Source organism: Myxocyprinus asiaticus, chromosome 22, assembly GCF_019703515.2.
Source record: "Myxocyprinus asiaticus isolate MX2 ecotype Aquarium Trade chromosome 22, UBuf_Myxa_2, whole genome shotgun sequence".
Lineage (NCBI taxonomy): Eukaryota > Metazoa > Chordata > Actinopteri > Cypriniformes > Catostomidae > Myxocyprinus > Myxocyprinus asiaticus.
Window position 1 is genome coordinate 44,237,347 of NC_059365.1, and position 121,896 is coordinate 44,359,242.

The 121,896-nt window shown below is 39.3% G+C and overlaps 2 protein-coding genes and 1 pseudogene across 11 annotated transcripts in view; 1 reads left to right on the top strand and 2 right to left on the bottom strand.

Moving 5' to 3' along the window:
* LOC127413339 (caspase-7-like) overlaps positions 1–6,555 on the bottom strand; it is an 18,165-nt gene extending 11,610 nt beyond the window's left edge. For 2 of the 5 annotated variants that reach the window (XR_007892569.1, XM_051650406.1), the window contains exons 1-2: positions 6,388–6,555; positions 5,005–5,071 (exon numbers count right to left, since the gene is read on the bottom strand). Coding sequence is in view for 4 of the 5 variants with exons in the window: in XM_051650406.1 (XP_051506366.1) it covers positions 5,005–5,066 (62 nt within the window). In the remaining variant the exon portion in view is untranslated. The remainder of the gene's footprint in view (positions 1–5,004; positions 5,072–6,387) is intronic. The other 3 variants (XM_051650404.1, XM_051650407.1, XM_051650405.1) reach the window with 2 other exon arrangements.
* A 23,879-nt stretch (positions 6,556–30,434) lies between these two features.
* LOC127413307 (myotilin-like) lies at positions 30,435–94,161 on the top strand. Of its 6 annotated transcripts, none has more exons than XM_051650327.1 (17): positions 30,440–30,731; positions 48,728–48,780; positions 49,470–49,635; positions 50,338–50,394; positions 50,466–50,607; positions 52,209–52,232; positions 52,353–52,472; positions 54,043–54,199; positions 72,661–73,401; positions 74,082–74,226; positions 74,318–74,419; positions 80,070–80,107; positions 81,170–81,305; positions 86,505–86,712; positions 89,273–89,438; positions 90,327–90,460; positions 93,433–94,161. In XM_051650327.1, exons 2-17 carry the CDS (start codon positions 48,773–48,775, stop codon positions 93,561–93,563), a joined length of 2,475 nt encoding a protein of 824 aa, XP_051506287.1. In that variant the 5' UTR covers positions 30,440–30,731; positions 48,728–48,772; the 3' UTR covers positions 93,564–94,161. The 6 variants fall into 6 exon arrangements, with proteins under 6 accessions (XP_051506290.1, XP_051506287.1, XP_051506291.1 ...); XM_051650331.1 differs by having other exon boundaries at positions 49,470–49,620; XM_051650326.1 differs by having other exon boundaries at positions 30,442–30,731; positions 74,315–74,419.
* Positions 94,162–94,249: 88 nt separating this feature from the next.
* LOC127413320 (histone deacetylase 3-like) lies at positions 94,250–120,083 on the bottom strand (annotated as a pseudogene).
* Between the last annotated feature and the right edge of the window lie 1,813 nt (positions 120,084–121,896).

Consider the following 121,896-nt stretch of genomic DNA (forward strand, 5'->3'; position numbering starts at 1 on the left):
ATATGAAAACACAAAATGTACACAATTAACACATTTTAAGGTGGTAATTTCACAAAAACAACAAAAATTTACACAATTACCAAGTTTTAATGCAGTCATTTCACAAACATAAAAAATGATTAAAATTAATTCATTATGTATGTGTAATTACATGATTTAGGTATTTTATTGCATATATGAATACAAGTAGAAGCTGTTTTAAATGTAGGGGCTCAAAGAAAATGAGGCAGTTTTTCAGTTGCCTTATAGGTTTAGAAAATGATATTATTAGTAAACGTAATAGATATTTCTCTAAATGTCAAATTTCAATTTCAGTTAAAAATATTGTTTTAAATAAAATTGTAAAAAAATCAAATTTTATTTAATTTTCGATGAAAATAAAATTGTAAATATACCAAGAGTAATATAAAACCGATTAGGGATAAAAAGAACCATGTCTATGTCCTCTACCTGAAGAAATGGCTCAAGACCTGCCTCTTTCAAATGCACTTGACTAACTCACAACTATAATCGAAGGCAGTTACTATAACTCTTATTTATAAAATAAATGAAAAAACTCTCGTTCCCTTCTTTTCCACATTTCTCTTCTTCTCTAGTTTTTTTTAGGGGTTCAAGTGCTTAGCGCTGAAACCCTATTGTAATTGTTAATAAGATTTTTATTATTATTATTCCACCATAAAACTGATCGGGCAGAGCAAACCGTAAGGCCTAGAGACTTGAAACATGGTCAGATGGTAGTAGTATTGCTCGCTACTCAGAAACACGAACTCGGTCAAATTGGTCAGTAACGATCAAATTGGTCAATGGCGCTACAACGATCAAAAACGTGAAACTGCACAGAACTCCAAGACTGTTTGTCATAGACTCAAGTGCTTTATACCATTGGAATCCTTGGCTCAAACCAAACAAAACATATATCTCTGATTTCATTTCCGCCAAAATCATGGATTTTTCATAAGACCTACTTTTGCGAACTAGTCCTAGGTTTTTCGTCCGATCGGGACCAAAGTAGCGCCAAATGATTCTATGGAGTCTCAATATCAAAAGTTATCAAATAAAGTTTGAACTTTCGACTCGAGCTAGCTACGGTATGTGAAAACATATGAAGTAGGAGTGGCCAGTTTTATGTAAATGGCTATAACTCTTGAACGAAATTAGATATCTTCAGTATACTTGACATACTTATGTATGGGCTCTATCTGAGGACACACAAAAAAGTCTGCGCAGTTTTGCCACTTGGTGGTGCTATAAAAGGGAAAAACATGAAAATGGCTGTAACTATGGAACCGTTGGTCTGATTGACTTCAAACTTTGCATGCAGTGTCTTTGTCTCAGGTCCCATCAATGACTTTGAGGACATTTGCGTATGTTTAAAAACATGGCCGCCATCGGCCAATCAGCTTTCAGCAGCTATTAGACAAGTTTAACAAAGGTCGATCGGAATGAAACTTGGTGGACCTATTTGACTCTTGGCCTAAGAGGTCTGTGCAAAGTTTTTTTTTAAATCGGCCACTGGGTGGCGCTATCACGATTTTTGTGTGTGTTAACGGTTGTATATAATGCAGCGTTTTAAAAAAACACAAGTAATTCATTTCATATGATAGCTCTTCTTATTCTGAACAACTTTACCTCAAGAACCAAACCGTCCATCAAACCATTCGTTAAATATGTGAGATTACGTTAAAAACCTACTTTTGCTAACTAGTCCTAAGTTTTTCACTCAATCCCAACGAAACAAGTGCCACAAGATTCTCTGGAGTCTATTTATGAATGATTATCAAAATAAAATTGGAACTTTCGATTTTACGTGTCGACAGCATGCAAAATATAAGTAGTTGACTTAGCCACTGCTACTTAAATAACTATAACTCTTAAATGGAATGAGATATTGTCACGAAATTTGGCACACTTATGTAAGGGCTCATTCTGAGGACAAACATACAAAGAAATGGAGCTCAGCCACTTGGTGGCGCTATAACAATGACAAAATTTAAAGTGGATGTAACAATGTTACCGCTTTTCCGATTGAGTTGACATAGTGAATGCAATTTGTGCATTGTCTTTCTTGCATAATGTTTGAGAAATGCCTAATACAGTTCAGAACATGGGCTTAAAGGCCCTACGGTGCTTGAACCCCGATAATTGCTGCTTGCAGCTATATTTATAATTATAATAGTAATAATAATAATTATTATTATTATTAACTTTCCTCAAGAAACTTAACATCTTCTCAAAGCAATGTAACAAAGAAAAGAAAATAAGTAAAAAACTATCCATAAATAAACACTTAATTAGGCTCTTAGTGTTTTTAGTAATCTATATAAAGAAAATATCAAATATCTGAAGGAAACTATGGCTGGTTTGTTTCCTGATATCAAACATCATTCGAACTGAATTTTAGAAAGGGTTTTGATGTGTATTTTAAAAACCCAAATGACATTGAGAGAAACCAGAATGAGTAGCGAATGTGATCTGCGCTTTTCTGTCACTGGAGCACAAATGAAGGGACTATGATGCCTTCAGTACTCGCGTGCATGTGCAACACTCGCACAAAACTCAGCTGCGCATGTTTGGATGGGAGGCTTGTTTGAAGCGTGGGATGAATCTCATTGAATTTGCCTTGGTGATCGCTCAAGCGAAATTTCGGGCCTCAGACGCGGATTCAGTGACAATTTCTTGCGTTCTAGACAAGCTTTTCATCTAATGACACGTGCAGCTGTCAGTGAAAAACTGTGTTTCATTAGTTCTATCAGTCTCACGTGACGCCCTGACCACTGCACACGTGCACATGGATATATCGACATACACAATGTACAAATCTTGCGAATCGCTATTTTCTGCTCAGTTTTGCATTTTCTAAAGCCAAACCAATTACGGAGGATGCACTTTTTCCTTCATAATCTCCTCTCATCTTCTCATTCAAATGAATTTGAGGAACGAGCATTTGCACCGCCTTGCTCCATTTATCCATTTATTCATTTTAATGTGAGTGGTCATGATTTCCTACATATATTGCAAAATAACAATTAATATCTTTAGGAGTTCAACTTTTTTAATGAGGAAAAAAATGACTGAGAACACCTTGAAGTCTTAAACAGAATGTGTTGTGCAAGAATGCTGACAATTTTTATTTTTTGTATTTCTGTGAAAAATTTTGCCTAATCTATGCCTATGTTCAGGGGTTAAATTGGGTGTCTAAATATGGATTTATTAATAGACCTGTTTGGTATGTAATTCATAGAAGTTTTTCTTTCGGATGAATTGATTTGACTGGGATTCTGTTTTAATAATTTGTCTATCATTATTTATGTATGTCATTATTAAACTTAATTGTAAAAATACATAATTATAGGGATGTGCAGCAATGCATTATCTGTATTTGTATCTGTTCATATGACAAAATTATCTGTATCTGAAGAACCAGATGTGGGCGGGGCTTAAACCTGAAGTGCGTTAAAACTAAATGAAACTCCCATTTTTAAGTGTTAAAATATGCCTTGTATATGCCTTTTCATAATAATAGCCTATTAATAAGAAGTAGAATAAGAATAATTATGATTCTTATTATTCTTATTAAACAATTATTATTTAAAAATATATTATTTTATTCTTTTTTTTTTAATTACCAGATGAAGCTGAATTTGTAGGCTACATTAACTTTGGAATATACTGTGGTTTCTCCTGGTATTTCTGATATTAATATCTGCATGAAACAGAATTTTCGTTTGTCTGTGCATGTATAACAACATTATTCTTGAGGTAGAAGGTGTCAAGCAAAATGTGAAATGTCAAGCACATTTGCAGTGAATAATAAATACAAATTCCAACATTAAAATAAATTAAAATAAAATCAATATAGTACACCATAATTTAGTTAAATAATAATCATAATAATAATAATAATAATAATAATGTTAAATTTATATAGCACCTTACCAGAGTTCAAGAACACTTAACATTTTCAAATTTAGCACAGTTTAAAGAAGTAGTAGTAAAAAGACAGAGTTTCAGTTTCTTCGTTTTACATGGAGGAATATTCCTAATAGCCTAAGATGACTATGGAGCATTTAAACTTTTATTTTTTAGAAATATTTTTTTAAGATCGGACCACGGCGCGGTACAGAAGAGGAACGCGCGTGCGTCTATGGTCTGGTGCCACTCTCGGATATGCTGCCTCTACCAGCATCCACAACTGACTAGAATGAAGCATAATGAACTTGAAATATTTTGAACAAGTACACTCGCTAAATAGAGACGGAATGTGTCAAGGGGATCAAACAAATACAGCATCAGAGAATACAAGAGATGGGATGGATTTACAAACAAGCATTTTTATTTTGTTTTTGGAATCAAAGGTGCCGGAACACCTTCGATTCCAAACAATTTAACCCCTGTCTATGTTACAATATTCAATGCAATATCCTGTTCATGACTTGATGATCATTCCTTATGTTTTGTTGACCTTTTGTGCTTGTACAACAATTTAAATGTGAATATTTGGAAACATTTTAGGCAATTTTAGTCAGGTACTTTATTAAGGTCATTAGTAATTCCCCTTGTTAATATAATGGGGTCATTTTTGGTTTTGATAAACTATTGCTGTTTATTGTTATTAAAGAAATATTCTGGGGACAAGTTAAGCTCAAAAGACAGCATTTGTGGCATAATGTTGATTACCACAAAAAAATATTTTGACTCGTCCTTCCTTAAAAAAAAAAATCAAAAACAAAAATCAAAGTTACAGTGAGGCACTTACAATGGAGGTGAATGGGACCAATTTTTGGAGTGTTTTTAGAATTGTGAAGCTTATAATTTTATAAAAGCACTTACATGAATTCTCCTGTTAAAACTTGTAAAACTTGGATTGAACTTTACACAGAAAAGGTTAGTAAGTGATTTTATCAGACTAAAATCATGTTAACATACATACTGTTTAACATTTACAGATTGGCCTCATTCACTTCCATTGTAGGAGATTTTTTTTTCCAACAAAATCACACATACTCTTGGTCATTCTTTGGTCTGGCATCCACACAGTCCTCTCCCCTGGGCCTTCTGTCTGACATGGCTTCTAGGGGCATAAAAACAAAATAGATCTACTCATAAATACGTCTATTGGTTTTGACAACAAAATCATTATACTTCAGCAAATGTAGTATTATTTATTATGCATGTATGTCACACCAACACATTAAAATTCCAAAAATAATTTTAGAGTTTAATAATATGTTTTTTCTCAATGCTGAAATTCTCCAACAACAGGCCAGTTGAAACCACAGATGTAATATCTTGGAGATGCAGAGTTTAGTTTAATCTATTAGTGTGATATCGGGTAACACTGAATCATGAAAGACAGGAACGTTTGCTGAGTTACTGGAAGTGTTTTTCTCATGATGTGTCATAAAATGACATCCTCTGTGTTTACTTTATCTGACATGGTAGTAGTATGCTAGTGGTATGTCAGCTACGTCCTATTTCCTTATCAAATACTTATGCATGCATTAAAGCGCAGCACGGTGAAAAGTGAAAAATGCAATAGTTACATTAAAGTACTATTGCTACTTGACCTGACCCTTAAAATGACTTTGGTGTAACCTACTGTAGTCTAAAAATGGGTCATTTAAATAACATTTAAATTTACATTTTATCACATAAAACACATTTAGGGTTGGCTGGCAAAATATTTGTTTTACAGTGTGTTCATGCAGAACTTTAGAGATTACTAAAACTACGCATTAAATGACTCCCACAATCCATTGCTCTTTATGGTAGATTTTCATGTTAGGGGTTTACCCAGTGTCAAGAAAATGTGGTTTTAAGGAAACAGTTCATTTAGGGTTAGGGTTAGTTAGGGTTAGGTTAGGGTTAGGGTTAGTTCCTTTAAAGATTACTTGTTTGTTTCATTCATTATTTAAATGTTATGAAGCCATAATGATCACAAACATTTGGATTTAACAAAACATACAGTATACACGCTGATAACGTTAGGTTGGGCCTCTCACACTGTCTAGAAGTAGGTCACTACCAAGTGGGACAAGCCCATGACAGTAAATTGTGACAAAACTTTGGAGTAAAATGACTCTCCTCTACTTTTGTATGAAGTTTTAGTCCTAAAAAATGAGATCAAACTTAATGCATTTGTTAGCAGGAACTCCTTTACCTGAGTTACTTCCAAGGAATTTCCAAATGAACACATACAATACTGAACATACATGAAAGACCCTATTGTCTTTAGTGGCATTTACACACATTGACATTGTTACACCGAAACAGTAAGACACGTATTACCGTGTTATCATGCTTTTATCCATTTCAAATCATTATTCAAATAAACCATTTTCCAACATGAACGTTTCCTTTATCGTTAACAAAAAAAACAAAACTCACCGCCAACAAAGACGCAATTAAGCTTATCAACTGTGGGAATAAAGCAAAGAACATACAGCCTCGTTGTCAGATGTACTCTTAAAAGAGAAACTGAAATACAAACACTTTTAATGCTGAACTCATACAAGCCCCAAAGTCTGTCTTCAACAGGGAGGGAGCATTACAAATCCTACTACGGTAAAGCCTTAACTCATGTATATTAATGATTTATGCTGACGTTTTGGGTAACGAATATTAATTAGTTTTACGCAGACGTTGCGATTACTTTACAATCGGAGGCTTGTCTCATGAATATTAAGCACCAAGCCTTCATCATTTGTTGTAAACAGTTCCGTGTTGTTGTCAGTTTCGGAGTCGCTCAACCCTTGGGCGCCTGCAGGATTTAATCTGAGAGTAAGCACAGAAATCTGCCTAGAGGTGTGCACGAGCCTCAAAATAAAACGCGACCATTACCTGAGATCGTGTAGCCCGACCCTACCGTCAGATTTTAAGCCCGAACTCGCTTACTATCTAATTTCTTCTCCTAGTATAGCTGTATTTTATGTAGGAAAAAGCAACATTTGTAACAGTACTGAAACTGTAAACATACACAGTTTTAACAAGGCACAGCAGCCCCTTTGTACAATAGAGCAGAAGGGGGAAAAAAAAAACATTGACTTACCGTTTATTTAATGAAACTTCACTTGGTGCAGAACAATCTGGAATAATATGAAACAGTCCCCTCTATGCAGCCTGAACTTGTTTAGAATGTTGAATCTTTGTGACAAATGCACTAAAAACAATCTAGACACAGTGGAAAGAATGAAACAGAGTACAGGTGTCTTTCTTTTTAACTTGACATGGTGTTTAAACAGTGCCGGTCCTGCTTGAGACACTGAAGGTAAAGCGAGACGTGGTGCAAATGTCAAAGACATTCGCCCAGCATGTGTTTAAACAATGGGAAAACAGAACAGACACGTGCAAAAACACATTCGGTGTGAACGGCCCCTAACTCGTCCGTTCGCGCGTGCCTGTGAGTGAGAGCGCGTGCGCGAAACAAGTTCGGTAAGCCTGTTTATTTTTTCATTCATACAAACCCGAAGTCCTACTTGAAGAACTGACACGAAACCGACCCAAAACCTGTAGGTTTTCCCTGGCCCGGGTCGGGTTGCAGACCACTAAATCTGCCTAATAAACCTTATATCGTGCTCCCCCGTGAGATTTTGTATTTTATTTTTTGAAAAAAAAAAAAAAAAAGAAAACCCAACACCAAAGCGTTCAGTTCTGGTGACTTTGAGATAAGCATTTATTTTATTTCCTCGAGTATGAGAAGCATTCATGTAACTATTGGCTAAAGCATTTCTTCCAGTAACCGTTATACAGATGCGTTTTCGCGCTAAAAAAGCATCACAACAAATAGAGCCGAACGCAGGTGTCTCGAGACACCTTATTATCAGTTGAAGTTTTTAGACACAGCGTCTAAAAATGTAGCGCTCCTGTGATAGATGCTAAAAACACAGTGAAGCTTGACGCAGTTGTCAAAAGACATCCAACTAGCGAATGTTCACATGGAAAACGATTGAAAAACAGCACGAGTGGATGCAAAAACACGTTCAGTTTGAATAGCCCCTTGTTCACATGTCACAGCTTCAGCTGAAGTTTCTCAAAGTTACCTCTCAAAAAGACAGACTTTAGTTTCAGTTGACTGTAGGTAATTTTACACTATCCAGTGTTGAATTCGTAAATATCCCGATACTGTTTAACTGTGTGCAGGGGTGTAAAGTAACGAATTACAAATACTTACGTTACTGTAATTAAGTAGTTTTTTGTACTTTTTTAAGTAGTTTAAAATGTTTATACTTTTACTTGAGTACATTTTAAGTGCTGTAACTGTACTTTTACTTTGCTATTTTCCCACCATATGTGTTCGCTACTTCCCTGTCCTTATTTTATTTTTATCTATCAACAAGATTGGCTAGGGAGAGTCTCGTGACTCCCGTCAAATCAAATCACATGTAAAAAAACTTGAATGGCAGCTGTAGATCTGGCGCCAACTGTTATGGATGTGGAGGATGCCTTAAGCACAGTTCAAAACCTGAACATCACGGCCACACCTGAAAGGGCTTTTCACATTGAAAAAGGCCAATTGCTTGACTGTGTCTTGTGAGTTTAACTTGATCAAGCTAGCAGCATTAATCCTGCCTCTAATTTGAAGAAACATATCGAGGTAAATTTCATATTTCTGCTAACTAGATTCTGTGTGTCTATAATGTAGCCTGTAAATTAGCTATCTATCACTGAGATTATTGGGTTGATGTGAGAGATTAAGGTAATGTTATCAATAGGGCTGGGCGATAAAACAATCTTGATGTTTATCTGAAAAAAAAAAGAAAAAAAAAAAGAAATGTCCTTGATATCGATGATAAACTTTTGAGTAATTTTCTATACTTAGCATATGTTCTACATCTAGACCAGGGGTGTTCATTTCATCGATCGTGATAGCAAGACAATCACTGGTGGGTTGATCTAGATAAAATATAAAAGATTGACTTTTTATTTCCTGACGTCTGTAGCTGCGTGCAGTTTGATTGACAGGCGGCTAATGTTTGTGCGCTAATGTGGGTACGCGCCTAAATGGTCAAATACAGTTTATAATTCCGCCAATGCCTGTCTTGGTGAGACATTAATATAAACGCAGTCGCTTTGGTCTAAAATGAATGTAAACAGTGGGACAAAAAGCGCATTTGCATCAAAATGTTGGACTTGAAGTGTACATGTATCCAAATTGAGCACTGTCTAGTAGGCTATGTCATATAAAGGCTATTAATCAAACAACAATAACAAGGAAACAAGAAAACCACTCACTACTTTTGGCTGAATAACTTGAGTAGCTTTAAAAGTATTAATGTAATAGAATAAAACAGTGACATTATTAATAATAATATTTTTTATTAATATCAACACTAATGTAGAGATTGTGTTAATTTGTATAATAAATTACCAGGAAAGTAGAGATGATAAAATAATTCATAAATATGCTTAGACTTTATCAAGTTTTTTCTAATGCCTGATAGAAAAGTATCAACCTTTGTAGAGCAATACTTCAGGCAGAATATTCCACCAGTCACAAACTTCAAAAAATTGTGCATCATGCATTAGAATGAGAACACAACTATTGCTGAGCTTAAAAGATACAAGAACTAAATCAGTGTAGAACATTGTATCTCAAAAGGAGTACAATGTGGCCCCCCATGTGCTACTTAAAGAAATAGTTCACTCAAAAATGAAAATTCTCTCATCATTTAATCACCCTCATACCATCCCAGATGTGTATGACTCTCTTTCTTCAGCAGAACACAAATTAAGATTTTTAGAAGAATATTTCAGCTCTGTAGGTCCATACAATACAAGTGAATGGATGCCAAATGTTTCACGCCCCAAAAAGCACATAAATGCAGCACAAAAGTAATCCATATGACTCCAGCGGTTAAATCCATGACTTCAGAAGTGATATGATAGGTGTGGGTGAGAAAAAGATCAATATTTATGATCTTTAAGTATTTAAGAAATTCTTCACCCTGCCCAGTAGATGGCGATATGCATGAAGAATGTGAATCACCAAAAACAAAAGAAGAAAAAAGTTAAAGTGGAGATTGACTGAGCAGGGAGGAGAATTTATAGTAAAAATTGACTTAAATATTGATCTGTTTCTCACCCAACCTATCATATCTCTTCTGAAGACATGGATTTAACCACTGGAGTCATATGGATTACCAATTTGGTCAATTCACTGAAAAGAACCAACTCAAAAGAATTATTCATTCGCAAATTGGGCATTGTTAGTTCTTTTTAACAGCCAACAGAAACAGGGGACACATTTCATGATTGGTGAAATATTCTGAGAGTAAATGTTTCTCATGTACAGCCACTGGCTGCACCCACAGGGCCCAAATTTACCGCATGGGCGGTTGGACCATATTTTTCTTGCAATCAACAATTTATTAAGACGCACGTACAGTCTAAGATAAGGCAATAAAGGTTAAAAAAATAAATAAATAAACATAAAACAAAGCGCACACTGTACAATCAGAGAGTAAAACGCCATGTGAATTTGATAATTTCATGCTCACGGTTACAGATGGAAGGCAAGGACAGGAGTTCTCCCATTGGCAGAAACAACTAAGCTCACGGTGTTGAATTGTGCCATGGGTAATGCTGAAACCTGATGTATGCCCATATTGCCTTTCACAGATGAAAGATCATTAGGAATTAAAGAAGATACTTCCTGAATCTCCTTCTCCTCTACATAGAACAGATTTATTTTTGTCAGGGACATAAGTGTTTCAAAGAGGATTTTAGCACTGGGGAGGTCAATACCCTTAGCCACCAAAGAATTGGCTGATCTCTTGATAGTTGCTCCGACCCCATCAGCAGGACCCTTCCCATGCCCTGCCTCCAGAAAAATCCAGTTAACTACAGTGAAACCCATCTGAAATGGAAATGTTGACAGAAGGTAAAAGTTTTTCTTTCCTCGATACTGCATTGTTGGACCATCACTGATGAAGAACAGCATTTGCACTCTTGAATGCTGCTCTTTGAGATATTGGAGAACAGGTTTTAGCTCTGCCCAAATAGCGGCGGGGTCATGCTTCATTGAGAGAGAGATGGAACAGAATGACTCTGTACCCTCTGTAGTGTATACAACACAATTGTGCAATATTGTCTGTCTGTGGGATGCTCCAAAGTGTATTTGATGCACCTCTGAAGCATACTTACATTGCCAGTTTTCAGCATAGTCAACGTGCAGAATGGCTTCATCGTCTCTCAGGGAACATTTCAGTGCTTGCAGGTTCGTATACTGATGCTGAATATTAAAGAGATGTTTGCAAACTTTTGATTTCATGTCTTTTTCAAATATTTTCAAAAGCTCTTCAGCTGTGCCCTCAATTCTTTGCTTGACTGTTTTTGACACTGTGATCTTTTCTTTCTGTCCATCCTTCTCCTTTTCATAGTCTTCTTGTTTTTTGACCCATTCATTCCACCAGGTAGCTTCTCCCAATGTGCTTGATGTGAAAGGGAGGGGCCGGTTTTTACATGACACACACTCTTGGTACATGCAGGTTTTTCTGCTTTTATCACAACACAAGCTCTCTGCCACATTCAATGTGTTATCAGTGCTGATGATGCCAAGCTGCTTTAGTCTGTCTACCTTAAATTGAGCATTTTCATGCACTTTGCATAAGCAGGTGTCCCTGTTGTTGATGTTTGGACACACAATCCAGAATGGTCTCAATCTAAAGAAATAGGAGTATAAAATCTTAAGTTGGGGCATCTCCAATATCAACTTTTGGTGGTGATTTGGCATAGTATCAGAGATATCTTTTCTGCTTTTTTTTTTTCCTGTAACACGTGATAGTTTCTTTTTTCCTTGAAGACAGCCAGCTATTGTCATCTCGACTCAAGAAAGATCCTCACTGTGCTCATCATTTCTTTTGTACTGAGATTCAACCCTCTCCTTGATATGAATGTAAAGTTTGTTTTTTGAGTTTTCTTATAGTGGTGATGTGAAATGCCTGCTTGTTCTCTGACAGCAGATATGAGACTGTACTAATTCAGCATCTTAGTTGAGAAGACTCTGCCATACACATGTTTGATTTTAAAGCTTTTAGAGCTATACTTGTGTTTCAAATGGTCAATGAGTATATTGTGCAACAGGATAGACTTCCTGACATGATGGGGAACTTTGATATTTTTCAGTTGTCTTCGTGTTTTGGTTTTTGGGGATTCACTAACTGACTGCTCTGGCTTCATTCTTTGTAATCTCTTCTTGTATCTGAAAACTCTTCTTTTCATGGACTGTAACTCCCTCTCCAACAGTTTAATTTTCCTTGCATTCTGACTCCTTCTTCTGGCCCTTCTCTGTTCTGGTATGTTGTGTGTACGTTCACCCTCACTTGATGTACCAGGTGGAGTTGTTTCCCTACAGAAGGTCTCTAGCTCTTTCTGTACTTTTTCACTATGCTGTTTTTGACTTGCTCTCCATTTCACATGAGTGATCTCTTTTCCCTTTCAGTCAAGTCCTTTATGTATTTAAATTTCCCCTCTTGCTTGCACTTTAAATTTCTTTCTCTTTCTTTTTGTAGGTATTGCCGGTATCTTATGGGGTCATCCCTAATACTCTGCCTATATTCGTGCAGGTGCTCAGCTGTACTTTTGGGCATATTTGCATGTCTCTTGTGTTTCTCTGTCTGTATCAATCAGTAAAATGTAAAAGTATAAAATGTTTTGAATTATTATACATAAAATGAACAACTGAATATCACTACCATAACAAATATGTCAATACCAAAACAGCATTGCTTGTTCTGTACTGACAAAAAGTGTTTTTGTATTGACTGTTTCGGGTTTGACAATTCTGCATTAACTTATCTTTATCTTAAAATGTGAGCAAAGTAGAATGCTGGACATCAATACTTTGAATAGAATAAAGTCACGAAAAACACATATAATTTTTTCAAACATTACATCTAGTTTTTATAAGTGTAACAAGAAGTTCGGTAATGACACTTTTTAAAAACACATCCAGGTTTTCTGACTTTACAAAAAATGTATTTCAAAATGTTAAAGAGCATCTACTCACCATGTGCTCCAGGGAGGGAAGAAGGCCTTATGTGTCTTCCTGATCACATGGTTTGGGGTGTGGCTAATGTTGCATCCATCCAGAGAGACTTTTTTGTTTGCGTTTCGGTATTGACAAAAAAATGGGGGACAACATCTTTTCTATATAAATAAATTCTTTAAAAAAAAAAAAAATGTAATGGCAGAAAAACTCATGTCAGCTAAATTTATGTAGGACTTGACAAGGTACATTAGGATGAAGTGTTTTAAAAAATATGAAAAAATATTTAGTTGTTTAATTTCTAAGTGCAGTTTTGAGGGTTAGACTGGGGGACATGTGCTGCTCAATAGAAAAGAACATAGAAATCGCTATAAAGATATGTAAAGTTATTACATTAATTATTTATATTGCCTCTTTTAGTCATGAACTTGACTTTTGTAAATATGTGTCAGTTGCCTATATACGCCTTTCAAAAAAATAAAAAAATAAAAATAAAAAAAAATATATATATATATATATATATATATATATATATATATATATATATATATATATACACGGGGGGACAGCATTTTGCACCACTTCTGTAGAATGACCCATATATAGGCTATATATACATATATATACTATATATATATATATATATATATATATATATATATATATATATATATATATATATATATGGGTACTCAATAGGTGGACTCTGGTCCGGATCCGGACCGAAGGACAATTACTGTAAGTACGGACCGAGCTCTAAATCTTTGTGCTTGTTATCTGACACCACGTGCTTTTATTCCTGCTTTCCGCGCTATAGAGGCGCCGCATAAAGCCTGATTCACTGTAAGAAGTTCCAGGCGCGGTTATTTTTTAAAAGTGTAGTGAAGACACCACTACAGATATGGCATCTTTCACTTAAACAAACTGCAGAAAACAAAAGTAAAGCAAAGTGAAACTATCTTCATCTGTCTGATATGTGATTCAGATGGTTCAGCTAAGTAGGTTTGTATCAGGACAAGTTAATGTGCTGCCTTTAGACAAAAAAGTTTTTTTTCCCCGTCTAAATTTAGCTTCATTAATCAGTATGTTAGGAGCCTTTCATAATAAACAAACAGATTTTTGTTCTAATTTTGTGAAAATTAATCACAGATGTCATCATGGCCTGGGTGGCAAGGAAAGCCAATTTATATATAAAAAACAAACAAACAGTGTTTTAATGCTTTACTGTTGTTATGTAAATTATTTGTTTGTAACTTATTAGATTCTCACTTTAAGGAAAATATAACAATGGTCCATTCAGACTTTTGCCTATTTATAAATTTTCTCTCAGGGGACACCCCTGAACCCCCATATTTTTATCTGTCAAAAGGCCTCCTCTGTTTCATACATATATATTATGAATAAAAAACTGGACTGCAGTCATTCAGCTTCAAAACGAACTGTTGATCTTATCTTTTAATATTCATATCCAAGTGCCCTCGACTGATGAAGTCTTGATGAAATATTTTAATATTTTTGTAGAAGATTCCTCAGACCCCACTACTTTGGCTGTCTCTGGGCCCCCAATGTCCTCATCCCTGCCCAATTTTGAAGAGACTATTCTGACTGTTTAGAATTTATTTATTTTTTTAAAAAGTACTATTGCTTCCAATGTGGCAAGTTATAAAAACTACTCAGTATATATATATAATATAATCTCATAACCATATGACACCATGTAAGCTATGTACTATTATCCGGACTTTTGCTGGGAAGGAAATTTTGAGACCTCTTGGAGCTTTAATTGAGTACCCCTGCTCTAATGTATATCAAACAATTGCAAACACAACACAAGTTTTATCAAAAAACTAATATTTTGGTCAAATATATGTGTGTGGCACAATTATTGGCACCCTTTTATTCAATACTTTGTGCAACCTCCCTTTGCCAAGATAACAGCTCTGAGTCTTCTCCTATTATGCATAATAAGGTTGGAGAACACATGGCAAGGGATCTGAGACCATTCCTCCATACAGAATCTCTCTAGATCCTTCAAATTCAGGAGTCCACATGGTGGACTCTCCTCTTCAGTTCACCCCACAAATTTTTTATGTGGTTCAGGTCAGGCCTGGCTCCTGCCAGCTATGGGAGATGTCATAGGTGGGCATTTGGGAATAGGTATAATTGTGATTGGTGTAACATGCCGTAATTGTTAAGATCAAGGCCAATTCCACCTATATTTTACACTTATTCTTCATATTATAAATATATGGAAGTAAATAAATGGATAAACATTGTACATAATCATAAGATTGAAGCGGGCCCTGACACCCTTATTCTTGGTATATAACCTCCATAATTCCAAAATAAAATACAGCAATAGACATCAAGCCTTAAAGCAAATTACAAGAAAAATCAGAATGCAAGGATGGAGTGGAGAGAAAAAATATCAAGGAGGAATACGAGGATGGAGTGGAAGGAAATATATTAGATGGGGAGTTCAATAACATATAAGATTAAGAACCTAAAATTTGAACAAAGATGGGAACTGCTTAGAGAAGTCATGATATATTGTTCATTCTTTCGCTTTGACTTTTCTGGTTAATTGGTTAAAAAATGGATATGTAATTAGCAATTATTCTGTAACTGCCTACAAAGGCAAAACACAAAATTGAGTTATGAGTGAAATCAGGTCTCTTAGACCACGATCTGTCGTGTGACAGACGAGTTTGGCTCATATGCTGAGATTCAGAGAAAACTTGAAAATCCACATCAAAATAATTCAAGCCATTTTTCTCAGTTTCAGTGTTGGTTTAGTTACTGAGTTTGGCCTTTGTAGGGTAGTCAAGTGTATTGATATTTTTTACTGCTGAAACTAAACATGTGTAAAGTCATTTAGGTAAATATACAGGAGATATATGGATGGAAGGATATATAGAAAGTAATGCCATGTTAGCACCAAAGGTTATTTTCATGGCAAAAACAGAGTCGTTTAAAGCGCAATTACAAAAAAACAACAAACTACATCACAGCACTGTAAAAAGATGTAAATAAAAGTGATGCAAGATGTGAGGTGAAGACAGCAACCCTCAGCGACAATGAACTAACAACAGTGGAATCTGACACACACGTCCCGCAAAACACTGTATCCAGCCATGGTCGCGAATTATACCATCAGCTAATATTGGCCTGGCTGGGATGGTGCTTTACAATTCAGGTCCAGTATTGCTAAAAACCACGACGCAATTTTGGGGAGCTGAGGTGGAGGGAGAGGAAGATATTTGATGAGCAGGAAGAGGGAGCCTGTGGTACATTAACAGAAGCCACATAGATTCACCACTAGAAGCACCACCTGGCTTGTTAATGGGCACCAAAAACCTATGCATTGCACAAAAATATCTCTTATTCCGTGTGTGGAGACAATATAGACACACGTCCTCTTTCAGGCCAATTCTTAAGATCTCCAGTTGATTGGAACTTGTTAATTATTGTCCTGATGGTGAAAATGGGCATTTTCAATGTTTTAGCTATTTTCTTATAGCCACTTCCCATTTTGTGAAGCTCAACAACCTTTTGCCGCACATCAGAACTATATTCTTTAGTCTAACCCACTGTGATTGATTATTAAGGGAATTAGGCCTGTGTGTTACCTCATATTTATACCCCTGTGAAACAGGAATGAATGTTAAGTGTTGAATGAATAACTTAGAGGTGGGTGTTATAACCACTTTTTTATGATCACCATGATCACTTTTTAATGGTTTGTAATTTTATTTCACCATGATCACTTTTTAATTTTTTAAAATTTTATTTCACTGAAACTATATGTACCTACGGATACCAAACCTTTATGCAGAGGTGTTGCTAGACCCTATTTAAGAGGGCTTCAGCCCCCCAAAATGTAATCTCAATCCCCCTAAAAATCTTAATTTGACGGATTTCTTGGGTTGCTCATTTACATAGGGTTTTCAGTTCTCCCTGATTCCCATCGTCATTGGGGAACCAAGTCACTTCAGGTCTCGTGGGCGAGGAGATTTATGTCGCGTGACCACTACAAGGCTCTTTTAGCAGCTCTACATGTTGTAGACCCTACCACAGAGGATAATCAGGATCGCCTTAGGAAGTTGCATTATCTTATGGACCACCTCAAACAAAAATGCCAGCAGCTCTTTCAGCCTAACCAAAATCTCGCAATAGATGAACAAGTCTAAAGCTCGGTCAGGATTTAAACAATACATGAAGGGCAAGCCTACTCGGTGGGGTTTTAAATTATGGGTAATTGCAACATCAGACTCGGGGTATACTCTCGACTTTAATATTTACACAGGTAGTCATGATGGGCATGTCACTGACTCGGCCACCAAAGTAGTTGAATCGTTACTGCAGCCATTCAAAGACCAAGGCCACAATGTTTGGTTTGACAACTTTTACATGTCCCCAGCTCTTATGGTTAAGTTGTTAGAAATGGGAACTAATGCCTGTGGGACATGCAGGGTGAATCGTAAACTGTTTCTTGCAGAATTTAAAGACATCATAAGACTGGAACGCAAGACAGCTCGTGGTGATATAAGGTGGTGTAGGATTGATAGGAATATACTTGTAATTCAGAGGAAGGACACGTGTGCAGTTACATGCCTCTCCAGTTTCCACAATGTGAATGGCTCAACCGAAATTACTAGGTTTGTAAAAAATGATGGCGACTGGACAAAAGAAATAGCCCTCCATCCCACTGTCATCAGCAATTATAACAAAAACATGGGTGGTGTTGATAGATCAGTCCAAATGATAAAATCTTACGATGTCCTACAAAAAACTCAGAAGTGGTGGAAGACTCTTTTTTTTCACTTCATAGACATTGCCGTCGTCAATAGTTTCATATTGTTTAAGGAACGGCAACGCATTCATGCGGCACCAGGGGATGAGCGTAGACCGGTGAATTAACCCAGATAGATTTCAGAGAAAATCTGGCTCATCAGCTGGGAGGTATTGATATTCATGCAAGTTTCCCTTTGCATACACTAAAGCCTGTAGTCCCTCCTTCGTCATCACTTCACACAGCCCATGTCCCTAAATTTGAAGAGTCCTCTAAGAGATGTTGGCTATGCTATCGGAAAAGTAGGACTGAAAATAAAACTAAAGTAGCTTGTTTGACTTTTCCCGAAGGGCTGGCCACGAAACGGGACCGAATGGGCCGCAATAAGCTGAAATGGGCCACCGCATTATGCAGAATGGGCCACAAAATGGTGCTGCAATATGCCGAAGGGGGCAGCAATATGCAGAAAAGGACAGCAATCCCGGCCCCCCCACTCAACAAAGTTTGGGCCAGTTCCTATGTAAAATTCTGGGCCGATTTCTCTTCCCAGTCCACCCTGCATGACTTTGATTTTGAAAATATGATTTTGTGTACTTTTTATTAATTTGAGAAATTTTCAAATCCATATAACTTCCTGGTCATGTGACCTGATGATGTCACACCACCTATTATATATTTACAAACACCTATAACGTCCTGCGTTACTTGCGTAACCTCCATTCCCTGATGGAAGGAACGAGACGTTGTGTCGATGTAGTGACGCTAGGGGTCACTCTTGGGAGCCAATGAAAATTGGTGAGTGGTATTTGCATGCCACTCCCCCGGACATACAGGTATAAAAGGAGCTGGTATGAAACCACTCATTCAGGTTTTATGCTGAGGAGCCGAGACAAGTTCCGGTGGGTAGTTCAGCGTTGTGGCAGGAAGGACACAATGTCTCGTTCCCTCCATCAGGGAACGGAGGTTACGCAAGTAACCATGACGTTCCCTATCTGTCACTCACTCAACGTTGTGTTGATGTAGTGACACTAGGGGTCCCTATACGAAACGCCACAACTGGCTGAACTGTGTTACCTGAACTGGCGGTGTGTGATGGGCAGACCACTGTGTGCCTCGTAGCCAGCACACCAGGCCGAAACGTAACCTCCCCAACATAGTTATGAGTGTCGAACGGCCCTTTGGGGACAAGTTGACTACCCGAAAGTTAAGAGACAGGCTAACCCAGCCATGGCCTCTTTTCCCCTTCTTTTTTTCCACTCCCTAAAAAAGAAGGGAGATTATCCAACTGGGCCGCCAGGTCTAGTCGGGGGGTGTCCCTCCCAAGGGGAGGACACCGCAGAGACCACACAGGCCAGGGGGCCAGCTGTGTGCCAGCGCGTCTATGCCGAGGGGGGCCTCGGTCAGGGTGTACCAGAGGGGGCAGTGGGAGGATCCTTGGGAGGCGAACAGGTCCACCTGTGCCTGTCCGAATCGACTCCAAATCAGCTGGACCACCTGAGGGTGGAGTCTCCACTCTCCCCTGAGGGTAACCTGCCGTGACAGCGCGTCCGCTATAGTGTTGAGGTTGCCCAGGATGTGAGTGACTCGCAGCAACTTCAAGTGCTGCTGGCTCTAGAGGAGGAGACAGCAGGCGAGTTGTGACATACAACGAGAGCGCAGACCGCCTTGGCGGTTGACATATGCTACCTTTGCCGTGTTGTCTGTCCGAACTAACATGTGCTTGCCCTGGATCAATGGCCGAAACCTCCACAGGGTGAGCAGAATTGCCAACAACTCGAGGCAGTTGATGTGCCAATGCAGTCGCGGGCCTGTCCACAAGCCGGCGGCTGTGTGCCCATTGCAAACAGTGCCCCAGCCTGTTTTGGAGGCATCTGTCATGACCACGACGCGTTTGGAGACCTGTTCTAGGGGAACACCTGCCTGTAGAAATGAGAGGTCGGTCCAAGGGCTGAAAAGACGGTGACAGACCGGCGTGATGACCACGCGATGTGTCCCGTGGCGCCATGCCCATCTCGGGACTCGAGTCTGAAACCAGTGCTGAAGCGGTCTCATATGCATTAACCCAAGCGGGGTGGCCACCGCTGAGGATGCCATATGCCCCAGGAGCCTCTGAAAGAGTTTCAGTGGAACCGCTGTTTTCTGTTTGAATGCCTTCAAACAGGCCAGCACCGAATGGGCGTGCTCGTTCGTGAGGGGCGCTGTCAAAGAAACTGAGTCCAACTCCAAACCGAGAAAAGAGATGCTCTGAACCGGGAGGAGTTTGCTCTTTTCCCAGTTGACCCGAAGCCATTGTCGGCTGAGGTGTGAGAGCACCAAGTCCCTGTGTGCACACAACATGTCCCGAGAGTGAGCTAGGATTAGCCAGTCATCGAGATAGTTGAGAATGTGAATGCCCACTTCCCTTAACGGGGCAAGGGCTGCCTCTGCGACTTTCGTGAAGATGCGAGGAGACAAGGACAGGCCAAAAGGGAGGACCTTGTATTGATATGCCTGACCCTCGAATGCAAACCACAGGAAGGGTCAGTGTCGAGGTAGAATCGAGACGTGGAAGTACGTGTCCTTCAGGTCTACCTTCCGCGCAAGGGGGACCAAGGGGACAACGTCGTCGGACGTACCGGCAGGTGGGGCCTCGTGGCAGGGTGGAGACCTAGGTGCCACACCACGTTGTGGCCGTGCTGAGTCTAGGGACATCGAAGCACTTATCTGGCTCCTTGTGACCACCCCCGGAACAGCCTGGGATGGGGGAGGAAGAGGCCTGTCCTCATGACCCGTGGAGACTGTCACATCGGGGGCGGATGTGTGCCACAGCTGGGTGCTCAGGGGTGGGAAGACCACCACTGGAGCGCCAATCCTGCAAGGAAAAACCCGTGGACGGTAGTCATGATGATGACCGTGCACACTGGGTATGTGACCCAGGGAAGGAGGAAACTGCACTTTTGCTGAACTGTTGGGTACCGCAGCCATTTGGGCATGCGGCGAAATCAAACAAAAAGGCAACAAAAGATTCTCCACCCGGCCCTCCACCAGGGCATGGAGTGGTCTTCTTACCAGCTCCAGATGTGTGGGTTTCTTTGACCCTGGGTCGCCCGCTTTGACGACCTCCGTGGGTTCTTAGCGGCCGACTGTGAGACGGGTGGTGTCTGCTTCCTGCGGTGGGCTCCACGCCGGGGCCAGGCCGAAGGGGCGGGCTGCGGCGGAGCCGGTGCAGTCACTGCAGGGGGACGCGCTTCGCGACGAGCAGACGGGGTGTGGGATCTTGAGCCGCGCCGGGGCAGGATATGCCGGATAGCCTCCGTCTGCTGCTTCACCGTCGAGAACTGCTGGGCAAAGTCCTCGACGGTGTCGCCGAATAGGCCAGCCTGGGAAATGGGGGCAGCAAGGAACCGTGTCTTGTCGGCCTCACGCATCTCAACCAGGTTGTGCCAAAGGTGGTGCTCCTGGACCACTAATGTGGACATCGTCTGCCCGAGAGGCCGCGCTGTGACCTTCGTCACTCGGAGAGTGAGGTCGGTCGCCGAGCGCAGTTCCTGCATCAGATCTGGGGCGGAACTACCCTTGTGCTGTTCTTTTAGTGCCTTGGCTTGGTGGACCTGCAGGAGAGCCATGGCGTGCAGGGCAGAGGTGGCTTGTCCAGCAGCGCTGTAGGCTTTAGCCGTCAGCGACGACGTGAACCTACTGGGCTTGGACGGGAGCTTTGGGCGTCCACGCAAGGTGGCAGCGCTCTAGGGGATAGGTGCATCGCGAGCGCTTTATCCACCGGGGGAATCTCCGTATAGCCCCTGGCCGCCCCGCCATCGAGGATAGTGAGAGTGGGGGAACTGAGGAATCGGGACCGGGCAGTAAAAGGTGCCCCCCACAATTTCATCAGCTCCTCGTTCACTTCTGGGAAGAAAGGCACTGGAGCGGGGCGTGGCTGCTTTGAGTGGCGCCGCGAGGTGGAGGCGATCCCATTAGGGACCCCAAATCGCCCCCAGTGCTAGCCGCGCTGGCCTCAAACCCGTGGGTAGAAGGACCGAGGCGGGGTTTTTCTTACAAAAGCAAGCCGCGACCGCAACGTTGCCATGGTCATGTTCTCGCAGTGAGAACATGAACCATCCACGAACACTGTCTCCGTGTGGGTCGCGCCCAGACATGAAAGACAGCAATCATGAACATCCGAAGTTGAGAGGTAACGACCGCAACCAGGAATAACACACAATCGGAACGGCATCTTTAAAAAGATGCATCTTTAAAAAGACGTTCCGTGTGTGCCGCTCTTTTAGAGAAATATACTCTTTTAGAGAAATAAACTCTTTCAGAAAATATTCTCTCTTTTTTCTGCCGAAGCGCCCAGGGGCGATCTCTGCAGTGCACTGGTGCAGAGGAGGGAGAAGCCGCTGAAATGCACTGTCAGATCCAGCAGAGGTGAATGAACAGTAGGAATTCAGCTCAATGAGCATGACCGTTCAACTCCGAAGAGAAAATCTGAATGAGTGGTTGCATACCAGCTCCTTTTATACCCATATGTCTGGGGGAGTGGCATGCAAATACCACTCACCAATTTTTATTGGCCTTTTATCAAAGACTAGAGGTGTCTCTGGCTCCCAAGAGTGACCCCTAGTGTCACTACATCGACACAACATCGAGTGAGTGACAGATAGGGAACACATCATACATGACTTGGAGTTTGGAAATATGATTTTGTGTATTTTTTTATGAATTTTTGACATTTTCAAATCCATTTAACTTCCTAGTCATGTGACCTAGTGATGTCAGTCCACCTGTAACACATCAGTGATGTCACACCACATTTAATGCTTTCGCAAACACATCCTACCCATAATAATAGCAATAATAATAATAAGAAGAAGAAGAAAAAAAATCCTTCCTATCTTTGGTTTTTGAAATATCCTCCTGAACATTTCGACTTGGCGCATAACATTTTGTACTTTTGTACTTAACATTGGAAACACTCGCTTCAGAGGATCCTCCTCTCTCAATCCCGATCCCAGCTTCCGAGTCTTCCACTCCTAAGTTTGCCCCACACCATGTCACAGCCACGTCTGAGTTTGCTCCAAGCCATGTCACAGCCACACCTCCATCTGCTCCGTACCCTGTCACAGTCATGCCACAGTCGGCTCCACGTCACGTCACAGCCATGCCTGAGTCTGCTCCACATCACTTCACAGTCAATCCTGAATCTGCTCCATGCCTGGTCACAGCCAAGCCTCCCACGACCCCTGTCTCCAAGTTGAATGATCCGCCATTGATATCGGTGCTTTGGGCCAAAAGAACCCTTCCTCAAAAATTAGCAACGCTCATGCCTGCCACAGCCAATGAGCCAGCGCCCACGCCTGCCATGGCCAATGAGCCGATGTCCACGCCTTCCACGGCCAACAAGCCAATGTCCACGCCTGCCACGGCCTACGCCCACACCTGCCGCGGCCACCGAGCCAATGCCAATGCCCACGCCTGCCACAGCCAACAAGCCAGAAGCCTCAACCATCCCAGAGCCAGCGTTGCCAGCCTCGTCCATCCCAGAGCCAGCGTTACCACTCTCGTCCGTCCCAGAGCCAGCATTACTAGTCTCATTCGTCCCAGAGCCAGCGTTACCAGTCTTGTCCATCCCAGAGCCAGCGTTACTAGTCTCGTCCATCCCAGAGTCAGCATTGCCAGCCTTATCTGTCCCAGAGCCTGTGTTGCCAGCCTCGCTCATCCCAGAGCCAACGTTGCCTACGTTGGCCATCCAGAGAAGAAGGAGGAGGAGAAAGACTTCCGTTTCTAAGTCTCATTCCATGCCCATGATGACAGAGGTCGTACACAAGTCTCTGTCTACACCCACGATGACAGAGGTCATCCCAGAGTCTCAGTCCATGCCCATGACCACAGAGGTTGTTCCCAAGTCTCAGTCCATGCCCATGACCACAGAGGTCGTTCCCGAGTCGCTGCCAGTGTTCACGACCACAGAGGTCATTCCCGAGTCGCTGCCAGTGTTCAGGACCACAGAGGTCGTTCCCGAGTCGCTACCAGTGTTCAAGACCACAGAGTTAGTTCCCGAGTCTCTGCCCATGCCCGCGATCACAGAGGTCGTTCCCGAGTCTCTGCCCATGTTCTCGACCACATAGGTCGTTCCCGAGTCGCTGCCAGTGTTCACGACCACAGAGGTTATTCCCGAGTTGCTGCCAGTGTTCAGGACCACAGAGGTCGTTCCCGAGTCGCTACCAGTGTTCAAGACCACAGAGTTAGTTCCCGAGTCTCTGCCCATGCTCACGACCATGGAGGTCATTTCCCAGTCATCCAGGACTCTTATTCTCGAGCCTCCCACAGCTCCGCCTTCCACAGCTTCGCCCCTCGAGCTTCCCATGGCTCGGCCTTCCAGGGCTTCGCCCCTCAAGCCTCCCATGGCTCTGCCTTCCACGGCTTCGCCGCTCGAGCCTCCCATGGCTCTGTCTTCCACAGCTTCGCCCCTCAAGCCTCCCATCCACTTTTGGAGGAACGTGAGGATCTCAGCTAATGAGCAATTCACTAGGTCATTGCCACATGAAGAGCACCATTTTGCAAACACACGCCATTTTAGTGCATAGAGGCATCTTGTGGACAGCGCTCTAGCCTGCAGGATGGTGTTGATAACCGATCAAGTTAATCCTGGCACATCTGGAAGGCTCCGTTCAGGGGTCAATCGTGCAGGTTCCAGAGCTCCAGCTGGGGAGGTCAGAGCGTGCCCTATGCTTTAGAGAGGAGATCCCTCCTAAGCAGTATTTACCAAGGGGGGCCAACCAGTAGCTCCACCATCTCCAGAAACCATGACTGATTGGGCCATTTCGGTGCAACCAGTAGAACTGCTTCCTTGTCCTCTTGAATTTTGCAGATGACAGAACGGAGGAGGCGTACCGAAGGAAATGCATACTTGAATTTTGCGGTCCATTTGTGAGCCATGGCATCCACCCCTGGCAGGGCTTGGGAAATGGAGTACCAGAGGGCACAGTGGGTTGTCTCCACGGAGGCAAACAGGTCCACTTCTGCTTTGCCGAATACGTCCCAAATCCTCAGGACCGTCTGAGAATGAAGCCTCCATTCCCTAGGCATAGCTCCTTGGTGGGACATCAGATCCATGGCCTGGGGTGTTTGTCGCACGTAAGGAAAGGAGGAGGTGCTCGCTCCAAAGGAGGAGGTGCCATGTCAGGCTCAATATTGGCAGCGATCGGATTATGCCCTGAAGATTTATGTAAGCTACTACTGTTATGTTGTTCATTCGAACAACATGGAAGAAGCAGCCCCTCCGATCTGAGTGCGCGCAGAGTACGGCGTGCACCATATCTTAGTGAGCTCCACATGGACCTCTGGGAAGAATGGCGCTACTCTTTGAGATGCAGTCTTTTGACGGCGACTGAACTGTAGGAATCATTCATCCAAGCGAGATCTTTCCAGCTTGACTGGAAGGGACCACTGTAAACTGAGTTCCTCGACTGCCCGTGAGAGGATGCAATGCAGCTCATTATCAATGGTGTGTGTACACTCTTCACCCTCACTAGAGGGAGAAGTTGCAACATCCTCCGTCGGGCCTGATCACTCGCCCATAGATGCTGCAATGGACATGGCATCATCCTCATCATCAGATCTGCCAAATGTAATGAGACCATGCACTATGATGGAGGGCCAGAGATCCTCATGGGCATACTTCAGGGGTGAGGATGCTGCGTCGGGAGACCAAGGGGTTCGCGGGGTTTGCGCCGGCGCAAATCCTCCTCGAAGTCTTCCAGCTCAACCTCGCAGCCTCGCCGTGCCTCCTTACTTGTGTGGTCTCTTGGCAGTCACAGAGGAGGTAGGTGGGGGGCACTGGAGGCAGAATTGTTCCTCAGAACGGGGGCAGTTTAGAGCGGAGCGTCCTGAGACTCATGCCCTCACAGTGAGGGCAGTCTGTCTCCATGAGAGCCACTTCAGCGTAGGTGCATCCCAGGCAGCAGATGCATATCTCAAGCCTGTCTTGTGGAATGACATCTTTACAAAGACATGCTACACACAAGCGACTCTTTTAGATATACTTGTATTAAATGTATATCTACTTTACACAATATATCATAGCAATAATAAAGGATACAAATGTCTCCGCCAGAACACTGCAGGGGAGCAGGTCAGTCGTCTCACTGCAAGCGCTGTGCTGTCAAGGCAACGAGTCATCTTGCTTGCGTCTGAGTGTGAAGAACCCATCCGCTGGTGGAGTGTTTCTTGACGGTGAAGCAGAAATGAGAGGGCTTGTAAAGACGAGAGGTGAACTCGCTGTCTTGAAGGAGAAGAATTCTGAGGAAATGGTGGTTTTGCACCCGCTTATATAGGCCAACTGCGTGCCTAAAGGGGCGGGGCTCAAACACTATTACCAATTTTAGAATTGCCGTTATTGTACAAAGGGCTTCAACTAGGTTGCTGAGAAAGGAATTTCCCATAGCGTCAGCGACGCAATGTTGAGAAACTGTAATCGAAGGGGAACAATTGATACTCATGTGAATGAGACCGTTTTAAACGTAGGGAAACTTGTTTTAATTGGGTTTTCAATTCATTACAACCTACATTTTGATCAGTTCCTCACTTAAATGTATATACTGTATGTATTATATGGCTTTAGTGACTTTAGTGACTTTAGCACAAGTTATAAGGACAACTGAGTATTACTCTTTTGCTTCTTGTTTGGAGCATGACATCCACAAGCATCTGCTTTCATTGTATGGAAAAAATCTGCTTGGATATTCAGCTAATTAACTTGCATATAAGTAACTTTTGTGTAACATGGAATAAGAACAATATTAAGGTTTTCACATAAGCATACATGAGTTAGTAATCCAGATGTCATGTAAGTCTTCTAGATCATTTGGAGTAAGTCCTGTAGCTTAACAGATAGAGCAGGGTCTTGACAACACCAAAAGCATGGGTTGAAATCCTATGTCAGGCATCATCCAAACTACAAGTTATGGTCACTTATTAAAATTGTTGATTGATGCATATTAAATAGTAGCAAAGCAGGCTGAGATGTGGCCTTGTGGATAGTGCAAGTGCTTTGTTATGATTCATTAAGGTAGGCATGCTGGTCACATAAGTTGAAGTCTGGCCTGTGTCAAAGGAGGTTGATTGTTTTTTAAATATTTCAGAAATTAAAATTCATAAAAAATACACATTTTAAACCAAAATCCAAGTTGTGTAAGATGTGATATAAACTCAGCAAAAAAAGAAACGTCCCTTTTTCAGTACACTGTATAAAGATAATTTTGTAAAAATCCAAATAACTTTACAGATCTTTATTGTAAAGGGTTTAAACATGTTTTCTATGCTTGTTCAATGAACCATAAACAATTAATGAACATGCACCTGTGGAACAGTCATTAGGACACTAACAGATTACAGACGGTAGGCAATTCAGGTCACAGTTATAAAAACTAAGGACACTAAAGAGACCTTTCTACTGACTCTGAAAAACACCGAAAGAAAGATGCCCAGGGTCCCTGCTTATCTGTGTGAATGTGCCTTAGGTATGCTTCATAGAGGCATGAGGACTTCAGATGTGGCCAGGGCAATAAATTGCAATGACCGTACTGTGAGACACCTAAGACAGCGCTACAGGGAGACAGAAAGGACAGCTGATCGTCCTCGCAGTGGCAGACCATGTGTAACAACACCTGCACAGGATCGGTACATCCGAATATCACACCTGCAGGACAGGTTCAGGATGGCAACAACAACTGCCCGAGTTACACCAGGAACGCACAATCCCTCCATCAGTGCTCAGACTGTCCGCAATAGGCTGAGAGAGGCTGGACTGAGGGCTTGTAGGCCTGTTGTAAGGCAGGTCCTTACCAGACATCACCGGCAACAACGTCACCTATGGGCACAAACCCACCTTCGCTGGACCAGACAGGACTGGCAAAAAGAGCTCTTCACTGACGAGTCGCGGTTTTGTCTCTGTTTAAGGTTTAAACTGGACCCGAGTGATACAACCGACCCAGAAAAACACAATCTTTTCAACTTTAAAGTTTGTTTGAGTCATTTATGGCAATAATGAAAACATGGACTGGTACCAGGAAAATATTGCAGGTAAAAGTGAAATTCATAATTGTTATTCAGTTGTCTCCACGGAATGATTATACCGTAGATTTGATACATTAATAGGTTTCTGATTTAATGCTATCCGACTTGAGGTCTGTAAATTAAAATGAGCAATTTCTCATCCTAATTTTGTGTTCAGTTTTAAAGGGTGTATTAATTTATCCAGAATGAATGAATGTTTTTCTCTTTTTCAGTGCTGTTGCTTTATTAATATTCCCTACAATTTTATATGTATGAATTGTATGCAATATAAAGGACTGTGGTTAATTATATAATAATTATTATATTAGTAGATATCATGTGCCCCCTTTGTTTTTCCTTGATATTTTTAATGCGAATTCTAAAGTGAATCTGGACTTTATATGCATCAAACGATCATGTGTTGTGCATGCGCTCTTTATATGTACAGCAGGGTTTAACCATGGATTTTAATTCAAACTAAAGGTTTTTACAAACGTTTACATTTCTACTATTGTCCTGTGTTACAGAGGGTGGCTCTTAGACACTCATCTCTGTTTTTTTTTCTTAAACTCTGAGATCGAGCATTTATGACCAAATAAATAAATAATGTATAATAATCATTTGGCTGATTTCTAGCTCTACTTGTGCTCTCTAAACTAGTGTGACCAGTACATTTGCAGTGTTAAAAGAAAATCAAACTGCTTGCCTTCAAACATTATTATTATTATTTACATTATTATTATTATTTTATTATGTTTTTCATAGGGAACACATACTCAACAGGACAATTGTTTGTTGCTTCTATTTCAAAATTATGTATCTGTCATATGTAATAATATCAATAAAAACAAAATAATAAAAAAAATTAATTCTACATGTTCGGCATTTTAAAATGAAAGTCAATATATGTATTGTTTGTTGGCATGGGTGAAAATTAGAAAGACCAAAAAGATGAAAAATGTAAGGACTTACATTGACATCAATATCATGTCCCGCTGTCAGTGATATAAATAAGGACATTGAAACAATATTTATAACACAGAATCAAGTACTTATAAGAGGCCAGAGATTCTACATCAGTTGGTCTTTTCTGAAAGTATTAAATAAGCCTTTTCTCTGGTATAAGGTTTCTGTTTAGTGTGTGGTAGTCAGTGTTACCAATTTGGGGAATTTGTCACAAAATGTAGTGATTTTCTCATAGCTGCTGTGACTTCTAATGATGTTTTGCGACAAGGAGCTATTTTGGCGATTTTTAAATATATTTGGTGACTTTGGACAATTAATTATCAAACACACAAGCAAAGTCATACTATGTGTTAAGAAGTCAGATCTAACAAAATATGCATTGACCACTAAGCACATCATGAGTGCAAAACCCAAAAGCAGGTGTGTATGTACTCATTTGCATCACTAGGAATTTGTCTGTTGCTGAGACTGAATGCACCTTAGACCTTTACATTTCTAAACATGGATCAGTCAATTTACCACTTAGAAGATTTATGTAAAGCCTGTTTTAAAGCTGCTCTCATCAAATTACATACTACTGTGAACTTTTTTTGTGCCCATTTTATTTTTTTTATAATATACACATACATTAGGCCTATATATAGTGAGACTTTCGAGGTGGTTCTGGAAATTTTCAGAGGGAGAAGTTTGGCAACACTGGTGGTGGTCAGAGAGAGTGAGTGTTGGGGTGGTCAGCCTTATCCTTAAGTTTCACAACCAAAAGTCTTTATGATTGGGTGTGTGTGGGTACTAGGCCTCTAAAAGTTGTGTGTTATAGAGAGAGAGAGAGAGAGAGAGAGAGAGAGAAAGGTGAGTAAAAATACTTGTGGTTAGTCAGTTAGTGTTATTAAACTTTGGCAGACTCAAACCATTCTTTTGCTTCAGGCCAAAAGTCAACCTCTTGGATATTTTTACATTAGTTCTCTCTGGAGATGGTCACCAGCAATCAGAGTATTTTCTGTATGTGGTGACTTATTCACAACACTCTTTTAAACATCTCCAACGGTCAACCAACTATTGCTCAAACACATCTGTCAACTGAAAACCAGCAGTCAACCAACTATCACTCAAAAACATCTGTCAACCCTAACAGTCAACCAACTATCACTTAGACACATATGACAACCACATCTTAATGGTCAACGGTCAAATAACTATTGCTCAAACACATCGGTCAACCAAATCCTAATGGTCAATGGTCAAACAACTATAAGTCAAACAAATCTGTCAACCACAGCTGGTCAACCACACCCTAACTGACAGACACGCCCCCCTCATTAATCATCCCTATCTTATCAATCATTTATTTGTGACATTTGCCGTATTATATTAACTACTTGCAAGTCTTTTAGCACGCACAGGGTGACGACCCTCAGTCTTGTAATGTGTAACTGGCTTAACCAACCAAACAACCAAGCCATTCTCCCTGGGAGAGGGCTAGACAGAATTAAGTTTAATAGAAGAGGTATCTTTGCTGCATGTTAGCTTCTTGCAAATGCTATTTTGATCCCTAAGGCTGAGAACATGAATGTGGTCTATATTTAACACCCAAGTGTTTGGTTCAGCCGTTTACTGTGGAGTCAGCTGTGTCAGATGAATAGACTGAAATCTGAGACAGGACTAGAACTTACTTCCTCACTTTTCTCTGCACCTTATACCTACCTAGACAACCTGCAGTCAGTCTGGACTGCCGTCAGTTTACCTACAGCCTGGACTGAGTGCTCATTCCATCTCCACCATTTCTATCTCTGTGTAGAAGACAACCTGTCAAAGAGGGGGTGAGAAAGACTTTCTGCACTCTCTTTGAGAGGGGAAGAGGGCAATAAGGTGTGCAGATTCTTCATGACACCCTTTAGTCTTGGTGTTGTCAGCACAGTGGATTTTTTATTGTCCCCTCAGCTCTAACAGGATACACTGGTAAGGCTCCGATTTGTGAAACAGGTGCGACATATGCAGAGAATATATATTTTTTTGTCTGAAAGGTGCCAACTTGATATAAGGAACATGCATTGTATTCTGGTTGTAAGATGTTCTGATGTAACTTTATATACCGACTTTGCATTTCTTTAAACATGTGGACCTTGTTTTCTTGCTCATGTTTGATGGACAGACATTACATGGCTGTGCCAAAAATACAACTGTCTGCATTGCGGTTTTTGAGACATCTTGTTGATCATTGGTGCTGCAGTCCATGGGTGCCAGCACTCCACTCTCAGGTCAAACAATGTTAGGCTGAATTCAGATAATTTTGTGAGGACATAAAATTTTAGATTCATCCTTTAAGAACTGAACACCACAAGAAGTTTTTAAGTAAAATTAGTTCTTATAGTATATGTCCAACATTATGTATATTCAAATTCCCATAATCAGATCACATCAAATTAAGCATTTAAGTAAAAAAAAAAAAAAAAAAAAAAACACATACACGCAGGAAAAAAAATAATTGGTCATGGTACTAAACAGATAAAAGTGTGTTACAATAAATTCTATAAAATGTACAGAGCCCCTCGCAATAAGTTTAGCATTTCCTCACAATTATTTTGCATTTCCTCACAATAAACTAACTATGGTTTTACTATAGTAATATTGTAGTAACCATGAAAGTACACTAGTAACCATGTTTTGGCGCAAAGCATGGTTTTACTATAGTTATATTGTAGTAAACATTACTGTAGTAATCATGGTTAATCTTGTGGCTACTACAGTTTTACAACAAAAAACATGATTACTGTAGTAAAAACATGGTTACATTTTTTATAAGGGTTAACCAAGGTTTTACTACAGTAACCATAGTTGTACTATTACTATAGTAAAATCATTGTAAATTTTATGGTTACTTTATATGGTTTTACTACAAATGCTATAGTTAAACTATGGTTACACAAATAAAACCATAGTTCATTTATTGTGAGTGAACCCAAAATAACTGGGTGGGAATGCAAAACTATTTCAGAAAATAAATTTCCTCTCTGTTTTCTAAGGGGCTCCATAAAAATAAGCTAAAATATTTAAAGGTATTTTGCCAGTTAAAGAGATGGTTCACCAAAAATGAAAAATCTGTCATACTTTACTCATCATCATGTCATTCTAAACCTGTATGATTTTTTTTTTCATTCACAAGGTTCTGTTCGGCAGACTGAGAGTCTCAGTTACTGTTCACTTTCATTGCATCTAGCATCTAATTTTGTGTTCAAAAGATGAAAAAGCTGTAGAGGTTTTGAACAACAAAAGGTGACTAAATGGTGACAGAATTTTCATTTTTAGGTGGAGTATTCCTTTGAGCACACATGAGGAAAACACATAAGTCAGGCACAGAAGTAGAGAAAAAATAATTTGTTTTTATAGCACTAATTGCACAAAAGTGTGTTAGAATGTGGCCTTAGATGTACTGTATATATGGACTAATTGTATTTGGTCAAGCAAAGATAATAAAGAAAAACATAATTTTGTCAAAAGTTTATATTTAAAAGTTGCATTTAGATTTGTATTTTTTGATTTATTAATTAGTATTAATTAATATACAGTTTGTATCTATATGTTTATTTGAATATATTTAATAATGATATTGTATTTAATAGTATTCAGGTGTTTGAATATTTAGCAAGTTAATTTATTAAATTCTACATAAGGATATGTTCTTGAAAAAAATACTTTTGCTAATTAAATATTGCCACTTGCTTTTATCATTATACTGTATCTAATCATAACATTGACGTGTTTCGTCACACCTCAAAATAATGGTTCTTTAACAGTTCTTTGCAGAACCTTAGAAATGGTGTTCTTATCTAGAACCAATTTAACCTTTTTTTTTTAAAGTGTAAAGTACCTCACTATACCTAAATGCTACTTTGATAGACAAACCTCATGACAGTCCATTCTCTGTATAGTATATTTAATGACTCTATTGAGTAAAAACAAAATCACATTCACAAAAGTTCAATTAAAGGAATATTCCAGGTTCAATACAAGTTAAGCTTGTATAATTTCAACTCATCCTTCCTTTTCTTTAAAAAAGCAAAAATCAAAATTGCAGTGAGGCACTTACAATGGAAGTTAATGGGACCAATTTTTGGAGGGTTTAACCCTCTGGGGTCTGAGGGTGTTTTGGGCCCTGGAGAAGTTTTGACATGCCTTGACATTTGTGCTTTTTTCAGTTGCTTAAAAACATATTAATGGCTAAAGTCTGATAACACTGTATTCAGCACAAACTGGGCTACAATAATATGTGAACAACATGTACATACATGTTTGTATTTTTGAGAAAATAACGTTTATGCATGGTTTTTGAAAAAACACAAATTTTAAGTCGCTGAAATAAGGCCATATAACGTCCTGGTTACTTTCGTAACCTCCAGGGAACGAGACGTTGTGTCGATGTAGTGACACTAGGGGTCACTCTTGAGAGCCCCAAACACCTCTGCTTTTTTGAAAAAAGGCCAATGAGAATTGGCGAGTGGAATTTGCATGCCACTCCCCCGGACATACGAGTATAAAAGGAGCTGGTATGCAACCAGTCATTCAGGTTTTGTGCTGAGGAGCCGAGACCAGGTCCCGGCCATTTCAGCGGGTAGTTCAGCATTGTGGCAAGAGGGACACAACGTCTCGTTCCCTCCATCAGGGAACAGAGGTTACGAAAGTAACCAGGACGTTCCCTATCTGTCACTCACTCGACGTTGTGTCGATGTAGTGACACTAGGGGTCCCTATACAAAACACCACAACTAGCTGAACGGTGTTATGTGAACTGGCGGTGTGTGACGGGCAGACTGCTGTGTGCCTCGTAGCCAGCGCACCAGGCCATCACGTAACCTCCCCCAACACTCTTATGAGCATCGAATGGTCCATCAGGAACAAGTCGACTGCCCAACTATAGGGACAGGCTAGCCCAGCCGAGGCCTCTTTCCCTCTCTTTTCTCCCCAAAAAGAGTGGAATTTGTTAACTGACTGGGAGCCAAGTGTCTGTGTCAGGGGGTGTCCCTCCCAAGGGGAAGACACTGCGAAGACAACACCCCGCCCAAAAAGAGGGGGGTATTTTGAGTGGAATATGTCACATGGTCTTACCGAGTCTTGTCAGAAGTATGTCATGTGGAGAGGTCCCATGGTAGGTCCTACCCGAAGGGGGAGGAGTTTCTACAGAGCATGGCGACCGGGGGCAGAGGGGCCTCTGCCCAAGGAAGACGCAGTTTGCCGACAGGGAAACGATTTTGCGGAAGATATCACATGGGGTCGCCTTCAGGGAACCAGCCCATGTGGAGCATCTACCTCAGTACAGGGGCTCATTAGCGCACGTACTGGGCTGGTCAGCGAGTTTCTCCACAAAGTCAACTGCCAGAGGGCTAAGGAGGAAAGTCATCCAGGGATCACAGTCGTGAACATGACTGGGAGTCAAGAGTGCACATCTTCACCTCAAGGGAGGGGAAAGGCGCTATGCGCAAGCGGTACACCCGGCCAGTAGTCCCGGAACTTACCTGCTCGTGCCTGCCAATACACGGGATGAGACCGGCTCAACCCGGAGATTTTAGAACCTTGTAAAGGTGTTGGGTGTTGCCTAGCCTGCTGCTCTGCAGATGTCTGCCAAAGAGGTGCCACTGGCCAGGGCCCAGGAGGCCGCCACACTCCTGGTGGAGTGGGCTCGTAACCCCGCAGGGGGTGGCATGTCCTGAGCCTGATATGCCATCGCAACAGCGTCAATGACCCAGTGGGCGATACCCTGTTTGGAAACAGCGCTTCCTTTCTGCTGTCCACCAAAGCAAACAAAGAGCTGTTTAGAGCTTCTAAGGCTCTGCGTGCGATCCAAATAGATGCGTAAAGCTCGCACCGGACACAGCAACGCCAAGGCTGGGTCTGCCTCCTCCTGTCACGAGGACCGTGAGATCCGAGAACCACGTCTGGGTTGGCCAGTAGGGTGCTACTATGATGATCTGCTCCTCGTCCTCCCTGACCTTGCACAGGGTCTGTGCAAGTAGGCTCACTGGGGGAAACGTGTATTTGCATAGTCCAGGAGGCCAGCTGTGTGCCATCGCATCTATACCGAGGGGTGCCTCGGTCAGGGCATACCAAAGCGGGCAGTGGGAGGATTCACGGGAAGCAAACAGGTCTACCTGTGCTCGACAAAATCGACTCCAAATCAGCTGGACCACATGAGGGTGGAGTCTCCACTCTCCCCTGAGGGTAACCTGACATAACAGCGCATCCACTGCGGTGTTGAGGTCGCCCGGGATGTGAGTGGCTCATAGCGACTTGAGGCGCTGTTGACTCCAGAGGAGGAGACGGCAGGCGAGTTATGGCATGCAGTGGGAGCGTAGACCACCTTGGCGGTTGATGTACGCTACCGTCGCTGTGTTTTCCATCCAGACCAACACGTGCTTGCCCTGGATCAACGGCCGAAACCTCCGCAGGGTGAGCAGTACTGCCAACAACTCTAGGCAGTTGATGTGCCAACGCAGCCGCGGGCCAGTCCAGGAGTCGGCGGCTGTGTGCCCATTGCATCTGGCACCCCAGCCCGTCTTTAAGGCATCTGTTGTAACCATGACGCACCTGGAGACCTGCTCTAGGGGAACCCCTGCCCGTAGGGTCAGTCCAAGCCCGTAGGGTCAGTCCAAGGGCTGAAGAGACGGCGACAGATCGGCGTGATGGTCACGCGATGTGTCCTGCGGCGCCATGCCCATCTCGGGACTCGAGTCTGAAGCCAGTGCTGAAGCGGTCTCATATGCATCAACCCGAGCGGTGTGGCCACCGCTGAGGATGCCATATGCCCCAGGAACCTCTGAAAAATTTTCAGTGGAACTGCTGTTCTCTGTCTGAACGCCTTCAGACAGTTCAGCACCGACTGTGCGCGCTTGTTCATGAGGCGTGCTGTCATCGAGACTGAGTCCAACTCCAAACTGAGAAAAGAGATGCTCTGAACCGGGGAGAACTTGCTCTTTTCCCAGTTGACCCGAAGCCCCAGTCGGCTGAGGTGCCGGAGCACGAGGTCCCTGTGTGTGCACAGCAACTCTCGAGAGTGAGCTAGGATTAGCCATTCGTCGAGATAGTTGAGGATGCGGACGCCAAATTCCTTTAGCGGGGCAAGGGCTGCCTCTGCGACCTTCGTGAAGATGCGAGGGGACAAGGACAGGCCGAAGGGGAGGACCTTGTACTGGTACGCCTGGCCTTCGAAGGCAAACTGCAGGAAGGGTCTGTGTCAAGGTAAGACCGAGGCGTGGAAGTACCCGTCCTTCAGGTCTACCGCCGCGAACCAATCTTGATGCCAGACGCTCGCTAGAATGAGTTTTTGTGTCAGCATCTTGGACAGGAGTCTGTGCAAAGCCCGGTTCAGTACTCGCAGGCCCAGGATTGGTCACAACCCACCGCCTTTCTTCGATACGATGAAGTAAGGGCTGTAGAACCCTTTCTTCATCTCGGCTGGAGGGACAGGCTCTATATCGTGCCCTTGTGCAGAAGGGTAGCGATCTCCGCATGCAAGGTAGTGGCGTTCTCGCCCTTCACACTGCTGAACATGGGTGAGCACCTGGCGAACTGAATTGCGTAGCTGAGTCGGACGGTCCGGGTCAGCCATCGTGACGGGTTGGAAAGCGCGGGCCATGCGCTCAAACTCCGGGCGAGGGGGACCAAGGGAATGATCACGTCGGACATACCGGCGGGTGGGGCCTCGTGGCGGGGCGGAGCTCGAGGCACCATGTCGAGGGGATTTGAGCCCCGTGGCCGTGCTGAGTCGAGGGACATCGAAGCACTTACCTGGCTCCTGCTTCCCACCATAAGATTGGCCATGGAGGGGGGAGGAGTCTCGTCCCCGTAGTCCACTGGACCCAATCCCGTATGGGTGTGTTTGTGCCACAGCTGGGCACACAGGGGCGGGGGGACCGCCGCTGGAGCGCCATATCTGCAAAGATGGGACGGTGGACAGTCGTCGTGATGACGGCCGTGTGCACCGGACATGTAACCCAGGGAACAAGAAAACCGCTCTTTTGTTGATGTTTTGGGTACCGCAGCCTCTTGGACATGCAGCGAAATTAAATGAAAATGAAACAAAAGATTCTCCTCCCGGCCTTCCACCGGGGGATGGAGTGGTCTGCTCACCAGCTCCAGAGAAGCGGGTCTCCTTGCCCCTGGGTCACCCATCTCAGGGGCGCTTCGAAGCCTTCCTCGGGTTCTTAGAGGCCAGCCGTGAGACGGGTGGTGTCTGCTTCCTGCGCTAGGCTCCACGCCGGGGCCGGGCCACAGGGGCGGGCTGCGGTGGAGCTGGTGTTGTTGTTGCAAGAGGATGCCCTTGGCGACGAGCAGACGGGGTGCAGGGCCTTGAGCCGTGCCGGGGCAGGATGTGTTGTATGGCCTCCATCTGCTGCTTCACTGCCGAGAACTGCTGAGCAAAGTCCTCGACGGTGTCGCCGAATAGGCCAAACTGGGAGATGGGGGCGTCAAGGAACCGTGCCTTGTCAGCCTCTCGCATCTCAACCAAGTTGAGCCAAAGGTAGCACTCATGGACCACCAGGGTGGACATCGCCTGCCCGAGAGAACGCACTGTGACCTTCGTCGCCCAGAGAGTGATGTCAGTCGCTGAGTGCTGTTCCTGCATCAATCCCAGGTCAGAACTACCCTTGTGCAGTTCTTTTAGCGCCTTGGCTTGGTGTAATTGCAGGAGAGCCATGGTGTTCAGGGTGGAAGCGGCTTGTCCAGCGGCACCGTAGGCCTTAGCCGTCAGGGACAACATAAACCTACAGGCCCTGGACAGGAGATTTGGGCGCTCTATCCACCTGGGGGATCACCGAATACCCCCTGGCCGCTCCACTGTCGAGGGTAGCAAGAGCGGGGGAGCTGAAAGACCGGGACCGGGCAGTAAAAGGTGCCTCCCACGATCTTGTCAGCTCCTCATGCACTTCCAGGAAGAAACCCCGAGCCTAGGAACCAATCGTCGAGCCGCGAGGGTTCAGGGGAGAGTGGAGAGCATGTCCGTCATTTCCGCATCAGCCTGGGACTGGGCAACCACTCCCAAAGGAGGAAGCCCATTCGAAGCCTCCGCGTCCGACTGGACAAGCCCGCTCTCCGATGCTGCACTCGATACCTCGTCTTCTTCCCGGGCTCTGAACGAGAGGTCGAACTCGCCCTGAGACGAGCGGGCGATCTCATCCGAGCTCCCGACCGGGGCAAGCGAGCGTGTTGGGGAATGGGAGGTCCGTGGAGGGATACCCGGCAGAGGTGGTCCCATTGATGTCCCCAAATCGCCCCCAGTGCTAACCGGCACGGCCTCATACCGTAGGTAGAAGGACCGAAGTGGGGAGCCGCTGTGGTGGCTTGCTTTCTTACGAATGCAAGCCACGACCGCAACGTTGCCATGGTCATGTTCTCGCAGTGAGGACAAGACCCATCCACAAACGATGTCTCCGCGTGGGCAGCGCACAGACACGTAAGACAGCGATCATGGCCGTCAGAAGCAGAGAGATAACGACCGCAACTAGGAATAACACACAAACGGAAAGGCATCTTTAAAAAGACGTTCCATGTGTGCCGCTCTTTTAGAAAGAAAATATACTCTTTTTAGAATATACTCTTTTAGTTGTTCTGCCGAAGCACCCAGGGGCGTTCTCTGCACTCCACGGGTGCAGAGGGAGAGAAGCCGCTGAAATGCACCGTAGAATCCAGCAGATGAGGTGAATGACCTTTGCGAATGAATTCAGCTTCAATGAATAGAATCGCTCGGCTCCGAAGAGAAAATCTGAATGAGTGGTTGCATACCAGCTCCTTTTATACCCGTATGTCCGGGGAAGTGGCATGCAAACTCGCCAATTCTCATTGGCCTTTTTAAAAAAAAGCAGAGGTGTTTGGGGCTCTCAAGAGTGACCCCTAGTGTCACTACATCGACACAACGTCGAGTGAGTGACAGATAGGGAACACATACTAAACATTTGTTCACAAGACTTTTGAGAACTGGATCTTGTAGCCAAGAGTTTTTGCTAGAAAAATTATGTGAAAACCATCCTGATCAATCATTCATACAAAACAATATAGTCATTTAACTTTTGTAAGACACTTTTAGTGTTAGAAAGGCCATATGCGAGGAGGCGTGGATGATCATGAATACTGATGTGATTCACACCTGAGGAGACAAAGACCCCTCCCCTGAGAGAGAATGAATGTGAGGAGACTTAATGATTGAATGTATTGTTTGTAGTTTAAGTTAAAAGAAGTAATCTGACTATACATTTTCTTTACACAAAGACTTTACTTAAAAACTTTAGACCTACACTACCATTTAAAAGTTTTAGATCTGTAAAAATTTTTAACGTTTTTAAAAGAAGTCTCTTCTGCTCACCAAGGCTGCATTTATTTGATCCAAAATCCAGCAAAAACAGTGATATTGTGAAATATTTTTACAATTTAAAATAACTGTTTTCTATTTGAATATATTGTAAAATGCAATTTATTCCTGTGATCAAAGCTGAATTTTCAGCATCATTACTGCAGTCTTCAGTGTCACATGATCCTTCAGAAATCATTCTAATATGCTGATTTTCTAATATGGGCATATTTACAGCACATTTTACACATTTACACCCGAACAGATATTTGCAAGCACAAACTTCATTGATGATAATGAAGCAGCATAAACACTAGTTAAAATATAATCTAAACTTTCATATTATTTTTATATCATATTACATATCATATTTATATCATACAGCATACAATTTAAATACCTGCTTTAGCTGAAACAACATTTAAATGTAACTAAAACTCGCCTATTAGGACATATTTCAAATTTCAATACTTTGAATACTGGCTGGCAAGTCTGGAAATAATCCAACTAGTAAAATATGTACATGTTTAAGGCATTGTTGGGGGCGTTTACCATTTGCATTGATCGCCACATTACCGTATGAATAGTGCCCTCTGCTGGTGGGTGTGAGCACATCAGGGATAATTAGCTCAGCCAGGAGAAACTGTACATCGCTTTGTTTCATACAGATTACATTGCAGGAGAATATTTGTTTTAAATTTGAATTGTTTTATTTAAAAGTAGACATTTTAAGCTTTCTTTAGACATATGTTTCATGTTTGTCTGATAGATATTCGTGGAGTTTCAGTTCATTTTTGTGACGTGTTTCAGAAAGATGCTCGCAGAGATAGAGATGTCTGAAAGCGCACCCTGTTTATTTTCTTTATTTTACAAAAGCACAAGGTTTTGTTGTTATTGTGAGTGTACACAAATAAAAGTAGTTCCTTTATAGTCTCTAATGATGTCCAAAAATGACAGAGTATTTTAAGTTGTTTCCGCTGTTATGAGGAAAAATCCAGCCGGCGCGTCTGTCGACCCCAGAGGTGGAAATGAGAAGCTTTAATTTGATAAAACCACTTACGTTAATTCTTCTGTTAAAGCTGGTGTATTATTTGAGCTGTAAAGTTGTTTAAATCATCATTTTTACAGTCATTTTAGGGTTTAAGGGTTTGTTGACATTACATCATCATGCCACAAAGTTGTAAAATTGGCTATAACTTTACACAGAAAAGGTTAGTAAGTGATTTTATCACACTAAAATCATGTTAACACACATATTGTTTATTTCTTGTGGCTAAACTTTTGAAACAGTGAGTACTTTATGCCACAAATCCTGTTGATTGAGCTTAACTTGTATTGAACCCAGAATATTAGTTTAATCCTGGTGATCATTCATGCAACGTTATCAGTACCACCTTATGATGACACATATAGGATGAACACTTTAAAATAAAGTGGTATTTGTTAACATAAGTAAATGCATTAGTTATCATGAACTAAATATATATATATATATATATATATATATCTATATAATTTTTTTTGTTGTTGTTGTTATATTATTTTTTTAATCCCCTTTTCTCCCAATTTGGAATGCTCAATTCCCACTACTGAGTAGGTCCTCGTGGTGGTGCGGTTACTTACCTCAATCCGGGTGGCGGAGGACAAGTCTCAGTAGCCTCTGCTTCTGAGACAGTCAATTTGCGCATCTTATCACGTGGCCCGTTGTGCATGACACCGCGGAGACTCACAGCATTTGGAGGCTCATGCTACTCTCCGCGATCCACACACAACTTACCACGCGCCCCATTGAGAGCGAGAACCACTAATTGCGACCACGAGGAGGTTACCCCATGTGACTCTACCCTCCCTAGCAACTAGGCTAATTTGGTTGCTTAGGAGACCTGGCTGGAGTCACTCAACACACCCTGGATTCAAACTCGCGACTCCAGGGGTAGTAGTAGCGTCAATACTTGCTGAGCTACTCAGGCCCCCCAATATTTTTTTTTAACAGAATTTATTAATCTTGGTTAATGTTATTTTGTTCATCGCTAGTTCGTGTTAGTTCATATCGCATTAACTAATGTTAAATTATCAAATGTTTTCATTTTTACTATATGTTGATATCAGAATCAGTATCAGAATGAGCTTTATTGCCAAGTATGCTTACACATACAAGGAATTTGTCTTGGTGACAGAAGCTTCCAGCTTTATTGCACAAACAATACAACAACAAGAGATAATAAAAAAATAGAATAAAAATAAAAAGCAAATAGAAAATATAAGTATACACCGAAATGCACAATATATATATATATATACAAATCTGTTATATACAGATAACAGATTAACATTAACCAAAACAATTAATAAATCCTGTAAAAGTGTTGTTCATTGTTAGTTCATGTTTACTATTGTTGTTAACTAATGTTAACGCATACAACCTTATTGTAAAGTATTATTGGATGATTTTTTGTGATTAAACTTTTGTAAGTAAAACCTTTTCCTTTAAGACGCCACTTTGTTAAAGCATTCCAAACCAGGGTGAAGGATTTATCCTGCACCATGTGTTTCTAAATCTAACACACAGAAGGCACAACCAAATTAGCTCAGAGCTCTACTCAGGTTTCGTTGTCTCTTTCTACATGAGCACCATTGAAAAGACATAACAGTGACCCACAGAAGGGATTACACTCATGGTGATGGATGAAGTCATTTGAATCAATGGCCTGTTTGCAAATTTTGCATTTAGTATCTAGGACAGAAGACACTGAGAATATAGAAAAGATAAAGAGAGTCATTGTGGGAAAGGATTTAGTGTTTTGAGTGATGTTCATTTCCATTTTTATGCTCTACATGATTGTCTATGGCATCTTTCTTTTCATTGTTGTTTAATTTGATCTGTCATACAGTGAGGTTCAAAATTATGGGCCACATTGAAAATCTGACATTCTGTAAGTTTCATGAGATAAGGCAGGGCATTCATGATGAACTGTCAGTTTGGGCATTCGTGATGAACTTTCAAAATGTATAGTATTTATTACCTGGGAGAAGGTACACACGAGTTGTGATGTCGGAGCTGCCAGTCCCTTGAGACATATAGAAAGATAAAAAAATGATAATGAAGCTTTGAAGAAAGTTAGTAATGTTGTTGGTTTTGTGAGTTGTTTTCTGAATTTTGCTATCAAACCTATGAATTAAATTATTGTGTGTAAGTTTGTTGAGCATATAGATGAATTTCATATTTTTTTATTTAATATTAACTCAGCATTTCTTATTATTATTGTCATTATTATTACTGTTTTTACAGTTATTAGGCAATAATTTAAAATGGTCTTACAACAACAACAACAACTTAGCAAATAGGGAGTAGAAATTCAGATATGATTTAAATATCAAGGTTTTGCAAGTGTAGAAATAAATCACACATGTACACATTAACCCTGTAAAGCCTGACATATGAAATAATTGTCCACGTTTACAGTGGTTTAATGAGAGTGCAATATTAATCTACTATATATAATGCTGAATATTATGTATAATAATGCTATGGGGGAATATAATCCTAATGTCAATTGACATGTCTATATTATTTAACTGGATAAGCATGCACTTCCATTAAATAGCGTATGCATTTAAAAAAATAATTATTAGATGTAATCAGAGACAATACTATTTGAGAAAGACACAATTTTAATTTAAAATATTTTAAATGTATGTAATCAGTGACACTGTGTAAGCACCATATGTATCTAACATAATTCTGTATTTTCAGTAAGCAGTATCATTAGCTAGTCCTAGTACATCTCTGATGGACCATTTAGCACTTCTTTTAACTACATTTTTAAGGAAACAAACTGTTTTGCATATGACTATAAAGTCATAATAATAATAATAATAAACTTTCAATATTAACTTTTCTTAATTCAGGTTTAGTTTAAAGAATTGTGAAACAAACTGAACCATGAGTTCAGTATCGTGAACCGAACCGAATCGTAAGATGAGTGAACCATTACACCCCTATTTAGAAGTGAGTAGTTTTTCGAGATTTATGATTATACTGTAAATCACTTTCACGAATCAGCCCCCAAATGTACTCATCATACTTCAAAGTGTCTTGATGCTGTTGTAATCCTCTTTGAGGTGCACCGAGTGAGCCAGGGGAAGAGACGGGTACTTGTTACCTTTATGAGCACGGCTTTGAGGCTCCTGGATGAGCTGTCAATGAAGAGGCGACACTCTGGTTACAGGAGATTCCGATTGCCTTGAACATACTGGTCACATTGTGGCAGAAGCAGAGCCCATCTTGATGGGTGAAGAAGCTGGAAAATGGTTGGTGACGCATCCTCTGATCTGCAACTTGCACATTTTCATCCAACAAATTCCACTGCTTGAGCCTAGATGTCAAAAGCTCGGTACTGGACTTGGTGAGACCAAGATCTCTAATCAAGTTGTTGAGGTCATTTTGGTTGGGGTAGTATGGGTTTCTCTCCTCAGCTCCACCTCTGAAATTGTCATCTGGATCTACAATGTCTTCCTCGCTCTCTGACTTGCTGCTCTCTTTTAAAGATGGTACGGGGAGCTCATGGCAGTGTGGCACCGAGGCGATGCACGAAGGAAGGTCCGGATATGTGATAGCAGGTGCATTCTTGCCAGTCCGACGTTTGGAAGGGTCCACCATGCAGAAGTAGCAGTTGCTTGAGTGGTCAGTGGGTTCCCGCAAAATTCTTGGGATAGCGAATTTCATGGCTCTCTTTTCCCCTCTGTACCATCTTACAAAAATACATTTATTTCACCCACAACTAATGTGTAAGAGATTCTCGCAACATTTTTCATATATGATATATTTTTTCAATAACACTGAAAATTGTAAAACATTTTAAAATTAAAAACTTTTACAATTTTAAAAATGAATTTTTTTTATAACATAACATTCCGAGCAACAATTGTCCATTTTACCTTCCAAAGTTTTTTTGCAGTGCTCGCAGGTGAAATGAGGTGCCCAGGGTTTGTCTTGATCCCCGACAGGCATGCCGAAATATGCCTTGTAGGCCTCACTCATCTTAGCAGATGCTTCCATGGAGTACTTTTTCGCTCATGTCTTGATAAATTGGCCGCAGACATAGCAAAATGCGTCTGCTGGATGCTTGCAGATATGTATCCACTTAGGTAGCTGGAACTAAACTGAACTGGTGGGCTTAAGGCCCCTGTATTTATACTACTATTTATATTACTGGAAAGTTCTAGAAAGTTCTAGAAGTTACTCCAAGTTTACCCAGTACTGAATCTATCTGGAATGTTCTGGAAAATAGGTACATTTCAAAATATCACTGTCCTAGTCACAAAAGCAAAGTCTGTGGGGAATAATAGCCATTTTCTATACTTCTGAGGCATAAGCAATTAGGAAATAACACTTACTACCCAGCAACCAAAAAAATAAAAAAAAATAATGTGTAATTAGATCTTTATAATGACAGAGCAGGCTGCATATATTATAATACACAGAAATATTAGTTCACACTTTAAATATGTCTTATAAAATTATAGGGTTAATTACAAAAGCCTTTTGTGATATATTTGCGAAGTGAATGATCATTCCTGACTTTTACATTCATAACCGTCAAATCTGTAGGTCTAGTCACACAAATATTTCAACGCATTCTAAGCACAAATCAGATTTTGAAATTCCACTTCTGCAGAGGGTCGGAACTCCAAGCACCTTATTTTTGAAGAAAATTATCTGCAAAAATAGTACTTTTAAAGCTTCAAACCTAAATAAAATTGTAAACTGAGTAAAAAGTTTTTTTGGGAAATGAAATTAAGTACAAGTATTCCATTTAAATTGCACTTGAGTAAAGTACAGATCACCAAAAATAATATGAGGAGCTGCGCGTGCTGTTCAGCTCACTTCCCCAGTCATCATTCTCAAACCACAAGGATATTACTCGTTTACAATGATTAAACCAATTATTATCTGTAATCGGACACTGGGATGGAAAGGTTTCTTTATTCGAACATTTTTAAATGGATCTTACAGTGCATCCGGAAAGTATTCACAGCGCTTCACTTTTTCCACATTTTGTTATGTTACTGCCTTATTCCAAAATGGATTAAATTCATTATTTTCCTCAATTCTACAAACAATACCCCATAATGACAACGTGAAAGAAGTTTGTTTGAAATCTTTGCAAATTTATTAAAAATACAAAACGAAAAAAATCACATGTACATAAGTATTGCCTTTGCTCAATACTTTGTTGAAGCACCTTTGGCACCAATTACAGCCTCAAATCTTTTTGAGTATGATGCTACAAGCTTGGCACACCTATTTTTGGGCAGTTTCTCCCATTCTTCTTTGCTGGACCTCTCAAGATCCATCAGATTGGATGGGGAGTGTCGGTGCACAGCCATTTTCAGATCTCTCCAGAGATGTTCAATCGGGTTCAAGTCTGGGCTCTGGCTGGGCCACTCAAGGACATTCACAGAGTTGTCCCGGAGCCACTCCTTTGTTATCTTGGCTGTGTGCTTAGGGTCGTTGTCCTGTTGGAAGATGAACCTTCACCCCAGTCTGAGGTCCAGATTGCTCTGGAGCAGGTTTTCATCAAGGATGTCTCTGTACATTGCTGCATTCATCTTTCCCTCAATCCTGACAAGTCTCCCAGTTCCTGCCGCTGAAAAACATCCCCACAGCATGATGCTGCCACCACCATGCTTCACTGTAGGGATGGTATTGGCCAGGTGATGAGCGGTGCCTGGTTTCCTCCATACATGATGCTTGCCATTCAGGCCAAAGAGTTCAATCTTTGTTTCTCATGGTCTGAGAGTCCTTCAGGTGCCTTTTGGCAAACTCCAGGCGGGCTGTCATGTGCCTTTTACTGAGGAGTGGCTTCCGTCTGGCCACTCTACCATACAGGCCTTATTGGTGGAGTGCTGCAGAGATGGTTGTTCTTCTGGAAGTTTCTCCTCTCTCCACAGAGAAATGCTGGAGCTCTGTCAGAGTGACCATCGGGTTCTTGGTCACCTCCCTGACTAAGGCCCTTCTCCCCCGATCGCTCAGTTTGGCTAGGCGGTCAGCTCTAGGAAGAGTCCTGGTGGTTCCAAACTTCTTCCATTTACGGATGATGGAGGCCACTGTGCTCATTGGGACCTTCAATGCTGCAGAAGTTTTTCTGTATCCTTCCCCAGATCTGTGCCTCAATACAATCCTGTCTCGGAGGTCTACAGACAATTCCTTGGACTTCATGGCTTGGTTTGTGCTCTGATATGCACTGTTAACTGTGGGACCTTATATAGTCAGGTGTGTGCCTTTCCAAATCATGTCCAATCAACTGAATTTACCACAGGTGGACTCCAATCAAGTTGTAGAAACATCTCAAGGATGATTAGTGGAAACAGGATGCACCTGAGCTCAATTTTGAGTGTCACGGCAAAGGCTGTGAATACTTATGTACAAGTGATTTTTTCGTTTTTTATTTTTAATAAATTTGCAAAGATTTCAAACAAACTTCTTTCACATTGTCATTATGGGGTATTGTTTGTAGAATTTTGAGGAAAATAATGAATTTAATCCATTTTGGAATAAGGCTGTAACATAACAAAATGTGGAAAAAGTGAAGCGCTGTGAATATTTTCCGGATGCACTGTATTTTTGGGCAGTTTCTCCCATTCTTCTTTGCAGGACCTCTCAAGCTCCATCAGGTTGGATGGGGAGCGTTGGAGCACAGCCATTGTCAGATCTCTCCAGAGATGTTCAATCGGGTTCAAGTCTGTGCTCTGGCTGGGCCACTCAAGGACATTCACAGAGTTGTCCCGTAGCCACTCCTTTGTTATCTTAGCTGTGTGCTTAGGGTCGTTGTCCTGTTGGAAGATGAACCTTCACCCCAGTCTGAGGTCCAGAGCACTCTGGAGTGCAGCATGATGCTGCCACCACCATGCTTCGCTGTAGGGATGGTTTCCTCCAAGCATGACGCTTGCCATTCGGGCCAAAGAGTTCAGTCTTTGTTTCTCATGGTCTGAGAGTCCTTCAGGTGCCTTTTGGCAAACTCCAGGTGGGCTGTCATGTGCCTTTTACTGAGGAGTGGCTTCCGTCTGGCCATTCTACCATACAGGCCTGATTGGTGGAGTGCTGCAGAGATGGTTGTTCCTCTGGAAGTTTCTCCTCTCTCCACAGAGAAATGCTGGAGCTCTGTCAGAGTAACCATCGGGTTCTTAGTCACCTCCCTGACTAAGGCCCTCCTCCCCCGATTGCTCAGTTTGGCCGGGCGGTCAGCTCTAGGAAGAGTCCTGGTGGTTTCAAACTTCTTCCATTTACGGATGATGGAGGCCACTGTGCTCATTGGGACCTTCAATGCTGCAGAAATTTTTCTGTACCCTTCCCCAGATCTGAGCCTCGATACAATCCTGTCTCGGAGGTCTACAGACAATTCCTTGGACTTCATGGCTTGGTTTGTGCTCTGACATGCACTGTTAACTGTGGGACCTTATATAGACAGGTGTGTGCCTTTCCAAATCATGTTCAATCAACTGAATTTACCACAGGTGGACTCCAATCAAGTTGTAGAAACATCTCAAAGATGATCAGTGGAAACAGGATGCACCTGAGCTCAATTTTGAGTGACATGGCAAAGGCTGTGAATACTTATGTACAAGTGATTTTTTTGTATTTTTATTTTTTTTTTTTGAATAAATTTGCAAAGATTTCAAACAAACTTCTTTCACGTTGTCATTATGGGGTATGTTTTGTAGAATTTTGAGGAAAATAATGAATTTAATCCATTTTGGAATAAGGCTGTAACATAACAAAATGTGGAAAAAATGAAGCACTGTGAATACTTTCCGGATGCACTGTATGTCATACATGGAGATTAGGGTAACTTAACCCTAACATGAAAGCAATGTAATCATTATCATCTCAAATACTCTGTATAATCTTTACTCGGAATATAAGTTTTATTTTTCTCAGTTTTTTTATTGTGGCATACTGTATACCCCCGTCTTGTTCTAATGCTCTTTAATGTGTAAAGGTACTCTTGTTTGTACTATATTCTTACATTCCTCTAATAAAAAAACGTACTTCTGCTCTGTGAAGTGTTCCCTGCTCATATACATCCTGCTTAAAATAATAAAACAACATGACACCATTTTTCTTTGAGAATGATTGTACAGTGAGGTAGGTCTGTTTAGATTAAGTATTTGAGATGAATTGTACATAAAATAGTCCATAATAATTTCGCACTGTGGGCACTGTCATTGAAGTTGTTTTATGCTACTAAGCAAAGCTTCCGCTCTGCGAATGTGGAAGTTTGATAAAGACCTATAAGTAACCCTTTTATAGGTTAATTTCCCTGAAAACTGTTAACACTGTTTGTTTTACATCCTGGCCTGCCTGACACAGCTATTTTGGCTTGACCAATGGTGTGAATTTGGAGCTGGACTACCTGTTTTTACCATTGGCAGACAGGAAGTGTTCGGGAAACCTGTAACAACAAGAATGATTCCACACTTCAGCTTTAAAGACTGTGCATGTGTTGTTAACTGTGCATAAAGTCAAATTCTTCCTTTAGATAAAAAAAAAAAACCAATAATAATAATAATAAAAAAAATAAAACTCAATATTAGTCTTTTCCCTTTTTATGTTAAAGTGTCTCCTGCTGGGCTCATCAACACTCTCCGGATATACTGGAAACATGGCACAGTAAGAGACATTGTGGCTCAGAGAGATTGTATTGGAAACTGTAGGATAGTTCACCCAAAAATGAAAATTCTGTCATTACTTACTCATCTTAATGTCATTCCAAACCTCTGACATTCTTTCCTCCATAGCAAAAGAAGAAATTGAAGCCTGTGTTGATTGCTCTTTCATGCAATTAATTTTAAAGTGGACTGAAGCTTTCAAGGACACCTTAAAGTATAAAAGTGGTCTATATGACTTGCACTATATTCCAAGTCTTCATAAGCCATATGATAGCTGGTTGTAGGAAACATATACAGTTTTACATATAGACTACTATACGTTTATGGTGCTTGTGTGTACTATTTTTATATCATTGGAAAATAGCACTGAAATTTGTCCTTATGTGTTCCATGGAGGAAAGAATGTCATACAGGTTTGGAACAATATGAGGGTGAGCAAATGATGATTTTGTTTTTATTTGGGTGAACTATTCCTTTAAGTAGTTCCTCAGTATGCAACCTCATGAATAATTAATTTGATTAGCAATTAATTCTAAAGTTTGTGCGTATTTACACTAAAATCATTGCTTAATTGATCCTATGTACATTATAAATGTTTATACACTGTCTAGAACCATTATGTTGTCACACAGTGGTATACTTATTTTGACATAATCTTTATATACTGTAATTACATTCTTACTTTTCCAGGGTCCAGAAAAAAACCTCAACTATGTCCATGACTATCTCATCATGCTCGCGAGATACGTCCTCCTCCTCTTCTTCTTCATCTTCCTCTTCTACAATGCTACAGCAGAGACACTCCGGTTTAGTACAGCCTCTCTGCATTAGTCCTCGGATGGTAAGAACAAATGAGGTGACTGATTAGGTTATATACATTTTCAATACAAGTTAAGCTCATTTGACAGCATTTGTGGCATAATGCATGTTGTTTACCGCAAATATTAATTTTGACTTGTCCCTGCTTTTTAAAAATAAAAAGATCTGGGTTACAGTGAGGCACTTACAACTGAAGTGAATGAGGCCAATCCGTAAATGATCCAATACTCACTTTTTCAAAAGTATAGCCACAATACATTAACAATAAGCATGTTTACATGATTTTAGTGTGATAAAATTGCTTACTAACCTTTTCTGTGTTAAGTTATATACAATCAGTTTTTTTTTTTTTTTTTTTTTGAAGTATCAGTGATTCTTCTTTTTACATTGAACCCGGAATATCCCTTTAAGAAAACATTCTAATGTGCTCATTTGGTAGACTACTCAAAAACCTTGAGCAAGAAAGCCTTGCACTTGCACAATTTGTCTAGAAACTCATCAGTCTACAGTATATGTCCAACCATTTCTGGACACCCCATTTTAACCCTCCTATGGTCTTCGGTCATTTTTGACCGGAATCCCTTTTGCTGATTTAACATAAATGGTTTCCTTTACCTGAGCGGTAAAGGACTTTTCCTCCACTTAACATAAAATGTTTCGATAAGTCTAGGTGGTCGAAAAATAAAAACGACACCTTTTGTCCAGTGGTTTTTTTTTTCATCCTTTTTTCACTGTCTAGGTTCTGAGCCCAACCCAATGTTCAGGGAATGCTGGAGTATCTCCAACATTTGTCAAGGTAATGCAATACTTTTAATGAGTTTTTGAGTTTGAGCTCTTGTGGAGTGTTCTGTGGTTCTGTTTCTGCAGTGTCTTCATGATGTGAGCACAGTGAAGGGGCAGCTGGTGGTTCTGGAGTGTAGAATTAGAGGAACTCCTCCACTGCAGGTCTCTTGGTACAAAGAGCATGAGCAAATCATCGACTCGGCAGATTTTCGCATTCTTAGAAAGAGTGAGTGAAAGCCGCACACAGCTGAAATTGATTATATTTCATGTGCAGTTTGATACATTTCTTGTTTAAAGCAATAGTTAAAAAAAATGCACATTTATTAACTCACTCTGATGTCATTCCAAACCCATATGCTGTTTTTTTTTTTTTTATGGAACACAAAAACTGAAATTGTGGAAGAATCTAGCTCTTGCCCTAAAACAACAGTTCATAGTGACCACATCTATCAAGCTCCAAAACAGGAACAGACACAAAGTCGTTATCACTAAAACATCTACCTCACCACCGAAGCTCATGTCTAGTCCACGTTTGCAAAAATAACAACAGAATAACCAGGGAAGTCTCCAGTGAGGCTTCACCATAGTGATATTTTTCCTGCACCATGACTGCAATATGTTTTCTTTTACGTATCTTATACTTCAAATATACTGTATATATACTACTATCATATTCATACTTTAGGTCCTCTAATCCAACCCCATTACTGAACCTAACCAATTATCAATAATTTAAAACAGACAGGTACTGTAAACTTAGTCACAATAATTTATTTATGACAAAAATGCACTATAAACACATTCAAAACGACTTATGCTGCATTCAGAGTCTTCCGAAGTCACAAGACATGACTGACGTCACAGCTGTCGCGACACTTCTTGAAGTGGCAATTTTTTCATGTTTAAATGAGTGCAAAGTCTTTTTAGCAAATCTGTCCACTAGGCGGCCATCTTTGGAACGCTCTCGGGCAGGCTGGGCAGTTATTTTTCTATGTAAGCAAGCGGCGTACAAGTGCAGCTCCTATCAACTTGAATAAGGAAAGACCGAAATCTCCAAAAATGGTTGGTCAAGATTATGATCAAAGAGCATATTCCAAATCAGCAGTAAAATCTGACAACACTTGTGTCATAAATTGTGCATCTTTACCTCAGAGTACGCTTAAACCCTCAATTTTCCTGGCTTGTCTAGCTAATGCGCATGCATGTTCTCGAGTTGATTGATAAGCAATGTTTGTATCTAAAAGGTGATTGGCTCTTTTACCTGTGTTGCGGGACTTCCTTTTCTACATCCGTTGATTGTTGGGCGTCCCAATTTCTCCCATTTATTTTAATAGAAATGGCCCATCTCTGCTAAATAGTCTACTTTTGTGAAAATATTTATGGTGCTTTTCTCATTTTTGGAGCTGCAACTCATTCTGAAAACTCCCTTTGTGTCCCAATGCAAACAAAATAAAATAAAACGATAAAGCAATGAGTAATTGATGATAGAATCTTCAAATCTTTTTATTTAAAAAGGTATTTTAAACCATTTTTATTAAATTTTTTAAAATGGGTAAAGTAATGAAATGTCCCTAAACTAGTTGAATACGGCATCAGAGTGAAATTTATCATATGGATCAACAACAATATTTGGTGGTGCAGGCAAAAAGTCCCTCCAGTAACATTTTGTCCTAACTATTTTGAAATAATGTTTTAAAATCTGAGGGTGAGTAAATAATGACAGAATTTTCATTTTGCGTTAACTATTATGAGAGTAATAGGGATGAGATCATATTACTGTACAGGCCAGTAATCTTAAACTACTTATTGGATTTCTGTCCTTTTCAGAGGCAAGTTCAGCTTCTGTTCCTGGTAAGTAGACTTTTGTCTGTGACTGGTGCATAAATGGATGGACCTTTTCTTCTTTTGAGTGATAAATGTATTATAATTTTTTTAATTTTAAACTTTTAACTTTTCTGTGTTTTGCTGCAGAGGAATTATGCACCCTAGTTATAACAGAGGCTTATCCGGAAGATTCTGGTATATTTAAATGTATGGCATCAAATCGGTTTGGGACAGTGTCATGCAGTGCCGTGCTTGAAGTTTATACAGGTAATTTCTTGAAAGAGTCCATTACAAATCCATTTAAATAAGTTTAGTCATGACATCTCACTGAATAAGTTTTAAAGCATTATGATGGATAAGACAAGTTAATAATAATCATAATAATAATAAGTATTATTATTACTGTGGATAAGACAAGTTAGTAGATTTGGTCTTGGTGGACTAGATCTGCTTACGCTGCAGCAGCTGAAGTCAGAAGTTTACATACACCTTAGCCAAATACATTTAAACTCAGTTTTTCACAATTCCTGACATTTAATCGTAGAACACATTCCCTGTTTTAGGTCAGTTGGGATCACTACTTTATTTTAAGAATGTGAAATATCAGAATAATAGTAGAGATAATGATTTATTTCAGCTTTTATTTCTTTCATCACATTCCCAGTGGGTCAGAAGTTTACATAAAATTGTGATATGTCCTAGTGTGATTATTATACTGCAAAAGGCTGCGATTTAATTAAATATATAATCTGCATGTTCTGTGCACTTCAAAATGAATGTGTGTAATAAATTCAGAAAAAATAACCATTCAATAACCACAATATACATCATGACCTCTCATGTGTTTTTGCTTAAATATTACACCCGTTGGGCACATAAAATGTCCTGGAAATGTCCTGGAAAATTGTGCCTTAAAACTAGTGGGAACCCAGGATAATCTCCATTGATAGCTACTAGCCATGATTTATGTGACAGTTAATCAATATAATCATGTAACAATACTTACATGTGCTATAATTTAATGACACCTACATCCAAATCCTGACGAGAACCTCATTTTCCATGAGTATAAAAGGAGCGTGTCACTGTCATAGCAAAATGCCTTACATAAAACAAGGATGCAGTTAATGCACAAAAAAAGTTAGTCCATATTTCTGTTGTTCTAGTTCATTGCATACAGCCCATTTACCCTACCAACTTCTTATGAATGTGATTTCTTTGTTTATAATGCTGGTACTTGACAGGGAATGGACTACATAATAGGACCTAGACTGTGAAATATCGGCGAAAAACCTTAGAATTAAATTGCACTTGGCCCAGCCCATTAACGCTTTGCGCACCCAATTTCAACAAACCAACTTTTGTCTGGACTTAGCGCATGCTTACACAAAAATACCAAAACATCATAGCCATGCCCATTGACTTTGTGTGTATGACTTATCGCATAGCGCTTAGCGCTAGCTCTCTTAAAATAAGGCCTGCTGTGTTCTACATGAAAGAGATTCTGCTGCTGCTCAATAAGACACATACAATCACCTTGAAGCAGATCTAGACAGCTGAACTAAGTCATGTATCTTAACTTTGCTACTATTTTTACAAATTTATAACATACTAACACAGAGAAAGGGCACAATGCTTTATTCACTTGATACAACATGTAATGTACACAAAAGGCATTGATCCATGAACAAGTTGTGCTTTTTCAGTTGCTCTCAAGTGAAAATTTACCATTTATAGATTTGTAAGACTTCTGAAAACAAATCAGAAAAAAAAATCAAAGGAAGGAAAACCAAAACAAGAAATGTTTAGTAATAGGCTATCATTATGTTCTTTCAAGATCTAGAGGAGGTTTTGGGAGATGAGGATGAGCCTTCTTCTATAAGCTCAGCAGGACTAGAGCAGGATGACCTTCCATTGATCCTACAGGACACACTTATTCCCCCTCCAGAATGGCCTGACAGTTCTGAGGAAGAGACCGCTGCCCCTTTAGCAGGGTAGGAGATTTTTTGATTTTTCTGAATTTTAAATGTAGTAGTCAATATGCAAATCTAAAGCACTGAGTTAAAATTTAGGCTTCAAAACACACATGCACACAAACACCACATTCATCTTGTGAGGACCCTAAGCAAAACTTTGTGGTGAGGCCACAGTCATAAAAAATTAATTTGATTATTCCTCTAAAATGGCTTAACACAGTGCAATGTAATGATATCAGTTAAGTTTATATTAATGACAAAGGTTTTGAAATTTTATTTGGACATAAAGTCAAGCGTTAAAGGGATAGTTCACCCAAAAATGAAAATTCGTATCATTTACCCTCATTAAAGTCAGTGTAACAAGGTTTAAAATAGGCAAGGAGGAGGCGGGAACCAGCTGAACAGTCAAAATAATGTTTAATGAAAACTTAAAAAGACATAAACATAAACACACACGGCAGCTGCGTGTGGCTCTCTCTCTCCCGAACTGCCGCATCCGGCTCGGCTTTATCCCTCTCCTTGGCTGATTAGCCCGATTGGGGGCTGGCCGTGCGCACTTACGGCCCGGCCCCGCCCTCCTCCTCGTCACAGTCAGCAATAAGTAATACATAAAAATACAGTGGTTTAATTAATGTCTTCTGAAGCGATCTAGTTGGTTTTGGGTGAGAACAGACCAAAACCTTTTTTACTTTACACCTTGTCATTGCAGTCTGTAGGCACGATCATGATTTCAAGCTTGATTACACTTCCTAGCACTTGACACATATGCAGAGTGCAAGATGGCACTATAGGAAGTGTAATCGAACTTAAAATCATGATCGTGCCTAGAGACTACTATGACAAGATCTACAGTGAATAGGGAGTTACATTTTGGTCTGTTCTCACACAAAACCAACTAGATCACTTCAGAAAACATTGATTAAACCACTGGAGTCTTATGGATTACTTTTAAGCTGACTTTATCTCCTTTTTGGAGTTCTGTCCACCATTCACTTGCATTGTATGGACCTACACAGCTGAGATATTCTTCTAAAAATCTTTGTTTTTGTTCTGCAGAAGAAAGAAAGTCATACACATCTGGTATAGCTTGAGGGTGGGTAAACAATGAGAGAATTTTAATTTTTGGGTGAACTAACCCTTTATGCACATTAGAAACAACAAAAGTTGTGCCAAAGTTGAAAGTACAGTTGAAACTACAACTGTATAAAAATATATAGTTGTCTATAAACTATAAGAACTATAATAGCACCTTACAAATGTGAGTTTAAAGCAGAGACTATTTAGCAGAGACGGGGCCACTTCTATTAAAATGAATGGGAGAAATTGGAACACCCAACGGTCAACAGATGTAGAAAGGAAGTCCCGCCTTACAGGTAAAAGAGCCAATCTCCCTTTTAGATACATATATCACCTGTCAATCAAATTGAGAACACGCATGCGCATTAGCTATTCAAGTTTGCAAATTGTATTTTAGCATAATCTGAGGTAAAGAAGCACATTTTATGGTAAATGGTCTGCACTTATATAGTGCTTTTTTTAAACCTTAGTGGTGCCAAAGCACTTTATACTGTGACTCATTCACCCATTCACACACACACACTCACACACCAATGACGACAGAGCTGCCATGCAAGGTGCTAGCTTGTCATTGGGAGCAACTTGGGGTTCAGTGTCTTGCCCAAGGACACTTCGGCATGTGGAGTCATGTGGGCCAGGAATTGAAATGCCAACCCTGCAATTAGTGGCCAACCCTCTCTACCACCTGAGCCACAGCCACCCCCATTTGATGATTCTGGTGTTGTCAGATTTTACTGCTGATTTGAGATATGTTCTTTGATCATAATCTTGACCAACTGTTTTGGAGATTTCTGTCTTTCCCCATTCAAGTATGTAGGAGCTGCTCTTACATGCCGCTTCTTTACATAGAACAGGGGTTCTCAACGGGGGCAGTACCGCCCACCAGGGGGCATACAAATGATGGCCGGGGGCACTGAGAGCAAATTAGTAGAGAGGGGGCGTTAGGTTACAAATGGGGGGCGTTTATCAGTCATAATAATCAAATCTATCATCAAGTTCCTCTTTACATTAAAACGTTTATCTAGACTTGCCGTATATCAGTTGGCTCTCAATTATACAGGTTGGTAAGCATTTATACCGTGGTTCATCTAATTTTGAAGTCTAGCGACACATCTGAAGTATCTGGTTTAGCAGCATCAAATACACAGGTGGAGACACAACCTCAGCTAATGCACCTGTATGGCTCTGTAAATGGATACTTCTCAATGGACAGAGCAGCACGAGCACAAAGCTCTTAAAGCTCAAGCTCTTAATCTCGCAGCTTTCGAGAATCACATATAAGTGTTGAACTGAGTGGCAACATGTTTGAAATGCATTTGATACATCACTTCCATCAGCTGTTAACTGGCGAATGCTTCTGTGTGGTAATTAACCATTAAGTGTTCCATTTAGGATGATAATACACTTTGAAAAATGTATACACTACATGGTTGAGTGCATAGTGTATTCTGTAAGTGCGTCATTTGGAGCATGCCTTGTTGATGAGAGAGGCCAACGGAGAATGGTCAGACTGGTTCGAGCTAACAGAAAGGCTACAGTAACTCAGATAACCCCTCTGTACAATTGTAGTGAGCAGAATAGCATCTCAGAATGCACAACATCAAACCTTGAGGCGAATGGGCTACAACAGCAGATAACCACGTCGGGTACTTTATTAGGACCATAGTGTTCCTAATGCTATAAGGGTAAACCACACAAAATAGACAACACTTACACAAATCATATGTTTTTAGAAGGAGTTAAAATCTACATTTAAAATGTATAAAGTGCTCAGTGGAACTGGCTTAAAGAGTTAGTTGAAAATTCTTTCATGATTTAATACCTTTAAGCCATCCCAGATGTGTATGACTTTCCTTCTTCAGCAGAACAGAATTGAAGATTTTTATAAACACATTTCAGCTCTTTTGTCCATACAATGTAAGTGAATGGACGGCATTAGACTGCTGGCAATTTGACATTCCAAAAAGGCATATTTAGGCAGCATAAAAGTAATCCACATGACTCCAGTCGATCAATTAATGTCTTCAGAAGCAAATTGATAGGTCTGTGTAAAAATAAATCGATAATTAAAATTTTATTAGCAACATTTAAAATCGCATTGCCAGCATCAGTGACATAAACGCAATAGTGCGGAAGCGCTTTGTATACAACAGAGGAACGAACGTCATTCAGTTCTGCAGAAGAAGGAAAGTCATACACATCTGGGATGGCTTAAAGGTAAGTAAATCATGAGAGAATTTTCATTTTTGGGTGAACTAACCCTTTAAGTACAGTACACATACTTCTGGTTGGGAATCACTGAGCCAGACAAATAAGTCTACAAAAACCATTTCAATGTATTCTTTTTTCCTTTCATTTTAACTGGAAATTAGTGAGCAACTAGAACATGACATTAAAGTATTTTTGTGAAACAAAAAATTTATAAATAAATAAATGCACAAAGAATTAAAAACATTTAGCAAAATGCATTTTGTAAAACAATTTCTTATTATAAATGTGCCATAATTTAAGATAACAAAGAGTGAGCACTTAATTCTAATGCCTGTTCCAAAAGATTTTAACCCCATAAAGAATTAATTTCAAAATCATAAGGCAGGATTCTAAAATTACACCCGCTTAATCTATGTGCATTATCCTAATGTTGAATGGGTGTTTGTTCAGGAATGGTGGAGTATTTTGGGGGCATGTGCCTCTTGCTCTCATGACTCACATAGTTTTCTATAGATAAACAGTTTCCATCGTTAAGGAGCAGGACTTCATTGAGTGAACGGATGCCAGAGAATAGCACGACTCAAGCCATACAAATCAGTTTAACACACAGTTTAACTGCCTGACAAGAGAAGTCATTTTAAAGAGCAGGTAAGCACAATTAGTTAAAATCTTTATCAATATTTTAAACTTTTCTTACACGTTTTTGTAACCAGAAACTGAATACATCTTTTCCAATGGCTCTTTTATTTTTTGCTGCTTAATCATTCTATCAAAGCTTAGCCAGTCATTCTATTCCCTTGCTTTGTTTAGTTAATAAAATGTGTTTGTTGCTTAAAAAGATCTAGACTCTATTGGTTTGATCTCTGGAGGTCATACAGTTTGACTTTACTATTCACTATATTTAGTGAGATATATATATATATATATATATATATATATATATATATATATATATATATATATATATATATATATCACTGAAGCTACAGGTCAAAAAGTCCACATTGGCCACATTTAAAATCTGAAAATGATAAGAAACCTATGTAAAATAATTAAGATATATTTAAGATTCTGCACTATTTCTACAGTATATGTCACTAATTTGTTCAATGACTGATAAGCTTTAATAGAATGATTAAACAGAAAAAAATAAAAAAATAAAATAAAAGAGTAATTGGAAAAGATGTTGCATGATTCTTTTTTTTTTTTTTTTTTTTTTACTTTTTGTAAGTCACTTTGGATAAAAGTATCTGCCAAATTAATGAAAATGTAAATAAGACAAGTAATTTTTATTTGTATAGTGCTTTTCACAACAAGCATCGTTTCAAAGCAGCTTTACAGAAAATCATGCATTAACAGAAAATGAAACTGTAATATATATAAAATCTTAGTCATCATTGTGTAGTTTGATTAAATATGATTGTAAATTGTGTATAAAAATAAATAATTTAATAATAATTGTATTCAGAACCCCAGTGAGCAAGAGGGCGACTGTGGCAAGGAACACAAAACTCCATAAGATGTTGGTTAATGGAGAAAAATAACATTGGGAGAAACCAGGCTCACTGTGGGGGCCAGTTCCCCTCTTGCTAAGCAGCATCAATATAATGCCAGTATTATTTATTTGTGTGCAGTGCAAGTCATGGTTTAAAATTAGTAAATTAATTAAGTGTTAAGGGCCAGTGTTTAAACAAAGATTTTGTATGAACTGTAAGATTAATGACCCTTGTCTTTGAAGTCCATTCTGGATTAACTGCAGAAGTTCATATAGATGCATTGTCGTTTGTTAGTTGGCTGATGAAAGCTTTTGTTGGCAAGTTACTGATAGTCTATGTATTCTATTTTAAGAGTATAGACCATCATTAGTCCAAGGTGATGAAGGCAGAGATCAGTGAGGTTCATCGCAGTTCAACCGGCAGGTCATTTTGGTGAGGTCTATCCTAAATCCAAGGTTCAGGCAGTGGCATATGAAGTATCCCATGCCTTATGGTTGGAGTTGGCATCAGTTCATCCTCTAAAGTCCATCGTAATAGACTGAAGTGATTTCTGGCTGGCACCGGCTGCATTTAGTCGTCATCACTCAGAGACACGTGGCAGTGGAGTCTGACACCAAGCAAGAATGGAGCTGGATCTGGCCGGCTCTGGTGAGACAGGGAAACAAATAGAATAATATTAGCATAGATTCCATTAAATCTTTTGCAGTTATAGATTATGATAAATGTTTCTGGTTCTGGCAGACCTAACTAATGTAGCCTAATTGTGAGTTGATGGATAAGTTAGGTGTATGCTTGGCTAAACAGATGAGTCTTTAGTCTAGACTTAAACTGAGTGAGTGTGTCTGCATCCTGAACAGTGTTAGGGAGACTATTCCATAGTGTAGGAGCCAAATAGGAAAAGGATCTAGCTCCTTTTGTTGATTTTGATATTCTAGGATCTATTAACAGGCCAGAATTTTGTGATCATAATGAACGTGATGGAATATAGCATAGTAGAAGGTCACTTAAGTACTGAGGAGCTAGACCATTCAAAGCTTCGTACAGAGTTAACAACATTTAATTAATAAATTAATTAATCATTAATATGAAATTTAACAGATAGCCAAAGTAACGACAATAAAATAGGGCTAATTTGATAATATGATAAATTGAAGTTTATTTATTGAACTTGCAGGACATCCTCCCAGTAATGCATTACAATCATCTAGTCTTGAGGTCATGAACGCATGAATTCCTTTTTCAGCATCAGCAACAGAGAGCATGTGTCGTAACAGCAATATTTCTGAGGTGGAAGAATGCTGTTCTACAAACAATGGAAATTTGATTTTCAAAGGACAGATTGGTATAAAAAATAACACCTAAGTTCTTCGCTGTTGAAGACGATGTAACAATACATCCATCGGGAGTCAAATTATATTTTGGCTGCTTATTTTTAGAAGTTTATGGTCCAATAATTAGTACCTCTGTTTTGTCATAATTGAGTAGAAGGAAATTTCTGGCCATCCAGTCTTTTATTTCATTTATACACTCTGCTAATTTGGAGAATTGTGAAATTTAATCGGGTTTCGAAGAAATATAAAGTTGGGTATTGTCGGCATAACAGTGGAAACTTATTCCACGAGTCCTGATTATATCTCCTAGGGGAAGCATATATAAGGAGAAAAGCAGAGGCCCTAAAACTGATCCCTGTGGCACTCATACTTAACTTTTGTTTGATCTGACAATTCCTCGATTACACAAATAAATTGGTAGCGGTCTGCTAAATAGGACCTAAACCATGCTAATGCAAGTCCACAAATGCCAACATAATTCTCAAGCCTATTCAAGAGAATGTTGTGATCTATGCTATCGAAGACAGCACTACGATATAAAAGCACTAGAAGAGAAATGCAGCCGTGATCAGATGATAAGTGCAAGTAAAATGGCAAAGGATAAAACGATGAACGCAGAGGAATAAGCAATGCTAAGCAGGCTAGCAAGCTACAAACAAACACAGACTCGTGCAGCGTTCCAGCAGTAACTGGAAACAGGAAGTGCAACCAGGAACAGGAAAACAAACAGTCTTTACCGACCCTACCGTGTTTACCGAAATAATTGTCATTTGTGACATTGATCATGTCAGCTCCTTTGTACAGACAGTCAGATTTCTTTGCTTCCCTTGAAGCACACAAGATACCTTTTGGAACATTCTTAAATCATGCTGGTAAATTTAATTTGTAATGAAAAAAAAAAAAAATAGAGAAATTTTATTAAAATAGAAAAAATGCCAAAACAAGCATTTTTTCAGGTGGCCTGAAACTTTTGGACCCCACTATATTGTATCTCAACGCTGTGCTGTTGTGTCTAAGGATGTCATTCAAAGTATTCTCATGTATTGTTAGTTTCTTTATAAACAATTTTATATTTTTGTTCATCCAGTGCCAGTTTGAAAGACAGAAAAAATGATAGAGTTAAAGAAGGTCACCATGGCTTGAAGCGAAATGTCTTCTGCTTTTGTTTTCCTTTTCACTTCATCCTATTAGAAAATCTCTTATTCATTAAGAGCTATCAGTTTTATCATGTATTTTCACGGTATGTTATTATGTGTGTGTTGTGCATGCTTTTGGTATTTTTTTCCCTTAAGGAAGTAGTGATAATTTTACATTTCCTCCACTTTATCAAACTCTTCTGGCCAAATATTAAAAACACAAATTTTTTCTGGGGCCTGGGTAACTCAGCGAGTAAAAACGCTGACTACCACCCCTGGAGTCGCGAGTTCAAATCCAGGGCGTGCTGAGTGACTCCAGCCAAGTCTGCTAAGCAACCAAATTGGCCCGGTTGCTAGGGAGGGTAGAGTCATATGGGATAACCTCCTCGTGGTCGCTATAATGTGGTTTGCTCTCAGTGGGTCACGTGGTTAGTTATGCGTGGATGCCACAGAGAATAGCGTGAAGCCTCCACATGTGCTATGTCTCCGTGGTAACGCGCTCAACAAGCCACGTGAAAAGATGCGCAGGTTGACATTCTCAGACGCGGAGGCAACTGAGATTCGTCCTCCGTCACCCGGATTTAGGCGTCACTATACCACCTCGAGAACTTAGAGCGCAATGGGAATTGGGCATTTCAAATTGGGAGAAAAAAAAGACTCACATTTTTAATTGTCCATATGTTTATTGAGCCATCATAGCCATTGGTCTGGAAGATATGAGCCCTTTTACTTCATTACCAGTGGTGCTAATTTTGTGAACAATAAACATAATTGAACACTTTCAATAGATGCTAATCAGAGTTGCACAAGTTGAAAACTTTTTGTCCTGTTCCTGTTTTAGTTCAGGATTATTTTTTTAACTTCTTACTTGAATTTAAAGTTTTAAATCAGGCTGCTTAGGTTAGACTTAAACATTCATTAATATTTAAATGGGTAGTTGACACAAAACACGTTTGCGAAGTTGATATGTCCTGTGGTACGATGCTAACCTCCATCTAAATCTATTTTAAAAAGCATTTTGGAAATTTTCATTTTTTTTTATTTTTAATTATTGTGCATGCAGCTTTAGTGATTTGTTTTGTGAATTTGTGGATTTTCTGAGGTCCTCTGAAGTCTCATATGAATGCTTTGTATTGTTCTTGAACAGATTTGTCGTTGTTGTTGTTCAGAAGAGCAGCTGAATATTTGGAATAAGTTCACGCTTACCTTTCTTGTTCTCATAATTTCTGTCTCTACAGGTACATATTGATTCCATCATCAAATTATTGTTTCATACATATGTGTTCACTTTCAAATCCAGATCAACAATTGAATTTCTTTAGTACTCTAAATGATCTAGATGTATTAATGTATTTTTTAATGATGTAAACAGGGTGGATTATCATCACTTATAATTGAGTATGGTTCTGCAAGTTACTGAACTGTTACAGAGAAGTGAACGATGTTTAGTATGCTTGGAGCTTTATTCACAATGACCTCTAAACAGGGTAACTGAGAGCCAGTGTAGCTGTAAATTAAGTGCACCTGCCACGTCTGTCAGCCTTTGCCTCATGACACTTTATTTAGCTGCATTGCTGTCTAACATTAACACACCAGCACCAACAGTATACAGTGTTATTATGAACCTATGAAGAGTGCAGAAGTCTATTGTCACTAGTAGATTAATTATTGCTTATATTGCATGCATTGTTTTTATTTATTTGATCATATTTGTTATAATGTTTCTTAAAAGTAAGTCAGTAATCATTTCTGAAATTTGAGCTGGCTCAGTGTTTGCTTGTGGGTGGGGGGGGGGGGGGTGCAATACATTTTTCAATAAGCAGTTGCATAACAGACATATGTAAACAGACATGGACTGAGTGGCTGTACTTTAGTGTTGTTCCCCTCCTAGGGATTGAGTTACAAATCATTCTTTAACTGTAATAATGCTGTGGCTGCTGTGTTCTGTGCATAGTATATTTAGTATGAGAAGGTCAGGGCCATCATCAGGGTCCCTGTGGCAAGAGAGACACTCTAAGAGGTGACCAAGTCACTGTACTGAGCTTTCTAGTCAATACCACCAAGATTTCGCTGCACTTTTTCTGGTAATTGATACCCAAAAGTACTGATTTTACTGGGGCTTTTCTCAAAATTGCAATGCCATTTTCAGATTTTTGTGCTCATACATTTTTATCAAAACAAGCAGAAGTGCCCATAACAGCATAGCACACAGAACATTAAAGAGGTGAAACCCCTGATGTGACATGTTTTCAATGGAAGACCCGGTTACTATACCCTACCTATTTTTGCAAAATTATTTTTTGTGTGTACTCATTGCAGTTTCCCTTTCACAATAAGCAGGAGTAAAATGACATATAATCAGTTCACAAACACTTACTTTTCGCCCTGTTCCTCACACAATGCGATCTTATGACATCTATACATTTTTACTAGCTCATGACTCATAAGGTGACACATTTTAATGTTTGCATTACATAACCAACTACCTTTACAAGCGTTTTTTTTTTTTCCTCCCCTTTTCTCCCGCATTTGGAATGCCCAATTCCCAATGTGCTCTAAGTCCTTGTGGTGGTGTAGTGACTCAATCCAGGTGGTGGAGGACGAATCTCAGTTTCCTCCGCGTCTGAGACAGTCAATCCGTGCATCTTATCATGTGGCTTGTTGAGCGCGTTACTGCGGGGACATAGCGCGTGTGGAGGCTTCACGCTATTCTCCACGGCATCCATGCACAACTCACCACATGCCCCACCGAGAGCGAAAACCACATTATAGCGACCACGAGGAGGTTACCCCATGTGACTCTACCCTCCCTAGCAACCGTACCAATTTGGTTGCTTAGAAGACCTGGCTGGAGTCTCTCAGCACACCTTGGATTTGAACTTGCGACTTCAGAGGTGGTAGTCAGCGTCTTTGCTCGCTGAGCTACCCAGGGTCCCTTTACAAGCTTTTTTAAGTAGCTCAATTGATAGAGTGCTGCACTTGTGATGCAAAGGAGTCCTGAAGGGCACGCTAGTCGACACGTGAGCCAAAAGTGTCATAGAAGCACTACAAAATGACAAAATGCTTCAGCAGTTGTGTTTTATAGCTCACATTCGCTTTTATGACACTATCGGTTAGGTTTAGATTTAAGGTTTTGTGAGCTTGGTTTTGCTGAGTTAAAACTCAATAGACCTTATTCATAGTAGCATTATATTAGATTTTTTAAGTGAACAAAAATGAGGCTGTGAAGGATAGACTTACCATCTCTTCAATGGCATCCACTGTATAAAGCTGTGTTAAGTTTCTAGATCACATCTAATTTTCCAGATGTGATCTAGAAGTTATCTGGAATATTCTGTCAACTGAAATTTCTTGTAAAGAGTTTTTTTTAATGTTTTTTTTTTTTTATGTTTCATCAGCAGAACAATCCAAAACTGTTTAAACAACCATACTGCCCGTTGAAACAGCCTTGTTGTTATCCCTGTCAGAAATTTAAGATGGTGATACTGTGAATAAGGTGAATAGGCACCTCATCTGTTTAACAGAACATTTTAATAGGCACCTCTTGTTTAGGAGAACATTTCACCTCAGAACTGCCACTGTATGTGTGACAACAATTACAATAATAAACATTTTTCCAAGCAGTTTTTAAAAAAATCTGTAGTCTGTGGTAAAGACAGTGATAGTGGAGAGATGCACAGCCTAATCCACCCTTGAATGACAAAAAAAATCTGTATATTAGGAAAATACTGTTCTCGGAAATGACTTTGTATGCTTGTGGCTTTTTAGATATTAGTTTTAATTTTGTCCAGTCTTTTTAAACAGAATATCTGTGTAAAAAGAGCAGTGTAAACTTATGCAACAGCTTGTGCATTGCTGCTGCTGGGGTAAAGAGTGCCTGTTCTGATATCCAGTGGCAAGAAAAAGTATTTGAACCTTTTGGAATTACCTGCATTTATGTATAAATTTGTCTTAAAATCTGGTTTGATCTTCATCTAAGTTACAATAATGAACACACTCTTTTAACAGTTAGACAAATTGTCTATAAAAGGAGACACTTTAGTACAGTGGCAACTCTCACTAAAAGTGGCCATCCAGTCAAGATGACTCAAAGGGCACATCGCAAAATGCTCAGTGAGGTAAAAAACAACCCTAGATTGACAGCTAAAGACTTGAAAGAATTATTTGAACTGATTATAAATGTTTGTGTGTTGTTAGCTTAAGCACATTGTGTTTTATCTATACTTGTGCCTTTTATGAAGATGAGATCATATTTTATGACCAATTAATGCAGAAAACCAGCTAATTCAAAAGGGTCACATACATTTTCTTGCCACTGTATGTAAGCTATAAAAAATGTAGAATATGGCAGCTCACACCTTTAGGGAACATCAGAACTAAAGAAATGTTATACAATACTAAAAACTCTCTTTTTGAAAACTTTGCTAAACACAATCAATATAAACTTCAAGTCCAGCAGCTAGACCAGCAACAAACTAGCACTTACTGGCCTGGGCAAGCATGGAAATTCATGCTGGTCTAAACTGGTCTTTTCAGGAGGATCCTGCTCAGTTGCTGTACCCAACTGTATCAGGCGTTGGATGACGTGAGCTTTACTGTCTGCACTCCCAGTGGTAGTTTGCACATGGCAATGTTGCTCATGGGCTTAGTTCATTTGCATAAAAGATTAATAAAAAATTATTTGCTCAACATGCATCGCCAACAGTCTCTGTCACTCATGTCGCCACAAACTGCCAACTCTCATTGAGCACATTTACATACACAATCTTAAACCATCTAAGCAGATGGTAAGTAAGGTCATTTAAATGCCTCAAACAATTTTCCTTTATCAAGGTAATGTCATAAATGATTTAAGCAAAAAATGTTCAGCACATGTATATTTTGCCCATGACCATGTCATGTTGCATGTAAACAGCTTTACCAGTGTTCTTACAGGCTCATCCAATAGACCAATCCTTTGTCAACGTCACTGCTTAAGTCTCCGCGTGTGACTTAAGCGGTGATGTTGACAAAGGATTGGTCTATTGGATGAGCCTGTAAGTGGTGGTGGGAACGGTGTGCAAACAATAAACTTTTATCGGATTCCTTTGTTGAAAAAGGGCTCTCGTAGACGGCTCTGGCTTCAAGCCGTCAACAGAGCTGACTGGACAGAGGAGATCATTTCAACTCATGGCTTTGCAGCAAACATTTATAGTTAACATTATTTCAGGTATCTTATTAACTCATATCATTATAATAATTGTATAGCTAAGAATATTTGTGTGTTTATTATGTTTCTTTGTCGTACTTTCGTTTTATCATCTAATTTGTCAAATCTAACACAGCACTCTACCGGATTTCTGCCATCACATACTGCACATGCGCTGAAACTTTTGTAAACAATGAGATTGGTCTATAGCATAAGTGTTGTGCGCATACCTGTTTACATTTTGACATCAAAAGCAGACAATAACCTGATGATTTCAAGTCTCATGTAAACACAGTTTTCTTGATTTATCAGATTTTTTTAAAAAAGCTTTTTTTGAGGGGTATTTATCAGCATATTGGTGTGCATGTAAATGCACTCATGGAAAAGTACCTCCCGTCACTTTGTTTTCCGGCAAATCACTTTAAATGTGAACGCCCTTATGTCTTAAGTGCCATCCTCTTTTTCATCCATCCTGGTTATGGAAGAATTTCTCCTATTCATTTTTTTTCCCATAGGGATCTCATACAATCCTTCAGAAATGAGTTATAAGCTATAAATCAAACCAACCGGCTTGGAGGTGAATCATCAGATTACAAACTTTTATTTGAAGAAAAAGAGTATGTAATATGTTCAAGGAATGAGGAAGCGGGAGATGGCGATTTCAAACTCAGAATTGTCTTTTAATGACAAAACACGCTCACTCAACAGCGCAATGGTACAGTGGTATTTAACTCAAAAATTGTCACGGCAGCATCCAATATACTTGTCAGCTTGGCTCTCTCTCTCCACTGCCGCTGTCTCTTCTCCTTAAAAGCCCCCATCACTCCTCACAAGACAGGTGTTAAACACAGGTGGAAATCATTCACCACTCATCTCTCCCTGCTTCACTCTCCACAGCACGGCGCTCAGCCATGCCCCCGCCTCCACATACCCCCACCGCCTGACTCAGGCCGGGGAGTTGTCCGGCCTGCCACCGACTCCCCACCTCCATTCCGAGAGAGGAAATCAGCCACAGCCATCTGCGCCCCCAGCCTGTGGACCACCTTGAATTTAAAAGGCTGAAGTGCCAGATACCAACGAGTGATCCGCGTGTTAGTATCCTTCATGCGGTGGAGCCATTGGAGTGGGGCCTCTGAACAGAGGGTGAATGCCCTCCCAAGCAGGTAGTACCGGAGAGTGAGGACTGCCCACTTGATGTCCAGACACTCCTTTTCTTTCATGCTAGCATGGGGCTCCTCCCCCTCCACTACCTGAGATAACATAGCCCTCAACCCCCTGTACGATGCGTCAATCTGTAAAACAAAAGGGAGAGAGAAGTCAGGGGAATGCAAGAGTGGTCTGCCACAGAGTGCAGCCTTTACTTGTAAGAAAGCACGGCTCCATCCACTGGACCATATCTGGTGCCCCCTTTTTATTAAGATCAGTCAGCGGGCTGGTGACGGTCAAATAATTAGACACAAACCTGCGATAATAGCCAGCCAGCCCCAGGAACTGTCTTGCCTCCTTTTTGGTCTTAAGTCTCGGGCAGGCTGCAAATTGCTGCGGTCTTAGCAATTTGGGGCCACACCTGCCTGTGACCCAAGTGGAAGCCCATATACCGTACTTCCACCTGTCCAATTGCACACTTCTTAGGGTTTGCCGCGAGTCCCACCCATCTCAACGACTTCAGGACAGCCCTCAGATGCTGCAGGTGCCGCTGCCAATCATTGCTGAAATTAATGATGTCATCCAGATAGGAAGTGGCATAAGCGGCGTGCGGTCTGAGGATTCTGTCCATGAGCCAATGAAACCAAAAGGATGGGTGACAAATTGGTGTAAACTGAACGGAGTGGAAAAAGCATTTTTTTCTCTTGACATGGGAGTCAAGGGAATCTGCCAATATCCCTTTGTTAAATCCAGTGTTGAACAAAAATAAGCCACACCCAACCAATCGAGCAGTTCATCAATGCGTGGCATTGGGTATGCATCAAATTTAGACACCGCGTTCACTTTTCTATAATCCACACAAAACCGAACCGACCCGTCACTCTTAGGGACTAAGACAACTGGGCTGGACCAGTCACTGTGGGATTCTTCTATTACCCCCATATCGAGCAAAGACCTCAGCTCCTCCCGTACTACTTTTTTTTGTATTTGGGTAAATGGTAGGGACGAATGTGTACCACTACCCCTAGGGTTGTTTTGATATGGTGCTGTATGAGATTTGTACTCGACCTTGCAACCCATTGGAGAACACATTGGAGAACTCTCCTTGCAACATGGCAACCTCCATGACTTGTGACGGTGAGAGTGTTCTCCGGAAGTGACCGGGGTGACTCGATCTGTGGTTTTTAAGTTCACCTCCAGACCGAGCTCCACCCTCTCCGGAACGACTGTCGCCAAGGTCCATAGTTTTAGAAGGTTGAGGTGGTAAATCTGACGTGCTCCACCTCTATCCGTACGTTTAACTTCATAATCGATTTCCCCGATTCGCCGTGTGACCTCAAAGGGCCCTTGCCACTTGGCGAGCAATTTAGAGCTCAATGTGGGAAGTAATAGAAGGAGTTTATCTCCCGGTGTAAATTCCCGTAACCGAGTACCCTTATTATACAGCCGGCTTTGATGTTCTTGAGCCTGGAGCAAATTCCCATTGTTAATTGCCCCAATGTGTGGAGTTTTGCTCTCAGGTCAAGAACGTAATGAATTTCATGTTTGCTGTTAGAAGGTCCCATCTCCCAATTTTCCCGTAGGATATCAAGCACGCCACGCGGTCCATGCCCGTACAATAATTCTAATGAGGAGAACCCCGTGGAGGCTTGCGGGACCTCTCATACTGCAAATAAGAGGGGCTCGAACCACTTGTCCCAATTTCTAGCATCTTCGTGCACAAACATACAAATTAAATTCTTTAGGGTCTGATTAAATTGTTCGACCAAGCCATTCCTTTGAGGGTGGTACACACTGATCTGAATCGATTTAATTCCCAATAATTCATACAGTTAGTGTAGTGTACATGACATAAATGTCGTGCCTTGATCAGTGAGGATTTCTTTCAGAATTCCCACTCTGGAGATTATTCTGATGAGTGCCTCTGCAACACTACATGCTGAGATGTTGCGCAGACACACTGCTTCTGGATATTGCATTGCATAGTCCACCAGAACCAACACAAAGCGATGCCCGCATGCCGTCAGCTCTAATGGCCCGACGAGGTCCATACCAATCCTTTCAAAAGGGACCTCGATCAATGGAAGCAGGAGCAATGGCGCTCTTGGAGTGGCCAGCAGATTCACCAGCTGACATCCATGGCATGCCGCACACCATCTACGAACATCCCCGCAAATGCCCGGCCAATAAAAACGGGCCATTATATTCTTTCCTTGCCCTAAATGACCAGCCATCGGATTATGATGAGCCGTCTGGAAAAGCATTTCCCGACGCCTCTTCGAAATTAACAATTGGGTTGTATCTTTCTTTGTCTAAGCATCCTGCATCACTCCATACAACCGATCTTTGATAATTAAAAAATACGAATATGCAAGTGCAATATCTGGCTGGAGTCGTTGACCATCAATCACTTTCGCTTGGTCAAAGGCATGACTGAGGGTCTCGTCTCATGTCTGCTCCAGAGAGAAATATGCTGCAGGGAATACTCCAAGGGCTAGGGAAGCCAGCATTTCCCTCTCCCTTACATCATCCTGATGCGGAGCTGATGTAGACAGCCCCGGCTCTTCCTCCCCAGCCAGTGCATCGTAAACCACACACCGTGACACTTTGTTACAGGACCCATCCACACAGATTTCCCTCAATAAAGCAGTAAATGCTGGCCAATTCGTACCTAGGATTAGTGGATGGATGAGGCGGGGACTATCCACAGCCTCTGCAAAATGCTTTTGCCCCTTAAATTGAATAGAGATGGGCACTAATGGTTATTTGTTAATATCCCCATGCACACACCTCACCTTCACCCTGCGTGCTGTACCCAAAGCCTCACCTTGAACCAGGCATTGGTGAATCGAGGTCTGATTACAACCCGAATCCACCAAGGCCTGGTAGGTACCCCCTTGAATACTCATAGGTATCCAGTACATCCCTGCTTGGTCGGGGGCAGTGTGTGATGCGTCAGGAATCTGGACAGACATCCCCACCTCCATCACCGGGCATTGATCCTGGATGTGGCCCGACTCCCCTCAGCACCAGCACACCGGCCCAGGCTTTCCCCCTGCACCTGCGGCCACCAATTCTCCAACCTGGCGGAAAAAGGGAACAGACACAGAGGGTGTAGGAGGAATCACCGGAACCCCCCAGGTCTGCGGAGCGGGTTTCAGGGGAATAAACCCCCGCCTGTGGGGAGCAGGGACAGGAGCAGGAAGAGGTAGATGGGGGAAGCGACAGAGGGAGAGAGAGAGAGAAAAAGCTTGGCTATCTCCCAGATATGCCATCAAGTGTTCCTCAGCCAGCTGGACTGCAGCCTCCAGTGACATCTGACGGTGGCACTGGACCCACTCTGCTGTCTTTTTTGGAAGCCGGTCGATGAACTGCTCTAGTACCACCAAGTTGACAATTCCCCTGGCGTCGCAGTCCTCTGCTAGCAGCCACCTCTGGCAGGCATCCCAGAGCTGCTGGGCGAAGGCGAATGGGCGGCCTAACTCCCCAAAGGTCAGCGCCCGGAAGCACTGATGATGTTGCTCTGGGTTCCGACCGACCCATTGAAGAATGGCTCGCTTCAGGTCTGGGTACACCAGCACATTATCCAATGGCAGTTGTTGGGCCACGAGCTGGGCCTCCCCCGACAGGAGCAGCAGCTGGACCACCCACTGTGTCTGGGGCCAGCTCGACCCCGCAGCGGCCCACTCGAATAACTCCACAAATGTCTCGGGGTCGTCCTGGGGGCCCATCTTGGCCAGGGTGATCAGAGGTGGAGGTCCCTCGACCGGTGTCGCTGCTGGAGTACCCCCTTGCATTGCTCTTGCTCAGTGTGAAGCTCCAGGAGGGCCTGGTGGATGCCAGCGAGTGTCTTGATCACGTCAGCCAGTGGCGAGGACTCCATGACAGCTGTCTTCCTCAAATCCCGGGTTTTGGCACCAGTGTAATATGTTCAAGGAATGAGGAAGTGGGAGACTGCGATTTCAAACTCAGAATTGTCTTTTAATGACAAAACACATTCGCTCATCTGCACAATGGTACAGTGGTCTTTAACTTAAAACTCAGGGTTTTCTTTTTAAATCTCTGTCACGACAGTGGCCAACACACCCACAGCTTGTCAGCTTGGCTCTCTCTCTCCACTGCCGCTGTCTCTTCTCCTTAAAAGCCCCCATCACTCCTCACTAAAACACAAGACAGGTGTTAAGCACAGGTGGAAATCGTTCACCACTCATCTCCCCGCTTCACTCTCCACAGCACAGCACTCTGCCCCGCCTCCAGAGAGTATTTGAAAATTGGACGAAAAGACAAATGTACAAGACCGTGTACTTAATGTTTTTAATGAGGGAATGAACTACAGTCCCATGAAGCATTGCAAATGACCTAATTGAATTAAAAACAATTGAAAAATATAAAACTATTGATTTAAAGTAGTTGACTATAAGTAAAGTTAGTATAATTAATTTTAGTGTAAAATACTGGCTTGATTGTGTTATTCACTGTGTCATGGAAGTTGCTTCGACTCTCTGATTGGTGGATCTTTCTCTCCAGGATTCATGAGTAGTGTAGTTCTTCACCAGGACATTCTGCTATTAAACACAATTTTAAAAAATGAAGTTGAAATAACACAGGCTGATGATTTCAACTGAAGCATATGCCATTGATTAATAACTTTGAAGCTCACGGTAGGTCTGTCTTTAAAAGTTCAGACATAATCATTAAAAATCAATTCCCCTATGAAAATAATATATATATTGGAATTTTTACTATCGGAACCTGACTGTTGCACCCTATTTCTGTGGAGTTGCACTAGGTAGCAATCTCATTGGTTATGAAATCTCATTGGTCCAAAATCCCATCACTTTTGTTGTATCAACACCTTTCAACTTGAGTAATCTTAGTCACATTTTTCCCACAGGGTGCTGGAGCCTGGCATCAAAAAAGTTACAAAGACTCTTGCTGTCACGGATAGCAAACACAGTTTTGCCAGTCAATCCACTATAGAAGAAACAGAGGTCTCCTCAACTCCCAAACCTCCTCATCCATCAGAAGAGGTAAAAAACAGTGTGCCACATCCATTTTCTCTCACCAGCAAGCTGAATAAACCAGTGGAACCGTGGGTTAGCGCCATGAATGTGGCTGACCTGCCCACCTTCTCACCATCCCCTAGCGCCTTTAATTATGAGCGCCCCCGCCATTTCATCCAGTCCCAGCCCAGTTTCCATACGCCCAGCAATGAGATGAACAAGCCAAATAATCTCATCTCACCAGCTTCAACTACTGGACCATCAGTGACCCCAGCTCAGCCTGCACCCATCCAAACGGCAATGTGTTCTAGGGTAACTTTGATTCCCAAAGTACAGAGTACTCCAAACAATGAGAAACTATCACCAGCAGCGTTCCTATCATCTGTTCTGCCTTCACTTCAAAGCTCCCAGGCAAAATGCATTTCTGTACCTCAGTCACCATCTCCTAGGCGCTTCCCCCGATCACCCAGCCCACAGCCAAAGACCAAAGAAGAACCTCCGTCTTTTCCATGTCAGTCGCTGAATCATCCTCCTTTAGCTGCTCCACCCCGCATATCTCCAAATACCCTGTTAACATCTGCTCCACCTCTACAGTCTCCACCCATGTCCCAAATTACCTACACACATAATATGTAAGTCTATTACCGCTAAACACGTACACCATATTTTTCCACTTATATATGGCTATATTCTCCTATAGAAAAGAAAATCACAAAGGAGAACTCTTCAAAAGTGCACTCAGTATCTTCCCCTCATTACTAGCTATATGTCAGTAACCCCCCTGTTATTGGACAATTTCCCTGCAAAATAAGTTAAACATGGATTGACTATGAATAGTGTGTTTCTAGGGCATTGATAACTGACAACAGTTGCTTTTGCATGATGTTGCATAAATGCTGCTAGTTGGCAGTATATGTCCAAGATGACTGAACAAAAAATTACTGTGTGCAACTTCAAATTCTCAATTTTTCTTCTGAGAAAAAGACTCCAGAGTTTCCTCTAGAGATTCAGATAAGATCCTAACAATGTTTCAAACTTTGCTCAGATTTGCCAAGATACTAGTCTGCGATTAAAACTCCTAAATCTCAATATGAACTCTAACATTTCTCATCAAATTCTTACAAATTATCTGACCTTTGCTCCACAAAAACTTTATAGCTTTTACTGTATGTCAACAAATGTCTAATTTCTTTAAAATTTGTATTGATACTTACTGTAGATGCAACATAACTGAGATCTCCAGTATGTCAACTGAGCTTAAAAGAGTATCCTCTTTGCAATCATTTTACTCTGGGCTTTTTTTTTTCAATAGTTTGCCAAAGCCAATTCTGAAGAAGACGGTTTCCCGCCCAGCATCTCGCACCACAGATGAAGAGATTCAAGGCTCAAAAGATGCTCTTATCCAAGACCTGGAGAAGAAGCTACGAAGCAAAGCTCCTCCACAAAGGAACAGTCAGGTATCTGAACATTTTCCTGAGTTCCTTCTATCTCCATCTGTGATAGGAAGCCAACGAATGAACCTTACAGTAAGCATTTCACCCACAGCAGAAGATATCTTATGAAGAGCGTATGGCTAGAAGGTTGCTGGGTTCAGATAATGCTGCCTCAGTCTTTGATCTTGAAAATTCCTTCAGTGTACTGCCTGCACAGGTATTGTAATTTTCAATTATTTGATGTTTAATGTAACACTTGAATACCTTTTAAAATAATATGCAATCCATGGTGACTACTCAACGAGTTCATTGATTATATAGATATTACATCAAAAGTAGAGCACAGTAGAGGTCATGGGTTCAAGTCCACAAACACTGTTGCACTGTTGGTCTCATTAATATTGTTTTGTATTATATATTATCATATCATATTATATATTTTTTAAATATTACATATTAAAAAAATTTAACTTAAAGTTATGAAACTATTTAAGTGGTACAACTGAAATAATTTGTGGTTGTATAGCCTACTTTATTTTACTATGGAGGGATATAAAAGACAAAATAAAACAAATATGTGATTAAAAAAATAATGCAATATAGTAACAAATAAGTGGGAAATGTATTTAAATCAAATGAAAAACAACATTAGGTCTCAACCAAGGAATAGTGTGAGTTGGGGGTGAGACGATCTGTTGATAAACAGCAGACAGTGTTTGGTAAGCTGTTTGAAAACAATGTTTATTTTTACAATTCCATTTGGTGGAGCTAGTGAGGAAAAAAAAACTTTAGCTTTAAATGAAAATTATATGAAATATGTCAAGAACTATCATTTGAAATATAATTAAAAATAAATTGTATTACTGACAACATGCAAATTAAATATGTACAAAATTCTATATAAAAGGAGATTTGTATAGTCACGTTCACTTATAATATACAGACGACATGGAATCACATGTAGATGATGAATATCATGCATCTTCAATTTATTTCACCCACCTTTTAAAGTAGCTCTGGACAACTTTTTGTTTTATTCATCTTTCATATTAATCAGTGTTGAATGAAAAGTATAATTATGGATGTCCCATTACGATACTGGTATCAGAATCAGGTCCGATACCATGCTCATGTACTTGTACTCATGCTTGTAAAAATGCTCTGATATCAAAAACTGATACCATCTGACATATGAATGTAATTCCATAAACATTCAGTGTACAGATTAAAGTCATGTTATGTCCTAGTGTGAATATTAAAGCAGAAGGCTCTGATTTAATGACATAAATATATGGTTTGCTTGTGCTGCACATTTCAAAGTGAATGTGTGGAGTTGGTGGCACCATGACTCATTCATGGAAAACACCATCGTGAGCATTGCACGCTCTGTTTGTAGCAGATCCCTAATTCACTTTGTTGTGCAGGGCACATACAGACTTCTGTAGGAAATAAGCGACTTTGTGGCAGGGTATATTTACAACTGCCAGCATTCGTCACCAATAATATGTAAGAATTGTATAATGGAATGCTAAATGTAATGGGCAGATTTAAATATGCTCACATTTATTCACCAATAATATGTAGGAGTTTATATGTACACTGCCATTCAAAAGTTTGGGGTCACTTGACTGAAATGTTTCTCATGATCTTAAAAACCTTTTGATCTGAAGGCGTATGCTTAAATGTTTGAAATTAGTTTAGTAGACAAAAATATATTTGTGCCAACATATTAATTTATTTCATTACAAAATTAAAATTTTATTTAAAAAAAAAAAAGTTTTTGAAATGGATGACTTGGACCGAATAATAAAGAAAAGCAGCCAATAAGTGCCCAACATAGATGGGAACTCCTTTAATACTGTTTAAAAAGCATCCCAAGGTGATACCTCAAAAAGATGGTTGAGAAAATGTCAAGAGTACATTTCTGCTAATTCTAGGCAAAGGGTGACTACTTTGAAGATGCTAAAATATAACAAAGATTTTGTTTTTTATTTTTTTATTCAAAACACAATTCCTATAGTTCCATTTCTGTTCTTCCATAGTTTTGATGACTTTACTATTATCCTTAAATGTGACAAATAATAATAATAAAGAATGAGTAAGTGACCCTAAACTTTTGACAGTTAGTGTAAATTAGTTTGGGAATCTTGCCCGCATTCGACCACCATTATATGAAGGATAAATGACAAATGATCAGATTAGAAATCTGAATACAAATTCTCCACAATTAAATATGTAATACAACAGGCTCATTGTATCTGCTCACAATTTATATGAGGAATTTTAGCTCAAGAAGGGAATTATGATTAATTTGGGAAAAACTGAAATAATTAAGGTGTACATCTGATCACTCGGCCACGCTGAGTTGATATGACGCATCTGTTAACTCCTTAGTATAACACTATTCTCATAGCCATTGAAAATATTATCACAAATATGTTGAAATATTGTTCGAGCATGGAGCGTAGATCTTTAAGAATCATTTGACGAGATTATTTATCAAAATATACCAGTCACATCCTCTTTAAATACAAACAAGGCTTTATTTCTAATCTACAACATCAAACTAACTAACACACATAGACAAACATAAAAACAGGTTGGTGAGTGAACTGTAACAGAAGGTGAATGGAAATGAACTGTAACAGAGAAAATTGAACTTTATGGGGTCTATAGACCATGCCCTGAACCATCGATACTTCATTTAGTATACCTCGACTTGCAGTCGGATTACCCGGAGTATTTAAATAATACACCAGCACTTTCTAACAAAAGTCTGGAGGTGTACTTGTGTTCCATTGCATTGCGTTGCTTTGGTTCTTTGGCTGGGTCCGTGGAAAGTTCTGGTTGTTCTCCGTCGATGTTTCTGGAATTATCAGACGGAGCTTTGAAGCAAGGCCTCCCTTAAGGTAGACTCGCGACTCACTGTCATGTGTGTGCAAATTGTTGAGCAGAGAGGAGAGAAGAGCTCCTTGGAACTTTGCGTTCCGAAATTTCCTGAACTCTACATTGTGCAGAATCTGGGCAGAGGGGTGCCAAAGCAAAGCCAGTCAAAGAAGGGTTCAGAAGAGCAAGATCTAAGAGCCAAGATAGCAGAGTTCGTCCTAGACAGGGAGGTTTTGAGAGTTGAGGTTGGCCGCACCCCAAAGGTGTTTTGAGCCAATCTGCAGTGTCTTTTGCTGGGTCACATGATCATTTCTGTACTTCCCTCAAAATCATTTATGGCCCATTGTTCTTAGGTTTGTCAGTTTTCCCGCTCAAAAAGTGAACATACTTTTATCCTGACTTTTATATAATGAAATCAGTGCAAGAGACATGACATTTGTTAGCATCAACATTCTCTACATAAACAGGCAAGCATTTACATACGAAACACGACAAACTTTCTCTTTATGGTTACTTCACTCCACTTTTTTATCCCCTTTTCTTCCAATTTGGAATGCCCAATTCCCACTACTTAGTAGGTCCTCATGGTGGCGTGGTTATTCACCTCAATCTGGGTGGTGGAGGACAAGTATCAGTTGCCTCCACTTCTGAGACCGTTAATTCGTGCATCTTATCACGTGGCTCGTTGTACATGACACCGCGGAGACTCCGCATGTGGAGGCTCATGCTACTCTCTGCAAGCCACGCACAACTTACCATGCGCCCCATAGAGAGCGAGAACCACTAATCACGACCACAAGGAGGTTACCCCATGTGACTCTACCCTCCCTAGCAACCGGGCCAATTTGATTGCTTAGGAGACTTGGCTGGATTCACTCAGCACACCATGGATTCGAACTCACGACTCCAGGGGTGGTAGTCAGCGTCAATACTTGCTGAGCTACCCAGGCCTATTTCACTCACATTAACATTTGAATATACATTATTATACATTGTATAATTGAGCAGAATTATAAGGCCAGAATAATGCATTCTTTGATTCTAACCACAGTTAGCATATAAAATTCGGTTATGTGCATTGTGAAGTGTAGAATGATGATACAACGAATTTTTTGATAGTGTTATAGTTCATAAAATATACGCATTGTAAACACTGTTCAACAGTTCAGATCCAGTGCGTGTCTGTTCAATCGCTCTGTCTTGAACAATGATTTTTAAGCATGTGATGGGTATAATGGCTGACTGTCACATGATGGTCATTCAGTATAGATTTTTAAGTGTTCATGTGTTCTGACTGAATGAATGGAACAAAGGAGCTTCTTTTGATTTCTGGAAACCCCAGGCTTCCATGGTCACAATTCTTTCTCTGGAATGTGCTTGCCAGTTTTGGGGGTTTTGGGTAAAGTTTGGGTTTTTCTGGACACCCTCCCTTGTTTAGTGACAGTTACATTGGCCAGATGCAGGTCAACTCAGACTCCTTGACGCCCGTCCGAATTCCTGGCTTCTTAATGCTTAGAGGAATTTCCTGGAATTATAGGCCATCTTGGTGTAATTCTGTCCTAATCCTAATTTCCTTCTCCCTGGCTAGTCAGATCCTACACTTCACTCCAAAATAAAAGCTAAATTTAAATGGAAAAAGATTTCACAGAAATATATCACTACTGTATAGTTATGTAATATTCACTGTAATACTACCACTAATAATAATAATAATAATAATAATAACAATAATTATAAATCAGTAGTAATTGTATTATATTTAAGTAATATCTCACATCTGTGATGCCCTGTTATGCAGCACTTTATTTGACAAAAATAACTCAAATATTATATTTTGGATTTGTCATGTATTCTGTATACTGTAACAGCACTTCAGTAGAAAAAACAAAACAATATTATGTTTAAAATGAATTGTTCTATTTTCATTTGATTAAAGTTTTAATGAATTCATTCATTTGGACACTATTTTGTTGATAACATTTAAATAAACTGTTGATGTGGAATTCACAAAAAATAAAACAGGTATTGCTATCAACGAGTAGCCGAAAATAAATTATCAGTACTGGTACAAATGTTTTTTTTTTTTTTTTAAATGGTATCAGTTCATCCCTAATGTATTGTTTTTCATTTCCAGGGGTATTTCATTCTGTTTTTCATTTTAAAGAAATAAATACATTTCGCTTCTTATCCATGCTCACATTTCATAATATTTCATGGTATTGTCAAAAATATATAGACATCCCCTTCTAGGGACTATGCTTCTAGTGGCTATAATTTTGAACCGTAATTACATGTGGTATGTGGGCCAAACTCCCAGGTGGAATGCAGCCAGATTCGGGCCAAAATAAGTTTGCTATCTGGGCGTATTTCTGTGAGGACATATCTTATTGCTATGCCATTAATGCTTAGAGCATCAGTGAGGACTGTCAAGTTCTTCCACACCAGATGCAGTAAACTGTTTTTTACATGTACCTCGCTTTGTGCATGGGGGCATTTTCATGCTGGAACAGAAAAGGCCCCACCCCCCAAACTGTTGCAAGCACAGAATTCTCTAGAATCTCAATGTGTGGTGTTGCATTAAGATTTGTTTTTTACTGGAATTACAGTCACAGCCAAACCCATTAATTAGAAGGGGGTGTTTGCATAATTTAGTGATAGTGTAGTATGTATTATATCACTGAAAAAAATCACTGGTCCCCGGGAGTGGCAGTTTAAGTTCATCTGCTCCCATCACTCTAGTTGTCTTCAACTGGAATTTTCAAAAGCCAGACCCAATAGATAACTTCCTCTCCATGAGCCCAAAATAGCATGGGTGCTTGAGCTATTCATTTTGATGTTATGATTATAATACTCCGTGTATACACTCAGGTCTCAATACATCCCTGTCCATCTGTCTGTCTGTCTAATATGTCTAATATGTCTGTATACGCAAATATTTTGTCAGTGCATATTCAAGTAATTTATCTGCACTATTCTAACAGCCAGGCTCTCCAGAAGCTCATCACCCTGGAGGAATATGGTAAATGTTGTTTTGCATTAGGAATATGAAGTTTGGAGTTTGTAACTGAAGTGCATTTATCTTATTATTGTGCTTGTAGTCCTAACACACCATTTTGGGTGAATCTATGAGAACACTGGCTGGCATTTGTGATTGAGTCAAACACTGAATGACTTTTCTGGTACAAATTGAGACAGTCTTACATTTTGAGGTCACTGTGACAAATGAACTCACCCCTGCCTGTAATGACTACCAATGTTACCCCAGAAAATAACTTTACAGTGTGTGTTAGTTTCTTTTTGTTATTCAAGTAGGCTTTATAACATTTAATAAAGTGCAAAAAATAGTCATATTATCAAGATAATATGTTGTTGTTCCTGTGTTTGAATTGTGACCTACAGTATGGAAACCCAGGCATGGATGTTGTTTGTATATAGGGGAGATTTGGGCAAGTTGTCACACTTTTTACTTCATTGAATATATCTAAAGATGGGTTTATTTTTGAAAGCAAATTTCTGTGTATAACATACCTTAAAGTCTTGTCTAAAAAATAAATAAATAAAAATAAATAAATAAATAAATAAAATTGGTCCACCATTATTTCCCAGGAAAAAAGATACAGTTCATTGAACAAATATTGACATATTCTTACAACATACTGCAATAGTGGGGCATGTTGTCACACTAAATGAGATAAGTTGTTGTACAAGTATAATGTAAGTTGACCCTTGAATGTATCTGTGTGGTTTTATTGTGTTCACTTGTTTACCCAACAGCTATAACAAAAATATGATATTGGAATTTTGCTTTGGAGGACAGAATTAAAAAAATTCAGATTCTAATTTAAGAGGGTTTAAACTAGAAGTTTTAAACCAACATACAAAACCACTGCTAGAGAATATAAGCATTTGGGTAATTGGACTTTTGACTCAAAACCATATAGTTACTGAGATGTAACACTTGTTACAACTTCCCTGTGTGACAACTAGCCCCGGTCTCCCTTATCTCTCCTTCCATGCTCAACTGATTTTTGAATTTAGTTCAGTTCAGTTCTACTCTGTTTATCATGTTTTCACTGTGCAGGTCTAGGAAGAATCATTCTGGAGTAGATGGTACAGAGGCGTCCACCATCCAGGAGAAATGTTTTGCCCCCCGTTTTGTCCAAGTGCCTCAAGATCTCACTGTTGAAGAGGGACGATTCTGCAGAATTGATTTCAAGGCAAACATTTAAAAAATATATATTAATTTATTGACATAATAAAATATTCTGTATGAATGTATTTTACCAGAGCATCTAACCCCAATATTTCTGGCCTTAATATAGAAAATAGAAGATAGAAAATATTAATGTGGCTGGGCATTATAATGAATAAAACCTTCCACAAAAAAGCACGATTTAAAAGCTCACACAGATTTTGTGATCCCACAAAAGGACAGCAAGGTTTCAGCCTAATAAGAGGTGTCTTTATCAAAAAAGATTTATCTCATATTATCTCTGGGTTAACGCTTCTTTTTAAAAATACATATATATATATATATATATATATATATATATATATATATATATATATTTTTTTTTTTTTTTTTTTATATATATATATATATATTTTTTTTAAAGGGGTCATGACATACTCATTTTTTATATACATATATTAACGTTTATTTTGCACCAAAACAGTCAAAATTAAGTAATATATGATCATTTTCCACCCTGACTCTGGCCCTCTGTCTAAAACGCTCTGTTTAGGCCTCAGCATCTCCTTTAAACTTCAATGTAAACAGCCACTGTTATGATTGGCTAACATCGTGCAGCCCCTCGAATAAAGCCATAAATGTTTGAAACTCAATCAGAAGAGAATGAACAAACCTCCACAACAATACAAAACTAAATTTCAGGGTTTACAAATAACACATATCCAACACATTGCATCTAAAGGTATCAGACTGTTCATTCAAGCACAGCAGCACCATAAACTATAAATATCAAACAGTCATTACATAGAAAGATTCATGAATGTAATTAGTAACTTACAATTTTGCAGTTAGGTCCAATAGTGTTTTTAATGTTTCAATACCAGTTCCTTTGCAAAGCTTAACCCTTTCATATGTACCTAATAATAATAATAATAAAAATAATAACTGGCCTCCGCAGAGTAGCATCACACATATGTCTTTCTGCAACAGCAAGTTACGTTACAAGCTGCCAGATTCAAATCAGCTTTTGCACCGACACATGCTGCGCTGGTCAAGCGCCTGTAATTTATATTCTCTCAGTTACTCATACAGTCTTTTGAAGCACAGGTTGACCTTTATTTTATACACATACTTCCAACTCATCACCAAAGTACCACGATAAAAAGTTTAAAGCTCAAATGTGCACAGTCAACACACCAAACGTGATCATCCGATGCATGCAGCCATGTTTGTTTACATTAGTAGTGGTTGTCATTCATCACACAAACAGCTACTCAAAGAGTCTTTTCAAGCACATTTAAATTTTGTAACAAACAGCCAAATTGTCACCAAAGTACCACAATAACAGTTAACAGCTTGTACTGTATAAATGTGATCATCCCACACACAGCCACATCTTATTAGATGCATATTCGGTTTTCATCACAAAAGTACCATGATAACTTGTATATGCACAGTGAACACATACTGAGCGTGATTGTCCAATGCATGCAGCCACGTCTGTTTACACTGGGGTTTGTCACTCACACACACACACACAGACACACACACACACACACACACACAGTCTGTTTGAGATGTCAAACAGTGCACAGGCAAACCCTACTGCTGATATTATATGTTCATTTATTTTTATAGCTATATATAAACTAAATAAATAAAACAAACACAGCACAGCAGACATAACCCATTTGTTCATATGTTTTCTAAACGATGTACAGTTTTTAAATTAAATGACAAGAAATCAAAAATTCAATAAAATACTCATCTACACTCTGTCCCCCTCACCCGGCTGTGCAGTTTCACGTGCGGAAATAACTCACTCTGGGGGGCACTGCAGGGGAATTTAGACCCAACTCATGATCATAATGTGACTGGTTCACAAGCAATTCACGCTGATATGAGCCGAAAACACATAATACAGGCTAAATGCTCTAAACACACATACATGTAATACAATCCACGGTGAAACATGACGCTCAGACATATCATCCTTCACTGATGCAATCAGGAACTTTGTTAACCTTCAGTCACTATTTTCTGATGTTTCCAGAAGGGATGCTTCAAAAGAGGCCAAAGCAGAGACACTGGCCTTCACAGGCGTGACATCTCTCATCTTCCATCATCTGTGTACTCTAAACGAGACGCCATTCTCCCAGCCAGTGAAAGCAATGGAAAGGAGCAGAACAGACTTGTTTTTAAAAGTTAAGCTTTTATCACTCTTAAAACGTGGCACAAAACGGTGGAAAGGCATCAAAACGGTCAAAGACGTCCATCTAGTGCATGTTTACATAGACCAACAAAATTGCACAGATGGCTGCAAAAACGCATCCAGGGTGCATTTATACTCTAAGAGCAAGGTGGAGAATGGGGGTCTCTTTTTAAGAGTTATAACTTGACATTGCGTCTTTTAAAAGCAGCACAAGATGCATGATAATGGTCATAGCAGTTCATCTATTACATGTTTATTAAGTTTTATTTTATTAGTTAAGGTATTAGGTAACAACTAACATTGAAAATTTTATATTTTTACAGCATTTACTATTCTTTGTTAATGATAGTTAATATAAATAAAACAAAATCATTGTTAGGTCATGTTAGTGCATTTACTAATATTAACATATTTAAAAAATGTATGACTAAATTTTGAAATTAACCTTAAAGGGATAGTTCACCCAAAAATTACAATTCTCTCATAATTTACTCACCCTCATGCCATCCCAGATGTGTATGAATTTCTTTCTTCTGCAGAACACAAATGAAAATTTTAAGAAGAATATCTCTGTAGGTCCATGCAATGCAAGTGAATGGTGGCCAAAAATCTGAAAGTCTAAAAAGCAGATAAATTCAGCATAAAAGTAACCTGAAAGACTCCAGTGCTTAAATCCGTATCTTCAAAAGCGATATGATAGGTGTGGGTAAGAAACAGATCAGTGTTTAATTCCTTTTACCATAAATCTCCACATGTGACTTTTAGATGTGAAAGAGAAAAGTGAAGGGGTAACCGCATCGCCGGCATTGCCCTCACTATTTCCCGGCCCGTGAGATGCTGAGCCGCTGGAGAAAGCCACCACCCCACATGCCAGTGAAAGGTGCGCACCTTCTCTGCAGTGCCCAAACTAACCTTCAGTGCACCCATACTGAACCCCCCCCACACACACACCCCTGATCATGGCGAGGACACATATTTACTTTCAGTTATATCACACTCTCCTTAGACACTTAATGTACACCTTTATACTTTACAACGGCTGACAGCATACAGCCTCTGTCTGTCTTCACTTGGATGGATATGGCAAGAAGAGTGAAACTGGTAAAAGTTAGACTCAAACGCAGGTAGCTCAAACTGCAAGTCAGCTGTCTTACTAATGCGTCACCCCAGTTCCTTAACATATACTGGCAAATTCACATATGTCTCATATTTATTTGTACTTTTAAATGTTTCCATCTGATTTTTGCCGTGCAGACAGCTGGGCTGTGAGGCCAATTCTATTTACACTTAGTGCAAATAATTATTTGTCTATACTAATCCTGTTGTAGGGGGCACCCTAGTGGTCACGGGGCCCTATGCAGCCGCTTATGTTGCTTAATAGTTAGGGCCGGCACTATGATGGACACAAGAAGGTGTCCTGTGTCCAAGAAGTCCCCTTTGGTACAGATGAATAGTAGGCCCATCTTTTTCTCTTCTCTTCACCTTTATGACTGAGTGCCAGTGGGCGGCCAAGGGTGTGATGATGTAAAAGAAGACATTGATGTCTTGCTGTAGAGGCAGTCATGTGCTGATGTATTCACAAAGTGAATGTGACGTCACAAAGTAAGGAAAATCCAAACAAGCCGTTTTTGCAGCTTGGTTTAAATAAATGCTTTTTTTGTATTGAGGAGGAAAAGAGTTCTGAAACTTACTGTATGTTTTTATAGTACAATGAACCCTCATTTGTCAATAGATCAATGAAAATTTAATTTCTCATGTCATGACCCCTGTAAGTTATTCAAAAACACATTAAAAATGCAATACACACAAAACAATGACTTGAATACACCTCTACTATAGGCATGTGATGTATAACATTTTCACATTACGATAATTGCAGAAGCTTTTACCATGGTATACGGTATTATCACGTATTGAATTGCATTATGAAATGGGTTAAAAGATAAACAAACTTTGTTGTTGTTCTCTTAATAACAAGTTTAATAACTTTTTTCAATACCAAACTGCCCTTTTAAATGAACAGATAATAAAGAACTTTTAAAAGAACCCTGAACATTTAAAAAACTAATTGGATACAACAATAGTATACATATTTTTTTCTGGATAGCAAGCCAGTTGCTAATATATAGCTACAAATTTACTAACCGCAAGTTCACTCACACTGTAAAGCAATGTTCGATTGCGTTGCGTTCCAACTTGAACTTAATATTAAAATCATCATTGTGCCACATTGTCATTATTAATTACAGGATTTAGTATAAGCTGATTACAACTGTATTTTATTTGTTACTACATTAATGTGTAGCTAGCGGAGTTTTAGCAAACTGCTCTTTGGCCACTTGAAAGCATGCTGCACATTATCTTCAAATGGCAACAACAGTTCACTTTGTTGCAAACATGTTAGAGGTGTCCCCGTGTTTCGCTGCCACTTTTCTGCCACGTTTTATACAAAGGGAAACCATCTTCAACCAACAATCACTCTTCTTTTTTATGGAACACTAAATACTTCCACACTTCCAACTTAACCCTTTTAGAAGGCGGATAAAGGGTCAGCTGCATTCCTCCTTCAGCAATGCTTCTCATCCATGTTGGTTTTGTTTACTTAAGAGTGTATAATAATATATGAATTTATGACGTAATAAAAACAACTGTTAAAATAATCTACTCTGGTTTTGTTAAACAAGCAAAATGTAAGCACAAGGAACAACTTTCTTGGTATATGTAGCACTTGCAGTCCGTTGCCATTTCTTCAAATTCAGAGTTTTGAACATGGGGTCTCCTTAGCTCCCGAGGCATTATGGGAAAGTAAAGTGTTCAGTCAATCCACACTTCAGAATCTCGCTGGAAATAGTAGGTAATCTGGTATAACCTAGGTATTTCTCGCTACTGTTTTATGAATACTGAGAATTTGGACATACAGTTTGACATTATGTTTTTGACATACTATATAGAAGAGAAGTATGGATATTCGGAAGCAGCGACAGTTACCAATCTTACATTTTGTTCCTGCAGGTTGTAGGTTTGCCGACCCCAGATATTTCTTGGTATCTGGATGGGAAACCCATCCAGCCTGATGATTATCATAAAATGCTGGTGTGTGAAAAGAGTGTCCACTCTTTCATCATTGAGATAGTGACCATTCACCATGCAGGAGTTTATGAATGTGTAGCAAAGAACCGTGCTGGACAGAGCCGCTTCTCCCTGCGCTTGGATGTGATTGGTGAGCATCTTATAATCTGTGTAAATTGAAGAACCATGTTATATTCTTTGTAATGGTGGAAAAGCAGACAGAGTTGAACACAATGAAATCGGAAACAGTAGGTTAACTTTTCTTTAGCTAAAATTGGTCTGTGCTTACGAAAATTCGAAACACTGCCCCCAGTTGCCAAAGCAATACGTTTTGTTAATCTTATGGGCATGTGTGAGCTCCATTTTCTGGGTGAAATGTCCACGAAGGGGCGCCAAAAGCGAGTTGTGAAGCGAGTTGTTTTCAGATGTATACGCTGTAAAACAGTGAAGAGGAATGCATATTTTAAAAACTGTACAGCCCAATACAATCCCTGAACCTGAACCTAAACCTAAACAATAGTGGAGTAAAAATGTTATATTAGAGGGAAAAATGCAGCCTCAGAATCACGCTCGTCACTGATGATCATGCAAATGCAATTACTTCCTGATTTCAACATGGGTTTTGAAACCAGGTCTCTCTTGCTGCTGATGCAATGCACTTCAGGTCACACCACAAGCGAGGTAAAAACTCTTGAGCCAGTGCAAAAATGTCTGATGGGAGATGGTGCTTGTCGGTGAGTCGGCATACAACATGCAGACTTCCCAAGGTTGGGAATATCTTTGTGGGGAGCTTTGCTATGAGTCAATCCTGTTTTATAAATACCTTTTGAACTTAGTAACTTTTAATAAAAATGAATATGCTTGTAAAAATTTAAGGAGGTATTTCTATAAGGGTATAGTAGATTTGTATTGATTGAGAGTTAGCTTACATGAGGGTGTCAACATGAAGTTAAGTTTTATTATTTTACAGTCTTTTGAAATTTTTATATTATCAAACTGATTTCTGTAATTATACAGGATATGTTTTAGAGAGAGACAAACCAACTAATATCACAAAACATCCGTGAATTCATCGAATCCATAGCTAATACTTACTGATGTCTGTGCTGTTGTTTTCCTTCCAAAAATCACTTCCTGGGGGATGAAGTCATTAAAGAGCTGGTTTTTATTTTTTAGATTACATTACTAAATACTATCAGGATGTAATGTGATACTGAGGACATACAAATTATAAATTAAACAATATTATCAAGAAAACATGTTTAGTTTGAAACATTTCAGTTAGAGAAAGGAAAAAGTAATATTTCTTAATAAATCAACAGTTTTTCATGTTAGAAGAGACAATTTGAAGCAACATCCACTGAAACTTGAAAGTAGTGAAATTATTTTAAATCCACCCCTTTGTTCACTTTATTGTAATATTGTGATCAGTGTTTGGTAAATTACTAAAAAAGTAATCCACAACAATTTACTAATTGCTTCTCTAAAATTGTCAGGGTTGGGAGTGTTACTTTCTGAAATGTATTCCACTACAGATTACAGAATACATGCTGTAAAATGTCATTTGTAACATATTCCGTTAGATTACTCAAGGTCAGTAACGTATTCTAAATACTTTGGATTACTTCTTCAGCACTGGTAGATTTTTTCACTTGTTTTGACTATAAAAACTCTGTCAGTACAGTAAGACAAAATACACATGTTAAAAATACATTCTCTGAAAAACCTAAATATCTTATGCAGTGTTGTTTCTAAAACAAGATAAGTCAAACTGATCTTTTTTTGATATTTTTACAGGAAAACAATACAAAAATTATTATCAAGAATAAGATTTTTGCCCTAATATCAAAGGTAATAGTAGAGAAAGAAAACACTGTGATCTAACGTGAATTTTCTTGATAAAAAAATATGATCGTGCCTGGTAACATGTGCATGTAAAATGGCTAGAAATAGCATTTTATCTTAGCGTAAAGCTGACAATTTACACAAGGTTTATTTCTATTTCTTCTGCTCCAAACTTACTTCAAACTTACTTCTCTGTCTGCTCGTATGAATGTAACACATCATAAGAAAGTGTTTCACCGCTGTTCAAATGCACTTTGAATCACATCATTTATATGTATAAATGTTTTCCATCTGAAAGGACTAAATATTAAATGAAACAAATGACACTAAAATGCAAAGTAATCTCTTCAGTAATCAAAATACTTTTTGAATGTAACTGTATTCTAATTACCAATGATTTCAATTGTAACTGTAGTGGAATACAGTTACTTATATTTTGTATTTTAAATGCGTAATCCTGTTACATGTATTCCGTTTCTCCCCAACCCTGAAAATTGTAATCAGATTTTAGTATCACTTTCTATAAAGCCCATATTTATAATGCACTGTAAATTGTTAACAATTTATTGCCTTTGCCTGATTAATATGTAATCAATTTTTGTAATCGGATTACATAATCCAGACTAAATGTAATCCGTAACTACCTAGAGCTGATTAAGACTTATATGACTGGGACTTGAAAATACACTGCATAGTAGTTCATGAAACATTTAAGTCAAAAATGGTTGTTTATTCAAAGATTTAGTGATAATAAGCAGTTAAATGTTTGTGTATACCACAATATGTGCACTTTGCTATACAGTATTGCTTCAAATCAGTCTTATGTGATTGTGAAATAGATGTTTTGTTGTTTTTTGTGTGCTCAGCTCAGGAGCAGTTGTGTCCTCCTTCATTCATGGTGAAGATGAGGAATTGTCGAGCTCTGGAGGGAGATACAGTGAGGTTAGAGTCTAAGGTGTCTGCGTCTCCAGCACCACAGATATACTGGAAGAAAGACAAAGAGATGCTGCGTATTGACCCAATGAGAATGAGGTCTGTCATCTATCATGATCAGTTTTATGTGCAGATAAAAAAATAAAAATATCCTAAAGTATATTTACATGGATAAAATGATGAATTACAAATGAAGAAAAAATATAGATGTTTTATACACCTCAAGGACTATTTTGTTTTATTTCATTTATTATTTTACATGTTTTCATGCCAGTTGACAGTTGTGTCAAATGAATAGTTCACCCAAATCATTTACTCATCATCATTTACTCACCCTCATGTGCCTCATATTTTGTTTCTTCTGTGAAACATAAATCATTTTGCTGAATGTCCTCACTGCTCTTTGCCATTCAATTAAAGTCAAATCACTGCAAAATAACCTTTTTTTTTTTTTCCGGAGAAAAGTCATACAGGTTTGGAGCAACATGAATGTGAGTAAATGATGACATTTTCTATTTTGGAGTGAACTATCCTGTTTCACCATATATGAAATAATATTAAAACTTAACAGACTGCAAATGTATACCACAAGATCAACCCTTTCTTCCCCAAAACTGTTGAAACCTTTGCTGAATTTTCCTCCAGAACACCAACAACTTTCTGCATGCATTTGATTTAATTATGGTTAAAAGACAATATGAGATGAAGGAAGAGAATGGTCAGGTGAAATGCTTTCTGTGATATATGAGCTTTATTTAAAAAAAAAAAAAAAAAAAAAGAATATCAGGATTTGAAGAAATTCACCTGGTCCTAATGTTAGAGATACATTCAGGCACTTTTTTAAAAATAATTTACCCATCATTTTTTGGGAAACTTCATGCCACAATTTGTTAAAATGTTCAGCAAATACAGGTTATTTCTTCCCTAATTAAAATCTTTATTAATCTGGTCTTTTAGACATTTCTAGTAATGTTTGGTGTGTGTCAGTCTTTCTCAGGACAGTTCAGGGAAGCAGTGTCTGATCATTGATCCAGTGATGAAATCTGATGCCGGATGGTACACTGTATCTGCCATTAATGAAGTGGGCATGTCCAACTGCAATGCCAGACTAGATGTTGGCAGTAAGTAAACTTGTTTTACATTTCTCATTTCATGTTTTGCTATGAAATATCAGGCTTTTGAAAACATGTGAGTGAGGATTTGTGTGTACATGCCTGCATTTTAGACATTTTGACAATACACCATATCTATACAGATGAGCTGTTTTGTCTTTTAAATCCAATTACATTTACACATTTGGCAGACGCTTTTATCCAAAGGGACTTACAGTGCACTTATTACAGGGACAATCCCCCTGGAGTTAAGTGCCTTGCTCAAGGACACAATGGTGGTGGCAGTGGGGATCAAATGGCAACCTTCTGCTCACAAGTTCTGTGCTTTAGCCCACTACGCCACCACCACTCCAATTAATTCATATGACTTGTAAGTCATCTAGTAAATTCAGCTTTTTCAAGAGCATGCGGTAAGATTGAAGTCTTTGACGATGATGTTGCTATTTGAAGTTAAAGCTGATGTGTGTCTGTCGTTCGGAGCAGAAACTGTATTTTTTGTTCCTATTCCAGCGTTCTGTGGCCTCCTTTCCAAATGGTAACCAGTTAGAACAAAATAAAAGAATGGCTAATAACATTCTTTTTAAAATGACAGTACTCAGTGCTAATGGTGGGTAATATACCAGTTGTAGTGTTGCCATATCTCACAAAAGAAACGAGAGACCTAGTCTGGAAAAACAAGCCCAAAATAAGCGACGACTCACCTGCAGCAGCGAGGAAAGGAGCCTACCTACAAGAGAAATTGAAGCGGCCAGCATGGGACCCTCTGAGAACACTCTGCCATAAAAGACCAAGACAGCCCTCATGACCTCAGTAGCGCCGCAACGTTCCTTAGAAATGGAATAAAATCTTCTGCAGAAATTTTGCCATGTCAAAAAGGAGATAAATGTGACCCTTAGAAGTTCAGCAAGGAGCAGGAGCGATTGCTCTTTAAAAAGTCAGTCAAACTGTGCCATAAAGGAATCATGGTGTCTGTATCCCCATCAAAATATTTTGGGGCTGACAGACCTTGAGCCTGTTCTTGGAGGTAGAGCAACGAAGCGGTTAAAGGTTGGGGTCAAAAAGATGACCATTGTCTGCGGAGTCCAATATGGTCAGCTTATATTTTCAAGGATTTGGGGAACAGGACTCAGTCGCAGACAGGATCAGGACAAACAGAAGAAATCTTTATGACAAAATACAAAGATTCAAAAACAGAAAATGCAAAAAGTTCAAAACCAAGATACAGGCCGAACAACACAGGCATGGCAGAAAAAAACAAACAAACAAACAGGAAAAAGCAAAGGGTAGGCACATGAACAAAAAACAACCAAAGAGATAAATCACAATACTGAAAACTGAAGGGAAACTGCATAAGAGAAAAACATTGATGACAAACTGACAACCACACTAGGAAACAGACAGAATATATAATAAGGAGACAAATCAGGAGGGCAAACGAGGCGAGCAGGTGAAACTAACAAGGCAGACGAGGGAGTGGTGTCAAGACACCAGACAAAGCACATGGTGCATGGTGACAGGACATAAATGGAAGCCATGTGCTAGACCACAGAACACACAAACAGAAACACAAAACCAGCTAAACTTGTGACAGGAAACCGACACTAAATAAAAACACAACATGAGTGTCGGGATCCTAATATTCACATTTTCCATGTAGTCCAAACTTCCCGTTATTATGAGTTCATAAAAACAGCATTTAGAATCGTTATACACTGATGAACCAAAACATTATGACCACCGAGGCGTGGACTCTATAAGACCCCTGAAGGTGTCCTGTGGTATCTGGCACCAAGACATTAGCAGCAGGTCCTTCAAGTCCTGTAAGTTGCAAGTTGGAGATGCCGTGGATCGGACTGAGATCTGGGGAATTTGGAGGCCAGAGCAACACCTTGAACTCTTCATCATGTTCCTCAAACCATTCCCGAACAATGTGTGCAGTGTGGCAGTGCGCATAATCCTGCTGAAAGAGGCCACTGCCATCAGGGAATACCATTGCCATGAAGGAGTGTACCTGGTCTACAACGATGTTTAGGTGGGTGGCACATGTCAAATTGACGTTCACATGAATGGCCAGACCCAGGGTTTCCCAGCAGAACATTGCCCAGAGCATCACAATCCCTCCACCAGCTTGTTGTCTTCCCACAGTGCATCCTGGTGCCATCACTACCCCAGGTACACGTCCGTCCACGTGATGTAAAAGAAAACAGGACTCATCGGACCAGGCGACCTTCTTCCACTGCTCCAAGATCCAGTTCTAACGCTCGCGTGCCCATTGTAGGCACTTTCAACGGTGGACAGGGGTCATCATGGGCACTCTGACCAGTCTGTGGCTAGGCAGCCCCATACAAAGCAGGGTGCAATGCACTGTGTGTTGTGACACATTCCTCCAGTAACCATCATTAACATTTTCTGTGACTTGTGCCACAGTAGACCTTCTGTCGGTTCAGACCAGACGGGTTAGCCTTCTTTGTCATTGCGCATCGATGAGTCTTGGGCACCCAACACCCTGTCTCCAGTTTGTGGTTTGTCCCTCCTCAGACCACTGTCGATAGGTACTCACTGCTGACCGGGAGCACCCCACAAGCCTTGCCATTTTAGAGATGCTCTGACCCTGTCGACCTGGACATAACAATTTGGCCCTTGTCAAAGTCACTCAGGTCTTTACTCCTGCCCATTTCTCCTGCCATCAACACGTTGACTACGAGAACTGATTGTTCGCTTACCATCTAATCTACCCAGACTTTGACATGTGGCCTTGTTAGGAGATGATCAGCATAATTTGCTTCTCCTATGAGTGGTCATAATGTTTTGGCTCATCGGTGTATACCAATTTGAAATACATTTTTAAAAGTTTTAGATTAAGTAAACATGTCACACTGAAGGACACTGCTGTCCCAGCCAACTCTAGAATTACGTGTGAACTTAAATGTTCTTTTTAATCATTCCCTTCCCCTTAAATAATGGTGTATGTTTTCTTCTAGCTCGCTTGAACAAGACTGCCTCTCCCGCCAAGCCACTGAAAATGCTTCCCATGGTCAGTCAGTTCTCCACTTTGAGGACAGAGCCTCTACCTCGGCATACCGCCCCTCTATATGAGAGTGAAGAACTATAGGAGCCCATATCACGCATATATTCATGAGAGTAAGATATAATATTATGTGGTTGTTTTTCTCTGTAAAGGAGCTGGTTGCTCATTTAGCTCCCTCCTAATCTTTTATTTATTCATCAAATGCACTTCAGCCAGTGCCTCTGATGTTTTCCCAAGTAATGATTAGAAATATATTTACCATTCCAGTGGAATCAACAGGCTCATCTTAGCATGACTTCTCATGCTGGTTTGGTTGGAAAAGTATTATGTGCCTCATGTAGAGTTGAATATTTATGACGCCCAATACTAGTAAAAATGTATCTTATGTTGCTTGTTTGGTTATGCATAAATTAGAGTTTAAGAATGCTTTGGCCATAATTTATGTTGATGCAATGTCTCAGTGGAACTGCCTTTGTGGAAGTTGAATATAATGTGTGCAAAGTAATTCACCGATACACTTCGAGGTACATTATCACAATGTTATACATTTCAAAAATTTGTGGAATTATGGATTTGCATCTAGAACAGAAGGATCAGTCTAAAACATACAGAACAGGCAAAGAAACTGTGTGTATTATATATGATGAATATTTGAGTAAACCATTTTGTGACAATACCTACACATTTATCTCTGTGGTGTCTGTTCCTGACTCATCACATGCCAAAATATCATTTCCAGCAAGATACAACATATTATTAAAATGTGATGCAACTGCCTACTTGTGTTTTCCTAGCAAAATTTCAACTGAGCATTAAAATGTATCTAAGATTAGATGAGAAGCAAAATAATTTAACTATGCCATTTTCAACCGATTTATTATAGAAACATTCTACAAACAAAGACATTATAAAAAAAGCCAAGGTAAAAATATTTAAATCACTTGGATATTAGGCATACTATTTCAATGCAATTATTCCATGATTATTTTTTTTACCTTTTCAATACAAATGTAGTATGTGTAGTATATCAGTGTGAAATTCCCTTTTGTTTGTCTTTTTATAACAGAGGTGTGATATCTTTTTTTAAATAGGAAATTATTTTCATGACATCGCAAACTATACAGTTACAGTGTGGGTAAATTTTTACCCAGCCATCACAATGCAGTTAAGTACTATAGATTTGGGAGGGAATGGTTGCCTTTGTGGCAGTTTACAGAAAACCACTGTCAAGCTTCAAAGCACAAGAGATGGGACACTAGATGATCTTCAGATCTCCACATCACTTTCTTTATCATTATCATGGTCACCATCATAAAATTCATTTGCAGCTTCGGGCCTGTAATGAAACAAGTAGTTGGTCAGAAAAAGCTTTAACAACAAGGTCAGGCTATTTAACAAAAATACATTGTCAAGTAACTGTTTGTTATTGTTAATATCTTCAATGTCAATAGCATAGTAACAATAAATACAGTGGTGTCCAAAAGTCTGAAACCACATTGAAAATCTGGAATTTAAAATCCAATTTAAACATGGAAATACATTTTAGGCTGTTCTGAAGAATGCATGCTGTCATTAAAAGAAAAAGGGGGAAATACCAAATACTACAAAAAATCTGAAATGCATAAAATAACTTTTCACTGCTGACAATTTGTAATGACATGAAGCATTTTCTCTAGTGGTCTCAATTTTTTAGACATACATTCAGTGGAAAGAAAAAGTATGTACCCTTTGAAATGACCTGCGTTTATGTATAAATTTGTCTTAAAATCTGGTTTAATCTTCATTTAAGTTAAAATAATAAACAAACACAATCTGTTTTAACTAATAACACACAAATTATTGTATTGTTCTTGTACATATTGAATACATAATTCAAAAATTATGTGAACCCCTAGGCTAATGACATCAGCAAAAGCTAATTATAGTCAGGGGTTGGTATCCAATTAATGAAAAGCAATCAAACATTTTGAGTTTGCTATTCACAAGAAGCATCTACTGACGTGGACCATGCCTCACAAAAAACAGATCTTAGAAGACCTACGATCAAGAATTGTTGCTTTGCATAAAAGTGGGAAATGATACAAAGTTATCTCAAAGAGCTTAGATATTCATCTGTACACAGTTAGACAAACTGTCTATAAATGGAGTACTGTAGCTACTCTCCCTAGAAGTGGCCATCCAGCCAAGATGACTCAAAGGGCACACCGCAGAATGCTCAATGAGGTAAAAAAGAACCCTAGAGAGACAGCTAAAGACTTGAAGGAATCATTACAATTGGTTAACATCGCTGTTCATGAGTCTACTATATGGTAAACAAAAAACAGGCATGGTGTCCATGGCAGGACACCGTGAAGGAAGCTGCTGCTTTTCAACAAAAACATTGCTGCATGCCTGAAGTTTGCCAAAGACCACCTTGACTCTCCACAACGCTACTGGGAAAATGTTTTGTGGACTGATGAAACTAAAATTGAATTGTTTGAGAAGAACACACAGCACAATTAATTCCCATGTTTATCAAGATATCCTGTAGGGTAATGTCAGGGTGGCTGTGCGCCAGCTGAATCTCAGTAGAAGTTGGGTGATGCAGCAGGACAATGACCCTAAACATCAAAGTAAATCCACTACAGAATGGCTTCAAAAAAAGAAAATCCATCTTTTGGAGTGGTCCAATCAGAGCCTGGACCTTAACCCAATAGAGTTGCTGTGGACTGACCTCAAGAGAGCTGTTCACACCAGACATGCTAATAATATGGCTGAACTGAAGCAGTTCTGTAAGGAAGAATGGTCCAAAATTCCTTCTGAATGTTGTGCAGGTCTAATCCGCAGCTACTGGAAACACTTTGTTGAGATGCCAAAGGAGGATCGACCAGTTATTAAATCCAAGGGTTTAATTACTTTTACCACAGCATTGTGAATGTTTAATGGGATGTGTTCAATAAATACATGAAAGATTATAATTATTTGTGTGTTGTTAGCTTAAGCACATTGTGTTTGTCTATACTTGTGACTTTGATTTAACATTTTATGACCAATTAATGCAGAAAACCAGCTAATTCCAAAGGGTCACATACTTTTTCTTGCCAACGTAAAAAGATATGTAATATATTGTTGTAAAAAAAAATTTAAAAAAGATAACACAATTCAAGTTGCCCAGATGAAGGATGTAACTGATCTTTAAAGACACTGATTGAGTTAGTCCAGTTCACCTGGAAAAGTTCTCTTCTGATCCCCTCTCGTCAGGATCACCCTCATCTGGACGCTCATAACTCAGTAAATCAGATGGTACGTCGTGGATCTGGACACTTGGTGCATGATTCAACATCTTCAAGTTCTCAAACACAGTATGACGAATCTGCTCCAAATACTGCAGAACAAAAGGTAGCAATTACACTTAAGTCAACTGCAGACAAAATATTTATGATGCATCATATACACGTAAACTCAGGTATTCAGATTCAATGCTTGCTACAAATTAAATCACATACTATAGTCAGTGTGCTGCATTTGGCAAATGAATGTCAAAAATTACTTTTGAACCTAAATTTTGCCTGAGAACAGGGCATTTCAGTTCATTTCAGTGAAACATTTTCAGTGTTTTAAATGATTCACAGAAACAGACTTCAAGAGAAAAGAGACAGAGAGATGCTATTTAAATATCTGTTTTAACACGTCAACAAGTCATGGCCACTAAACTACCCAACTTGCATCCTTTAGAAAACATCTGGCCAAATAAAAAGCACCTTAAAGGCATAGTTCACCCAAAAATGAAAACCTTCATTATTTACTGACTGTCTTGTCATTCCAAATCCATTTGACTTTCTTTCTTCTGTAAAACACAAAATGGCCACTTACACACTGCAGCAAAATTCTGTTGTCAGTTCACCTTTTAGTGCTTAATCATGTTCTGTTTCACATGGTTCAGTAAAACATGGGAGTGACAATCACGTGGTTCTACAACCGAATTAACTCCCAAAAAATTCAGGTAGTGACAAATGCATTTTCGAAATTCCACGTAGTGTGTACGGAACCGAACTGAACAATTAGTTGTTAACGACGTGATTTATGGCATGTGTGATGTGTCTGTCTTCTCCTGGTGTAAATCACAATAACAGAGTTATATCTCTTCACTCACTCATATTTCCAGTGTGTGTCTCTCTCTTTCACTCTACTGTAGTTTACTGTAGTTGTAGTGTGTACATGGCCAAGGAGATGTTAGGCAAAATATAAAGGTCGCGGTCACACTTACCTTTGCACAACAAAATTCCATGAGCGAAGGCGGCGTGGGCGGATGTTGAGCGCGTGTGAAACCAATGAAAATGAATTGCCAAACAGCCTCTTTTTAAAGCTGTACTTTGGAAAAGTGAAGTAAAAAGAAACTCACCGTTAAAATGATTTCCTTTTTTTTTATGTGAATATTCAGTGTAGCTGTGAAAGAAGCACACACAAAGGTCACCGCCGAACCAATTCGCCAGTCGAAGTTCACCAAACTTGAACACCACGCGAAATCATTGAGGGGAAATTGTTCAGCACCAGACGTCCATCGCGCAAAATTCACGATCACATGGATTTTCATTGAGATGACTGAATTTAGCCAGCGGAATTTCACCGTGCAAAGGTAAATGTGACCGTGCCTTTAGCCTCAGTCACCATAACTTTCGATCTATCTTTTCTAAATTTTTGTGAATTGCCTAAATTGTGTTCTAGAAAAAGAAAGCAATGTCCATAATGGTGAGTAAATGATGACAGAATCTTTATTTCTGAGTGAACCATCCCTTTAAACTTAGTGTTATTCATGATGTTGCTTCATTTTATAATCGCCAACAAAATCTTAATATCTTAAAATATTCTTGTGGTACAGTGCATCCGGAAAGTATTCACAGCGCTTCACTTTTTCCACATTTTGTTATGTTACAGCCTTATTCCAAAATGGATTAAATTCATTATTTTCCTCAAAATTCTACAAACAATAGCCCATAATGACAACGTGAAAGAAGTTTGTTTGAAATCTTTGCAAATTTATAAAAAAAAAAAAAAAAACAAATCACATGTACGTAAGTATTCACAGCCTTTGCCATGTCACTCAAAATTGAGCTCAGGTGCATCCTGTTTCCACTGATCATCCTTGAGATGTTTCTACAACTTGATTGGAGTCCACCTGTGGTAAATTCAGTTGATTGGACATGATTTGGAAAGGCACACACCTGACTATATAAGGTCCCACAGTTAACAGTGCATGTCAGAGCACAAACCAAGCCATGAAGTGCAAGGAATTGTCTGTAGACCTCCGAGACAGGATTGTATCAAGGCACAGATCTGGAGAAGGGTACAGAAAAATTTCTGCAGCATTGAAGGTCCCAATGAGCACAGTGGCCTCCATCATCCGTAAAAGCAAGAAGTTTGGAACCACCAGGACTCTTCCTAGAGCTGGCCGCCCGGCCAAACTGAGCGATCGGGGGAGAAGGGCCTTTGTCAGGGAGGTGACCAAGAACCCGATGGTCACTCTGCCAGTGCTCCAGCGTTTCTCTGTGGAGAGAGGAGAACCTTCTAGAAGAACAACCATCTCTGCAGCACTCCACCAATCAGGCCTGTATGGTAGAGTGGCCAGACGGAAGCCACTCCTCAGTAAAAGGCACATGACAGCCCGCCTGGAGTTTGCCAAAAGGCACCTGAAGGACTCTCAGACCATGAGAAACAAAGATTGAACACTTTGGCCTGAATGGCAAGCGTCATGTCTGGAGGAAACCAGGCACTGCTCATCACCCGGCCAATACCATCCCTACAGTGAAGCATGGTGGTGGCAGCATCATACTGTGGGGATGTTTTTCAGCGTCAGGAACTTGGAGACTAGTCAGGATCGAGGGAAAGATGAATGCAGCAATGTACAGAGACATCCTTGATGAAAACCTGCTCCAGAGCGCTCTGGACTTCAGACTGGGGCGAAGGTTCATCTTCCAACAGGACAACGACCCTAAGCACACAGCCAAGATAACAAAGGAGTGGCTCCGGGACAACTCTGTGAATGTCCTTGAGTGGCCCAGCCAGAGCCCAGACTTGAACCCGATTGAACATCTCTGGAGAGATCTGAAAATGGCTGTGCACCAACGCTCCCCATCCAATCTGATGGATCTTGAGAGGTCCAGCAAAGAAGAATGGGAGAAACTGCCCAAAAATAGGTGTGCCAAGCTTGTAGCATCATACTCAAAAAGACTTGAGGCTGTAATTGGTGCCAAAGGTGCTTCAACAAAGTATTGAGCAAAGGCAATACTTATGTACATGTGATTTTTTTTTCGTTTATTATTTTTAATAAATTTGCAAAGATTTCAAACAAACTTCTTTCACGTTGTCATTATGGGGTATTGTTTGTTGAATTTTGAGGAAAATAATGAATTTAATCCATTTTGGAATAAGACAGTAACATAACAAAATGTGGAAAAAGTGAAGCGCTGTGAATACTTTCCGGATGCACTGGATATTCATGTTAAACAACTCCCAGTAATATACATGTAAATAAGGCACAAAACATCTGTGAGAAGAATACAGCTTACTTGTCTAGAATTTTGGTTTTCTATCCTTGTACTGACATCTGGGTGAAGTGTGAAATCTGGAGCAAAATATTCAAAGTATTCTGTGTAGAGGACAAATATAAAGATGAATGAATCATATTCTCAAAACAAAACATCTCTGAAAGGTAAAGTGTTCATTCGATAAGTGCATTGCAACCAAGGTGGATAATGTTGTTAATGCAGAATTTTACCAGTCCCTATTTTTTTAATACAAACATAAAAAACCTAATTTATGTGACAGTGAACAAATGCACAAAGTATTAAATCCTGGTAGGTGTGATCTCTGTGTTTTCACATTTACATTTATTCATTTAGCAGATGCTTTTATTCAAAGTGACTTACAAATAAAGAATACAGCGGATTAATGAGGAATAAAAATGTTTTTAAAGCGATTCATTTTTATTTATATTATTGTGTGTGTGTGTATATATATATATATATTTTATTTTTCTTTTTTTATTTTATTTTATTTTTTTTTTTTCATTTTAAGAACTGTGAAAAACAGTGTTTAAGTTAAAAGGAACCCAGTTGTCTTTGCTGTCCATGGCCTTTTTAGTGGTCTAGGACCAACTGTGGTTCACTATTGTATAGGTTGCCCCTAAAGCTGTTGTGCTAGGTTTCCTGTACTACTACTTTTTGAACAGAAAGAATATACCCAAATAATTTGTTTTTATTATTAATGATACAGTTAATGAGAACATAAAACATAAGACACCAACAACATAACCCTTAAAGGAATAGTTCACCCAAAAATGAAAATTCTCTCCTCATTTACTCACCCTCATGCCATCGCGCATGTGTATGACTTTTTTCTTCTGCAGACCACAAACGAAGATTTTTAGAAGAATATCTCAGCTCTGTAGGTCCTTACATGGCAAGTGAATGGTGATCAAAACTTTGAAGCTCCAAAAAGCACACAAAGGCAGTATAATTGTAATCCATAAAATGCCAGTGGTTTAATCCATGTTTTCTGAAGCAATCCAGTCGGTTTTGGGTGAGAACAGACCAAAATATAACACCTTTTTCACTACCAAAATGTAAGATTTATCTGTTCTCACCTAAAAATGACTGGATCCCATCAGAGGACTTGGATTAAACCACTGGTTTCTTATGGATTACTTTTATGCTGCCTTTATGTGTTTTTTGGTGATTCAAAGTTTTGGTCAACATTCACTTGCATTGTATGGACTTACAGAGTAGATATATTCTAACAAATATCTTCGACTGTTTTTTGCAGAAGAAAAAGTCATACACATCTGGGATTGCATGAGGGTGAGTAAATGATGAAAGAACTTTCGTTTTTGAGTGAACTATTCCTTTAATCCAACAAACAAAAATTCTGTAAATAAACACTCATAGCACAGCAATAATGCCCCTTTGTTAAAAACAGTGTGGAGAAATTCTAGATGTCAGCAGTTTTAATGTGTTGACTCACCACTATAAGGCAGCTCATCGCTAATGGACTCCTCAACGAGCAGAGATGTTTCATATGTCCTAAAAATCAAAAACAGAACAGTTACACATACTTTAAATCCATAAAATCTTACTTGCTTATATAACTGTACTATCATTATGATTAATAGGCCTACAACTCAAAAGAAGAGTAAAATAATGAACACACCAACATCTCGCAACATTTCGCACCGTGTACCCTCCTCCCCCGAGCACAAGCAGAGGAATCTTGAAGGTCTTCACAAACTCCACACATTCTCTAAAATACAAGGGTTTCATACAGATTACAAAAAGTTTTACTAGCAAGATTTCTAAATACTATTTGAAATTTAAGAATGCTTAGATGTGAGAGTATGGAGAGCTCTTACCCATGGCCACGTATGCTGAGGTTGAAGCACCCCAACCGATCACAGCCCAATGAATCTGCTCCACACTGTAGACAGAATCTCACACATGAGCAACAATACAAACACAACATTCAGATTGATTGTAAGAATGTGTTTTCACCTGAAGAACGATACAGGTTGGCTGATAGAAGTCCACCACCTGCTTGATAACTGGCTGAAACAGCTGTCTGTAGCCTGCCAAATTAAAAGTCTTTTAATGTAAATGTACAGCAAGATGCTTTTGACAAGTCTCAAACTTCTAAGCAACATAGCATGTTTTTCAATGATCAAATTCCATGTACCTATGTACTATGTTACTAGCTCATGATCAATGTACAGTATATAAGGAATGGAGGTTTCCAAATCAACGTTTACAACTAATGCCTTGTAGTGTGAAATGCTGTGTCTGCGCTCTTTTCCTGCCGATCTCTCAAAATAAGTGCAGCACTAGTTGTGTGAATAAAGCATTGATTCCTGAAATGTCAATATTCTAACTAACCAAATACCATAACGTTTCACTTTTCACATGATGCCATTGCAATAAATAATAAACTACTGCATCTCAGAGACAAGAGACTCATGAGTCACAACACTTCAGTCAAAATGTATAAAAAAAATAAAATAAAAAAAAAGAGAGTAGGGGTGGGAATTTAACAATTGTTGTACACAAATGTAACAATTGGTTCCTTGACTATTCTTTATTGTTTGGGACTTTTGAAGAAGCACGCCAATAATCACAAAAATACTACTTTTGGTAACTTTTAATGTTTGTTTGTTTTATTAATCATTAAAATACAATTACAACAAAAAATATTCCAACTTATTTAACTATAAACAACCAATCAGTAATTACATTGATTTCAGACTCACAAGCCTTAAGTACATATAAACCGATGCCTCATGAGTTCCAGACTGATACAAAAATCGGCTGCTATAGGGGGCCTGGGTAGCTCAGTGGTAAAAGACGCAGGCTACTAGTTCAAGTCCCAGGGCGTGCTGAGTGAATCTAGCCAGGTCTCCTAAGCAACCAAATTGGCCCGGTTGCTAGGGAGGGTAGAGTCACATGGGGTAACCTCCTCGTGATTGCTATAATGTGGTTCGTTCTCGGTGGGGCGCGTGGTGAGTTGGGCATGGATGCCGCGGTGGATGGCGTGAAGCCTCCACACGCGCTGTCTCTGTGGCAACGCGCTCAACATGATATGATGCGCAGGTTGGCGGTCTCGGACGCGGAGGCAGCTGGGATTCGTCCTCCGTCACCCGGTTCGAGGCGAATCACTATGCAACCACGAAGACTTAAAAGCACATAGGGAATTGGGCATTCCAAATTGGGGGAAAAAAGGGGGAAAATCCCCCCCCCAAAAAAAGAAAAAGAAAAAGAATCAGCTAAGAACTTTCAGAGTTCCCACCCTTTTTGACCAATGAAAGTCCATGACTTTTCCATGACCTTTCCAGGTTATTTACAGGATACAGAATTATAAAAAATCTATTTGATACAGACCAATTCGCAAATGAATCGTTTAGACTAATTTGTGAAAGAATGATTTTCTCATTCTTTCTTTAAGCACATTTTACAGGTCATTTACACGGAATGTGTTTTTCTATCTGTATGTGCTGTTTTTCAATTGTTTTTCTATGTAAAAATGTGCTAGACAGACATCTTTGACTGTTGCGCCACATTTCTTCGATGGTTTATCAAGTTAAAAAGAACGTCAACCTTTAAAAACACATCTCGAGACACGTGCATTTTATTCGTTGTGCTGCGTATAGCTTTTTTTAAGCGCAAGAATGCATTCCGTCTGACCAGCCCCTTACTCTACACATGAAATGTACATTCACTATAGAAATCTCCATAACTTTTCCAGGCCTGGAAATCCCCATTTTAAAATGCACTGATATTTCCAGGTTTTCCATAACTGTGGAACCCTGATTATTTTGCGAGTTGTACGACACAGGTCACACTATGTCAGTTTTTGTGTGAAGCAAGTGAGGACGTCGCAATACTGTCTATTTATACTGATGAGCCAAAACATTATGACCAGCTGCCTAATATGCTGTCATTCTTCCGTGTGCCACCAAAAGGCATGGATTCTACAAGACCCATGAATTTGTCCTGAGGTATCTGGTACCAAGACATTAGCAGCAGATCCTTCAAGTCCTGTAAGTTGCGTGGTGGAGCCACCGTGGATCGGACTTGTTGGTCCAGCACATCCCACAGATGCTTAATTGGATTGAGATCTGGGGAATTTGGAGGCCAGAGCAACACCTTGAACTCTTCGTCATGTTCCTCAAACCATTCCCAAACAATGTGTGCAGTGTGGCAGTGCGCATTATCCAGCTGAAAGAGGCCACTGTCATCAGGGAATACCATTGCCATGAAGGGGTGTACCTGGTCTGCAATGATGTTTAGGTAAGTGGCACATGTCAAACTGACATCCACATGAATGGCCGTATCCCAGGTTTCCCAGCAGAACATTGCTCAGAGCATCACACTCCCTCCATCAGCTTTTCATCTTCCCACAGTGCATCCTGGTGCCATCACTTCCCCAGGTAAACGACGCACACGTACACGGCCGTCCATGTAATGTAAAAGAAAACGTGACTCATCAGACCAAGCAACCTTCTTTCACTGCTCCAAGGTTTGTCCCTCCCTGGACCACTGTTGGTAGGTACTCACCACTGATGACCGGGAGAACCCCACAAGCCTTGCCATCTCACAGATGCTCTGACCCAGTCATATGGCCATAACAATTTGACCCTTGTCAAAGTCACTCAGGTCTTTACTCCTGCCCATTTCTCCTGCATTCAACATGTTGACTACGAGAACTGATTGTTGGCTAACCATCTAATCTACCCAGACCTTGACATGTGGCCTTTTTAGGAGATGATCAACATTATTCGATTCAACTTTAAGTGGTCATAATGTTTTGGCTCATCAGTGTATTGTCTATTTCACAGAGTCCAGTCTTTCTCTCTCATCACATTCAATTCAGATTGCAAACTCACATAAAACATAATTTATTTTGCCATGCCATGTAGATTCAATAGCACTGCAGGAAATACTGCCAGAGTATTACATCATCAGCATAAGTGGAAGAATGCAAATGTTCAAGAACAGTCATTAAAATCATTTGGCTCCAGAATGTTCTTAAAAAAAAAAAAAAAAAAATGGACCAGTTCTGAAGAAGAACCGATTATCGATTCTCAACTAGGGCTGGATGATATGACGATATATGTCGTGGCGATGATTTAAAGTGTCAATCGACAAGAGATTTTGCTATATCGTGCATATTGCGATATGTAAATATCCATGTGTAATAATAAAACTGGTCCACAACATTTATTTTAGTGTTTATTTTATTTTTAACTTTGTTTGTCAAGTTCTAAATAAAGAGAAAATTACGTAAGAGGAAGTCGTTTTCATTTAAAAAACCACCCCTATTCTCAACCCTATTTGTGGAAAATATTTGAATATTTTGTTGAATTATATTAAGCTGATGAAATGATATCTTTGCTGATAATATCACACAATGAAACAGAAGCCTTGGCTTCACCACTAAAATGTTATTATCAGAATTTGTAAAAGCATAAAAAGATCAGGCCATAAATCAACTCACTCTGGTCATCAATGCCATCACGCAGTGGAACATTCAGGCAGTAGTAGCGGCCGCTCTCTGCTCCAACCTCATACATATCACCTTAACACATACAACAACATTTACTATTACAAGACTGTAACACATAATGCTTGTATTCTCTCATGTGGGGTTCTTTAGAGGCTACCTTTCCGTTTAATCGAAAATAATCAGAAACTGAATTTCTCCTCTCAGTGTAGTGAGACCATATAAACATAATACAAATGGATATAAACAATGAAAAAATTATTTGAACTACTATTAGGTAGCAAGAGAATAACCTGTTCCTGGGAAAAAGTAGTTCCCATATTTGTGGAAGGATACAGTCATGACCCTGTCTGTGAGATAAAATGCTTCCTGTACACCATCACCATGATGAATGTCAATATCAATGTAAAGCACACGTGGATGATACCTAAAATAGACACAGAGAGTGTCTTTACTGTAGTAAATATATGTCCATATAAACAGGAAGATCATTCAGTAACATATGTAGTTGACATGACAGTTGACATCTAAAACGAATTCATAATTTTTTTACATGCAGCTTTCATGATCTACTATGATATTAATCTAAATAGAATATTTGTACTTTGTAAAATTAATCTGTCACATCGCAGGACTATTTTAAGTAAATTGCAAAAAAGTGAAAAGGTGATTATAGTGAAAAACCAGTTACAGCACCTAAAATGTACACTTTCCATCAATTTGAACCTAAAATCCTAATACTGCAAGAACAAATGTCCATGGACACTTCCGCACCATCTCTCACGTGACTTACTTCAGCAGTTCAAGAATACTGATGACAATGTCATTCACGTAACAAAATCCCGATGCCTGTGAATGGAAAATCATTTTTCATTTTATGTTTAAATAATTGAAAATGACATGCTTGCTGAAGTGCAGGCGATTGTTAATATAAAAACCATGTTTTTTATTTTGATTTCATTTGTGAAAAGAGATCAGTTGCTTACCTCAAACTTTTTTGCGTGATGTAATCCTCCAGCCCAGTTTATAGCAATATCACAGATCTACATAATAAACAGCGTATATTTACTAATACAGTCTATTTACTATTAGTCTAAAACGATGCAGGAGTTTAAACACAGTAGACACAAGAACTGTGCTAATATACTACTGAGAGCTGTGATTTGCTGAAAACTAAAGATATTAAATGGATAAAATGAAAACTGATCCACTGTCAACATGACAGACTACATGTGTCATTCTCCATTAAAAAAAACCTTGGATGACTGGCAATTGCAAGTCTTGTGAAAGCGCTCTCTCACTCAAGCGTGCATAGATGGAGAGAAAGAGCGTGCGTGCGTGAGAGAAGCTGCATATACAGTATAAAGGGTAACGATGAATACAATGAAAACAGGTATGCTACACTGTAAAAAATAAAAAAAAAGTTACATTTACAGTAAAAATACTGGCAGCTGTGGATGCCAGAAATATCTTGTAAAAAATACAGTGACCAAGCTTCAGGTATGTCATTTTGATGCCCATATATTTTACGGTTCACTACCGTTTATATTATTCAATGATATAAACTTAATATACTAATCATCTGGAACTAAAAAAGTCTGCTTTTTATTGTTAATCAAGTAACTATTGAAGGCCACATGATGATTTAAATTTCATCAATAGTCACCCTTCCAGAAGCAATTAAGGAATAAACATTTAGAGAGTGCTCAGTGTCACTCACACAAACACTAAACACCATCAGAATAACACATGTGACACTAAAATAATGCAATAAACTTTAACTACATCAAATATAACACAGAACACCCCAGTGTGCATAACTGATATAAAAAAATTAGAAGAAACTTATTATACTTTAAAATGATACTTTTTACATCTAAAAAAACCAAACATTTTTACTGTGTATATTAAGGTAACTAGCCATCAACAATTTTTTTTTACATTTATCATTCTTTTACTGTTAAAATTATGGACATTTTTTACAGTGTAGATTTAAATGGTTTAAACACCCAAATCGCCAACATGTATTCAAACTGCTCTTAGAGGCGCCAAGAAGAGCAAGTGTACATCATTACATCAATACACTCCTACTTGGAAACATTAAACAAAGATACGATACCAAGTATGAGTATTTACCCCACAGCATGAGTATTACCGAGTACTATTGGTGCATCCATATTAATAACTAAACGTTAATTCATTGATGTATTGAATCAGGTCATAGTAGAGGCGATAGTAACGAGTTCACGGTATCATAGCATGTTGTAGCAACGTTGCAAACAGTTGAAATTACAATTCAAATAGGCTTTTCTCTTTCAGTTCACTGTGAGCAGCGCTTAGCTCGATTCTGATTCAGTCTCCCCAGTTTTTAATCACGTTACTGTGTAATTTAACAATTGCTTTGCAGTGTGCAATCCATGAAGACGTACAAAAACATTCCCACCATCTCACCTTGTGGTTTAACTGAGTAGCTCCTTGCAAGGAGGCGCCCGTGTATCTTGAACTCAAACAGACCTGGAAAAACGGGACTGAAAACAAACATACAAAAAAACTCTGATTATACAGAGAGCTCAGATTTTAATATAAGTAAATTGATAAAGAAGCAGGATGGCCCATTGCAATTACAGCTGTTATGACAGCCCCTTTTGAAAATATGAAGGTATTTACCAGTCGTCTCCTACGTTGAAGGCATTGAGACTCTTGGTGAAGCCCTGCATGTTGGTTGGACTGACCCTCTGCAGGAAGTCTATGTAATCCTCAGAGTGGAACCTGCACATGTCATGCTGGGATGCCTTGTATGGTTTGAAAACCTGCGTGCAGAGCTTTGCTCATGAGGATCTGATGTGAATGACTGCATGACATATTGTCAGAGAAATGTGATCTAGTGCAGTGGTTCTCAACTTTTCTACTCCAAACCCCCCCACTGACCACAAGATTTGCAGGCCCTCTCCCAAGCCAACCCAACGCCCACCCTGTCAATATTTTTAAATAATTAATCTTGACTAATTTCAGAAATTTCAAGAATTTCCAAGATTGGTCCATTTTGTATGCTTAGGTTGCATGTTGTACAGTAGAGATCTGCTTTAAGCACGGCGAAACTCTGCAAGTGAAATACAGTCAACTCAATGGGAATCCACAAGATCGTTAATTTTGTGCGATGGACTTCAGGTGGCAAAGAATTTCCCTTTGCAGGCTTCATGTGGAGACCAAGTTCAGTGAACTTTGACAGGCAAATTGACCAATAGGAAGTTGCTTGGATGGCAGTGACCTCTGTGTTGGTGGTGCTTCGTACACGGCTACACTGAATATTCACATCAGAAAAGGATATGATTTTAGCGGCGAGTTTCTTTTTAACTTCACAACTAGGAGTGCAGACATTTCAGGCTTGTGTTTAATACAAAATTCCAGTGTTGTGTACAAAATCTGGCTTTTTTTCTGGTTATAATTTGGATTTTGTTAGCACAATAAACTGCATCTGGAATTTCATTCAATTTAGACTCTTGTAGCCCCTGTGTCTATAATATGTTTATCTGTCAAACTGGAAGCAAAAAAAAAAAAAACTGTTTCAAGAATTCACTATTAAAAATTAAGAAAATAATAATAATAATAATAATAATAATACAAAAAAATAAGACGAAATATAAATATTTAAATGAAATATAATTAAATGTGATGGTTAATGCAGTAACTTCTGGGAATGCCTAATTATTGTTTTTCACCATGATTTTAACAATAGTTAACATAAAAGTACATTGTATTGTCTTTTCACCATTAACAATAAGGTAAATAAATGTTTTTACTATAATATATTACTGTAAAATGATATGTTTGTCTTTTTACATAAAATATAATGTCTCACCATACATGGTAAGTTAACTACCAACGAAATTTCAGTATATAGCCGATCAGCCACAACATTAAAACCTGCCCAATATTGTGTAGGTCCCCCTTGTGCCGCCAAAACAGCACCAACCCGCATCTCAGAATAGCATTCTGACATGATATTCTTCTCACCACAATTGTACAGAGCGATTATCTGAAAATACAAATCAACAGAATAAACTAAAATAAAAATAATCTTAAAAAATATTTAGTTTTCGTTTTAGTTGCAATGTTTTTAAACCTTTAAACCTGCTATCACGTTAACATGAAGATGCAACTAGGCGGCAATAGCAAAAGCAGATGGCCTACTGCCCTCATTACATTAACAAAGACAGAGCGGGAGGGAATCATGGAGAGAAGCAAAGCAGTTAGAAAACTAGGGTGACAAGGAGTCGGCCCTGGTTTTATGAGGTGTGTCCCGGTGTCCCGCCATTTCTATAAAAAATTTATTAATGTCCCAGTTTCAGCTGTTAGGCTCACTGATTTTTTTTTCTTTTAAATTAAATATCCTCAACGTCCTTCTTGGTATGGTGTCTGGTATCGATTGCAGGGAAGGGAAGATATTTTATTGCACTGCATGATGATTTGACGATATTTCATTCTAGTTTTGCAGCAATCCGCTCAATCTATCTGGTTACCATGACAATGACTGCTGCTCTCTGTCATCATCCAACGCAAATTAGAAATGTCCAAATGAAAATGCATGTTCAAAAAGCTGAAAGAAGCCGATCTATTTCTTTGCACAAGACGTGAAAATGGAACTGAAATGTTTTGCTGTCACTGTAAATGTTCACTTTCCCATGGCCACAGTGTTAAATAAGAGATTGCAGGTCATATTCAGACAGCTGTATTTTTATTTTTTTTTTTTTTAAATAGTACAAGCATTAAATGTGGAATTGTCTTTTAACTTTTAAGTTCCAATGTTGCAAATTTTGTGTAAAAATGTGTAGCTGACAAGAAATTTCAAGCACTGACAAGACATATCATCATTACACATGCAATAGGACATCAAATGGATAGAATAGGCTATATGGAATTTGTACATTTTACAAATATCTAAAATGTGGTTAAAATCGTATAAAACAGTATATAATAAAATATATATTTTGTTTGATGTTCAGTTTTCAGAGTTGTGACAAGACTTTCTCATGTCAAATGCACTAAAGAGGACTTTGTGGTTAAAGTTCAATAAAAAAAAGAAGCATTCTTAAATTGGAATTATGTGTTTTCTTCTACAGCAACCTTCGCTCTCTCTCACCCACTCGCTTCTCTCCCATAGTCTCTGCATCCCTTCCCTCCGCTAACCATTTCTCTTCACTTGATTTAAATGAAGCTACAAATGCTCTTTACTCAAAATTAACTTCTTGGCTTGATAGTGTCTGTCCTCTTACCTCCAGGCCAGCACGTGTCACACCCTCCAGCCCCTGGCTGTCGGAGACACTTCGAGATCACTGAACTGAGTGGAGGGCTGCGAAGAGAAAGTGGCAAAAGTCAAAAGACCCTGCTGACCTGTAGGGCCGCAACTAACGATTATTTTGATAATCGATTAATCTAACGATTATTAGAATGATTATTCGACGATTATTGCAACAATTAATCATTAGCTCTTAACCGATTATTCTGCTTGTGCCCCGACTTAAAAGGTTGTATACTAACAACCTAACAATTTAGGTTTTAGGTTAATGCTTACTAACAATAGAAAAAATCATCTTTTAAAAATACCTCTAAATGACATTCACTGAATTAAAGGAAAAACATACATTAAGTTTAATTCAGTAAAAAATCCTATTGTTATCAAGTGTTTTTGTCTTGTTTTCCATTTAAAATTGTCTAAAAATCCTTAAAACAAAATACAGTTACTTGAGAAGCAACATATAAGATATTTAGACTTGCTTTAAGAGGATGTATCTTAAATAAGTGTATTTTTTCACCTTCATTATATTTCTGCGAGTGCAGTAAAGACAAAATATACTTATATTCAAGATCTATTCTCTAAAAGCAAGCCTAAATATCTTATATACTGCTTCTCATGAGAATGCATCTTTTTTTTTTAAAAGGACTTTCAGATATTTTAAAATATTTGTATTTTTAATATTATATTAAACATTCTCTGATAAAAAATTTTCTTCTGCATTATAGCTGCTAAATTAAATGTATGTTGTTTTAAAAGAGTTTTAGATATTTATATTGGAAAACAAGCCAAAACAAAAATAAATCAAAATTGTATTTTGTTGCAGTGTATAATGGAGCGTAGACTACCTCTCTCACCTTTCTGTTCACTTCAATCCATCTTTAACTCACAAAAAAAAAAAAAAAAAAAAAAAAAAACCCTCTCTCTTATTAATAAAGCTGCGTATTGCCAATTTTCTTCACAATAAGAAATGCACAGTGACACATACATAAAACGTAATTAAAAACAAGAAGTTTTTGAAATGGATGACTTGGACCAAATAATAAAGAAAAGCAGCCAATAAGTGCCCAACATAGATGGGAACTCCTTCAATACTGTTTAAAAATCATCCCAGGGTGAAACCTCAAGAAGTTGGTTGAGAAAATGTCAAGAGTACATTTCTGCAAATTCTAGGCAAAGGGTGACTACTTTGAAGATGCTAAAATATAACACAGTTATGATTTATTTTGGATTTTTTGGGTCACAACATAATTCCCATAGTTCCATTTATGTTATTCTATAGTTCTTATGACTTTACTATTATTCGAAAATGTGAAGAAAAAAAAAATTATAATAAAGAATAAGTGTTTCAAAACTTTTGACCGGTAGTGTATATTATGATTCAATAAATCGCGAGCCATCATGTTATAATCTGCGAGCCATCACGTTATAATCAAGCTGCAGCAAGCGCGTGCACTCGAGGGATGAGTGTCCCCACGACAGAGTGTGCCTCAGCCGGGTGTAGTTTCAATCTCTCCCCCTTAGATCGGGGCATATAATTCCCTCATACTTTGCGATCTTCATCACCTGAAGCTGTTTGGAAAGTTTAGAGTGAATCTGGACTGTGAGCTGTGTAATTCTTCCTCTCCTCAGCGAACTGCAGTGCTGCTCTCGCATATCATCATTAGAATTTAATGTGATCTCATGTTACGTTAAATGAGATCAAATGACTATTCAACAATGAACATTTATAATAAAAAAAATTTCAATGTTGTCGATAACGTCGAATAATCGTTTCAGCCCTTCTGACCTGTGTATCAATCACTTTTCTCCTCTTTTTCCATTAGAGTTTCTGCTGTTGAAATTGATTACTACCAGAACAAGATCAGTAACACTTCAGATTCCTGTAAATTACTTTCTACATTCTCATCTCTTCTCTATCCTCCTCCACCACATCCTACTACTTCTTTGACTGCTGATGACTTTGCCACATTTTTTACTGACAAGGTAGTGAGCATCAGCAGACAGTTCTCTATACCTAACACCCACAGCTACTCTCTTCCAACATCCCGTCCTCTGTTTTCCTCTTTCTCTCCGAGACTGAGGTCTCCAAAGTGCTTCTTTCTAACCGTCCCACCACCTGTCCACTTGAACCTATCCCATCCCATCTTATGCAAACTGTCTCTCCATCGATCTTACCCACACATCATAAATGTATCTCTCACAACTGGAAACTTTCCCAATACATTCAAGCAGGCTAGAGTAACCCCACTGCTTAAAAAACCAACAAATATCCCCACAGTAGTTGACAACTACAGACTGGTGTCTCTCCTACCCTTCTTGTCTAAAACTCTTGAGAGGGTCATATTCAACCATTTGTCTGCTTTTCTCTCACAGAACAGTTCCTGACCTGTATCTGCATTATTTTGTGCACTGCAGCCACATGACTGACTGATTAGATAATCGCATGGTTGATTGTTGGTGCCAGATGGGCTGGTTTGAGTATTTCTGTAACTGCTGATCTCCTGGGATTTTCACACACAACAGTCTCTAGAATTTACTCAGAATGGTGCCAAAAACAAAAAAACATCCAATGAGCGGCAGTTCTGTGGATGGAAATGCCTTGTTGATGAGAGAGGTCAATAGAGAATGGTCAGACTGGTTCAAACTGACAAAGTCTACGGTAACTCAGCTCTGTACAATTGTGGTGAGACGAATATTATCTCAGAATACTATTCTGAGATGCGGGTTGGCACTGTTTTGGCGGCACGAGGGGGGCCTACACAATATAAGGCAGGTGGTTTTAATGTTTAATATGGATCTTTAAAACTATCGGCTGATTAATCATTATCGGCTATCTTTCTTTTTTCGTCTGTCTATCTTGCTTCTGAATCATCTAAATCAAGCAATTATGTAATTTGGCAACTAAAAACAATTATAACAGTATAAAATTCTTAGTATAGGAACCAATGATTCCATAGTGTTTTTTTTTTTTTTTTGTCTGAAACCCTGTGGAATAAAACTTGCAGTAGTGGGATGGAAAATCAGTCTGTGCAGACCTCAATGCTACAGTGAACATGTCTGAGAGCTCAGTGGTGAGAACTATTGTGTCAGTTTACATGTTGTAGGTCTACTTCATTTACTAGTTTGATTTAAAGTGTTATTGTTTTTTTTTTTTGTTTTTTTTTTTTTTTGCATTTTAAGTTACTTACTAATTCCTTTAATTTTTTACATTTTATTTAACTTTGCAGCTTCCCTTTATAAGTTTGTTAAGGCCTGGTTGAGAAGCACTGGTCTAGAGAGGTGTTAATGAAATTGCTCATACCATCATCTTCTTATACAGTCCATAATGCAGCACTAGACTGTGTGTGAGAGACAGTCGGTGAGGTTTCATTGGGTGACCAGCACCTAGAGTGAAAATCACAAATATATTGAATTAACAAATTTTTCCTATCTGTAGTTGTGTTTTAAAATCTCTGAGAGATTTGAAACATCTTTTAATAGTTAAATGGATATTTCAACCAAAAATGAAAATTCTGTGATTTACTCACCCTCATGTCATTACAAACCTATTTGACTTTCGAAAATTTTGAAGAATACTGACACTGCTGTTTCCCATGAAAGTGAGTGGTGACTGAGGCTGTCATTCTGCCTAACATCTAATTTTGTGTTTCACAGAAAAAAGTCATACGGGTTTGGAGAAACAAGAGGGTGAGTCCTGGATAATGACTGAATTTTTATTTTTCGTTGAATTATCCCATTAAAGAATTAGTTCACCCAAAAATGAAAGTTCTCTCATGATTGACTCACTTTAAGCCATCCCCAATTATTGATATTTTTCTTGCAAAAACCTATAGATTTACTTCAGAAGACATTAACTGATCGACTGGAGTCGTGTGGATTACTTTTATGCTGCCTAAATATGCCTTTTGGATTGCCAAACAGCCAGCAGACTGATGGCACCTCTTCACTTGTATGGACAAACAGAGCTGAAATGTGTTTATAAAAATCTTCATTTCTGTTCTGCTAAAGAAGGAAAGACATACACGTCTGGGATGGCTTAAAGGTAAGAAAATCATGAATGAATTTTAATTTTAGGCTGAACTAACCCTTTAACATTAAAGTATGTCTTTCAAAATGTACAACTTCTACTCATTTTGGTTGTCTATTAGGATTTGTTCTACTGTTTTTTACACTATACTGAATATCTGATAAAGACTGTAGAGTTATTGAGTCTTACACACACATCTTTATTTTATACAGACTAACTGTTATTGTTGAAGTGAAGGGGAAATCTGTTTGGGTATAAAACATTACTAAATGCAATACAAAAAAAAAGATTATCTAACACTGTTGCAGTACCGTTTTGCATATTTATATACAGCTGAAGTCAGACGTTTACATAAACAAATTTTTTAACCACTCCACAGATTTCATTTTAGCAAACTATAGTTTTGGCAAGTCATTTAAGACATCTACTTTGTGCATGACAAATAATTTTCCAACAATTGTTTACAGACAGATTGTTTCACTTTTCATTGACTATATCACAATTCCAGTGGATCAGATGTTTACATACACCAAGTTAACTGTGCCTTTAAGCAGCTTGGAAAATTCCAGAAAATGATGTCATACCTTTAGGCAATTAGCTTCTGATAGGCTAATTGGAGTCAACTGGAGGTGTACATGTGGATGTATTTAAGGCCTACCTAAATGCAGTGCCTCTTTGCTTGACATCATGGGAAAATCAAAAGAAATCAGCAAAGACAAAAAAAGAAAAAAAAGAAAAAAAGTTGTGGACTCCATAAGTCTGGTTCATCCTTGGGAGCAATTTCCAAATGCCTGAAGGTACCATGTTAATCTGTACAAACAATAGTAAGTATAAACACCATGGGACCACACAGCCATCATACTGCTCAGGAAGGAGACACATTCTGTCTCCTTGAGATGAACGTAGTTTGGTGCGAAAAGTGCAAATCAATCCCAGAACAACAGCAAAGGACCTTGTGAAGATCCTGGAGGAAACAGGTAGACAAGTATCTATATCCACAGTACAATGAGTCCTATATCAACATAACCTGAAAGGCTGCTCAGTAAGGAAGAAGCCATTGCTCCAAAACCACCAGAAAAAAGCCTGACTACAGTTTGCAAGTGCACACAGGGACAAAGATCTTACTTTTTGGAGAAATGTCCTCTGGTCTAATGAAACAAAATTGTACTATTTGGCCATAATGACCATTGTTATGTTTGGAGGAAAATGGTGAGGCTTGCAAACCAAAGAACACCATCCAAACCGTGAAGCATGGGGGTGGCAGCATCATGTTGTGGGGGTGCTTTGTTGCAGGAGGGACTGGTGCACTTCACAAAGTAGATGGCATCATAAGGAAGGAAAATTATGTGGATATATTGAGGCAACATCTCAAGACATCTCAACACTCCTCAAGCCAGGAAGTTAAAGCTCGGTCGCAAATGGGTCTTCCAAATGGACAATGAGCCCAAGCATATCTCCAAAGTTGTGGCAAAATGGACTAAGGACCACAAAGTCAAGGTATTGGAGTGGCCATCACAAAGCCCTGACCTCAATCCCATAGAAAATTTGTGGGCAGAACTGAAAAAGCGTGTTCAAGCAAGTAGGCCTACAAACCTGACTCGGTTACACCAGTTCTGTCTGGAGGAATGGGCCAAAATTCCAGCAACTTATTGTGAGAAGCTTGTGGAAGGCCACCCAAAATGTTTGACCCAAGTTAAACAATATAAAGGCAATGCTACCAAATACTAACAAAGTGTATGTAAACTTCTGACCCACTGGGAATGTGGTGAAAGAAATAAAAGTTGAAATAAATCATTCTCTCTACTATTATTCTGACATTTCACATTCTTAAAATAAAGTAGTGATCCTAACTTACCTAAGACAGGGAATGTTTTCTACGATTAAATGTCAGGAATTGTGAAAAACTGAGTTTAAATGTATTTGGCTAAGGTGTATGCAAACTTCTGACTTCAACTGTATGTTTTATTTTTGAATAGTGCCCGACCGATATTATCGGCCAATATTAGCCTTTCACCGATATATCGTATCGGCGTATATTTTACCGATATGCGCCGATATGAAAATGTTTTTTCAGAACATATAATGCAGAAAACAATGCTTTAGAATTGGTGTCATAGCGTAGTTTGTACAGCAGAGCGCGCTCCGACTCCACTGTTTACAGAGCTGAACTAACGGTGGCTCTGCAGACAGGGCGGAGTTCAGCGGTGTCTCTGTAAGTTAACTAGTTTGTGAAATACATACTGGAAAGTTAATAAACAATGACCCCATCATTTTCCCTTTTCAGTATAACTAATATAACATTAACCCTGTCCCTGACAACCATGTCACTCATGTCTGTTTACTGTTAGCCAGCTATAGTTTGTCAGTTCAGTCAGTAATGTAGCAGATTGAAAGGTAAACATCAGAGCATCTTTTTGCAGCTCAGCAGACAACGGTGCGGTGGTGGATTGTGTCTGTTGAGTGTTGATTTCACACTATGTTGTTACATAGTTGGTGAGACACAATGCTGGAAAGTAAAATAAACAACGTTCGTCTTTTACACTCCGTGACAACCAGCTTATAGCTAACCAGCTAATCACATAGCTACTTTCAGTAACTACGTTTTTATCCAAGGATTGTTTGCGAAAAAGTTTTAGCGCATCATAATAAAGCTGTAACAAATTATCTTTATTGTCTTTGTCAAAGTGTCGACATAATATTTTTCCGTTTAACTCTAGCGCATAAACTTACTCCAATTTACCCCAATCGTTAGTCTGTGTTAATCATGAGGACAAGGTATTGGATCCTTGAAAGTCAATTCATTGTACGCGATTATGGATTGATCTTAACAGCATAAAGATCCGATCACTGCAAACATGACACTTCCAGGAGTGCCAACACAAATATCTTGTATCAAGACATGCACACTGACAAGTGCACGGAGAACAAATGAATGGTCACTGTTTGTGATTAATTTAATCGCGGTAGCCATCCGTTTATTTATTAAAGTTGCTTTTCCACACCATTCAAAATAATAGACGGCAGTCACGGAATTAGCCCACAATACAAAAAACACACTTCTGTGCACAAAGAGGTTTTAAATGAAAAATAAATACACAATATTAGGAGAAAAGCTTCAGTGTGCTTTTTTGGAACACTAACATTCTATTAAAAAAAAAAAATGTATTTTTAGACCTATATATGCCTTTTCTTTACACAAAATTAAAATTAGCCTTACCCTGTTCTGTAGACGAATAAAGTCGGCTGAATGACATTTTCTACACTTCAGGACTATAAACTATCAGAACTATTTGTCCAATGCTGAGTTCACTTTCAGAAAACCAGCTTTTGAACATTAAATATTTTAAATCTAACCCTCTTTACCTCGGATCGCATTTGCTGAGCTTCTTCAGAAAATGTAAATTGCATTATGACATTAAATTAATTTCAGATGACAGTCAAGTTCAGTTGGTCATTAAAAGTTGCTGGACAAATATACAGGACATAATGCAGCTGTGATGGCGATGCTTTAGATTAGATGATTGTTCAAAATCGCCTACTGAATATCAGGAATGTATCATATGTAAACCCTGATATCACACCGCATCATTTTTCTTTAATAGCTGTGCATACAGCATATACACATCGACGGATGGTCCTTATTCTAAGACTGAAAGTTTCCCCCACTACTTGGTGCAGGATGCCAGCTTGAACAGGGCCTTGATGATTCGCTTTCAGGTCGGTACCGGTAGCAACCTGCTATAAGCACAACATCAGGACCAATATTACAGTCCTATCAGAAGGGCAACTGTTCCCTTTTGATTGCAATTCCGTCTTCTGATTGCATTTATTTGTGAAATTAAAATGACAGTAAGCTGGTTAATTTCAATGAATTGTCTCATGTAATATTTAAAAGTCTGGTTTTCCACCGTTGAAAGTGTCCAGTTGTATAGCAGAATACGGTGTAACAGCTGCTTATCTGTTTATCTTGACTAGCAGTATTAATATAGTTAGCATTTGACTGATACTAAACAGTACTGATGATTATTTTGCTATTTATTGTATTTTTTATTTATTCTTTATTTTCTCAGTGTTCATTTCTAGAATTTGTTGACAATGTATAATAATAATGTAAAAATTATTTGATAAAAAATATTTAAGAAAGCAGCCTTCTGAGTACCTTTGCATAGTCATATCGGTGCAAAATCCACATCAAAATCCAGCTCAAAAATTAACTATATCGGCCACCATATCGGTAATCTGTGAATTTTCCCCCTCTAAAATCGGTATCGGTCTCAAAAATCCCATATCATTCGGGCTCTATTTTTCAATAATATCAAAGTCCACATATAAAATCTGGGATTCAAATTTCAATTAAAGAAAGAAAGAAAAAAGAAGCATTATGAACAAAAATTCTGCACTATTTCTAGATCACTAATCAAACGTAAGAATATTCGTGACATTGACCAAATTAAAGATTTGTACAAAATGACAGCAATGTTTCCCCTATATGGATTTTACAGCGGTGCTGAATTATGAGCACCGCTGTTGAGATTTCACATGGTTCATTTAATATTCTTGACGCAGCATAACACTTGCCAGCTCGTCAGCTGTGTGCTTTGTACACTGCGAAAGAGACCCACCACATACACACACAATGCACGTACTCACAGTAACGTCACCACATTACACACGTGTCAAACTCGCTTCAGTTTGAGTGGCTCACAAGCTCATTTCTGAAATATAGGATGGCAGGGGATCGGAATGTCTCATTGACCAATCAGTAAGCACTTTCCTCATGAATATTAATGACCCTTCCCTGTCATCTGTACAATGCACAAGCCTGATGATGTTTAGACAGCACAGTTTAAGATTCCATCTATCATGTGTACAGAAAATTATTTATCAAAATATTCCAATTATATTTAGTCGGATATAAAGGAAATAATGAACATTATGAGTGTTATTATTTATCAGCTACATCTACTAACACACACACACACACACACACACAGTGGGATCTCACCATAGTGAAAGTTCCCCACGTCTGGATCGTAGAAATACGCCGTTCGGTTCGTCATTTTGACTGATGTACTCAATATAACGGGTTATTTCGGACACTGAAAGAAAATGTTTTTATTTATTTCCTCTCGTCACTTCCTCTTCATCTTTTGCTGCTGTTGTGGTCGAGCAGAGCGCCATCAACAGGACTGTGTTACAGAATCTGCACAAAAGTGGTGCAAAAACAGATTTTTAAATCACGTTCTTCTTCTTCTTCTTTTTTTTTTTTTTTTTTTAATTGGAGGCTCGCATTCTAAAATATAGAGCATTACCGCCATCTGCTGTGAGTTACGGATCAGAGACTCTTTTCCTTCTCTCCCCAGACCTTTCGGGACTCGTGCTTCAGATGGCGCTGCGTGCTCAGCTCCGACATTTTCAGCCCCAAGTCACTCACTGCCGAGAGAGAGAGAGAGAGAGAGAGAGAGAGAGAGAGAGAGAGAGAGAGAGAGAGAGAGAGAGAGAGAGAGAGAGAGAGAGAGAGAGAGAGAGAGAGAGAGAGAGAGAGAGAGAGAGAGAGAGAGAGAGAGAGAGAGAGAGAGAGAGAGAGACTGACTGACTGACTGACTGACTGACTGACTGACTGACTTTTATGGCCTAGCTATATTCTTTCAATTAACCGATTTCTATTCAGAAATTGTATTATTAATAATAGACTATCCCATCTTACTGGATTTAAAAGCTTCTTTCTTCTGTAATTCATCTGTTGTGTATCTACACTGTATTAATACACGTTCCACTGTTTCTCTAACTCCACACCAATCACATAATCCTGTAAGATGTTTTCCTGTTATATACATTGTTGAGTCCTGTATGTCCCAGTCTGAGTCTAGATAAAATACAATCTTCTTTTCTCCTCCCACCTGAATTCCTTCCTCTTCCTACTAATGGTTGTATTAAATGTAGATGCCTACCCTTTTGTTCATTATCCCAATAAAATTGCCATTTATTATTTATCTCCTTTTTTATTATTGATTTGAGTTCTGATGTACTATACATTATATGTATGTCTATATTTTCCTTTGCCATAACTTGTTTTGCTAATTTATCTGCTTCCTCGTTCCCTGATACTCCAATATGCGCAGGAACCCATAAAAACTGAACTGTCTTATTTGTCTGCTGCATTATATATAATATCTGAAGAATCTCCATCAATATATCTTGTCTAGTTTCAGACTGTTGCGCTTCCAGACTTAACAGGGCAGAGCTTGAATCTGAACATATGAGAGTTTCGTTTAATCCCATATCTTTTATTTTGTTCATTGCTAGCAAAATTGCTAGTAATTCTCCTGTAAACACTGAAACTTGATCTGATATCCTTTTTCCTTCTGCCTCTTTCAATCTTGGGATGATGTATGCTACCCCCACCTGACCTTTCCCTGGATCTTTAGATGCATCTGTAAAAACGTGTATAACTTTCATACTTAGTCCATATATACTCCTTTGTTAATTCTGCCTCTAATGCATTTTGACCCTTATCTTGTCTTGCTTCCAATAGGAATAAATCAACGTTTGGCTGTGGTAAGATCCATAGAGGTACTGATGGTAATATTACCTCTGGGGTAGCATTATACTCATTTAATTTCATATTCTGCAATAAATCCTTAATAATCCAGCCAAAACTATTAATTTTCCCTTTCCCATGTTCCCAACATGCCTCTAGTACCTTTTTTGCAGGGTGATTATCCTTCTGACCTTTTAAGTTTGCCCAGTATATCAATATCAATTGCTTCCTTCTTAAGTGGATTGGCATCTCTCCCATCTCCACCTGTAATGCTGGTACTGGAGAAGAAGGATAAGTTCCACAACAAATTCTTAATGCTTGTGACTGAATTATCTGTAAGTTTCCTAATTGTGATTTAGATGCTGATCCATAAGCCATACATCCATAGTCTAGTATTGCTCTTATCATTGTAGAATAAATGTTTTTCAGTGCCATTCTATCAGCCCCCCATTCATGACCTGAAACACACCTCATAACATTTAAAATCTTTTCTCTTCCATCTTATTTATATGAGTACTCCATGTAATTTTCA

What these genes read in the sequence shown, in the direction of transcription:
- LOC127413307 (XM_051650326.1), top strand. An exon ending in ACCGCTGCCCCTTTAGCAGG is followed by an intron (nt 54,200 to 72,660) that starts GTAGGAGATTTT and finishes TTTTTCCCACAG; the next exon opens with GGTGCTGGAGCCTGGCATCA. An exon ending in ATTGACCCAATGAGAATGAG is followed by an intron (nt 89,439 to 90,326) that starts GTCTGTCATCTA and finishes GGTGTGTGTCAG; the next exon opens with TCTTTCTCAGGACAGTTCAG.